Consider the following 142,646-nt stretch of genomic DNA (forward strand, 5'->3'; position numbering starts at 1 on the left):
GTTAGGAATTTGAAGCTTCGGTCTATACGCAGCGATGTTGTGTGTATATGTAGCTGCCTATTTTCGATTACGTATGTTAAAAAATGATAAAAGATTTGGACACAGAACGCTAGTGCATCGTGCTTGATTTATTGATACACAATTTGCGAATAAATAATAATAATAACAGTCTGTATAATTTCCCACTGCTGGGCAAATGCCCCTTTAGGCGGTTTGGTTGCCCCTTAAGGTTAGGAGCATATTCCACCTCGCTGTTCCAATGAGGGTCGTTGGATTCATATGTGGCAGAATTTCGTCGAAATTAGACACTTGCAGATTTCATCACGATGTTTTCTTTCAAGCTCGAGATGAATTATTAACACAAATTAAGCCTAGAAAATTTATTAGCGCTTGCTTGGATTTAAACCAGCATTCATTGGTTAATTCTTATTTAAGCGTTCTAAGAACTCGGCCACCTCGACGCACGTGCGAATAAATTTAATTAATTAGTGATTAGTGATAGTGATAGTTGATTTTGTTAATCCGGTCACCTGATATTTCTTATTATCTCAATATGTGTATGTATTATATATTATATTCAATAACGAATAAATGATTATATTTAATATTATTTTCGTATACGATTTATTTTTCGTATTAAATGTACTCGAAATATCCAAGTGCTTATATTTGTGGCTAACTGTACTTATATTTACTTGAAATCCTTTTTAACAACGTCTCAAAGAGTTCTACCTGCAAAACTTTAATGAAGCGTATTTTGAGAGGGACTGAGAGCTCTAAACAGAGTTACTAAATCCTCTTCTAGTACTGAAGCTAATTAGATATAAAATAACTAAAATTGAATACAATACAAGTAGTGTTATTTTATTTATTTAAGTCTACGTGTTTTATTTATATAAATACTTGTTGTCGCCAAGTAGCCTTTGTCCTTCCTCGGATTTCAAATTTGCTTCATACAAAAAGTTAGCAAATTTGATTCACCGGTTTGATCGTGAAAGAGCGACAGTCAGACAGAGTTAATTTCACATTTATAATATATATAGATATAAAAATATCAGATCTTCAGAGATTACTTGGTGGTAGGGCTTCGTACAAGCCCGTCTGGGTAGGTAACACCCACTCATCAGTTATTCTACCGCCAAATAATAGTACTCAGTATTGTTGTGTTCCGGTTTGAAGGGTGAGAGAGCCAGTGTAACTACAGGCACAAGGGACATAACATCTTAGTTCCCAAGGTTGGTAGCACATTGACGATGTAAGGAATAGTTAATATTTCTTACAGCATCATTGTCTATGGGTGATGGTGACCACTTACCATCAGGTGGCCCATTAGCTCGTCCGCCAACCTATACCATAAAACAAAACATTTCTTGAATTAATCGTGCAAAATACATATGATACAGAGAAATTCTTTACACGAGCGTCGAACGAGAATCGGAATAGCTATGCAATGGAAAGAGAAATGCTTGCATTCTTGCCACCATTCCACACAGTCATGATTTGTAAAATATTTATTCATTTTATTTGTACATAAAGTATCAGTGTAAATAATGTTTACATAATGCATTGAACTTAAACATTCTTTTGTAATGTTACTTTGGTTAAACTTTTAAAAACTGAAGACCTTTTTGATTTTAATTTCTGCGTGAAAATTATATAGCTTATCTTTTTGATGGAATTTGATTCCCACCGCCCATGGATATCTGCAACACTGGGGGCTTGCAGGTGCGTTAGCCGCATTTAAGGAAAGAGTACGCTCTTTTCTCAAAGGTTCAGTATCTCTAGCCGTGACTTTTACTGGCAATAAAATTATTAAACGTGCCTCTTCAATGCGACAATTTTGTCGTGCCCTATAAATGGATCAATTTTTGTTTGTCTTACGGTAATCGATGAAGGTAAAATTTTGAATTTTAATGCTTAAAAAGTTAGAACGAATGGGCAAAATGGCATATGGCTGACTACTACAAAATAAATAAAAAAATACATTATTTATGTCAATATAATACTGATACTGTATTTACAATGCTTAAAAGAAACCAATATCAGTGAATGAAAAAAAAAACGAATTAAGTATATCATAATGTCATATATTATACTATCGTTCGTTCACTAACGTGTAATATTGAAAAGTATACGCCAATAGCGCCGAATCATGATGATCTACTCAATTACAAAAGAACAAATAATGACAGTCATTGTCTCCAAAAGGTCGCTTACGGACGCCTGAGATGAGGCCCTAATCATTTATATTTACACAATGGTCGAGCTATTCACATTAAAATGTAATAACTATTCAATTTTTATCAGATTTCAGATTGAGAAGAAGGTTATCAACCTGGTTGTATGTTTTTTTAGAATTATTAGGCACCTCAGACATAGGCGATTTATGATCTGATTAAATTTTTTTTTGTTTTTTTTTTATGGGATGGTGTTTTTTACCTATTTCGAATGAAAAAGTTTGAGAACTAGTACACAGAAATCTGTTTCGTGTCAATCAATGGATAATTATTAGGAGTCGAGATGGCCCCGTGGTTAGAACGCGTGCATCTTAACCGATGATTGCTGGTTCAAACCCAGGCAAACACCTCTGATTCATGTGCTTAATTTGCCTTTATAATTCATCCCGTGCTCAGCGTTGAAGGAAAACATCGTGAGGAAACCTGCATGTGACAAATTTCATAGAAATTCTGCCACATGTGTATTCCACCAACCCGCATTGGAACAGCGTTGTGGAATATGTTCCAAACCTTATCCTCAAAGGGAGAGGAGGCCTTTAGCCCAGCAGCGGGAATTTACAGGCTATTGTTGTTGTTGTCCTAAAACTGTGACCTTTTTCAAGCACAGAGGCCAAATTCATAAAGACTAGCCAACTGCGCAAGGAATATTATATGCGTAAATACATATATTTTTCCACTCACTCTATTACACTCTATTAGTGCACATGCTTTCAGTTATACAGGATAATAAATACTCATATCATTCAAGCTTCGGTTTGGTACTGGAATTATTTGTAAAAAAAAACTCAATATTTTTTTATCTACAGACCGGCCCTCGAGATACGCAGCCGTATAAAATAGTCAATAGTCCAACAAGGCAATCAGTATTTTATGAACAGATACAGCATCCGCAACATTACGAAAATTCACATCGACTTGATACAATACTCGCATATGCAGCTGTATTTATTTTTTAATAAGAGCAATTTAAATTCATCATGTTCATGTACGGACAAAAAAGCGAATGAAACGTAAGAGGTTACTTAAAAATTCCGTGTGAAAGTCGACACGGAACCTTTATTTTCCAAACAAACTAGTTTAATATGAACTTATTTATATAACAAACATTTCATTAATACTGTATAACAACGCATAATATTATGTGAAGATAAAAAGGTCGTCTCTGGGCGCTTGGTAGACGTCAAACATCGGAATTGTGAGTTATTATTGATAATATTTATAACAACCTGAGCCCGCGACTACGTGCGCGTTTGAATTTAACAAAAAAGTTATTGCTGTAATCTAAGTTAATTTGGCGAGTCGAGATGGCCCAGTGGCTAGAACGCGTGTGCTTAATTTGTCTCTAAAATTCATCTCGTGTACAGCGGTGAAGGAAAACATCGTGAGAAAACCTGCATTTGTTGGATTTCATAGAAATTCTGCCACGTGTGTATTCCACCAACCCGCATTGGAATAGCATAGTGGAATATGTTCCAAACCTTCTCCTCGAAGGGCTGCTGGGCTAAAGGCCTCCTCTGCCTTTAGCCCAGCAGTGGGAATTTACAGGCTGTGTTGTTGTTGTTGAAGTGCTTTAGCTACTTACATTGGGATCAGAGTAATGTCTGTGATGTTGTCTCAATTTTGTTTATTTTATCTTATTTTTTTATTATTAGTTATTTGCCAGTATAATCGGTTCAGCCATTCTAGAGCTTAGCCGGAACAGACAGACAGTTGGAATAAAAAATTGTTTTGGTATATTAATCTTATATACATACATATGCATTCACTAATTAAGCGCTTATTTTAATATTACAGAAATACACTCCACTTTTATTATAAGTACGGATTAAATAAAACATCAAAATTAAATAATACAATAAAGTAACACCTTGTAATTGTTATTTTATCACCACTTTTATAACATATTTATATTTTTAATAAAAATACATTGTAAATAAGATATATAATAATTTGTACACATTTTATAAATAACACGCAATGGTACCAAATTTAAAAAATATATATATACCTATTTCTCTATTTTTGTGTATGAGTAAGTGAGATAGCAAAACATGGTGTGAAATTGTTTAATTGTGACTATAAGAGCGACTTTACATTACAGTCAGTCTGGGTAACTTTGGCCTTCAGTAAAACATTGGCCCACACTTAAACACTGCCAGGTTTAATTGATTTACCGCTACAAGGCATAGAATATGTATTTAATTTTTTATTTATTATATTCTTTAGCTATCTTCGTAAATGTTCACATTTATAACTTGACAAGTGTCATATTGACATTTCGTGTACAGACCAAAAAAATAAAATTGTTTTTGGCGCGCGTATTTCGAACCATCGAAAAAGTTATCTCATGCGAGTGAAATAAATTATTTCCTGCGAGTTACTGACTTTGATTCCATTATTTTATGTTTCACTGAGGAGATGTAAGTATTTTTTTGGTCATTTATTCAGTATTTCGGCGGAAATTTCATATTTTCGTTGGAACAAAATATTTTCACAGTAAAACTGGGTAACTTTGACCCGGGCCAATGTTACCCAAAAATTTCATAAATGTATTGTTGATGTTGCCAATTATTTGTTTTTCGTTCGCAGTGCGAAATTATGGCACGAAAAAAGCCTTGCCCGAAAGCAGGAACTAGACAGTACGGTACTAAGACAAGATATACTGAAGAGAGCCTGAGAGAATGCTTAAAAAAAATAAAAGAATGTGTATTGACCCAAAGAGCTGCAGCAAAACTTTACGGAATCCCAAGGAGCACAATTAAAAATAAATTAAAAGAAAAACACACAAAAGATGTGGGTAGACCGCCAACTTTAACTGACGTTGAAGAGAATGCAATCGTATCACATGCAATAGCGTTAGCTGACCTAGGGATCCCTGTCGGTATGCAAGACGTCAGAGTAATTGTAAAAAAATACTTGGATGACGAACAACGCAAAGTCAGTACATTTAAAGACAATTTACCTGGATGGGAATGGGGAAAACTGTTTCTAGAACGTCACCCTAGCATCAAAGTCAAAGTTGCACACAACATTAGCTGCAAAAGGGCCCAAGTCAATAAAGAAATCATAGAGGAATACTTCAATAACTTGCAACAGGAAATTAGGGATGTTCCACCAGAAAACATATTTAACTTCGATGAAACTGGATTTCATGATAATCCCAAGAAAGCAAAACTTTTATTCCGGCGCCAATGTCGAAACCCCGAAATAATAAGAAATGCCACTAAGTCATGTTTTACAGTCATGTTTTGCTGCAATGGCATTGGAGAATTTGTTCCTCCATTCATAATATATAAAGCCAAACAGAGATGGTCGCACTGGCTTCTTGGAGGGCCACCCAATTCAAGAATGGCAGTCACAAAATCTGGCTGGATTGACAGTGAGTCATTTGACGTGTGGTTTGAGATGCAGTTACTTCCTATTTTGAAGAAAAAACCGGGAAAGAAGGTTGTGATTGGTGACAACCTTAGTTCTCATATCAGTATTAGAACTTTAAAACTATGTGCCGAGAACGACATTAAATTTATTTGCCTCGTACCAAACAGTACCCATCTACTTCAGCCTTTAGATGTGGCATATTTTTGTAGTCTGAAAAGTAATTGGCGCGAAGTTTTGAGTAAATGGCGTCAAACCAAGCGCGGAAAGATTCAAAATGCACTTCCAAAAGAAGTGTTTGCATCTTTATTGAAAAAAACGTTAGAGGTGGGAAAAGACACTGAAGCACAAAACGCAAAAGCTGGTTTTAAGTCATGTGGTGTTTGTCCATTTAACAAAGAAGTAGTTTTAAAGAAAATACCGGACTATGCCAAACCAATTCAAGAAATTCAAGAATCAATTGGAGAATCTTTTAAGAATTTTATACAGGAAATACGAGATAATGATTTGGGGGTAAAGCAGAGGAAAAAATTCCAGATTCCTGTGGTAGCTGGTAAAAGTATATCTGTAGAAGAAGTGGAAAAATTCTATGAAGAGCGTCAAAGATCGGATTCTCAGAAAAAAGAAAAGAAAGACCATGAAACAGCTGTGAAAAAGAGAGGCCGACCTGTCGGATCTAAAAACAAAGGGAAGAAGGAAGGAAAGAAGGTACCGGAAAGCTATGACATAATCCATGAAGATGCAGAAGAAGTTAGAAACCCGAAGACAGATGCTGTTTTATTAACTCCGACAATTATCAGTCCATCGCAAGCTGTGTCGTTGTCACCTTTACCGTCACATGAAATAGTACAAGTTGAAGCTGAAATTCACCGCGAGAAGACACCGAGCATTCTAGAACAAAATGAAATATTAGATTACACAGATGTTGCTAATAATGTAGACATTCCCATGGACATTGATCCAGAATCTACGATTAAAAATTATTATGTTAATTGGGATACACAACCAAATGTTAGTCATGAAATTTCAAGGGATGAAATAGTTGTAAAAACGAATAAGCCTGATAATAAAGCCGAGAAACAAAGTAAAAAGAAGGCAATCAAAGATACAACCAATTAAACAGGTCATCAGGGCAATGAATCTTTTTGTATTGTGAGTTACGAAGAGTGTCTGTTTCCTGGTAAGGTCATCAAGGGCCTGGGACAGAACCTAAAGATTTCCGTAATGCAAAAAGCTTCAGATGGGTGGAAATGGCCATCTAAACCTGATTTTCTGAATTGTAACAAAAAAGATGTTGTGAAGTATTTAGATCATGAGCAAATAGTTGTGAAAAGGGGTTACTACGAAATACATGATGACTTTTATACATGGAATGGGGAAATTAACCTATAAGTTTCAGCATCTTTCACAACTACTTTCTTATGTTATTTCCTGTTGATTAAGGTATTTGTTTTCTCCTGTTACTAAGATATTGTATTTCTAATTTTAGATTTAGGTTGATTTAAGCACAATTTATTTATTTTTTATTAAAAAACCTTGTTTCTCAAGGGTCAGTAAAAAAATACACTTATGTACATTTTTTAGTTAATTTTATGGCAACCCTAACCTTTCTGTTATGTTTTTATTGTCTATGGCGTAAGTTTGCTTCTTCCTAGCTCTAAATTACGAGGTTAAAGTTACCCATAATCCTGAAATTAAAACATACGTAGTGAAATCCAGATCCAGACATACATGGTACAAAGTTACCCAAGTATCCGCAAAACTTTGGCCCAGCCTAAAATCGCAAAATTTTCCTTGCCTGCATTTAACTAAAATCAAAATCGGTTGCAAATTTTACACAGCAATGGTTCAATCCCACTGATATTATATTACTTGGAGAGCAGTATACAAATTAAACCGATTATTTTCTACAAAAAGTGTCCTGACTGGGCTAAAGTTACCCCGAGTGACGTTAATTGATGGTTTAACGAGCGACTCCATCGTGTAGTTTCCACGTCACTGAGAGCGCATCAAAAAAAAAAAAAATAGTTTTTATAATTTAATTTCATAGCACGTCAAAAGAAGTATAACTTCAATACAAAATAAATATATTTTCTCTGCTACCTCGTTAGTCTAGTGGCTAAATGTAAGGCCGTAGAAGATCTGGCCGATATAAAATATTGGGGTTTTCCAACGATTTAGTAACAGAACGGAATCTTGAAAGTTGGGTGTAAAAACTTTTTGCATTTGAACTCTTTTCAAGTTCTGTCGTATTTATCGTTCCATCGGATTATAATTTTAAGGTAATAGAGATTGTACTTTGTTTGCTCTTATACTTGTGCACAATATATCCTACGTAGTTGACTCCAATGAAATTAGTCATCGTCGTCAAAATCGGTCAGGTATGTATATAATCAGGTCTGTTGAAGTGACAGTTCGTATGCGTTCGGTAGCATGTTAGCGTATAGTGCGTCCTTCACATTAAAGACTAGCCATTCATAAATGTAAAATTATGACGATCGATAAACTGGTTCACCTTTTAAAAATACTGAAAAATTCTGTATGTGGATTTAATATTTGATGAGTTGCCAAGAAATGCAGACATGCACAAAGTCCTACCAAGTAAAGCCTTGATGTAAAAGTAATATGTTAAACCAGTCCAAGTTAATGCCAGCACTACAAAGATACAACAGTAAGCCGAGTGTTTTTAATATTCTATAACGAGTCTGTAGGTGTACGGAGAAAACAAGGGTGGTTAATAATTTGTTCGACTGAATGAGCTGCATCTTGCAGTCTATATAAACACATCGAGCAAATGAAAACTATAAAATAGTTTTAATCTTTGTTATTTAAATACGCATACTAGTAGCCGCGGCTTCAAACGTTTTGAGTTTTGGTTGTCATGTTTTAGGCAAAAAAGTAGCCTATGTCCTGTCTTGGAGTATCTTATGTGTACATATATAAATATTAAATTACATATATTGTGTGATATAATAAGCGATCATAGTGGATCCAATCTTTAATATCAGTTTAATCAGTCGTAAATCTGAGAAGATTTATACAAACTTTCATCACCTATTTTATCCCCTTAGGGTGAAATTTATCAAAATCCTTTCTTAGTGGATGCCTGATGTTATGACGTCATAACATCTAACTACATGCCAAATTTCAGCCCGATACGTCCAGTGGTTTGAGCTGTGCGTTGATAGATCACTTTGACGACCTCTGCGGTCGAGTGTTGTGTACACCGGTTTTCATGGGCACGCCACTCTGAGATCCCGGGTTCGATTTCCGGCCGAGTCAATGTAGAAGGTTTATTAGTTTTCTATGTCGTCTTGGATCTGGGTGTTTGTGGAACCTCCGTTACTTCTGATATTCTATAACACAAGTGCTTTAGCTACTTAAATTGAGATCAGAGTAATGTATGTGATGTTGTCCAATATTTATTATTTATTTATTTACTATGTCAGTCAGTCAGTCACCTTTGAGTAGTAGATACATATTTAGATTGGCAAATTATTGTGACATCCATTCAAGAAATTCATCACCTTCATATGACCTTTGAAGATAAAATTAAACTTTGAAATTATTCTACTTGGTATTCCAAATTCAAATCAATTTAATGGCAATAAAGGTATTTTTTTTTAATAAGTCATTTTCTTGTCGCTACGTACAAATTTCATTGTCTGTTTACCAATAAAATACTCCTGTGTTTTTTTTATGTTGTTTTAAATGTTTATTATATAATACTTCTCGTGCTATCGTGTCGGATGAAAATCTGCCACATGTGTATTTATAAATCTGAAGAGCTGTGTGATTGAATAAGCTCTGACAATTTTCCTCAAAAAACAGACGTAGCTTGAGCAGCGAAATATTACATAACAAAAGTTAACAATTATAAATCTTGCTTACTAATTACTAATCTAATAATACTAGTAAAAACATAGTCCATGTAATCAACAATTATCCTCAATTTTAATATTTTTGAAGTATTTGATAGCGCAATGGAGCCGAGCGCAGTGGTTCGAACGCGTGTATTTTAACCGATGATTACGGGTTCAAAACCAGGCAAACACCACAGAATATTCATGCGCTTAATTTGTGTTAATAATTCATCTAGTGCTCGGCGGTGAAAGAAAACATCGTAAAAAAAACCTGCATGTGTCTAATTTCACAGAAATTTTGCCACATGCGTGGAAACCAACGCGCATTGGAACAGCGTTGTGGAATGTGTTCCAAACCTTCTAATCAGAGGCCTTAGCACAGCCCAGGCAATTTACAGGCTGTTATTGTTGTGGTTGTATAGTTAACGAGCTGCCTAGCGATGTAAAACGTCGGAGGATCGATCGTACTCCTAATTCAATGATAAGCTAAAAGACGTGTGAATATGAATATTAGTAGTCCATTCATTAAAGTAATTGGGGTGTTGCTCCTAAAAAATCCACTATCAAAAATATTTTAATTGGTAATGGACAAAATGGATAGTTTGACATCGATACTAGAAAGTTTGTCGGCGTTGTGACGTAACGATAGATGTTTGGATCAATCGTAATTGCATCTGCAATTTGATAGTAGAAAACTAAAGTTCGGAATCGTTTTCGATCTTTGATCTTCAAGCCGATTGCTTACTTCAAGAACATACTTTGCAATTCTAGTTTGTTCTCTCGGATAGAGAAATGCAAAAATGTTTGATTATTCCTGTAAAAAAACATTATTATTATAAGAAATTATAACAATCATAACTTTTTTATTAGGGACAAGTGACAACTTACTAAATATATACCATTTATATGTTTTAAAATAAAGGTAATTACATTTTTAGCTTCTCTTTTGTTTCAATTATTACAAGTCATCACGGCACGGAAAAGGACAGTTTCATCTATCAACCTGACGCAACTTTTTTTCTACTATGTTATACAAAGGAGAAAAAAATTACTAACATAAAATTTCAAGGTTTGGTATTAAATTGTAACAAATAAATTCCAACCAAGATTCCTCTTTCATTTTCTGCACATCTATGGCAGGAGCTCTTGAAAATAAGACCATAACCTTTAAGAGTTAGTATAACGATTGATTATCTGCAGGTATCGTTCCATAATCACTGCGACAAAAATCGGCATACGCTATTGATATATAAGATGAGGAAGATAAATAGAGAATTAGATGAATTATAAACACAAATTTAAGCACAAGAAATTCAGTAGTGATGGCTCAGACATAAGCCAGTCTTAAGTTGAGATTCGAGTATTCTAAGTATTCTTAACTCGTAAGAATAAATAACGATTGTCAATATCTTTATATCTTGAACGTTCGACGTATGAGATGAAGCGGTACTCTAGTACTCACATATATTTACACAATGTATCGAGTAAAAATGTATTCAAAGTAGTAGTCGTAACAATCTTGATATTTTTGTATTTGTGAGGAACGGATGGGCGCGTGTTTCTTATTTCAAGAGCGTACTTAGTGTATTCAAATCTCGAATTGCAAATATATTGCAAAATCTTTAATGTTAAAATCAACGTTCGAAATTTGTTTTTCCCTATTTATATTAAGGCTTGGAGTATCTTTTCAATTTATACATATAGTATTGCTTGCTTCGTAGCTGGATAACGCTATAAACTATAACTTCACAAAGACCGAGGGCAACGAAATATAATCCGGAAGTTTATAGCTGGAACCCCGTCATGCTGACCTCCATGACATAACGCAATTATCTGACTCATGCACTATAATATTATGCGAGTCGAAATATTAACAAACTTCTAACTCTATTAACAGGCGAATGATATTACAAAATATTTTACTTACATTTGTGTTACGTGGTTTTTACGTCAAAGCGGATATTTTAATGTCTCAGAGCCCCAAAAAATAGCTTAATTGTGAATAGTTAGAATTTACAATAGAATAGAACAATAAAAGTGCTTTTTTTTTGTATATTTTGGACGATGGACAAATGTAGATAGATGGTAAATGGTGACCGCCGTCCGTACGAAATAGTGATGTAAGAAATATTCACCTCTCCTTACATCCTCAAGGCGCGCCCACCTTAGGGGTAGATGGTTTGAGGTCCCTTGTGCATGTAGTTAAATTGTCAGAACTACCGTTTGGCGTTAGAATGTGTATAAAAATTTTAATTTAGTGGTTAGAACGCGTGCATCTTAACCGATAATTGCGGGTTCAAACCCAGGCAAGCACCGCTGTTTCATGTGCTTAATTTGTCTTTATAATTCATCTCGTGCTCAGCGGTGAAGGAAAACATCGTGAGGAAACCTGCATGTGACAAATTTCATAGAAATTCTGCCACATGTGCATTCCACCAACCCGCATTGGAACAGAGTGGTGGAATAAGTTCCAAACCTTCTCCTCAAAGGGAGAGGAGGCCTTTAGCCCAGCAGTGGGAATTTACAGGCTGTTGTTGTTGTTGTTGTTAAATTATTTCGCCGTTCTTAAATATTCTACGAATTTATAGTTTAAGGAATTATTTTAAATGTAAAAGTTAGTGTGAACCAAGAATAATATCTTAACCCACAATATAGAACCTTTGATCATGTTAATGTATTACTTTTTTTCTAGAATATTCCTTTGATAACTATATCATTCAGTAGCAGATTATATAATTGTACATCGCCTACAAACTTTCAAACGTGACAATATCACTGATATCATAAGGTCATCGCATACGTGAATACAATTACGATAACTTACATCATTTTGTATTACGTGATTAATTCATGTCAAATTACTTCTATCGTTCAATGGCTAATAAATTTGAAAATCGAAAAGGCGATCAAGTCACGTGTCAAAAAAATGGTCTTTGTTAAGGAATTCTATGTGGAGTGGAGTGGCATGGAGTTTGGATGGTGTCAATGGTTACACTGCCATTGAAAATTAGGTGAATTCATTGGTTTTACGTCTGAACTCTTTAGCGTTGCATGAGCATCCACTTGTATTTTTGCATACTATATTATGTCGCATATATCCCAGAGCATGATTTCCGCAATAAAGATCTGACAGACGATCATTAACATCATGAAGTTTATTGATTCCACGCTCGAAGCGATTCGAAGCACTCAATTATTCTTTTTAATATTCTTAAAGACTTTTCTTACTTAATAGAAACAAAGATAAAAAAGGAAATAGAATATATTATTATTATTGTTTTTTTATGGTATAGGTTGGCTGACGAGCATATGAGCCACCTAATGGTAAGTGGTCACCGTCACCCATACATAGACAATGACGCTCTAAGAAATATTAACTATTCTTTACATCGTCAATGTGCCACAAATCTTGGGAACTAAGATGTTATGTCCCTTGTGCATGTAGTTACACTGGATTATAATAATATCTTTGATTGTGTTTTATTAGAAGATTGAATTTAAGTTAAACGACTATCAGTTTGGAACACTACCTTAAAATATTGTGTACCACAAAGTCGAGTAACTTTCCACCGTGTCCGAACACCGAGCAAAGATGCGTAATAGATTTTAATATTTATGTCACGCTAAATATGATTGCGTAAGGATTGCGACCTGCGTTAAACGGAACGCAAAAATAAAACTAGCGTCTTTGTTGACAACAGAAAATGGTGTCGATTTTTTATTAATCGTATCAATATGTTTGTAACGTATGAATCATATTATATTGTAGTTAAAAAAAATCGTACATTTATATTAGGTCGATATATAACTTGTACGTATTGCTCTGATTTAAACCTAACCTCTAAATCAACTCTTATAAATATATATCTACTAAAAAAATTAATACCTTATTGAACTCATACAACAAAATTCCACAGCTGAGTTATAGGCCTCCTCTCCCTTTGAGGAGAAGGTTTGGAACATATTCCACAACGCTGTTCCAATGCGGGTTGGTGGAATACACATGTGGCAGAATTTCTATGAAATTTGTCACATGCAGGTTTCCTCACGATGTTTTCCTTCACCGCTGAGCACGAGATGAATTATAAAGTCAAATTAAGCACATGAATCAGCGGTGCTTGGCTGGGTTTGAACCTGCAATCATCGGTTAAGATGCACGCGTTCTAACCACTGAGCCATCTCGACTCATTGAACTCATATTATAACTTAAAACACACGCACAAAAAAAAGAAAATATAATTCATAGAAACCTTTCGAAAACCCATGAGCAACTTAAAATATTGCATTGAATTTCTAATATTTTTGTCCTTTTTTTACGAACCAATTAACTGGTCGCTATATAACCGTATCCAGGCCCGCAGTTACAACGAATGGCCGACAACTGCTGCGCCAACGAATAGTCAAAAGCTCTTTATTCGATATGTCACTATTTTTATTTCATTTATGAACACACAGCTGAAAAGAATATGGCCGACATGAGAAGCCGGGCCAGTTGAATCATCGGAGTCAATGTCAACTGAAATTATTTATCTTTAATATTTATGTATAATAAAATTACACATTTATTAACCTAGGAATAATTAACATCAAGTGCTTAAATATATACAAATATGAATTAAAATATTTACTGTATAAATGTTACCGCATGCAATGGTGACAATAATGCTAGCAGCATTTTCGAAATTCAAATCCTCTGGGCTAAAAACGAACCATCTTTCCTGTCACCAATGGATCCAATAAGGCGAGGTGTTACACTTTTGATGAAGCTTTTTGCACCACTACTCCATTGGACAGTGTTTCGACAGCAAATGGGACAAAAAATGACATAAGATACGGTTCAATATATATTGTACATAATATGATTAGGAAAAAACGATACACATGTGTAGAAGGAAATATCTAAAAATATAGTAACTTGGTACCTGTTCGTGCCAGGCACAAGAGAATATATGCCATGCTGGCGGTCACGGTATACGAGGCGATCTTAATTATGACTCTGACTGTAATGAATGAACGTAACATTATACATTAATAAATGCAGACGTAGCGTAACGTAAAAGTGAATGTTTAGTGAATAAATAATGCTTTTATACATCCAATAACATCAGCAGGAACTAGACTATTCACTAGAAACAAGAACTACCCCACTTGTTATCATATAGCGTCGGTGGTCTTTCGCGAATTACTATCCTATTTATTTGAACCACTCAATTTCACATAAGACATTTAAAAAGCATAAAACATGCGCGAATTACTGCCCTATTTATTTGAACCTCTCAGTTTCACATAACACATTTAAATAGCATAACACATGCGCACAGATTATTCAATGTTGAATCTAAACTATAAACCACCAATTGTAACGGTACTAAGTTTTTATACCTATCTGATGACGTCAATCTATAGGTACACACACATACATATCTTTACTTGTTTTATTACGTATTACTCTCACACGTTCAGATTTGGTCTTACAAAATATTGTTTAAACGTTATTAATTCGGGTTGAATCAAAATCCCACCGGTACTATACATTTTATAGCATAAAGCTAATTCGGGGTCATTTAATTTAAACAATGATTGGTTCATTGTCCTCTAACAATATATTAACATAACGGCTAATCTGTAATATGACTAGCCTTAAAATATATTTTGCACTAGCTGTGCCTGCGACCTTTTACGCGTTTGAAATTAAAAAATAAATGTTACTGTAGCCTAAGTTACTCCTTATTATATCAGTTATTTGCCAGTGAAAGTCCCGTCAGAATCGGTCCAGCAGTTCCAGAGATTAGCCGGAACAAACAGACAGACAGACGAACAAAAATTGTAAATAATGTTATTTTGGTATATTTACCGTGTATACATATGCATTGAGTAAAAAAGGGCTAATTCAATATTACAAACAAATACTCCAATTTTATTATATGTATAGATTTACGATTTACGATTATATAATGTAGTTATAATTATTGCTATATTTTCGGTGTCAGCCAACCCTATACTATACCTATCAAAAAACAATACGAGAATACTTTAAGAAATGTTTCTTACAAATTACCTTTTATACGATATTATACTGGGTCAATCAAGAGGCTCGTATCGCTTCTTTCTTTTGATTGTTGAAGCGTGTGCCTGTGGCTGACACCGGTTCCAAATATAACAATAACTATAACTACGTTATATAATCGTAAATCGACTTTTAAGTAGTCTAATATTTTTCATTTCATTTTACCTAGGAGGACTCTCAAAAATATGTTAAATATGCAATTATTTTTATTACTTTTTAGTGCATTTTAATTTGTTTTAAAATACTGTTTTGTTTGAAGTCGGTTTTTCTTTTTGTTAAAATTTTATTTATTTTTTTATTTTAAGTGAAGCTGATGTAGACTAACATTTTTTTCTTAATATGGATAGATTAAGCGTGCCGTTTATATGAATCAGAAACTACTTCAGGGACAATTTCAAAAGAAACTTTCGAATAAAGCAAAAATAGACTTTCGAAAATGCGGCTTTAATACGTCACGCGGCGTAAACTACAAGGATCCCTCGAAAGAGCTGTAATCGAACTCAGCAAAAAAACTTTGTAAAAGACCAACTATATTTCGTACATCATATGACATCACATCACATACACAAAATTTGATTAAAGACAAAAAGAAATTCTGCCCCAAATCGCACCCTAACTGTAAGTCGTTTAGGAGTTCCGTCAATACATAGTATAAAACAAAGTCGCTTTCTCTGTCCCTATATCTTTAAAACTACGCAACGGATTTTGATGCGGTTTTTTTTAATAGATAGTGTAATTCAAGGGGAAGGTTTGTGTATATAATAAATTAACAATACAGTAAAGAAACACTGACAATTTTAGAAGTTTGTAATGTGATGTCGTAAATAAACAAATTCTTTAGTATATTTAGTATCAGTATTGCACCCGTGAGAAGTCGGGGCGGGTCGCTAGTTGATTATAATATTCGATTATGACAATTACATGAACATAATCATGTTCCGGAAGGTGATTCAAATATCCAAGTAACCCATAAATAAAAGATTCGACCGAGTATTGCTAACGTGCTCCTCAGAATTGTTCCGTTCCCTCCCGTTCCCTTAATTTGTCATGGATCCTGTGCTCAGAACCTTACCAAACTTTCACCACACTACCCTTAAAGTATATCCATTATAATAAAAAAAGAATCATCAAAATTGGTTAACGTGATTTTGAGTTATTCACCTATTTGTCGCGCACATACATAATGCAAATTTAAGACTTATGTCGTTTTCATACGGATACCATCATCGGAAAAAAATAAAAAAAAATGGGACCCCACGGGAAGCACTACCTTTCAAACAAAAAAAATTATGAAAATCGGTCCACCCAGTAAAAAGTTATGAGGTAACAAACATAAAAAAAAATACAGACGAATTGATAACCTCCTCCTTTTTGAAGTCGGTTGAAAAGTGCATTCAAGACCAACGAAATCCATGCGATACTTTATCAAAATGCATTCCACAATTTTAATTAATAACTACGAACTAAGTTGAATAACGCTAAATGGTTATACCACAGAAACGTGCACCTCCCGAAATGAAAAGCATAGTATGTAATATACAAAACCAAGTACGTCCAACTGAATTTTATCACACATTCAGTATGGTATGAACAGTTATTTTGATAATTACGATAGGTATCTTGTCACGAATATCGTGCATTTGTCTAGATAAATAGTCTAGAAAAAAAACACAGTCCGATTAATTGCCGCGTGAAAGAAGGACGTTATCATATTTATAATCTGTCTGGACGGTTTTTCAAATTATATAACTACATATTTTGTTCTTAAAAAAAACAATAAATTGAAATCTTTTTTTAAATAAATTTCGTATAACTTTTAAATTGTAAAGGCAAAGGTAATAAAATAGGACTAACCACAATCCATTCTTTAAAAAGGAAATAAAAAAAAAGAAACTGCAAACTTGCGAAATACTTATATTACTGGCCATTTAACACTCGCAGTATATTTCAAAAGTATTGGTACAATATAACATACTGAAATATATATTTGAAAACATTTGAATGAATCATAACAAAAATATTTAATAATGATTCTATTTATACTTCCAAGTCATATGCAATTTATTATATAATGATATGAATAGATTAAAAATTAAATATAATAAAATTTAAAAGTATTTTCTTCTTTATATGTTTATACTCATTCAATTGAAATAAAGTATAAATAAGATTAAACGTGTATAACGAATCCGTTTTGAGCCGATTGCGCAATGGGCGCCACTACGTTTATATGTAATATATCGTGTCCACATTATATATGGATAATGTCCAATAAGGTGTGATATGAGGAAGCTGGGTAAACTGATCTAGGGCTGTCGCACTTCCGACTTACATGTATTATTTAGAAATTATTTGCATAAAATAATCAATTTATCCCGTTGTCATTTGTTTGCGGTTTCATATTGGATATTTAGTGACATTAATTGCGCATAATTTGTTGTATAATCAATTTTTGGTTACGTAAAATGCGACGTATTTATCTTGAAATTGTAGTTCGCACCGCACATGTTGGAAACGAGATCGTAATTCATTACACAAATGCCAATCTGTTATAGCACAATGAGCGAGTGACGTCTGTGTTTTAGTGAATATTAACAAACGAGCTTTTAACGTTGAACTAAATTTCAGTCATATTATTCTCAATTAATATATTATATTATAATGAAAATAAAAACTTTTCGATTAATTTAATCTTCTAGGTACGTCAATAGATTAAACTTAGATTTATATAGCAATTTGTACAATGATAGAAATTCACGTTTTGAATAATTAAGTATGTTTTACTGTAGGCATTTTAGATATGTCTATGATGGCGCACCACGTTTTTTGACTTTTTTTATGATATGGGTGGCAAACTGGCAGTAGGCTCACCTGATGGAAAGTGACTACCACCGCCCATGGACATCTGCAACACCAGCGGGATTTCAGGTGCGTTGCCGGCTTTTATGGAAGGATAAATAATAATAATATAATAATAATAATCTTTATTGACTCCAAGAAATGTACATTAGTCTTAACCTATAATACCTATTATAATATTTTACATGATTTTATGTTGACATTGAGGTTAGTAAACACTAGCGTTTAAACTAGGCCGAGCCTGTATCTTAAACGCTAGAAATGATAAGTAAAGTAAGCTCAATGCAAATTCAGTGTCGTTTAAACAATTTTGAACCTGCAATCTTCTTTTAAAATAAACTTGTATCAACAATTGAGCCATTGCTTAAGCAAGGTTTGTCTACTGTAATGTAAAATTAATATTTTCTCTTGTAATTGACAGCCCTATGTCTTATCGTAAAGTGGACGGCTCGCGGAAACCATATCACAAAACAAGTCGAATTACTTTCTCGAACTTGTTTCGTCCTACACCCACAATACTAAGTAAAGAAGACAGTTTGATGAAGAAAAATAAAACATCAATACTCATTTCACACGAAACTATTTCTAAAAAAGTATTTTTTAAAGGATTATTTGCTCAAGCTTTGACGTCACAATATTTTTTTTAAATATTCTTACACCACGGTCCAAATCATCCATTTTAATATTCAAAAAAAAATTCTTATATGATAAATATATACCGTTCTATACTTCAATGCCAACCTTGGGAACTGAGTTTTTTCTGAGAACTATTTTGACCGCAAGAGATCGGCAAGATGTAATTCGCTAAGATAAAGATTACGTAAAACGTGATAAACAATACGGTGTCTGTCCGACTTCCGAGTCTTTATTGTCCGGTGATAGTTTATCGTTCAACGACCTGCGTGAAAGTGCATACTCTTAATTTTTCGACGCAACAAAACGTACTCATAACGTTTACTGCGTCGAAATACGTTAATCTTAACCGATGACTGCGGGTTCAAGCCAGGGCAAACAGCTCTGATTTCTTAGTGCTTAATAGTCTTATATCGGCGTTTGTAAATATTTACCTATATACCTATTTTAACAGCCTAGAAACAGCTGGGCTAAGGCCTAGACTAAGCCCTTTGAGGAGAAGGTTTGGAGCATGTTTCATCACGCTACTCCAATGCGGGTTGGTGAATAAACATGTGTAAAGTAGACACAAATAGGCTTCCTAGGCATAGGATGTTTTTCTTTACCGCCAAGCACGAGAAAGTTATAAAAAAAAATTAAGCACATGAAAAATTCAGTGGTGCTTGCCTGGGTTTGAGCCCACACCACACACATCGGTTAAGATGCATGCTAACCACTGGGCCATCCGCGCACCGAACATAAGCATTTCAGTTTTTTTTTTCATTTAATCCACCGTCTAAGCATCAACATTAAAACAGATTAAACCTATATTGATAGCATAAAGTTGGTTCTCGTGAACTAAGATGTTGCTTTGATTGAACTAAGATTATTTCCTAACTCTTCAAACCGAAACACATACAAAACAACAAAATACGTACCCAGACGTGCTTGCACAAAGCACTCTAAGTATTTTCTAGACAATATATAAAAAACAAACAATGCATGTACTTATACTATCTTAACGATATATCAGACACTGGTTTTGCTTGCCGCTCCGCTCGCGTTTTCGGTTTTCATGACTTAGACCTAAAAAGTAGCCCTTTCCTTTCTTGGAGGTCTATTTTGATTCATACCAAATATCATCAATTTCGTATCAGTGGTTTGATCGTGAAAGAGTAACAGACAGACAGAGTGTTTTTCATGGTATAGGTTGGCGGACGATCATATGGGCCACCTGATGGTAAGTGATCACCATCACCCATAGACAATGACGCTGTAAGAAATATTGACTATTCCTTACATCGTCAATGTGCCACCAACCATGGAAACTAAGATTTTATGTCCCTTGTGCCTGTAGTTACACTGGCTCACTCACCCTTCAAACCGGAACACAACAATACTGACTACTGTTATTTGGCGGTAGAATAACCTACCCAGACGGGCTTGCACAAATCCACCAAGTAATCTTAATATATAAAAATCCAGTGTCACAATGTATGTTCCCAGTGAACTCTTCACCAACTCAACCGATATTGATGAAATTTGGCATTTATGTGTAATTTGGTCCAACTTAAGAGATAGGATAGTTTTCATTTCGATTAATGGCCTCAATGATTTATAAATAACAATAAACTGATTATCAAAGTTGATTGTTGTTATTAATTGTAAGTTACGAAAATTTCGAACAGATGGCGCCTCACATAGGATTTTTTACAGAAATCTGTCAGACCGTTTATCATTAACTTATCATAGATGGCGCTACCGTTGAATTTTAGATTTCATTTTCCACTACACTTGGTGCTGGCCATTTTTTGATCGATACTCTCTGTGACATCGCTTTTTCTGGATCATTTTTCATTTTATTTTCATTTGTTGTACATTATTTTGGATATCTATATAGCTACTAATTTACAGTTACATAATGCAGTGAAATATAAGAACAACAAAATAATAGTACAAGGAATTTATTCACATAAAATTTTCAGTAAAATGCCACCAAAAAAATCTAACCTCAACAATGCCCGTAGCAAAAAAGCTCGACAACGGCGTCTTGAAAGAGCTCACGAATCAGTCGAACAAAGAGCAGAAAGAAATGAAGCTCAAAGAATTTGCATAGTTGATATTCGTGCGCATGAATCAAGAGAACAGCGTGATAATCGTCTCCAAGAATATTTATCGAGAACAAGAGCTGCACGTGGACAACACATAGATTCAATTAGAGAACGAGACCGAGAAAGGCAGCGAACCAGTCGTGCATTAACACGTGAATCATTTGTTCGTCTTGGGTTTAATTATGCACCAGACATTAATTACTCAGCTGATCCCAATGTTAGTATCGGTGCGATGAACAAAATATGCAAACATTGTCAGGCGTTAAAATTTCGAAATGAATCACCTGGCATGTGTTGTGCCTCAGGGAAAGTTGTATTATTACCACTCCCTAATCCGCCTGAACCTTTGAAATCTCTTCTTTCTAGCATTTCAAATGATTCAAAATTATTTTTGCGTAAGACACGATTCTTGCTTTCAAATGACATCATTTGGAGCTTCAAAAATTTGCGATCTCTCAACTGATGGTCGTAAATTTGAAACAACATTTAAAATACAAGGACAAGTGTACCATAAAATAGGGTCATTGATGCCAATGCCAAATGAAGATCCAAAATTTCTCCAAATCTATTTATTGGGCAGTTGTGAAGAACGTGTGACAACGCGATGCCAGTAATTTTATTGAACAAGCAGAAGAGAGATCAATTGTAGTATCGTTAGAAATTTTTTTGGAGAACCGTAATCATCTGATTCAATTGTTTAAAAGAGTATCACCACAATTAAAAGGTGACAATTATCAAATCGTCATTAAAGCTGACAAAGTACCATCGGGAGGACACGCTGGCAGGTTCAATGCGCCAACTGTAGATGAAGTTGCGATTATTATGGTCGGTGATCCAGTTGACAATGCATGTCTAAAACAATCATTTTTATGGAGAAACGTCAAAACTCTAAGATTGACAAAAAACATGCGAGTACAACTCCAAAATGATCCGGCAGCACGAGTATTTTCTCAGCAATTATTAGATATTGGAAACGGTGAAGTACAATTTTATCAAGATACCCAATGCATAAAATTACCAGAACATTTCTGTACTGTTGTTCAAACTAAAAATGAACTGATCGAAAGTGTATTCCCAGATATAATAAATAACTATCTAAATCATAATTGGCTTAGTAATCGTGCTATTATGGCAGCGAAAAATGTTGATGTAGATCTAATTGACTACCAGATACAACAACTATTACCAGGTGATTTGATGTCGTTCAAGTCAATCGAAACTACTGTTGATGAAAATGAAGCAGTGAATTTTCCAATTGAATTTTTAAATTCTTTAGACACAACAGGAATGCCTCCACACAATCTTCGAATCAAAATTGGATCACCGATTATTCTTCTGCGTAATTTGAACCCCCCTAAACTATGCAAAGGTACACGTTTGGTAATAAAAAAAATTACCGGAAATGTTTTCGAAGCAACTATTTTGACAGAAAAGTTTAAAGGAGAAATCGTTCTGTTACCACGCATTCCAATGATACCGTCAGATTCTCCAATACCATTTAAAAGACTGCAATGTCCTATTCGTTTAGCTTTCGCGATGACTATAAATATGTCACAAGGCCAAGCAATGTCTATTTGCGGCTTAGATTTAGAGAATCCATGTTTCTCCCATGTGCAAATTATACGTTTCCTGTTCACGTGTAGGAAGACCATCAAGTCTATTTGTGCTAACAAAAGACAGGTTGACCAAAAATATTGTACATCGACTGGCGCTTCAGTAAACTTTAATGTGATAAACTGTGATTTATTTTAATTAAAGGTTATCAGAGTATTTATAAATAAAATGAAATTAAAAATGCTATGTTAATTTGTGTTAAATTTTGTCTTTTAAATCCTTCCTTAATCACTCAGCCACAGCAACGCGTGGCCGGGTCTGCTAGTATATAATAAAGTTTCACATTTATAATATTAATGTGGATAACATATGTTGCTGCGATGTTTTGTAATGTATATTGGAAATCTACCCAATTAGGACCAAATTAAGCCTAGCCGGATGACAGACGCCGGGTTACGTGGGCACACGAATATGGCAATAGAAAATCGTGACAACTCCTCTTCAATTGTTTGCCAATTTTGAAGATGTTCGTAACAGTTTGTTATGAACGTTACGGCTTAGTCATGTGGAAAAAACGTTTAATAGTAAATGTCAAACTTTGTTTGAATATGGAATCACTTTTATTCGAATTTTAAAATAAATAATATTGCCAAATGGATATAATGTTCGATAAAACATTATACAATATAATATTTAAAATAAGTTTAAGACTCATCTATCGTAGTTAAGATTATTATTTTTGAAAGGAACTTTCTTTGAGATCTGTGTGAGTAAATTTCAAGGTCAAATCATATAATATACTTTATTCAACTATTTTTGCATCAATCAGATAATTATATACAATTAAACTTAACTTATAGTAGTTATATAATTAATTTATAATATGATGAAATTTTATTATACAGCACAGTAACAGCCTGCAAATGTTCCATTACTGAGCTAGGGGCTATTCTTCCTATGAGGCCTAGAGGAAGGAGGAAGGTATGCTCCAATTGGATACACATGAGACACATTCAAGTTTTCCTTCACCGCCGAGCACGAGATGAATAGTGCTTGTCTGGATTTGAACCCACAAAACATCGGTTGAGATGCACGCGTTCTAATCACTGGGTTATCTCGGCTTGGATTATATTACAACGATTCAATGTGTAACGATTCGGACGCAGTAATGAAGGCTAAGTTTCACTTCTAACACGTGTCCTGAGTTGCGCTATTTTAGGGCCAAAGAACATTAACATCGGTGTGACCTGATGCCTGTTATACATGAATGATATAGCATGCGTTATATCATGCATTTTAAGTAACTGATCATCGATGTAGTATATTTATATACGATTACCGTTTGAACTCGAATATGTATATAGTAAATAACTAATTTATTATTTCTATACAAAGTTGAGTTATAACTTTGAATTTCGCAATTATGCATTTTGTCTCTTCGTCCCCTCTATGTGATTATGAGTGAATTAAAGTATTACATTTAATAGTACATTATACATTTTATACATTTTTTTAATTAGACGATTATATATTTTTAAGTGATCATGATCGAGCTGAGATGGCCCAGTGGTTAGAACGCGTGCATCTTAACCGATGATTGCGGGTTCAAACCCAGGCAAGCACCACTATATATATGTGCTTAATTGTGTTTATAATTCATCTCGTGCTCGGCGGTGAAGGAAAACATCGTGAGGAAACCTGCATGTGTCTAATTTCATCGAAATTCTGTCACATGTGCATTCCACCAACCCGCATTGGAACAGCGTGGTGGAATATGTTCCAATCTCTCTCCTTAATGGAAGAGGAGGCCTTATCTCAGCAGTGGGAAATTTACAGGCTGTTACTTACTTTTTTTACTTTAAGTGATCATAATATGTCTTTATGTCTAGAAAATAAAAATGATTTAACAAAGTTATGTTAAACATAAATATAATAATCGTGTACCTAATAATTAAATTTAACTAAAATGAAATAGTTTAGTATAAAGTTAAATAGGTACATTTTTATGTTCTACAAAAACAGAAATCAAAATTAATATAATCTTTATTCAAATAGGCTTTTAAAAACTCTTTTGAATCGTCATTTAACAATTAAGTGAAGCTACCACCGGTTCGGAAAGTAGATTCTACCGAGACCGGGATGAAACTTAGTACTGATAGATGAAGAAGAAATTCATGGTGAGAGAGAAGTACGTTATATGTTTGTTTTATTGGTGTCTATAGCACATTTGTCAAAATTTAATTGAAATGTACAGAGCGATAGTACGGTTAGTTCGTGTTATGGTGATGTCATTGTTTGTACGTGACTCGATGATTGATTTGATCATTAATTATGGATTCAACGACCTGAGGTTGCAATCAGTCTATTTTTGGTCAGTTACTATATGTTAACATATTAATCATATTTGAAATTCATCTCTTTGTAAACTAACATTTGTATTTGATTTTCTTGTCACCAACTCTTTTTGGGGATATCTAGTAGATAGACTAAGTACACAAAATTCAAAATTCCAAGTAGGCGTCGGCAATCAAGTTGGTTTTGATGTCCGAATATCTACAACAGCGCGATATTTCAGACATTTTCCGCCTCGCCAACTACTCTGTGGAACCAGCTTTCGTCTGCGGTTTTTCTAAACCGATACGAATTGGGAACCTTTAAGAAAAAAACGTACACATTCCTTAAAGGCCGACAACGCACTTGCAAGCCTAGGGAGCTGCAGATATCCATAAGCTGGCAGTCACAAAATAAACAAACAAAAAAAAACATAAGGGCTTCCTTTAAAATGGATACCAGTAGCCAGACAACCACACAGGTATCAGCGAATAACAATCTTCTGACATCATCAGACATCCGCACTAATTTACTAAGTTAAACTTGCATTAGGTATACAATTCTTTTCCATACATATTATTGTAACATTGGCAAAATTTGAAGCGTGATTTAATATGAATAGCTTAAATTAATTATCTATATAGATAGTGTCACACTATGACGAAAGTAAAACAAACGAGGCAACTTGTATATCTTGGTGTGCGTGACACGCTTGACACCATTTACTAGTGTGTGTGTGTGACTAACCCAACCGATAGCCACTATTTTTATACAACAATCAAAGATCCTCAATAACTATGACACAATGTTGATTTAGATCCTACTTGTAGTTCCTTATAAAACGCAATACATACTTTATACAAATGGAGATATATCAAACATTGTAAAGTAAAAATCGTTATACAAAACTTCAATTTAATAATCTTTATCGTACATTCGTATATACGTTTTTGAGTTACGAGTAATGAGCCGTTGAAGTCATTACTATAAGTTTTCACGTACCATTAGACATAAGACCTCTAAACTTACGAAGCAGTTTTATTTTACCGGGATTTTTGATTAAGGCCTCGTAGACAATTGCCAATGTAAGTAAAACAATAATAAGAAATCATTGAAATAAAAGGAGGTTATAAGTTATGAAAAAAATATTTAATAATAATATACAACCTCTTTTTATTTTGAAGTTAACTATGGAACTATTTAGTCTCATCAATATGTGCGCTGTGCATATAGTTATAATATAATGTTACAATATTAATTAACGATGGAATCGAATACAATATTATCTGTGTAATTGATATGTTCATTAAATGAGTGGATTAAACGATCCAGATGCGTTTAACATGACTGTTTGAAAATGGAACATGACAAGGTTGTCCTAGAAATGCATACTTATTATCTGGAAATCATTATACTTATTATCTGGAAATCATTATTTGGAACTACCGCTGAAAGTTGATATTATTATTGAAATATTTTTATTTTTTAATATTAACGACTTATACTATTCGAAGTTTTATTCAAGAGTTACCGTATTTTAATTGATTTATTTGACAGTGCATAAGTGAATTTGAGGTTTCTTTAACATGGAAGATTCTTATCGGCTTGTACGATATGTGCTGGTTCCCTCAAACTTCCCATCGCTTCGCATGATTGTAAATACAAAATGGACTTGTGAACAAACGATTTTATCCTTCAGTGTATCAGTGGACGCATCTCGAGATCTTTGAATAGACTAGCAGTTAGACACAGGGCCGGATTTAAAGGTTCGGTGACTCTAGGATAAAAGGAAATAATATTTATAAAATTTAAGGATTTTTTTAATACTAATGAAATAATTACAATTGAAATATAGCAGTAAAATAAGAACTTTATGTATGTGTGCACGTTTTCTCTTTTAAGGACAGGATGTTTTTTCTTGTTTTTTTTAAAATATCTTAGCGCCTTTTCGAGTAGAGAGCCGAGGGCCAAAAAACTTTAAAGGTGGACAGAACTTTTCCAAATGTGTATTTGATTTATTTATTTACTAGTCACAAACAGTATGAATTATATGATAGCCTAACATTCCATAGGTTTCGAGTTTTAATGCGTTATCATGAATATTGTATTACATTGCTTAGTGATAGGATATTGGCATGCCAATCTGGATAGGTATCACCCACCCATTACGTAATCTATTTGAAATTTCGATTTGAAGAGTGTCAGAGTCATATTTACATCTTAGTCCTAATGTTGCTGGCACATTTATAGAGGGGATGGAGTAGACTTTACCGATTACTATCAGATAGTCAAATATCCACTCTACATACTACATAAAAAATATATTCACTCAACTCAACTCAAATTGCTTTATTCAATATAGAAGTATTACACTTTCTTGTTGATGGTCAATTGAAACAGTACCACCGGTTCGGAAAAGAAAATACCTGAGAAGAACCGGCGAAAAAAACTCAGCGGGTTAATATTAAATATAGCACAACAACATCCTGTAAATTCCCACTGCTGGCCTCCTCTCCCTTTGAGGGGAAGGTTTGGAACATATTCCACCACGCTGTTCCAATACGGGTTGGTGGAATACACATGTGGCAGAATTTCTATCAAAATTTGTCACATGCAGGTTTCCTCACGATGTTTTCCTTCACCGCTGAGCGCGAAATGAATTATAATGACAAATTAAGCACATGAATCAGCGGTGCTTGCCTGGGTTTGAACCTGCAATCATCGGTTAAGATGCACGCGCTATAACCACTGGGCCATCTCGACTCTTATATAGCACATATTATTATAATTACAATCGAGTGCAGTCCTACATCGGAATGTCGTTATTAGTACTTAGAAATATTTCTTGTTCATGAAATATGCAAAAGCCGGCGCTTTGATACAACACAATATATAAAGAGGATTATTAAATTTTATAAGATAAAGTTATTATGAGCTACGGATTTAGTTGGAGATGAACGGTTTTTGTTCGACGAATGCAATAAGATTATTCGCTTAACGCTCATTTTAATTTTTTTTTCTGATTTGAAATCATCTCATCCGTTTCGAATGAATTAGATATTCAGTCCTTCGCAGTTGAAATGAAACATTAATTTGAAACTAAATGGTTTTATTTGCAATTATTAAAGTAAATCGATACATGCTAAGGTTTTCTCTAAGCGCTATAATTAATAATTGGGAGCGTCAATTTCCTTCGAGGCCGTCATCTCAACCGCTTCCCTTACATTGTACAGATCTGGCGTATTGTTGACCATTTATCATTGAGTAGGTAAGTCTTTTCTCCCTTTTTTTTTAAAACAAACCAAGTATGCTAAAGAGCCGCGATTGCAATGCTTTCATCTTACATTCTTACATTAGCAATGTATTTCTGCTATTGGCTTACTCGTTATATCTCTATCGGATGTAATGAAACTCGAATCGGAAGGAGCACTGATTTGAAGACGTGAATTTTATCCGAAGATTACGGCTTCGATCCAGGCCAAGCACTAATCAATCTCCACGTGCTTATTTTACTCAGTATAATGAAAGAAGGCATCGTTAGATGATATTCATGAAATTACGCCAAATGAGAATCAATAAACCTATATTGGAACAATGTTGTAGAATAAGGTTAAAAAAAGTTTTAAATTCATCTTATATTATTATTAATAAAATAAACGAATAAATAATAATCACATTAACATAGATATCAATACAATTTGATTGTGAAATACATCGTACTTCCAAAGATATTTTGGGTATAACTCGTTCCTTATCATAGCGGCGGTGACGGCGACAGGTATACCGCATTAGTTGAATATAACGCTTTGTTATACGAGTATATAAATGGCAAATGTGTTTCAATTATTCTGTTGAATAAAGTAATATCATTCAATCAAGATTGTTTTGTAGCGTAAAAGAAATAGGACGATTTATTCGTACACTTTGCTATAGCCAACTCAGCTGCAACAGGAAAGGAACTGACTATGACGTAACTTACCCATGTGATAACTTATTAGGTATTCATAAAGTATCAGAGTTGACACATACAGATCTATATGTAGATAGTTCGGTATAATAATAGATTATTTCTAGTTTATAGAAAGCACAAATACCAAATAAATGGACTGTCCGATCGTGTCGATTTCCCGTCTCATCTGATTGTCAGAATGAAGGAAGAGAGTGTTCTGACTATAATAGCTCTAGCGCTTGGTTAGTATCCGTTGGGAATAGTCGCCGCGGCTGAAATCGGTCAGGAGGACACGAAGCTAGTCGAAAAACTAAATTTAGAAAACCAAATATTGACTCATTTAAACTTATCCTGATATAAATTGATCCTTGTTCTATATAAATTACCTGCGACATTTAATACTCATTGTAAAACAAAACATGTAAATTATTCATGCAATTGAATATATTATATGGAATTTATACTGATTCTCGTAAAGCGAAACCAGAAATCATCACAGATTCTCCAACATTTATGATTATTTATTGATATCATTGGTGGTATTAATTTTTTTAAGTCCATCTGGATAACTATCACCTACTTTTACCATGTGATGTGAGGTAGAATTAGTAAATAATTAGTAATCTACGCATATAATAAAATTGGAGTGTATGTTTGTAATATTAATCTTTCTTTCAAATAAAAATTTCTTTCTTTTTTTTTCTTTCTTTCTTTCTTTCTTTCTTAATATTAAAATAGCCCTTTTTTAATCAAGTCATATGAATGTATACACGGTACATATACCAGAATAACATTCTTTACAATTTTTGTCTGTCTGTCTGTTCTGGTTAATTTCTGGAACGGCTGGAGCAATTTGGAAGGGACTTTCACTGGCAGATAACTGATATAATAGGGAGTAACTTAGGCTATAATATATATAGTAAAATTCAAACTCGTATAAGGTCCAGGGCATAGCTTGGAAATAATAAATATCTGACAGTATCACATACATTACTCTGAACCCAATGTAAGTAGCTAAAGCAGTAATTGTGTTATGGAAAACCAAGACACCCTAGAAAACTAATGACTCTCGGCCGGGAATCGAAACCGAATCGAAATCGTACCCATGAAAACCACGGAGGTCGTCTGAAAAAAAGGTCGTCGTAAAAGTGTGTCATCAATGTTAATCATTACGTTTTTCAAATAAAATCAATGCTGTGGTTTATTTATTTTTCTTGGTTACATTGTATAGCGTTAAATCCTTTCCAAGAAATCTATGAAATGGCATGTTCAACAATATATTAAAATCATTAAGTATGTATATCAAGGATATCATTCGATGCAGTTTCAATACAGAGTAATTTTAAAAATGGAATAGGTATTACATTGTAATGCTGAATGCAATTAATATAGTCGTAATCTAGATATGTTTTAATATCGAGCATGACATCGAATAATTTAAATAGTTACGGTACGTCGAATGCACAAAAATTTAAAAATAGAATACTGCAGTGCATCTTTAAGAATTAGCTTTGTATCACTCACTCTTAAAATGACATTCAATCACATTCATTCTTTCTTCACTCTTAAAATATTCACAAGTGAGTATATTTTTTATAATTATTACAGCTTAAAATGTCATACGCTTTGTCATTACGCTGATGATCGATGATCGATTGATGATGTTGGTGTAATTTTTAAGGAACCGGATCAGTCTTAAAAACGCATAACGTTACTTGAATTACTTATATATTTATAGTAAAATATAAGAGTTTTTTTTTTAAACTTAAGTCTAATATTAGAAACATTTATTTTACACCCTAATCTCGAAAACCACTACTGCTTCTGCAGTACCATGAGATCCTCTTCGAACGATCTCATACACATTTCTATTTTCGATGGAGTTTAAACTTGTTAACTTATTGACATAAAGGCAGTTACTCATTGAGAAGTTTTTTTGAAACTAATATAACATATTTTTAAAGTCTATAATTTTTTCTATAATTGCATACAGATAAACGTTGTGGCAATTTTCCACCAAATGGATAGAAGTCACCACTGCCCATCAACATTGGTTCTGTAAGAAATATTTAATTTCTCATATCACCAATGCGCCCATATTGATAACTAAGTCTAATATGTCTAAAATTGTAAACTGGAACACAATCAAACTATGTATTCTTACTATTTGCCGGTAGAAGATATTATAATGATTATGTGGCCTACCTAGATTGTATTGCACACAGCCCTACAACACATTTTAAATTCGATATGAATAGGTCTTCTTAATAGTATTTCATATTAAAGTTAGTTAAAAATAAAACAAATATAATTATATATTTAAATAAATAGAAAGACGCGCGCCGTAAAATTAATCCGCCATTTTGCTTTCTTGGACAATTATTGTTATGATTATTATGACTCTCTTTATCTTCAATTCGTATTATTCAGTGTATTATTTTTGTTCATAAATTGGAAATTTGTATAACGACAGTTGCAATTCTGGGTACTAAATGTATATATATTGAATTTCCGTTATAAAGTAACAACTTTACGTTGAATATTCGAAACATACAATTCTCGTAACATTTCCGAGGATGTGATATTGTCAACGAGTTCGACGCAGTTGCTGCAGGCCATACTGTCTTCCCTCATACATCTACATTAGACTATTCAACGTTTATTCAATTTAAGTAACGTTTCCACAATGTGACTTATTACGAAACATAATTACTCCCTCTCCATGTACATACATACAGACACAATAAAGGGATGTCGATTTTCGTGTCGCATCTAGCGTAACATTTATCCGCTTCATTCTCCTAAAATACATGATGTATTTTAATACAGTTTTTGCTGTAGTTTATGGGATTACTCTTAAAAGGTTAAAGTAAAGTAAAGTAAAAGCCTGTACATTTCCCACTGCTGAGATAAGGCCTCCTCTTCCATTAAGGATAGGGAATTAATTAATTAGAAGATTAGTATAGAGTAAATGATGATTATTATTAGCACTTTAATACGTCTTATTGCCACCGACCGTGGCAAAAGCATTTTGGGCTGATTCAATTTTAGCCCAGAGGATTGCAATTTCTGTGAGCATTCTTGCTACAATTCCAAACGGTCACGATTTGTAGTATTTTCTTTTTTTTCGTCTCAACACCTTCTCCTCAAAGGGAGAGGAGTCCTTAGCACAACAATGGGAAATGTACAAGCTGTTAATGTTGTTATTATGTTGAAACAATTGAAAACAGTTTTGCAATGCAATGTTAATGAAAAATTGGTATCACTTTGGGGTACTAAACTACTGATTGAATGTGTTGTAATAAATATTGCTTTAAAATCTTAAGATTGTTGAATGATATATAATAAATACACTTGCTGAATCCAGAGCTTCGTTAGCATGCAAAACAGTTATTTTTCATTGGTTTCCGCGACGAAAGACAGAGTTCTCGAAGTTGTGCATACAAACTGCGATGTGCTCACTATTTCCTCACTAAATACGATGACAGCGGCATCATAACATTTTGCTTTCAATAGGCATTATGTAAATATATTGGTCACATTCCTACAATACCTATATCGAATAGATGTTACAGCCTCCGCACGACAAAGAAATCTATGTTTTTCTTAGCCGCACCGCATCCACATGCGAGGCGTATTAGATCTCGCTTCTTGTTGCTATTATCGTGTTCTTTTCAGTGAATAGGTTCAAGTATAGTATCCAAAGACTTAACATCTTAGTTCCCAAGGTTCACGCATTGGCGATAACTAGCTTGCTCAGTACCAAGTATCACTAAAAACGGGTTAGCCGTAAAAACGTTACAAAGAGACAGTTATACAAAATAAATAAAAAATATTTATATTTGTTCTGTTAACTCGCAAATGGCCATATATATTCTAAAACAGGCAGATTTTTGAATTTCACATAGAATTCCATTTTATTTACTCGTATAGGCACTAAACTTTCCAATCGGGCTAATAAAAATTTATTGATGTTATCTGACGGAAATTGTTTGTATGTCTGGAAATTGGAAATATGTAGAGTGCCTCGGAAAGCACGTCAACTCTTTCCGTTTAAGTTTGATTTGATGTGCCATCGAAAGATTAAGGAATAGAGAGAGCACTATTATATCTCCTGCATTGTTAGCCAAAACACTTTGAAATTAGCCTCCGTTGTCAAAATTAATCAGGACGACATTGCCATTTTTGAAGGAAATTACGTTAATTCTTATATCAATTTACCTTCAATAATAAGCATACTTCTTCCTTAAAGGCCGGCAACGCGATTGCAAGCCAGGTGGGCTTGCTATTGCGTTGCTATTGCAGATGTCCATAAGCCTGTGGTCACTATCCATCAGATAAGCCTCCTACTCGTTTGCCACTTATAACATCAAGACCTACATATTTTGGTATTCGCAATAACGAATACCCTCACATATAAGACAAATTATTTCTATGTACGGCTGCTTTCATTAAAAAAAATCACTATTAAACAACATTAAAATTTATTATTTAGAACAATGTAAAATTACTTAAGTATTCGTTCGTTATAGTAAATTCCCCCATTCGTCCCTACATCTATCATTAAAGTAACAGTAACAGCCTGTAAATTTCCCACTGCTGGGCTGAGGCCTCCTCTCCCACTAAGAAGAGGGTTTGGAAAATATTCCACAACGCTGTTCCAATGCGGCTGGGTGGAATGCACATATGGCAGAATTTCGATGAAGTTAGATACATGTATCTCAAGATATTTTTCTTCACCGCCTAGCATGAGATGAATTACAAAGACAATTAAGCACATATATACATATCGTGGTGCTTGCCTGGACTTGAATCTGCAATCATCGGTTAAGATGCAAGCGTTCTAACCACTGGGCCATCTCAGCTCAAAATAATTAAAGTAATATTCCTAAAATCATTATCTGGATCTGATTATTCGGATTAACGAACAATCATTAGGAAATAGTATATTTTAAAACATTAGCGTCAACCCAATATGCGATCCGGTATATGAATCCAAATTGTAAAGTGTCAACAGGTTATTGTATATGCATTTTAACTTGTAAATGTTATCAATTTTATAAGGATTATAATAAAATTAGTTTTTTTTTGTTTTTAGTACAATATATTAACGACAAAAAGAAATAACACATTAACGACAAAAAGAAAAGAACAAAATCTCCTGTTTTTTTTAAGTTGTTTTCTAAGTGTTTAATATTAACGTTTATTTTATGCTGACTTATCTGTAAAAGATAGAAAGAAAGATAAGAGAGAATAAAAAGGGAGGGTCGTATCTTCCGACTCGTTAAATTTTAGGAAAACAATTTGAAAAGCCTCGTTTGAAAAATAAAATTTTGCATAAAGTATAGAATACGGCGTACGGATCGGGAAAATGATACAGGCAGACCACAGCCATAAGACGATTGAATTAACTTTTAAACTATAAAAATATTAATTTCACATATTTTCTGAAGTGATTATAGGTAAGTATATAGATTAATATATTATTTATGCATACATATAATAAAATTGGTGTCTGTTTGTAATATTAAAATAGCCCTTTTTTATTCAATGCATATGTATTATATGTATACACGGTACATATACCAAAATAACATTTTTTACAATTTTTGTCTGTCTGTTTGTTCGATAACTGATATAAAGTAGTAACTTAGGCTTATATTATGTATTTGTTAAATTCAAACGCGTACAAGGTGGCGAGCATTATAATAACGTAATAATAATAATTAAATACATAAATAAAAATCAGTATTTTTCCGTAGTAATCAATATTTTTTTTTGTTTTGTCTGACAATTTTCGAAGTACCTTACAAATTAAATCTTTTGGAATATAAATCGTTTTAAATATTATTTGGGGATTTAGGTGATTTAGACACAGAAAATAATCTAATGTTTTATATGTATTCGTTCTGTTTGTTTGTTTGTTTCCCTAGCTTATAAAACACAACATATATCATCACCCTCAGTATTGCTGCTCTGCCGTCTATATCTATGATTCATACTTGTAGTTAAACTTCTTAAAACACATTTTTTTATAAAATAAATAGATGACTATGTATTTTTTATATAGATACTGGAACGGACCTATACGGACTCTTTACCGGCTTCGCACATGGCAGTTTTGGTATTTTATAGCTGTGTATATTTTTTAAATGTTTACGAGTCACGGTTAGTTAACATAACTCTGTTGCAGAATGTTGTAAACACGAGTAAGTAATTTCATTTTGACCGTTATAACTTTAGATTACACGCGGCTTATAGTGTGTACAAGCTTAACGAAATGAAACCTCATTTGACACTCCATGTAAGTGTCAACATTTTACCAACACGACACTACCTACTATTTTACAGTTTTCCTATGAATTACCAGAGGTAACATTATAGTGTTTAAATAATATGAGGAGGTTTTATTAAATTAATATTATAAATAGTTTTAAAAAGGCCAGCATATGGTAACTGTACCCCATAGACAACAACAACAATTATATATTATTCCCTCCATCGTTAATAAACCCCTTCGGGAAGCAAGATGTTATGTGTCTTGGGTCTAGTTACACTGGTGAAAAATGTGATTTTTGCATGCTAAATAAATGCTAATTAAATAATTATAAAAATTCTATATGACCAGGATGTTTCAAATGCTATAAAAAGTATACATAGCTTCGGACGTTTTGTTGGTTTTATATTGACAATGTGTTTATTTGCATGCGTAAGTCTCGCACGCTTCGAGTTTATAAATATAGCCTGTGATATGATGCCTGAGGACAGTATTGACACGCGTTTCCATGAAAAACATTAATCATCGAATGTTATAGTGACGTTAAAACGCATCGCTATCTATAATACTTCCATATCAATCATTATTATAATTCAAATGCAGTGGAACAATACATTTGTATCTACATAATGTTTTAAAATCAATACCCATTGTTTTTAGCAGCATTACTTTAAAGATTTTATTTTTCTTATAGATAGATAGACTGGCATTTGCTCTCTGATAGTAAGAGCATGCTGCCCACAAAAACGGGTACTGTAAGAAATATTGATCACCCGCCCCGACTTCGCACGGCTGCAATATTCTACAGAATTTCTTTATTTACGACATCACATTAGAATCTTCTAAAATTATCAGCGTTTCTTTACCATATTGTCCATATTATATTCAAAAACCTTCCTCTTGAATCACTCTATCTATTAAAAAAAACCACATCCACATCTGTTGCGTAATTTTAAAGATCTAAGCATACATAGGGACAGACAACTATGTAATGATTATAATGTGCGGTCATTATGAATGTGCCACAAAATAATCTAACTAAGAATTGCAACTTAGCGGTGAATAGCTCCTTAGTTAATGAGTAGGGTGTTAATTACCTATACATCGCTGTCCAAAATCTGTATGGAAACAATATAATACGATATTAAGCCGGTATTATATCGCTACTGAAATTAACATTCAATATAATTTGACAATACATCGAAATAATGATTTAAATAACCGATTACAAAATATAAATGGTTTATGTTCTTAGTAGGTATAATAAATAAAATAAACTGAACCGATATACTATCAAAGTAAACAATGAAAAACCATCGTTGCTGACTGTAACGAGGCGGCATTTAATTTGAACCATTACGCATCGCAATTGCACCGAAATATTTAAATGGCATCAGAAGTAATGATTATCCACTACACTCATTATACACAATTACGTCCGACGTACCACCCCGTAGCTCTTGTTACGTATTCGTTAACTCATTTTAGATTCAAGAATTTTAATTCTACGATGTTACTTTGTTCAATTTGATAATTTATTAATTGTTGTTTTTCGAAACAAGTTATTATCAATATTTTACAAAGTGTTAGGGTTACAATTAGTAACTTATTAATATCATTTGCAATGTGAAATTATTATATGTCAATAAAAGTAAGTTAATAGACTATAATAACTGTCATAAAAACTTAGTTCTCAATTACGCTGAAACTCATTTTTTCGTTTATCCGCTCATTACTTAGTATAAAACAAAGTCGCTTACCGCTTTCTGTCCCTATGCAAACTTACATCTTTAAAGTTACGGTTAGTTAATTCGTTTTCTTTTAATAAATACTTTGATTCAAGAGGAAGGTTTATATATATAACACGTGCTGTCTATGATAAAGAAACAATAAGAATACTTTAAGAAGTTTCTAAAGTGATGTCGTAAATAAACACATTTTTTGTGTTTACATTGAAAACCCTACAAGACAGACCAAAATAACAGTGTTGTACCTATTATAAAATTATTCAAAAAGTCAGTAACACATTCTGCTGTATATTTTCTATCAGCATTGTACCCGTGCGAAGTCGGGGTATAATCACTAGTATAAGATATATAGAATAGTCCAATATTCTTGTATGCCATTGTCGATCGAAAAATTATTCGCAAATATAATGCGATACTTCTGATGTAACCAGGAAACTTGCAGATAAAAGGCATATTAATACTTTCTTAATTATTCTTCGTTGGCGTGTAATGAAGGCGGTAACAATAAAGCCGGTGAAGCTACTAACATATGTTTTTACAAATTTATTCACTTTACTCACTTAAACTTATATACCCGTATCAAAAAAATATAGCGAGGAGGCATCAACTCGTTATCAGACATGATGACATTCAATATATAAGTCGTAGCTCGTAATATATCTCCTTACAAATATCACTTTTCGGCTGTCATGTGTTTTATGTCATACTGACGTGACCAGCATGTACGATAAAAAAAAATCCTACTTAAACTTTTTGATGCTTCGACATATAGATATTATTATTGTTTGTTACTGCATCGAGATGGCTCAGTGGCATCATTGGTTAAGAAACACGCGTTCTATCTTTCTTAACCGATGATGATTGATGATGAGGTTTAAACACAGACAGGGTTTGAACCTGCAATCATCGGTTACATCAGCCTACAGCACCGCTGATTCATGTGCTTAATTTGTCTTTATAATTCATCTCGTGCTCAGCGGTGAAGGAAAACATCGTGAGGAAACCTGCCTGTGGCAAATTTCATAGAAATTCTGCCACATGTGTATTCCACCAATCCGCATTTGAACAGCGTGGTGGAATATGTTCCAAACCTTCTCCTCAAAGGGAGACTTTAGCCCATCAGTGGGAATTTACAGGCTGTTGTTGTTGTTGTTGTTACTGCATAGGTACATATGTATTTCATTTCGGTTTATGAAACATTGCATTGGATGTACTACATTACATATTGCATTGGAATCCATATAGTAACACCGTCACTGAGAGTTTTCCTATTCAGTCGTCTGATTTTTATTACTTTACCACATTCAGAGAGAAGCTCGAGTTATGTTGCGACTTCTTACAGTCCACGGGAATACCCTTAATCAGACCTATTCTAGTGGTATTTGTACATTTCGATAGGGATTGCCAAAATGACTTTGCTTTTGAATATTCTGGGCTATTGAACATTCAACTGGCATTTACGACGGCTTACAATTTAATACCATCGTTTAGAATGAATGAGTATATCTATATCGTTTGAATTTTCGATTTTTTTACGTTATAGTCGGTTTTCATAGAATCATTACCGTCCTGACGTTTATGAAAAATAGGGCGGAGAGGAAAGTGAACAAGTGTCGGAAACATTATAAAACTATTATTAAATAATATAAAAACATTGTATATAATAAAGTATACTTAAGAACAAAATAAAATATTATTTTATATGCGCTCAAAATCTCTTATTACGTGCGTGCGCGTTAACCAGTGCAATGAAATAAAATACCCCTTACGTGAACACTGTAAGGCTCACTTATTTTGACAGTTGACACAACTTACAAGTGCACATTACCATTAAATGTCAAGTGGGTAATAATTGTACGTTATTTGACAGTTCTTGTGTTTAATTTGCATGATGTTTTTATTTTATTATGTTATATAAACCAAATAAAAATTACACCTTTCTCAATTACTAACCGCCGAGCTCGACGTGAAATGTAAACACAAAATATGAAGCATGCGTAAACTCGTCGGTGTTTGCACGGATCTACTCCTTGTCTACGTATGTTTACTGTCTATATATGTTTTTTTGCGTTCCCTAAAAAAAAATATATACTTTCCTGGTAGAAATATGACTCCACTCCACCTGATGGTATGTCCAAACTCGAAGACAACCGGTACAATCAGCAAGTGCAGTAGTCATCCTCGCTCTATCAACCCGCACGACACGACACGAAATATATTATAACATTTAAAAGAATATTTATATTTAGTTTTTATTATATATCTCTATAATCGTAAAAATGACGGTATTTTAGGATAATTAAAACAGTATTATTATATTTTTAAAATACATTGTAGTTAGTCTATTTGTATTTAAATAAATTTGGACAACCCTGAAAAAGAAATCCAGAAACTTAATATAACAATGCAAACTAGGTTATATTGTCAATAGGTCGCTTGTATTCAGTCGTGTTTGGCTTCATGGAGAGACAATGTATGCCAACGTATATTTTCGAGAATAACTCCGAGAACCGTTCATTTCCCTTGGGTTCTTCTTTAAACATTTATAGATATATCTAGTGAACAATTCCAGTAACCGCCGATATTTGTTCCACAACAAGAAAATATTATAGGCACAATTCAGATTTGAATCGAATATTATATGGACCTATACAACCCTACCCTTGTCATTTCTTAATTTTATAAAAGCGCAATGGATTTCAAAATTCTTATGTAAATAAATAAATAAATAAACATCTATATATATAATAAATTCTTAAATAAGCGTTATTTCTATTTAAGTTGTTATAGATAGTGACGATTTACTCCGTTATACAGTGGGTATAGTTAATAAAAAATGATTCCAAAATTTTATACATGAAACTGTACGCAGGGAACGTAGGTATGATTATGAATGATTATCAACTTTGAGTTTTTTGATATTCATGTATTGTTAGTAATACAAAATGCAACTTCTAAGACTACGTACATACACACATCCTGTATATCTACATATATTGTACCTGTCTTTCAAACCAGACCGAATAAAAGATAATATTATCTTCCAGAGGAACTCTATTTAGTTTTCTATTTCGAAGTTATTTGTTTCAACTATATTTTGTTAGAGGTTACAAACACAATGAAAAGTGAAATTAGAGTAATTTGTAACTTCTGTTTTTCTCAATTATAAATATATCATTAAACTATTAGGCTATAGGTAATTACAAAGAGTGAAATGAAAGTGCGTTCTTTAAGTACAATTTGGATATATCCGTTATCACGATTGAATTGACAGGTGATTAAATTCGCCCGATTAAAATGGATACAAAAAAGTTGGGCAGTTTTAAAGCAAGACCTTACATAACATTCCGGTTTGAACCGGTTCCCTTTTATTTAAGAATGGGAGCAGAAATTTCTTACTTAGTATGCACTTGTCAATTTACGTTATGCTATGTACTTGTGTATGAAATGTTATATAGTTATATATGAGATAAATCGATACTTAAGACGATTTACTTTATATGGGCGAATAGGATATTATAGTCTATTTCTATGGATAGTCGATTATAATCGTGACATTAATAAATTATGTAAATCTCAACACAATACTAAAAATATTATTGAAAATTAGTGTTATATAACAATACTATAATTATTATATATTATTATTATAGTTTTAACTAAAATTTGTAACTATGTGAACACACAAAATTTTGCTTATTTATAAATATGTCGAAGTAAAGACTTCCATGGTCGAGTGGTGTGTACACCGGTTTTCATGGGTACGCCACTCTGAGGTCCCGGGTACGATTCCCGGCCGAGTCTAGGTAGATTAGTTTTCTATGTTGTCTTGGGTCTGGGTGTTTGTGGTACCATCGTTACTTCTGATTTCCATCACACAAGTGCTTCAGCTACTTACATTGGGATCAGAGTAATGTATGTGATGTTGTCTCATACTTATTTATTTATTTAAATAAGTATCACGCAATTGCAATAGTTAAGGTGGTCTTCTACCTATTTACTAGGCTTAACCCGGTGTTGCAATCCTAAATCAAGAGAATCACCATAATTAAGTTTATTAAGCTAAATTTATGTTTACGATTCATTTCGTGCTCAGCGCTAAGGGGTTTTACGGTTGTGCTCGTAAGATATGTAAATCCGCAATGTCAAACCGCTATGGAATATTACTACTAACTCGACAAGTCCCAAGCGTGGGCTTTTCTATCGTAAAAAAAATAATTGCACTTTTATATAAAATGCTGAAAAAAATAATTATTATTAAAATACTAGAAAAATGTTAAGAATTACTTTAAGAACAATAAAATTATAATCAACATGAATGTTTTAAAATTCATCGTTTATAAAACATAATAATTTCATATATCATACGTTAAGCGAATGTTTGCGTAAATCCCGTTCGCATACACTTCGTGATTGGAGATCGTGTTACGAATATGGATTTTACTAATTAATGTCATTAATTGATTATTAAGAGATATTTCATTATAATTAAAGGTTCACTCGAATTATCATAATTAACATTATATTTTATATATATTGCTCATATTGTTAAATAAATAAATAAAAAAACTAACGAAACTGAAAACAAAAACATGTTATTAAATATTATATATAATAGCATTTTCAGTGAATAATTAAAAGTAGTAATACCTGTTTCTAGAATAATTGCATTTAAAAAAGGAATATTTTAGATATTCGAACCTCATCAACAATTATTCAATGTTATATTTCGGCCCCTACGCAAATAAAATAGCAAAATCGTAGAAGGAGAAATATTCTATTTATTTCGCATTTGCATTTTAAATAATTATTTCTAATTTAAGCACTGTTTTGACTTTAATTATATGTAATAGAGAATCACGAGGATATGATCTCGATTTAACAAAAAAAAACTAAGATCATTTTAAGTAACGTTTATGTGAATGAAAAAAATTATAAATTAATATTATACCTTATCATATAATACTTCTACCTTGTTTTCTTCTAGGTTAAAGAACACCATACATAGTTCTTAACACATACCTATGATACATTATAAAATAGTAAAATTTGCGAGGTACTTCATTTGTTGTTCCTATGATTACAATGAAAACGAAACCTTCGATAAAATTGTAAAGTTTGCGGTCTCGATACATTTGTCCTGCATTTTTCTAATTAAATTACTAGCTACACTTTGATTCCAAGATAACAAAAGTCTCATGTACTTAAGGAAACTAATTTCTTATGCTGTACTCGACTTGATGAACTTTAGTGAATTAATGCATCTTTTTTTATTTAGTCTGTAAATAATATTGTACTAGTCTTAAACAGAATTTCTCACCTTTTAATTATAAAATACTTTACTGCTGCCAATGATGTTCTAGTAAACAGATATGTATTTAACGCGCAAAAAGTGAAGACTAGAAAACGTGTTAATTGGGACGTTTTCCTTTAGTCGTTTTCATCATATTTATGCCAATAATACGTTATAATACATCATAATTATGTAGTAATACGTTTTGCACAATTAAAAATCTAGTTATCCCTTTTAATTATTGTTTTTATCAAGCTATCCTGTGTATATACTTGTAACGAAATTTAAAATAAACGGTCCCCGGTGTGGCACACTTTTTTCTGTTGTTTAGTATGGGTATAACATATCTGTTTATTAGAATATCATTGATTGCTGCTTACAAGAGCTTCAATAAATGCGAATAACTAAACAGATATTTTAAAATACATAATACGTATTGAGTTTGTTTAATTTATGTAAAATAATATTTAGATAACTGTACATATTTCAGTAAAATTAAATACCGTCTTCATATTTATTTATTATATTTTGTAGTCCTTATTTTTCCAGCTGTATATTGTGCTAATTGTAAAATAAATGCCTCTCTTACGTTGACATTTTGTATGTCAGTGTCAAAAATAAAGTAAACATTGGTTGTTGTGAAATGGATTAACATATAACATCATAGTTTTCTTTTAGATATCTCAGATATGCCAATATGAGTAATAAGGCAGCGAAAGTCGCAGAACTGTTCACAAAAACGATTGCTACCACAAAATGTTTTGATCATAACCTACGAAAGGTAATGTTATATTGGTCATCAATTAAAAAGTTATATCTAAATTATAAGGCAGGGATCCTTGTGTTTTTAGCACTTCAGAACATTCATAAAAAAATGCTATTTTGTGATCCTTACCAATATAACCTTGTGGTTGAAGATTATGTAACCAAGATTTGTTATTTGCTCAGGTAAAGGTAGTATGCTGTGACAATGGTAGATTGGTAACCCAGTTCCAAGTTGGTCCCGAACATTTGAACCAACGTGGTACCCTACATGGTGGATTTATTGCTCATCTAGTAGATGCAATTTCCACTTATGCACTAACGGCTAATGAAAAAGTTGATACCAGAGGAGTGTCAATAGACCTTAGCGTGAGGTACTGTTAATATTAATTAGATTTGATTTTGAAATTAAATGACGAACATTATAGAACAAACATAAAACCTTATTTGTTAATCGAAACTAACATGATAGTTTGAGAGTATGTAAAGATTATAACATTTCAGTTATATGAATGCGGCCAGAGAAGGTGACAATGTAGAAGTTGAAGCTGTTACCAGAAAACTCGGCAAGAAGGTAGCCTTCCTTGAAGTGGAAGTTAGAAACAAAGACAACAATCAGTTATTAGCAACTGGCCGACATACAAAATATGTAGGCATTTGAACTAGTTTATATGTAAAGTAGTAATGGCTGTATATATTTTAATTTTTTTAAGAATAAATGATGAATTATTAGCAATATAATATGGTGATTTTATTTATGTAATATAACTTTTAATAAATTTATTAAAAATATAAGTCCTTTTCACTCGTAGCTATGTGTATGTACATTTTTTTTTTTAAATAAAAGCATTGCTACTTAAAGTAATTTTTTGTTGTTCAACGGGTAAAAAGGTTAAAATAAAAAGCAGATGTTTTTATTATTTTTATTTTCTAAGCATAATACACCAGTGTTTAGTTATTTAGAGATTAAATATATAGCAAGCGAAACCACTGTCAATTACAATCATTCATAATGAAGTAACACTATAATAATAAGAAAAAAAAACCTTTGTGTACATTTCCAATGTACCTTTGTTTTAAATAAAAAATTATAAGGAATCTTGCTATCAATGTCTTTTATACAGCTTTATAAAAAGTGAAATTGGTTTAGTAACGGCGAGGATAACCATTTATCATTATGTTTCATTTTTCATATTTTAGTGATATAAAAATCACTCTCACGTAAGGGACCTCGCCGGGAGCTTTCGCCTGTATTATAATTATTAAGTAAAAAAACAGCTAAAATAACTTGACAAATTTGAGATTACTTGAAATTTCAGTTTAATACATACCTAACAGGCAATGTGTTAAAAAACATAAGTGGCCTTTCTTGGACGTTTAGTAATACTAATTAAAAAAAGAAACAAGTTAAAAAAATTGCATATATTAACTTATTGTTATTTTTTCTTAGGAATGTGTAAGTTTAATTTTCTTAACAAAAATTGGAATTATTTGAAACATAAATTAGACTAAATATACATAAAAATAATGTGTGGTTTCGCTTACTACATAAATATTTTATCTTTTTTTATCATCTTACAATGCTGTAGTAACTTCTAAATCACGTTTTATTAATTGACAACATGGAGTTTTGATCTATCGAATTAAATTCAGCTTTCCAAATAAAATCCAGTGGCATGGTCTATTTTAAAGAGTATTTAGGCTTTTGAAACTGGCATCTAAAACATTCCATAATTATAGGCAATAGTCACACTGTTATTAATTAAAATTTAAAGTAAACCCCAATGTCAATTAAACGGTACATATCAATATCTTATAATATATTTGAATAGATATTGTATGATAATGTTAATTTAATTTTTTTACAATAACTCAATATTATTCGAAAAGAAAACTCAACTCTATAGGTACATATTGCATTAGAATACATGTTTGGTTACAAATATAAATAAATTGTCTATAGGCATAATATTATGTATAACAAAATTATTGAATACCAAAAAAAATAGACGTAAACATATATTATGTGTTGGTACATACTCATACAATACGAAAACATTTAATAAAAGTTACTACAACATTTCTTTAAAACAGGAATATAACTAGGTTTATTATTGGACGTACCTACTTAACTGAATATTTCGGCTAGTCCAAATGTACGTAGAGCATTTTTCGGAACCTTAAGCTTTTATAATTTCTTAGGACCAATACTTTGCTACACTTTGCAATTTAAAAATATTTAGTTCTGTATAGTGCCTTTTCTGACATTTAATTTACTCGATATATTATGCGAAATGTTATAGGTAATCGTTTTATAATTTTTGTTTACCATTCGCCATTCGTTTTTCACTGGTAGGTATGTATTCAATTGTCGAAGTGGTTTCTCGAGCTTCATCATAAATTTATCATCGAACGTTTTTGTCCTAGTTATAATCCTGATTTCGAATATATTTATGGATATGTAAATAATTTATACCGCAAATTATAAATAATATGTAAGACCATTTTCCGCAAACAATTCATCATCGATTTTATTTTAAGTAATATATTTTGAGCTATTATTTAATAGAATTAAGTGTGAGTCGGTAGGTCAATAAGTGGTTCCACTTAGGCCTCTTTAATCACTCCGTCAGCACATTCTTGACTATTGTGAAATTACAGACATCCATTATTATAAATTTTTTGTATAATTGAAAGCATTTTCTTAAAATTACAATGAAGCCTTGTTTGCACTAAAATGTTCTACGCTGATAAAATTATTTACATTTAGATCTTCATTTCACTTCAATAGAATTTGTACAAAAGATAAAGAAACAAACATAACCTAACCTAATCTTTAAAACTATTTTGTAAATTCACCTTAAATACTAAGTTTTATTATTTTTGGCATTGTGTAGGTAAATTTAAAATAACTCCTGGTGTTTTTAATCTAACTGTGTTTTGCATGAGTGAATATATATTTTTCATTACATATTCTATTGAAATGAAGACTAAATGAAGTTAACTTATAAAGAATACCTACGTTTATTTGTGTTGCGCATTTTATTACCATAACAGAATTGATATACCTATTAAATAGGATATAAAATATTCGGAGCGAGTAAACAAATATGTGTTCCCTTCCAAACCCTTCTATGTGCGTATCTGATCAATTACTTTTTGAATAATAATAATAAAGATCCTCATTGTGTTGCACAACATGTTTCATATAAAGTAACTTGACAGGCGTATAAAAAGTGAACTTTTTAAAAATTAGTCATAATTATCTATGGATTTATTTAATCTGAACAGTGATTGGATGATGGCAGCTGATGATGCAACAGGCGACCAATGAGCGCTCAGTATTTTGACAGCTTATTAAATCCGACTTTGTAAATCAGAAATTGTAGTTGTATTGTTTAACTTCCTTATATTGTCCTTACAGAGATGTGTACAACATAATGAGCAAAGATAACATTTAACATTTTACCAATAACCTTAAGTGTGGTCTACTTAATTTTTTAAACTTTGTAGCAATATTTTCTTATTATTTACCTCATCCCTAGATGGTAGTTTTAATTTTTAAATTTACATTTTTAACAAAAAAATAACGAAACTGTACTCGACAAGAAGAAAAAATATATCAAACAAATTAAGAGCTTCGTTTCTTGGATTTAAAAAAAAAATACATCCTAATTTGTAAACGATATATTTTATATGAATTCCGAATATTTATTATATGTACTGTTAATGTCGCGTATATCGCTACAAGAAGGGAATGGGACGCTCCTCATCAAAGTCTACGACACATTACAGTGTTGTCTGTTCTTAATTATATTTGGTGTTAAACAAGCACAAATATATAATCTTGGTGTTGTATGCTTAGACCATGGGCGTACCAGGGGAGGGTTAGATTAAATCTTATTGTGACTTAAAATAAATTCCTCAAATTAATGAAATACTTTAATATATAAGAATAACAACAATTTCATGAGCTTAAGGAACCAAGGAAAAATATAAATGCTCTTTTCCTATAAAATGAAAGATTTCAAGAGTCCTCCCCGAGGCTAATACCGAGTATGTCCATGATAGTATCTTATGTTTACACTTATATGACTTGACATCGATTAATAGATTCAATATTAATAATAAGACAAAAATTGATGCAAAGCCCTTGTTTTGAAGCTAAAAACCGTTTGTTATGGGTTTTTAACACAATTTAATTGTATTCACGATGTTTTTATTATAGTAATACAATAATGCATTATAAGGTAGAATTTGATATTTATTCTTCTATGTGTTTTTAGCTATCTATTATTTAAGCTTACAAACTTGTATTAGATTAGTCTAACAATGTCACCGTCTTAAGTAATTCTCTTGTAGTCAGACTGATATTTACGCAAAATATCACGAGTTCAACTTCTCACGTGACAAAATAGTAAGGAACGTATAACAATTCGAAATTGCTAAAAAGATTTGCTATCCCTTTCTATACAATAACATGTTATCACATGTGAAAAAAAGATACATAAATTAGTCCTCAAACAGTTAAAAAAATCAGCGATTGCCCAAAATATATTTACTTGATTTTATAGCTATACTTAATAATTAATTTGTGTCTTACTAAAAGTTGTGTCTTTTTACTATTTACGCAAAATATTCTAGAGCAGTTTTTTGGATATTTTTAATCATAAAATCGCAAATGACTTCGTAAAAGTATTTACATTTTATTACATCGTAGATTGTAATGCTCATTCTGATATTTATTTAATTAAGTAATGCAATAAGTGCGGATAAACTGGTTTCCTCGTTTAAGGATTATGGAGGTCAGATAGTAATACCGCATTAAAGTTATTCTGCCATTAGTGTTATTCCGTAAGGACTTCACTTCGCATCTCACCCGTAAAATATTATCAAATATTTTTTGTGCGAATTAAGGTGAACGTGAGGTTCGAGTTTACTCTCACAGAATAACCCTTTGGCTGTAAATATTAAGTCATATCATTATTATATTGTCATATGTCATATCAATAACAAAGACTCTGCATCAGTTTTTTTTAAGATAATTGAGATTACTCTACGAGATTATAAATGTATAATAGGGTATTTTCAAACCGACCGCATGAAGACGGTTATAAACCCCATAACTTTTGGTAGAGACGTACTCTTCTTTTAAGAAATAGGATTTAACCTCATTGCTCCACTGGACCTTCCAGCTTAACCGACACTATTGCTTGAAGATCTATAAAATCTAACTGATCGTTTAGAATCAAGTAACCCGAGGTTACAGTCAGAAAGATCACAGTGGCGTGCACTTGGAGAGGCCTATGTCCAACAGTGGACAAAAACGGACTGATGATGTGATGTGATAAAAGTAAAGTAAATCATGCCAGGTAATATTTATTATATTTTCAGTTTTCATGCAGTCTGTTTAAAATGAACCATATATTATTTACCTACTGCCTTATGCCTAACACATCTACAGAAAAATCCATTCAAAGCGTATTAATAAATCGCGTATCATTCAACTGTTCAATCAAGGGACTTCAGAATAGATCTAATGTAACGCCTACCTAAACGTAAACGTATATATTATAAACGCTTGTATATAGATTTAAAAATGTCCCTTCAGTCAAAAATCTCATTAGCCAAGTCGACAAAGTCATTATAATCTGCCATACAGCAGACTCATTCATTTAGTGTATGGAGATCTACTTATTAACATACAAGTTCATTGAAAGCGTATCAATAAAATTAGCGATAGGTATAACTCTTTCAAGATACTATTTAAGGGTAGCGCAGTCTCATCCACCTTATTTCTATAAACATTAGATAAACAGCAAAAACAGCTTAAGTGCAATTCATAATCGCATAAATTTTAGCGTTCATTTATTATCCGAACTCGAAAAATACTCAGTCCTTATAAATACATTCTTAATTCGTGTCTCTGACCCCGCAAAATACAATTTAGGACGGATCTTTACCTTTCACCGTATGAACACATACCACGATACCCTTAAGAATCTGTTATTTAGTAAATGCAAATAACATTAATACTGCGAAACTTAACTCCTCACGTGATAAATTACATAGCAAACTTAGCGTAATAATGGCACAATGGGTTGTTTCATTTTATATATCTGACGAATTACCGCAAATAAATATTAGCGTAACTGAATCACATTACATATATTGTCAAATAAGTTATCCTTAAGCTAGTGTTTTATTCTTACGACTAGATTATGTTGCATATAGACACCTAACATTGAAAAGTGTAACAAGTATTTTAAGTGAATAGTCTATAATTTCAATTAAGAAAACGTATTAGTAATAGATTTTTTTTTTTGACAATACGGGCATGGATTCCAATTACACAGAACCTGCTGTCAATTGTAAAAATAGGACAACAAAAATGTTTGTAATAAACTATATATATAATATATTATATATAGGTTTAGCAAAAAATAAAATAATTATTTAAATGGAATTTAAATAAATTCTTAATTAGTTGGACCACAGAGAGAAGACTTACGAATACGATGAAGAATACTACATTACACAAATATAGGGATAATATTCTGGTTTTTTTTTTTTGTGTTTTTTTTAATGTACGAATACATATGTTTTTATTCTTTAAATATTGGTGTACACATATTTTTTTGTATTTTTTTTGTTATTGTAACTTACATCAAAACATTTTTTTGTATTTTTATTTTATATTTCTTTTTTTGTATTTTTTATATTTTTCAAACATCAAATACATCAATAAGAATATGAAGGAGTTAAATATTATTTGTTGCCTTGTGTCCGGGAAAAGTCATTAAATTGATACGTAGCCTTAGTTGTTCGAAATAGTATGCTTTGTGTAGCTTTTTAATTGATATCATTATTCGGACAAGATTCCTCCAGTTGTCGAATTCGTTTTTTCAATTCTTCAATAGTTTGCTTCATCTCATTCTGAGAATCTTCCAATGTATTAATGCGATGATCGTTTTCTGTCAATTGGCTATAATAGTCAACGTCGGGTACAATTTCTCTTCGAACTCTGTTTGTGTCGGTACCGTAATTATCTTCACCACAGGATTCACAGTCGGTCCAAAACCGAAGATCAATCGATGGTAGATCTTCACAAGAAATTAAACCATCTTGGACTTCTGGTAATAAGAATACATTTTCACCTATTGTATCAATATTGTCACCGTTGTCACACAATATTCTTGCCAAGTTCGCCTTTCTAATTTGACGTAGTTGTTCGGGTTTGAATGTGGAGGGATTTTCAAACCAGAATCGATCACCATCTCGTAAACGCTTAAACTGTTCTATTAAGAGACAACGGAAAAGAGGTCCAACTTTACCACCTTCAACTTGGTCTTCTAGGATGCCACCGACCCAAACGTCGATATTATGAACGGATCCATAAAGTTCTTTAAGTTTATCCCGTACAGTTTTGTCGGAAATTTCACTGGCCAAGTCATCAAAGTCATTGACTTCTGTCATGTTGCACACTTGTCTCCATTTTGTGTATGGAGGGATGGCATGATCTCTTCCTCTTTGTATATTAATAGCAGCTAAATCAAGAGCAACGGCGTGAGCAGTATGGAACAATTTTTCAGTCAACTCCGTGTTAAGATTTTGCGTCGATGTTTTAAGTTTAGCAGGTGTAGTAAACATACCCCTCAGTAAAGGATCTACTCCACCTTCGTCAACCAAACGCCAAGGAGAGAAGAATGCATTACGCAAGAGTAAATGTCCCTGGGGAATAGGCTCGAAGTTTTCATCGTAGCGATGCAAGATTGGATTTATAATTGAGTGACCGAATCGTAAAGCCGCTGTTGCAAATACGTTGGAGATAGATGGATTGAGATTTGGATTATATTCATTATATTTACCGAGTTGTTCATATCCTTCAGGGCCGAGTATTAGGGGCAGCCAGTGTACATATGTAATAACTTGCATTTGAGCTCCAACAATTTTTCTTGCTTCTTGGTACACTTTATCTCCATCCCAGAAGGGGTTAAAGCCCTTCAATGCAGTAGCAATTCGATTATGTTCTCTCATCCAGATAGTATGCATTGCAGCCAAACCGATTTGCTCATTGGCTCTGATATCACCAGCCACAAAACAATTTCGGTTACTTTCCTCTAAATTACGCCGACAATCCATGCCATTCAGACCCGTAGTAGGCAACAATGGTTTTTTTCCAGGAAATTTGGCTCCAACACGGAGAGTGCCATTTTCGTTTGTTAGGTCTCGTAAATCCTCTGCAACCGATTTTTCGAATCCATAAACTTGAGAAGCGTCTATATAGGATGTTAATTGATTGATTTGTTCTCTAGGTTGCAACTTGCCAAAGAGTACTGAGGTCATGCCCGAGCCGCAAACTGAACTTGTTCTAACAAAATCAATGCATCGACGATTGGATATTCGGGGATCACTTTCAGGTACATCTATAGGGAAACACGGAGCTGCATAGTCACACGTCTTTTTACAATCAACACCATCCCAAGTTTGTGAACTCACAGAAGGCAGGGCGTGATCCAAATCATGATCGAGCCACTGACCCCACTGCATAGTCATGTGTGTAATTTCAATATCTTCTGATATCTCAGTTGTACTTATAATAGCAGTAGATATCAGTCGTGCACTTGGTAAAGCATAGCCATTGTATTTTATTTCCTTATTCCAACCGGTAGGCTGACTGAATCCATTTTCATAGATGGGAAAAAGAATTCTTCGAAAACCACTAAGAGAACTACCCCAAGTGGGAAAAGCAAAGTTGTTACAGCTTCCGTCGAAACTACGATACTTCTGGTGGAAGCACATGTCCGAACAATCTTTAGCTTCTCTATGTGCTACACAACCAGATAAACGAGCTATGACTTCTAAATGTTGAGCGGATAATACATTTTCATAGTTAAATGGTTGCACGGAAGTAACTTTTGAACCAGACTGTATAAATTCTCTAACTTTATCCAGAGTTCTTTCATAGATTTCCGCTGCTCTCGCTACTTCTCTTGCCGGTGCATTTGGAAATCTTGTTATTCTATATAGATCATGGAAGTTTGAATTTGAACTTTGATTACTAAATAATTCTTTCATGGTTTTTGCAATAGCTTGATCAACATCTCGTGTGGCTTCAGTTAGAGCGATATTTACATATTCATCACCAGGCAGTATATGATCCTTCACACTTAAAAATATCGACGCGGTGTCACGACCGTACTCATTATAAACCGAACATTCATAACTACCCGCATCACTAAGGCTGACGTTATTAATAATCAAACTTCCAATAAGAGATATTGTAATTCGATCATTTGAAAAAATTCGGTTTCCATTTTTTCTCCATTCGACAGTGGCAGGCGGCTCACTTTCATACTCACACGGCATTTGTACAGATGTTTCTTTAAATGCATCAGTATCTTCAGGTCTCAATAGAATTTTCGGGACGATAATTTGAAAATTTTGCACTTTAAGTATAGCAGATATTTCTGTAAGACCTTCAGAATTTTCAGCTCTACAGTGATATAAGCCATCATCGTCATCAGTTGTTTCAATGATAGTTAAGTTTTGGTTATCATTGCGTAGTAGGATATTTTCACTCGGTGGCAATACCATGGTGTTTCTATACCATGTAATTACGGGCTTAGGAACTCCTCTGGCAGTACACATAAATTGTGCGGTATCACCAATTGTTACTGTTTGATCTTTCGGTACTATGATAAAGGCTGGTGCAACTAAAACAAGCGATTAAAACGAGTTTATTATACAAATATTTGAAAATGTGATTAATTTACTTTAATTATTGGTATATTTACCCATAACTTCAAGAGTGACTGCTGCAGTTATTTTTCCGTTTATATTTTCAGCTTGACAAGTATAAACTCCTGAATCTTCGTGTTGTACATTTTCGATAACTATGGAACCGTTGTGTCTCATTGAAAGTCTTTCACTCAGTAGTATTCGTTTGTCGTTGAAATACCAAGATATATGTGGCTTAGGATTGCCGTGTGCCACGCAATCAAAACGTGTGATTGGCTGATTGATTTTGACGATTTGTTTTCTTGGCAAGATAGTAAAGACTGGGTATCCTGAAAGTAAAATAGTATTGTTAGACGACTATTCATGAGCCCTACACTAATGCTGATGACTTTTTACCGTCTGGCGAAAAAAGGGAAGAAGAACATTATGAAATAGAGCATGGATACAACTTCTTAAAATTAATGTTAACGAAATTCTCAACATAATGTTGTAAGAATGGGACAAAGTTTTCGTCAATAAATAAAATGGATTTCTCTATTTTAGTAGCGTAACACGCTCAAAAATTTAAATTAAACTACTAGCAAATGATTAAAAACTTCATACAAGCTCGAATCATTTAAATCGATTGCTTAAATGTTCAATTTATTCTTAACAACGTCATATTATGACTTATTACAGACAACTATTATAAAAGAAAAAAGGCGTATATTGCATTTTATTCCATTCTAATTATTTTTTCCAAACGGTAAATAATTTCAGCCTGTGTAGTATATGTCTGAGTATAATGTACATACCTTTGTTGTCTGGTTTGATTTTAACCATCATCCTAGCTGGTTTGGAGTGTACCTCTCCAGCTGGGTTTTTAGCTTTACATTCAAACACAGCAACGTCACTTTCGTCTGCATTATGTACCATTAAGGTTCCGTTGTCCATCACTTCATAGCGTGAATTATCAATCGGTATCACGGCTGAGTCTCGATACCATATAATATCGGGTGTCGGTTCTCCAGTTGCATTACAAGAAAACATTGCGTCTTCTCCAAAATTAACTATTACATCTTCGGGATCAGCTGCGATTTCAGGTTGACCTAAAAAACAAACAATGATTCAAGTACCTCTTATTACTTTATTTAAGAACTGAATAGTGGATATAAACTCACGGCAATGGAAATCTTTCTCTTTCATTGAAGCTAAGGATGTTCCAGTAGCTCCAGCTGGTTCGTAGCAAGTAGCAGCGATGCTCATTTCGCTGTGCTCAGCGAGCATTCGGACAAACCATAACATACCACAATCGCATATTAATGCATTGCTATCCAAACGAAGTTTCTGTAGCTTTGGCATCCCTCTGAATGATCCCGGTGGAATGGTCTTCAGATTGTTGTTGTGTAAATATCTAAAAATAATCGTAACATTGAAAATTTTTGACGATATTAAAAATAAATATTACAATAATATCTAATTATAACTTACAATCGCTCAAGTCGTGGCATGTTGGAGAATGTCTCCGGTTCAATTTGATGTATTTCGTTTACGTGCAAGTACCTACGGAAACGTTATTTAATATTAGTTATATATTATTTAAAGGTATTGTTTAATAAGAGGAGTATGGTTGTAGTCGTGTTTAACACGGACTGTATGTAACGTAGCTTAACTAGCTCTTAGAATATTTCAAACAATAAATCACAATACAGCCAAGCAACGTAACTCTCACTAATTACCTCACTGTACCTTTTGTATCAGTACAAAACTGAAGTGAACTACATATTGAATGAACATAACAACGTTTAGGAGAAATTCGTATTTCCGCGTATTCAAATTATAAAAAGTTCATTGACATTAGACAACGTTATGCTGTAGAAATACGGCTAACAAAGGGCTATTTGTGTGTGCATCGGTACATAATTTTATAGAGCTCCAACGCTTCAGTCGCCTCTGTACTAAGGAGCCATTTTCATGTCTGAGATCTTGACATCAACATACAAGTAAGATAAACATTGCAATAATATTTTGTCTGGTATAAAAAATATTTTTCTATACATACTCATTAGAGTTCGTTCACTTATTCTAATCAATCAATAAGCGTTACATACTATATAAACTAAATTAGCCTAAAAGATAAATAATAAATGAACAAAGTTACATTAAGACGAGGTTGTTTATTTCATTTAAAGCGATAATTTAATGGAAATGAATTCGCAGCTGTTGTATTTAAAGCCAGGCTTGCAACGTCAATAAGCAAGGAGATTGCTGGCGTGTTTCCTTGACTTGAGGCGTATCACTTAAGCAGCCTCAACGGGAACTACGTGTGGCTTGTTGGCTGGTTTGTAAGCTGACGCTAATTTAATACTTCATTGCGATTTCATCTTATTATTTTTTTTAATATTGCAATAGGCATTTTATTCGTAATTAAACAAACTCTAGTTTTATATGACGAAGTGGACCAAAAATATTTGACAAAAAAAACGACTTCAAACAAAATACTATATCGAAACAATAAACAAGAAATGAACTAAAAACTAAGCAAAATCGTACCCTTAGTATACGCCGTTAAGGAGTTCCATTGATTAACATATTCGACTATGAAAATTACTTCACCATAACCACCTTAAGAAAGGTGACTCAAATGACCAGTAAAAGATTCGGCCTATCACGTTCATTTGCTCCTCAGAATTGAAGAGTTCCGTTACTTTGTCATAGATATCAGATCAAAATTGAACCAAACTTTTATTAAGCTACGCTTGAAATATATCCTTTCTAATAAATAGGTCATCGAAATTGGTTAGCGTGATAATGAGTTATACGTAAATTTATCGAGTACATACATACATACATATTGAGACTTATATGCTTGGTAATAAACATAAACATTGTTTTGTTCTAAGGTAATAAACATTAAAAAAATCAAAAAAAACTACAGTCGATTTGAGAACCTCGTTCCTTTTTGAAGTCGGAAAAAATACGTTTACCGTGATTTATATATTGTTTATACTATAAATCAAAGTCTCTTCAATAATGACGCATTGATCATTTCCTAGTAATATATCATTTTCGTTGACATTATTGTTATTGTTTCACTCATTTACACTGGCTAATAAGACAACGTCGTGAACGATGACATAATTACTTGATAAACTATTTCGCGGTTATTGTTTGTGAGGTATATAGAGCTCAAAATATCTCTGTTATTATAAATGCTAAAGTGACTCTTTAGTCTGACTACCCGATATTCATTCGCAGTCAAACCATTTTAATGATTACTATATAACATATGACGACTAACTAATATCTCGAACGAAGTGGCCGGCAGGAACTAGTACTTCATAATTTTAACTGCCATAAAATATTTATCTTAAAATATTTTTTTTACATTGGTGATGGATTGTAAGTATTCTTTTGCTCGTGATACTTTTCGTAATATGTTTTTCTGGGCGGGTCATTCTAACACCAAACATAATTATCCCAAATATAATAATCCTTTAATCCCATGGTTATAAAATGACTTTTTACTTATTGACATTTCACCCTTCCACCAATTTCGAGCCAATCTTAAAGGTGTGTAAAGATTTGAAATAATCACCAGTAAATGTCGGCAAGCAATGTGTCACTAAATTTAAATTATCATAAATGTAATTAATGTATTTTATCTTTTTAGTCAGTAAAATGAAGGAACTAAAGTTAGATGGGGTATAACAATATCATCTTGCTTTAAAATTTCCATCTATTTTATTTGGATTTATTACGGTTCAAATATCAGGCTATATACTCGTACTTAAATGACCTGATCGATTCGAAGAGTTCCTTAATATCAGTTATTTAAAGAACAGGACTGTCTTTTTTTCTTTTAAAAATAGAATTATATCTCAAAAAAAAATAATCTACAATATTGTTATCTTTGCATCACTTTTAATTAAGAAAAAAAAAACAATAATGCTTTTCTCGTTTATAATATGGACCTAAAGATGGTGTCATAAAATTCCAAGTCATTTGCTATAAGTATGGCGCCCATTCAAAGGTCTAATTACGAAATGAATGAAACAAAACAATGGTTGCGTTGCGTTGCCCGCTTATTTGCAACCTTCTCCATAAAATGAGCTGAAGTCTTTGTCCGGTACTGGAGCAGTTAGGTTTCTACTACTTATATTAAATGTAATAACCCCAACTTATAACTTAGTTACAAAACTATATAAAAATAAATGCTTATTAAATCGTCCTTTAAAAATCGATATTGTTAGAGTTACTACCTTTTTATAAAATTTATTTTTAAAGTGTAGTTTTTTAGTGTAGTTTTTTTAATCAAGCTTAAGTCTGCTTTTCACAAATACATATTACGTACGTTTGCTTTAGCGCCAGATCAGATATTATAGAAGAAAGTAATTAAAGCAATATTAGTAACTATAAAATATAATCTATAATATATTCTAACAAAATCAACCATATATTTATTTATTCATTTATAATGCCACGCTGTATTAATATCATTACCGGATTGTGTCCCAATTCGATATTACAGCACTTTATGAACAACAAATTTAAAATATTTATCCATGTTATAATATAAAACTAAATTGTATATGATATAATCCAAGCAGTAATTATTGTGAGTTTGAGTTGGTTGTATGTCCTGTTTGTGTCTTTAGACGAATTGTTATGACCGGTATATGATCTGTAAACGACATATGTACAAGAGGATTTTTAGCGCCATCTTGCGCCTAGTACAAGGTTGATGTTATAAGTTTTTTCTTCATCATATGTGGAGCCTTCCACGGTGAGCGATCAATCGACGTCGAATTCTAATTCATTGGTGAAGAAACAGATTTATGGAAATCCATCCATTGAGTTTCCCTATAGCAAGAACGAGTACCACAACCAATAACATCGTATTATTCTCTTTACAGTCCCCTAATAGATTTCCTGTCGTAGATTTATTGGATCAAACATCGCGAACATTTTATAATACGCAACATCAATAAACTTTGAACGGAAAGCGCTTATCAGTGCAAATTGTAGCCGACAAACACTACGTTAGAACTTATCTTCGGCACAATCCCGGATCAAGCTTGTTAAAGTCGTATTGTTATATTTAATACAAAATCAAGCGCGCAAGAAATATTTGTCAGTATAAGTTGAAAATTTAGCCATTGTATTTTAAACTTTATTGATTTATACAGTAAAACTATTATGGAAGAACCACTTCGAAAGTCTTCGCAAAAACATTGATCATGATAATTAATATTTAACGCATATTCGCTTTGTAACAGAATCACCTTAAATCGGCTTTTATCTTTTACCAAGTGCTATAGGAAACATGTTAAAGATATCTTTTTGACTAGAATTTTTATGATTTAAAGCGTTTGAGTTTTTATATAAAAAATCTAATAAAACCCTTTGGGGGTAAGACTTCTCCTATTATGCCTCTGGGTGCATGCGCATATACTATATGCTTCGTAGCTTGTCCGTGTGGCTGTGCGTACTAAACACGAAACAATGATATATCCATTTTCAGAAACACAGACAAAAATTTAAAGATATCCTTTTTCGGTAAAAGTACCGTGTATACATACAGATGCATATATGTATTTAATAAAAAGCGGTTATTTTAATATTACAAACAGACACTCCAATTTTGTTATATGTACAGATTTCTCTTCGATCTCTCCGTGTATCGCTTCAGCATCCGATCGTGTTTCTGTAGCTAATCTTTTAAAAGTCACTAGTATTGAAATGAAAAATATTTCAGCTTGATGATATCCCATTTATAACGGCTAAGTAAAGATTTGAAATGGAAACCCTGTGAGACCCTTTTGTCTTTGAGTAATCGAAAATGTTTTTATGGAAATTTTGCTGATATAAATGAGTTGCTACAAACAATAATAACAGCCCGTAAATTTCCCTCTTCTATGCCAAGGCCTTCTCTCCCTTCGAGGAGAAGGTTAGGAGCATATTGCACCACGTTACTCTAATGCTGGTTGATGCATTCAAATGTGGCATAAGACACATGCAGGTTTCCTCACGATGTTTCCTTCACTGCCGAGTACGAGATGAAAAAAAATTAAGCATATAAAAATTTAGTGGTGCTTGCCTGTGTTTAAACCCGCAATCATCGGTTAAGATGCAGGCGATTTACTGGGCCATGTCAGCTCTCGGCATAATAACCTAAACCATAATAGACCACATCAATCCGATGTATCAATGTAAAGTGGTGAAGTATCTGATAAGTCAAAGGTACCCATACTAGCTGCATAAGTTCTTATATCGGTAAAACTTTACTTACTTACTTGATTACGCATTGATTGTATTTATAACACGTTTAGATAATTATTTGATACATACAATTCAAAGCGCTTTACGCTTGAATGTGCACACTAACAAGACGCATTGTTCTAATACACCATACCTACACTTAAACGATGCAAGCTGACGAAAACATTAGAGCTGGCTTGATGTTAAGCAGTCTGTTTATACATATTTCAGAATACTAATGAGTGTTCTCGAAACTTAATTATTCACTACAGTTTCCAAATGCTTTATATTGTATTTAGTAATTAAGCAGATGCATTAAAAGCGTTAACAATGAAAGGGCTCATAAACGCAAGTTGTGCATTTTTTGATGCAATAAGACACGAGTGAACAGGTCTTATATACTTCTTATTATATTATTCGGATTTCAAAAACAGAACGAGGTCCTAATATTATATTGTGGAATTCGGAAATACAATCCATGTGATTGTAGGTGATCTACACTATTGTTATTTACCTTTCCTTACATTACCAATGTGCCGTCTTTGGGAGCTAAGATGTTATTCCCTACGAGCCTATATCTAGTTACGTTGTCTTACTCTTCAAACCGGAATAATAAACATTGGCGGTAGATTATCTAATGAGTGTTTTACACGGGCTTGCATAAAGCCCTACCGCAAAGTAATGTATTTTTAAAGACAAAAATTTACATCATTTGTGTACTTTGCCTGCATTATCATTTATTTATCAATCTATTATTTTTATAACACTAATAGTCGCCAGCGGCTTCGCTTTTATGTTGTTGGTTGTCATGTGTTGGCAAAAATGTAACCTATGTCCTTTCCCGGAGTTCAAGTTTGCTTCATACCAAATTTCATCAAATTCGGTTCAGCGGTTTGGTCGTGAAAGAGTAACAGACAGACAGAGTTACTTTCATATTTATATTATATAAAAAATAATAATAATAATTAATCCAGATAGATTGATTAAATTATTATTATTAAACCTTACGCTAATTTTATCATCGTTTTATTGTTGTATAGCTATACTATTTTACAATAATTATTGATTGATTTTATAAATAATGAAACCTATTTTAATTAATTATTTACTCACAGTTGTTCCAAGTGCACCATTCCGTGAAATACATCCGAGTCAATATGTTGTATGCGGTTCCGGTAGAGGTAGAGATATTTCAGTCGTCGTAAGCCATGGAAGGCACCGGAGCGTATCGCTCTCAGCTGATTGTCGTTCAGGAGCAATGAACGCAGCCGGTGTAGATGGCTGAAAACGCCCGGTGCGATGTCATAGATGCGGTTAAAACGCACGTCCCTGTAACAAAATTCACAATATAACACCATTTACATAAATCCTCTTAGTGTACTTGTGTTCGAATACACGATAATTTTTTTTATGGTATAGGTTGGCGGACGTGCCACCTGATGGTAAGTGGTCACCGTCACCCATAGAATGACGCTGTAAGAAATATAACCTATACCTTACATCGCCAATGTGCCATCAACCTTGGGAAGTCAGATGTTATGTCCCTTGTGCCTGTAGTTAATAAATTAAATGTGTTTACTATTTTAAGTACATATTTTATCATATTAACTCTTTAAATTTTAAACCTGATCCGGTTAAAATGAGCTAATCCGGTTAGTACACTGAAAGAGGCATTACTCAAAATGTTTTCCTTTTGTGATGAGCGCGAGCAATAGAAATAATCTCAAAAGTTAAAGGTGTTATGAAATAAACGCCAGGATTCGAACCTTATTACCTACGTCTATGTTCGTAAGTACAGGATTTATCTGCGCTTGACCATGAAGGTTGTATATAATTTAGATTAAAATAAAATCGTAAAATATAGAGTGATTTTAACATCTGCCTATAAGTCAAAAACATATTTGTTATTTCATATTTTTGATAAAATTCGGATCAACTACGCATTAATAGTATTTTATAAAATGTATTTTCAATTAACTTAAAAAATACTTTTTTTTTAAAATTGAACGTACATATGATATTTGAAAATGGTTCTTTGTTTTATTATAAAAGTGGCTTTTAACTATTCCGGATTTATCACGAATTTAAAATACTATTTTTGATACACAAGTTACTTAAAATTATTAAAGAAAAGGTTGGGATTTCAATCGGCTTTTCCAGACAACCCAACAGGCAGAGTGTAAGCATTGGAAATCTTTCCAAAAGGTTTTTTATTACAAAATAAGACAGTGAAACAAATGAGTTACACTAAGATAAGTGGTCACCATCGCTTATATCCCTATATTGGTGCTTTGGAAATATTAACCATTCCAATATTTGAATCATTCACGAGTCACTATGCCATAAAGTATAGACAATTATGAATTTTCTTTAAAAAATCGAATCGATAAAGCGACTTTGAAAAGCGACAGCCATTTTATAAGTAGAACTATCAATAGAAACGACTTCTTAACTTTGTCACTAATAGCAATTATATAAAAGTGCTAAATGTAAGGTCTCGACAAAAATATGAATATGATACTAATTTGAGTGTACGTCGAGTAGCAGGATTAATAAGCGGTTACACGCAAGTAATTAAGCCAAGCGTTAGTGTTACATAATTACGTTAGTTTCCAGCGTATTCATTCGCTCCGATCGCTTCATCGTTGACCAGTAAATAAATCCTGTCCAGTATATAAATATAATTTACACCTAAGATACATCCCATATCTACACATATATAAACGATGGTGTTAATTACACCACTTATAACTCATTATATCACTTATAAATCGGATGAACCGATTTGGATGAAAATGACGTAACATGGGACATAGGACTTTTTATACCGTTCGACCGCGTTTCGAAGTCTATATAAAACGTGATAACAAAAACGCATAGTGACATGGAATAAAGAAACACAAATTACTCATTATACAGATAAAAGTCAGTTAGACATTATGTAGTATATTATGTACCAGCATTGCACCCAAGAGAATTCGGAGCGGGTCACTTGTATAGTAAAGTAAAATAAAGTAACAGCCTGTAAATTACCCACTGCTGGGCTAAGGCCTCCTCTTTCATTAAGTAGAGGGTTTGGAACATATTCCATCATGCTGTTCCAATGCGAGTTGGTGGAATGCACATGTGGCAGAATTTCGATGAAATTAGACACATGCAGGTTTCCTCTCGATGTTCTCCTTCACTGCCGAGCACGAAATGAATTTTAAACACAAATTAAACACATATATGTAGTGGTGCTTGCCTGGGTTTGAACCCGAAATCATCGATTAAGATGCACGCGTTCTAACCACTGGGCCATCTCGGCTCTTGGTCGTTGGTCGCTTGTATGTTTTAAATTAAATAATATTGAATATCTAACACAATTTAAGTTATCAAAATCTATTAAAGTGTAAGATTGTTAAAAATCTGTACATTTGAAATTGACTCGTGAAAAATACGTAAGGAAAGCAATTTAAGAAAACATGATATCTGCAAGAAATTCAGCGTCGAAAATGCATTTTGTTTTACCCAGCCACGACGTTTCAAATTCGATTAAAAAGTTCAATCAAGAAAGTTTACAAACTTAGATTTAATGAAATTAATATTCGAATTCAATTATTTGATAAATAAACTAGTAATATACAATTAAATATTAAATATAAGTATCGCACTAATTAATACAGATATTGCAAATACAAAATAAAAATAAATAAAAAAAAATTAAAAAATCCTCTGCAAATACACGACTATTTGTTTCAAATTAAATGTCGAAAAAAAATCGAAATCGAAGATAATATTTTAACAAGCCATGGAACTCTTACATAAACTTAAAATTATATTAATTGAATTTAGTGAACGATCATAATGGATATCGCGAAAGTATAATTAACTAATTAAATTATCTAAACTATCATTCTATACAGACACATATAGATTGAACCTCTATTCTAAATTTGGTCAATATTTGTAGGCCATCGTTTTGATTATTAAAACTGGATTTAATTAACAAAAGAGTACAGTTATTAATACTTAAATAGAAATCATTAATTAATTCAAATTATTTTGAGAATCAGAAAAAATAAATTCTTCCATCATCTCGGTAAACACCGTTCATAAAGCTTCAAAATAAAGCGATTTAATTTTCTATTTTAAATCATCTGACATCAAGACATATCAGAGGATATGTCAGAACGAGATCCTCCTAAAAAATATATTAATTGTGACTACATTTTCGAATACCGGCAAAACCAGTATTCACTGCTATGGATATATGCTATGGAATTAAAAATTCAATCCTAATAATGGGGTGAGCCTGGCTGCTCAGTTTCAAAAAAGGCAAAATCTATGAAATTTATGGAGTAGAGATAACGGCCATGCCTCTAGCCAGAGGAATTTCGCTTGTTAGTCGCTTTTGTGAAAAGTTTGTAAAAAAATCTAGCGAATTCGGAAAGTGGTTGTAGCTACCAAATAATTATAAGAGCTCACCTTTATGTTTAAAATATTTATTTGATTGATGCAGTATTAGTATCTGCTACGATAAAATGAAGGAAATGGGACCAAGAATATTCGGAATGTCACTCAAACATATGATTTGTAAGTACATGTGTTTGTGAAAGAGAGTCGCTGTATACTAAAAAAATGTGCTTAAAAATATTTCACTAATTAATCCGATGAAAATAAATAATAATTTACGTTAAATTCTCTTGAAACATCGTTAATTTAAAAACAAATTAATTTTCATTTGAAACGATAAAACGGTCAATTATATTAATATTGCGCAGGAAAATTTGTAACTATTTTCGTCGAGTGCCCTTGAGGAATCAATTTGTAGTAGGACTGCTCTGTACAGGTATTATTTTCGTAATACTTAGGAGTGTCTACAGTTTATTGTTCCACGTATAAAATTTGGATTTACGTTAGGATGCATTGCAAAAACAAAATCGTAACACTCTTTATGGTACACCAGTTAATACATCCTTTGGTCACGTTTAAGAAAGATGCACAAGATGCATTGCATGTTTTGAAAACGTATTTAAAACGCAGTATTTTGTACCATAGCTTTCATTCGTTTTTTTTTTTAATTTTTGCTGCCAAGTGTGAACTTCAGTCAACTTAATTAACTGTTTGTATTTTTATGCTGGAGTTTAAGTTCTCTCTGACCAGCACGCGATAATTATAACTTCATTATAAATAAATAATGACGAATATAGTCTGATTTAACTACAATGAAACATATTTAATTAATGTATTTAATTAAATATATTGGATATTGTCTGTTCAAAATGAAGTTCCAATGTAATTTAATATTAAATCCTCAAATACAAAACAAGTGTACAGGTTCCCGTCTGTTTCATATTTCTGGGCAAAACACATCAGTGGGGTAACATTTTTTATATATACATAGAATAACTTTAAAATAAGACATTGCCACTGAAAGAAATATAGTCCCTTCAATGTGAATGTACCAACAACAATGTACTATATCTCCATTTATATCTCCTTATATCTCCTTTGCTTGTATCATCATTACATAGTATAAAACAAAGTCGCTTACTGCTGTCTGTCAGTATGCTTAGATCTTTAAAACTACCCAAGGGATTTTGATACGAGAAAGGTTTTAGTATATTAAAGAAACACTGATAATTTTAGAAGTTTCTAATGTGATGTCGGAAATAAACAAATTCTATAGTACATTTAGTATATCAGTATTGGCCGTGCGAAGCCGGGCAGGTCGCTAGTATTGTATAATTATGGCTCGATCCTCTTAAAACAAGAATATGGAGTATTAATATATTGGCGGCAAAATACTTTACGAGTGGAGTAATGGAATACATTAACAGGATTCGATATAATATTTTCCTTTTATAAGATGCACAATCTTTTATTTTCTCTTAAACGAATATTTATATCATGTACTTAGTGCGGAACCCAATTCATAATAATCCAAGATCCATATGACATTTCTATTGAACCGTTCGACAAAATGCTCTTGTAAGAACACGACTAATATATTTATGCAAAATATCATATCAAAGTTAATAAAGTTCTAGTATTCACTGTCAAATAGGAACTCAATGAAATGAATTCCTATTAAAATTCATCTTATTAATATCTATTATATATACAGATAGAATCCGTAGCCAAGCTAACTGCGCTCGTATCCGCGGTGCATTCAGCAAGAGCCGTATCACGGTGATAGCAAAAAAATCTGTATGATTTTACGGGAGACAATATTTAAGTATTCGTTTCTGGATTCACAGTTTTCATTAAAAAATGTCGTTATAAATAAACAAGCAACAAAATCAAAATTTTATCAAAGATATAACACCTCGCCTCATTGCCTCCACTGGTGACAGGAGGGCTGGTTCGTTTTTTGCCCAGAGGATCGGAATTGCGATTCAACGGGGAAATGCTGCTAGCATTCTTGCCACTATTCCACGCGGTCAAGATTTATACAATAACTAGTTTTATTTCATATTTGTATATATTTAAGCATTTAATGTTAATAAAACAAGCAATTAAATTAATGTCAAGGTTACACAAGGTTACGTTCGACGCCGAACAAACATCATTGAATATTCCTGTATTTAAGTTTTCTTTTTCGGTGCATTATAATTTAAGGAAGTGATTTTTAGTTAAACTATTGGATATCTCAACGAAATTGTGTCACGTGTAAATACATCACCTCGCATTGAAGCATTATATATATATATATATATATATATATATATATATATATATATATATATATATATATATATATATATATATTGTCCGTATAGAATATTGCTCCTAACCTTCTCCAAAATAAAGCCCAACAGTGGGAAATTTACAGGCTCTATATGTCGTGTAGAAGTTTATACGTTTTATTGTAATTTAAATTAATTCACAATCTTTCGTCAGCTATCGATCCCGTAAAATAGATTCTAATAAATTACAATTTAAAGTAAAAAGTGTTTTTCGTAAGCTCTCAATATAAATACTTCTCATCTCAAAGTGATATCGGAAAAATATTTAGAAATATCACTGCTGTACGCTTTTATTCCAAGAGTTACTTGAAAATGTTGAACTGTACTTATTAAAAATCGATATCGGATCCCTAGTTAAACGAGTATTATCAAATATTATAAAACGTTCATATATAATTTACGTACTTATATTAATAAAACCTTCGTCAGTTTTCAAATTAATTCCTGTATCAAGTCTTAAGCTCTTTGTACCTTTTGTATCTAAACATCAAATCATTGCGACGCAATATGTTATTCTCAATCGGTAAAGCAGATTATCGCTCATACTGAGGACACGAAAATAGATCTTAAGGTGACGAACCTTTTCTTATCCAGACTGTACATTCAAGTGTGTATTTGTTACTGAGTGTGTGTGTGTGTGTGTGTGTTGTTGTAGTGTGTACTTCCAAACGCACACAAACACATCGACAAAGCCGCCTTCAACTGTTCATTCAACTTACGAGTACATTCTTTTAATATCGTCTCGTCACACGAAACATTCCAAGTACCATTTGAACTGCTCTCTATTGTACCACGAGATCCTACAGCTAATACACAAAGGGCAAGCTCGAGAGCCGAGCGCGAAGGGGGTCCTGTGAAATAAAGTATAAAGCAAAAAATATTCCAGTTTCATTTACGTATAGTACGACACAACTTAGATGTAGCATCGGCAAAATTCGTAAAACCGATCACATCCGAATTAGGTACGCTATCCCAAATTATCAATATTTATTTCTTATTTAATACTATCTTTAAACAAACGTAATACCTTGTAATATCATATGACATAATACATGCACTTGCTTTCTGGGGATCGAACTGAGGCGAGAATCTATAGCGACGAATGGCGTCGAATGGCGCTATAGGGAGCTATTTCTTTTGCTTGTGTAAATCGACAGTAATCGGTATAATTGAATTTGCCGATGCTACATCTAAGTTGTGCCGTACTATATTTAAATATACAATATTCTTCTTCTCTTTTCTGTTATCGTAAATCAACAGTCACATTGGCATCAAACCAAACAATACACGATCGCCTAATACGATAACGCCGTATACAATATCCCCTTATACGAGTCGCTGTTACGGTTCACTACAGATGACAAGTCCTCAATTATACAAGTTTAATCTAGATTCCGCATGTATTATTAACAATTTAAAGTCACGCATTATATTTTATATGGATACACCAGAGTTTGATAAGTAAGAGCATACAATTATTGTTCCATCCGATCCTCAAACCGTTTCTATACAGCATAGGCATAATGTATAAATCATTATTTGCGTTTTGAACCAGACAAGGAAGGCGTTAAAATTTATTACATAAATACCAATCAACAAACTAGTATATTAATATGTATTTTAATATTATAAAACGGAAAGTCACTGTGTCTGTCTATCAATCTGTTGCTCTTTCTCGGTCAAATCGCTGAACCGAATCTGATGAAATTTTGTATGAAGCAAAATTGAAATTGAAAAAAAATATATATATATATATAGTAATATCCTTTCTGGGTGTTATTATATATAGTAATATAGTATATATATATATATATATATATATATATATATATATATATATATAGGCTACTTTTTTGCCCGACACGTGACAGCCAACATCCTAAAAATCAAGCGAAACCGCAGGCGATACGCTATTATATAACAATCTATACAATACACATTGATCCTTGAATATTCTCTGAACATATGTGTATTAGAATAAATAATGTTTATGTAAGCTGAAGTCAATTAGCGTTATCAATAACGTCTGATTTCAAGAAACACGACGTAACTTATCAATAGTTACCAACTTTACGTTGTCTATAGTATGATGTATTAGATTAAAACATCAAATTTCGTCTGCTACCATAAACAGAATTAACACTATATACAGAATTCTCCGGTTTTGCAATCGAATCTATCCAATCGTCAAATAGAGGTAGATTTCTTTTTTTTTATTGCAACATAATGGTAGCAATCTGAACATCACACGAATGCAGCATTTTTATAAAACAAGTGCTCGCCCATTGGTTGAAAATCGACAATTGTTATTTTCTACCTTGATTGCCATTTTCATTGGTAACGCTCAAGCTCATCAATGGCTACCGAAAAAATAAATACTTAGTAAAAAAATATAAGATGAATATATAATTATAAAATACGAATATATAACATTATAATATAAATACCTACGCTAATTGAAAAAAAAAATGCGTAGGAATTCATATCGGTTAATGACTTTTATTATCTAAAATAATACTTGCTCGTAATTTTAAATACAATAAATAAAAATTAATAAAACCAATAAGATTTACTATAAAATTAGAAATGAGCACAAATAAAATTGGTTTTTCTTTCATTGAACTGGAGGACTATCTCATCGTTACTAAATCTTTTACTTGATTACTAGTGATAATAATAATATATGAATGAATGAATGAATTATACTTTATTGCACACCACAAACAATATATATAATTATACTAAAATTATTATACAATACATAAATAAAATGACAAAGTTAGTGGTTTGAATAGTTAGTTTTACTTGGTGGTAGGGCTTTGTGCAAGCCCGTCTGGGTAGGTATCACCCACTCTTCAGATATCCTACCACTAAATAATAGCACTCGGTATTGTTGCGTTTCGGTTTGAAGGGTGAGTGAACCAGTACAAACACAAGGGACATAACATCTTAGTTCCCGAGTTAAAGAATGGTTAATATTTCATACAGCGCCATTGTCTATGACAGTGGTGACCACCTACCATCCGGTGGCCCATAAGCTCATCCACTAAGCTATACCATAAAAAACTGAACGATTTGGACGAACAAGACAAGTATAAAAAAGTCTTATAGTTCGTCAATAATTAACTACGATCACCGAACAATCCCTATCTCGTAAAAACGGTTTTACAGTGACATTCGCTGGGTATACGTATGAAACTAAAACTCGATAGCCGGCGAACGAGCATGTGCAGCGAAGATTGAAACGTAAAACGTAATCGATTTTTAAATTTGACAAAAGTACGATTCGAAATGTACCTACTCTTTAAAAATAAACCCCATTTTTTTTTTCTTTTTACGAAAACATTGTCAGCCAGAGTGAACATACATGAGAATGTTTATCATGTAAATCTTTTATACTGTAATAATAATTATGGTGCAGTTTTTTCTATACATTTTATATACTAGCTTATTAATTTAAAAGTACTTATAAGCATATTTATGAGCATTGTGCAAGAAAACATATCAGCTATTACGGTATCCAGGAGATCCTGAATCATCATCATACAATGGATTATAAAGTCTAGTTTAGAACGGAAATATAAAACAGTTTCAAAAACTAATGTTTACTTCTCGTACTAATAGGTAGAAGTGTTGTATACAAATATTATCTATGAAACGGTATGTACAGTCAGAGTAAGAAAACCTTCGTTAGTTTTTAAATTCATTCCTTTCTCAAGGCTTAAACTCTTAGTACCTTTTGAATCTAAATATCGAATCATTGCGACGCAATATGTCATTCTAGATCGGTAAAGCAGATTATAGCTCATACTGAATACACGAAAATAGATCTTAGGTGACGAACCTTATCTTACCCCGACTGTTCATAAACAGTCAGTTTTTAACAATAAGACGTCGTTCTATTCTTTGTATGTGATATGTGAATAAAGAAAAGTGAAAATGTATAATTTTCGATCGAGATTTAAGTGGAAATCGAATGAAGGCGAAAATACTTAAACATTAAATTCATATGCGAGTTACAATCAACCCAAAGATACTCATGAGGCTTTTACTTGCTCAATACACACTTATGTAGGTTGTCTTAAGCGACAAATAATTAAAATAAAAGGAAAAGCGATTCTTCCATCTTAAATCAAGTAGGGGCTTATACTAAAGCATCACAGTTTGTTACATAATCCCTTATAATATTAATGCATTGTCGGTACATAGTAAAACCGCTTAATCTCTCCAATTTAATTAATGTACAATAAATATTTAAGTCATGCCGGGTTGGTTCAAAGTGTTACGATATAAATCTTAACTTAGGTGCGGGTTTCAAGTCTGAGTACTCATTTGCCTAATATTTCTTTTTAATAATGCATGTGTCAGATAAAGATTTAACAAATTTGTATCGAGCGTCGTGAAAAAAGACTTTCAAATCTTAAGTCACATAATCCAAAATTTCACAAAATGAATCCACCAAATCACATAATTTTTAATTTTAATTTAAATTTCGAATGTAAAATTGAAAATTGACAACATGGTCAGATTTTTCTTCCATTACCTAATTACTTACATGAAAACATCATTCCATTGTTGATTTCAAAGAGTTCTTATATACTACATAACGTCGATTGTTCTCTCTTTATACCAAGGGAGCGTCGCCATATGTAACGCGTCACGGTTCAAAAGACTTACCTTCATTACAACAAGGCCGGAGACCAACCTAATATCTGCTACTTGATACAATGGAAACATAAAATATTATACATTTGGTATCGTATTTTACGTCATATTGCGTATTACAGCTGGTAACGATAATGGTAAAATTACATAATATGTATGTAAATACATTAATAAATATGTACTTATGTCATAACTGTTTTTTTTTTCACGTAATTGTGCACTATTGCTTTTTTTCAGTTGCTTTTTCGGGAGTGCCAATAGGGTCAAACTTTAACGTTTTTTTTTTTAATATTTTCATTGACAAAGGCTATTTCATTAACATGTATGATCCAGAAATTAAAAAAAGACTTAGTAGTAATCGAAGTTTTAAATGCTTTTAGAAACATACTAACGATTAATTACTTTATACGGTATTCAAAAAGAACTGCGAAACACATAAAAAAATAAAAATAAATGACCGAATTTAGAAATAAAACTACAGTTTTACAAAAAATTTAGATATTTCCGTCGCCAGATTTCATCCGTGGTAACGTTACGAAGAATCCGAAAAGAATACGAAGCTCCAAATAATTCAAAGGCGCTTGCCTTTTCACTTACTGCGGAGAATTGAGAAGTGACATATACAGTAAAAAGCCAGCGCTTTACTTATATATGTCTCGTTATTATTTCTGATCTTACTCTACTATGACTATAACTTAGAACTCTATGTGCTAATATCGCAGTTTTACGTAATGTTGATTATTCAATCTTTGCTTAGAAACAGGCGTATATTTGTTGGAAACTGAATATAAATCATTGACAGTGCCTGCAGTAAAATAATCTGTAATACAAATTCGCCTTGTAATCGTAATACAGGAGTATTCACCTGTAGTGCAAATGACTTCCTTGTTGAGCGGAGTTAAATGCCGCGAAATTATCAAAACAATTTAAAATCAATCTACGTATATGGATTATAAACATAAGTAACATCGCTGAAACAAACAAAAATGGGTGGAGTTTTGTCTGTTAATAATTCGTATTCTAATCAAAGATCAAGAATAAGTTTTTCTAATACTAAAGTTATCACGCGAATAAAAAGAGGCTATTATAGGTCCCCTGCTGGTTTTAAGAGAAATCCTTAGATCCTTAGAAATCAGCTGATACAAGGGAGTTTAAACTTTTGACTTCATCTAACTATCTAAAGTGAAACAAATAGGCTATATATGATGAAACAAATAGGCTGATAGATGTTACTGTTGAGTCACCAAGCCCTTAAAATTAGCAGGAAAATGTAATTAATTCTTGATTTTTGCCATTAATTAGTCCGTTTATTGAAGAAGGTTATGGGTTCGTAAGCACCAACAAATATGACCAACTATCAGACAGACGTTAAAATATAGATTAAATCCGAATTATAAAACGCTAACCGCGCTTATTCTACCTAAATATTGATATTGACACCGATATAACAAAATAAAATTATATCAAATATTACTTCATCAAAAATGGTGTCCATTCAGCGTGTTTTTGCACTGTTTGTTTTTTGTTTACGAATTTTTTATATAATGAAAAATAGAATATAGTAAAATTTATCACGCCGATAAAATATGCCAATTATTTTTTTATTAAAAATTTGTGTCTGACAGCACAATTTTTGGAACAGGTAATTATCGTTTTTTTTTTTTCGCTTACGATAACATTTTGCATCGTGTTAAAATATGTACTGAATTTAAAAAATGAATTACGAATTGACTTAAATAGTTTAATTACAAACATTATATATAAGCATTTTGAGACACAATAACGCAAAGGATGTTTGTGATGTTTGATCAGTAAGGATACAATTATGTGTATATTATTTTAAAACCTATTGTTACATATTAAGTTGTTATGTAAATAAATATATGTCTGATATAATTTTTCAATGATACCATAAGTATAAAGTGTGATTCAGGGTAGAGTAAAAAGGGTGAAATTTTAATATGCAGCAGTTTATACAAGATCCGATATACTTTAAAGTTTGTCGATAATATTATTAAGTGTGAAAATATTGAGGAGTATTTAATTCAATTATGAAACCACCCAATACCGAGAAGTGAGCTTTCAAATTAAAAACCAAAATGTGGCGTCACGAGACGACCAGCTGATATAAAATATTTAATTTATAATAAAAACTAAAAAAAAATCCAAGAACAAAAAACTTAAATAGAACCGAAAACTTATTAGGTACGGCATAACGGCAACAATAACAGCCTGTAAATTTCCCACTGCTGGGCCTCCTGTCCCATTAAGGAGGATTTGGAACATATTGCACTACACTTTTCCAATGCGGGTTAGAGGAATGCAATGTGGCAGAATTTCGAGGAAATTAGAGACATGCAGGTTTTCTCACGATGTTTTCCTTTACTACCGAGTACGAGATAAATTATAAACACAAATTACGCACATATATATAGTGGTGCTTGCCAGGGTTTGAACCCGAGATCATCGGTTAAGATGCACGCTTTCTAACCGCTGGGCCATCTCAGCTCCTAAGACCGGCATAAGATAGACTCTTATTACCCCTAAAGCGTTCATAAATATTTCACATATAAACATAATGGCGGAAAAGTCTGATATTGTTACTTCATGTTTATTAGAATTTATATTCAAATATTGAGAGCGCAATGATTTTATGCTCATAATGTAATCATTATAATGGTTGGCATTTCTGTTGGCCGCAGGCATAATGGAATTATTATTTCGATATAATTATACTAGGATAATATTTCTAATATGTATATAACGTAGCACCTATAAATCATATCATAATTATAAATGTTTAATTTTTTTTTCTATGCAATTGATACTGTCGTAAATAAAATATACCCAGACGGATGATAGCCCTGGTTGTCATCGAAAAATCTTCAATTTATTGTTGCCATATAACAAATTATAACCACGATAATATGCTCGTCTTTAAAATTATTCAACATAAATGCATCAGATGTCATACAATGAAAATAAAGTATTGAATCATCACTCCACTCGAAACGGCATAAGATTTAAATGGTTAAGCGTTTAATTAACTCTTAAGATGCTTTTAATTATATTAGTGCGTGTGTTACAGTATCTGTCATTACTTTATCTTTAATAATTAAGTACGTATCTTTATGCCTAATAGGTTCTTCAAGTCATCGTGACTATTTTATTAGATGTCTGAGGAGCATGGTCAACCTTGTTTTTAAAATTAATTATCAGCTCTTAAGTGTTAATATGGAATGGAATTTTGTTTGGATGTAAATCATGTTATTCAGATTTACTATTATTTTTAGTCATTGTTATTTATAATATGAATTTAATTTATATTTTCCCAAGATGTTGTTGTGGAATTTTAAACTGTTTTTATAAATATTATTCTCATGTTTTATGTGGTGGATGAAAATCTGCCACGTGTATTCGTTCAATGCCCATTTGAGCTTGGTATATTGTGCTCAAATTTTTTCCTCAAAATTTCCTATTTGACGATTTATATTATAAATATAAATTCGACAAGCTTTCACTTAGTTACTTTGCTATTTTTCACAAATGTCACATTTTACAGTATTCACATTTTTTTTGGCATAGTTTAGCGGACGATGATATGGGCCACGCTGTAAGAAATATTAACTATTCCTTACATCGTCAATATGCCACCGACCTTGGGAACTAAGATGTTATGTCCCCTGTGCATGTAATTGCACTGGCTTACTCATAATTCAAACCGGAACACAACAATACTAAGTACTGTTGTTTGGCGGTAGAATAACTGATGAGTGGGTGGTACCTACCCAGGCTTGCACAAAGTCCTACCACCAAGTAAAGTAAGTAGGGCTGTCAATAAGATATAATAAAAGTGTTTTTCAATAATGTTTCTTAATAATTATTTTGAAAATATCATTGAATTGAATTCAAACGATTCGATTTTTAAGACGCTTTATACGGGATGCTCCATAACACTTTGAAGTCGGCGAGCGGGAATAACGAGTCGGGATTAGGATTAAACCGCGCGTTTCCTCGAACTGGGAAGTGTAGTTAAAACGGAACTCTGCATTGGATATGAACGCGTTATATATGCACAATCATACTTAAACTAATATTTTCATGAGGTAAGTTTTATTTATTTATGTTTTAGGATTTCATGCAAGTCTTTTTAAGTTCATCGTACATATACATATACTATATGTTTTAAATTATTTATAGTACTCTGTCACTTTATAGTCAGCGAGAATGTGTGTTTGTTACCTATTTCGATCTCATTAAAGAATAATAAACAAATAATAATTGCTCGTGATGTGTTTAATTGACACAAAAACAAGGGAACACGCGTGAAGCAAAAATGAACAAGATGGCCAAACTGTGTCCAGTCCTCAAAATTTGAAAAAATCTTATCGCCTAATTAGTTGAGTGACAAGGATGAGCTGCTTTTCAACCGACTTCCAAAAGGAGGAGGTTATCAATTCGTCTGTATTTTTTCTCTCTTCTTTATATATTTAACTATAACTTGTAGTGTGAAGTCAAGCAAAAAGCTTGTTACTAAATGAATTACACAAATCCAGTAGTAAGCACTCTAACTAACTAAAGTTAGCCTTTTACGATTTTCAATTAAATGCCGCAAATCGCTTAACTGAGCACTGCACGATTTTAGTTGAATTATTAATCAGCAAGAAATTTAAATGATTGCATATGTAAAATAAATAAAATATCAAATATTTCGTTAAAGTTAAGAGATGGTATTTTTACGATTCGATTTTTGTTACTTCAATTTAATTGAAAGTTTGTCCAGGCGACTGATATCGCTATCAATATGTGATGACAAAAATTAGTTGATAAGACATAACTAGGTAGGCATTTCCATTATGTTACACCTATTTATAGTTTGGCTCTATTCCAGTAAAATATATCGCTTAAAAAAATTACGTAAATAAAAATGTGACATTTGAAACCAAAAGTAATTATGATTAATATTTAATGTATATCTTACATACATATAGATGTAGATATAGATCTATACATATAATAAATTTTTTATTCAATGCATATGTATGTATACACGGAACATATACTAAAATAACATTTTTTACAATTTTTGTCTGTTTGTTCCGGCAAATTTGTGGAATGGCTGGACCGATTTTGACGGGACTTTCACTGGCAGATAGCTGGTATATATAATAAGGAGTAACTATGCCTACAATAATATCTTTTTTGTTAAATTCAAACTCATACAAGAATACGGCCTTACATACATCTAAAATACTTAAATTTTTTACGAAATATGAATTATAAATTAGGACAAAAAATTCGTCACGATCGTTTATTTCATAACAAGATACACGTACATACGTAAGATATACTTTGAACAATTCTGGCAAAAGAACAGTATTAATCCGTGTTTTAAAAATAAAGTCACAAAAACTGTTGTTGATACGCGGTATTGATGCTTCCGTCTGTTAATTAACATAATTATTCTTGTTGATATCGCTTGTTCCGAGAATTCTTTTATTACTTTTTCATTACTATATTCATCGTCTAGTTTTGAATTTACTTCTAACAGAACTCTGTTGCGCCGTTTTTATTTGCAGATGTGATTTAAGCGAAACTCGTAAGTTCGTCTTCTCTGAAAACTTTATCCTCATTGCGATTAGCTTTCAAGTTTACAAATGCAAGTATAGCTTACAGCATCCTATCATTTTGTTTGAGTATCAGTTTGTGCAAGATAAATAAAAGGTTATTTCGATTTTGATTATTATCTCCTTTTAATGCGCTTACCAGAACTGACTATAAAAATCATTCAGTATTCTAGTTACTATAATATTATTTATTTATTATTTATTACAAATGATTATTTAGTATTTTTTTTATTTTAAGCATATATTAAAATTTTTGCTAAGCATTTCATTTAATTTATCTTACGCATAAATAAGCACTATAATAATATTCGTATGATTGCTTAATTGAGACGGAGTTGAAATAGAAAAACAAATGAATATCTAAATATATATTTAGCGAAATTAATATTTACCAGTTTTAACTCGAGTAAATCTCTTAGATCAAGTGACATTTCAAAAATTGCGGTAAAATTGTATATTATTTATTATTATAAGAAATAATACAGTATAATAAATTAATAGAGGTGAGATAATTTTTTTATATTCCTTCCAATTTTTAAAACTAAACGCAGTGATTTCTAGACATTTCGGAGATCTACAAAATAAACGAATAAAGTATCCGTGTATCTGAAACAGCTGCCGCATCGCTTGGAAAGCGCTTCGGCCGACAATTTTCTCTCCGACTACGTTGACATAACAAGCTAAATCTAAGAATACAATATACAATCAAACACATCGCATGTGTGCGTTTTACATTGGCTGAAACCAGAAGCATACGTGATACGATTGTGAGATATCAATCCGAAAAGTCGTGATTGCGCAAATATACAACAACAACAACAGCCTGTAAATTCCCACTGCTGGGCTAAAGGCCTCCTCTCCCTTTGAGGAGAAGGTTTGGAACATATTCCACCACGATGTTCCAATGCGGGTTGGTGGAATACACATGTTTCAGAATTTCTATGAAATTGGTCACATGCAGGTTTCCTCACGATGTTTTCCTTCACCGCTGAGCACGACATGAATTATAAAGACAAATTAAGCACATGAATCAGCGATGCGCCTGGGTTTGAACCCGCAATTATCGGTTAAGATGCACGCGTTCTAACCACTGGGTAATCTCGACTCAATATACAACAAACAAATGAACAAACAAAACTAATAATAAAAACTCCTTGGTGCAATATTCTTCAAATTATACAACGATTCGATAAGACAGGTCAATGTACGCTCGTACGTATATAATCGTATGAAATCAAGTGAAATCTGAAACTACAAAAACATTAAACTCACACTTGTCTCATTAATTGTTTAAATTTAGAACGGATGAAATCATAAGGGTGGTACCTAATTATAACATCATATCCCAAACCGCATTGGATCTACTCGTAAAACCTTTACGTATTCGCTCATTTATAATCCGATAATAATACGAATTTAATACCTCATTATAATAGATACCTATCAAATTGTCACTTGTCGTTCTATTATTATTAATAAAAGCTATTCATTTATTATGAAATTGTATTCCTTTGATGAATGCGATATGTGCTTCAAATTAATGCATATATTGAATCGAATGAATACAGTTAAAGGAAATTCGACGTAATATTATTATGCATTAATTTAAACACTCCATATTGCATTTGTATTTAATTTCAATGTCTAAATTTAGAGATGTTGGTAAACATGGTCGATATTAAAGTCACAAACACATACACACATCCACACACATACATATATATTTTCGATACAACTTATTTCATTACCTTTTTTTTTAAATCAATAACATCATTATACTTTACTACGAAAAAGGAACGTTCGTTTGAGATATATTCACTTCGTCACGGTTTTCAAGGCTTACCATATAATTTGGTGCATATATTCTTCATGGAGAAGGTTTTCAAAGTAGTCAATTTAATGTAACTCGTCATCAAACTTTACGGTACATTTATATATATAGAAACGTTCGTCGAGTTTTGCTATTCATTCATAATATAAATGCTTAACTACAGAATTTAATTAATTTAGAGTTCAATCTTGTTTGAAATGACAGTCTGTACAAACTGATGTCGTATGAGGTTGATCATTTAACAAATACAAATGGTTCAATAATCATCGTAACTAATGCTGGCTCAGATATACTGCGTCCATTTAATTATCATTTCGTCCGAAATATTCACATGTAATTATTATTTAAAATTAATGTATTATTTTTATGAATGAGCTGTATATTCGATAACCATGAATTCAAAATAAATAAATAAATATGAGACAACATCACATACATTACTCTGATCCCAATTTAAGTAGCTGAAGCACTTGTGTTATGGAAATCAGAAGTAACGACGGTACCACAAACACCCAGACCAAAGACAACATAGAAAACTAATGGTAATCTACATTGAGTCGGCCGGGAAACGAACCCGGGACCTCAGAGTGGCGTACCTATGAAAACCGGTGTACACACCACTCGACCATGGAGGTCGTCAAAAAGAGTTTACATATTCACATTACTGAGGTCTATAACTCCATTTGGCAAAGGTCAAATTTAGAATCGACTGCAGACATTTTTATTAAATTATCATGATGTTGAGCTGAATGAAAAGATACTCAACTTTGTACTTTTTAATGTATATACGTTTTACAAGGACTTAGAATACAAAGTTTTATTTTAATGCTTATTTTAGAGTATTAGAAATAAGCTCTGAATGGTGGAATAAAATATATTAAGCATATTTTATTAAGAATCAATCACAAGAGGAAGTCATCTAGCCCACACTAAAAGACACACACGAACCAATGACATAAGCCAGAAATTTGAATCGTGATGCTGTCTGCCAATGGAAACATTCCGACATATCTAGTTAATTGAAACAAATCTATACTAATATTTTAAAATTATTCAAAAGTAACTATGTCTGTCTGTATTTCTCGCCCAAACAGTCTAGAAACTGAGAAACGACATAGACCACTTTTTTTGGAAACAAATGATCTTTGTATATCAATCATCAGCGTAATATTTTAAGTTAATTTGTATATACGTATATTATATATAAGAAATAAACCTACACTAAAATCTCATATGAAACGTCAGAGAGAACAGTAATACTAAAGGAAAGATATTTATGTATGTCAACAAACACAAAAGCGAATTACCAATCACCAATTAATCACGAAATCTCAGAAACTATATTACCCATAAATTCGAAATTTTGCAGGTTCCTTATACGGTGTAGACATTCGCTAAGAACAGATTTATGAAACTCCGCCCTAAGGGGTAAAACGAAGTAGGAAATTTGTATGAAAGTTCTGTTTGTGAATTAAGAGACTTGAAATCAACACAATCTATTGAGCATACATTGTTAAATGTATGCTGATGGTGTCAAAGTATGCTCTACTACACGACTATTATGGGGATTGATTTCATTATAACAATAAATAGTATTAATCGTGGACCGTGGGAACCAAGAAATACATAATAATATTATGAGTAAAAGTTTGTTTGTTTGTATTTCAAACCGTATTGAACCGATCATCTACAGTTACAAACTGGCAACCACAACTACAAAATCCTCATCACTGCAATTTTTAATGCGTTTTTTGCCTCGCTAACACAATGTGGGAGCAGTTTTCGCTGCTTCTTCCGAACCGATACGACTTGGACTCCATTAAGAAACTAGCCATTTCTCAAAGCCCAGCAAGCGCAACGGCTACGTGCAAGCCCCATCGTAGGCTATCCTTTACATCAGGTTATACTACTTGATTGTTAAAAAAATCTGACAAAAAAGTACCGGCTTTGACCTCAGGATCTGCAGTTCTGTAAACTAGGTCAACGCACAGAAACAAAGCAGTGGCTACGATTCTGACTAATATTAAAATCGCCTGTCATTTTCATCACGACAAATACTCGGTTATAATTTTTTTTTTTTTGCTTTTGTATTGTTTCGTAGTTGCATTCATATCACGCAACTTAGTAGCAACAGTACTTTACTATCAGTAACTCAAAAACGTTTGGTTACTAATGTGCGATAACGATTCCTTCGGGAGTAAGTCACTGAGGCGTCCGTAATTAAATCTGTCATAAAGGAACCCTAAGAGCATAGGAATCTTAAGTACGGAATGGCGAAGCGAACGGAGTCGCCGGAAACAGGTTGTAATACAATACTTGAGATTAAACTTGCATTTGATTAAAGAGCGTGTTTATTTATATAATAAGTCGGATTAAGATAATTAATCCGACTTATTATAAGACATCTGTTAAACGTGTATGAGTATACTCGTTCAAGCGCAGACTGTTCATCGACCTACTTCGCTCCTTGAATTACTGATATCATTGAAATTAATTTAAAATCAGAACTTAATTTTTATACACTGCTGCTAGACTAGCCGAACCTGCGGCTTTACCCGCGCGAAATTTATAAAACACAAACTTCCAATCCCCGTTTTATCCCCTTAGGGTGGAGTTTAGTAAAATCCGTTCTTAGCGGATGTCTACACCAGTATTATAGTTTCCAAGATTTTGTTATTAATAAGTGAGTGGTATTTCGCTATTAAATGCAAAGATAATACCAAAATAACACATTAAATAGCTAACTTTCAACCTTATAAGTAGGCTAATACAATAAGGAAATGATAACCAAATCATATTCCATTTGATGTGAACGCACGTAAAAAATATCAAGTGCAGCTAACGTGCCCTTAAACTAAGAACTCAATGTGCCATTCGAAAGACTTCTAATAACACGTGTAGGTTACTCAATAATACGTCAAAATGTATATTATATACTGTTTCAAATTAGTACAGTCAGATAAAAGTCAATGTCAAGTAAAGTACATTAAAGTAAATTAAAAGCCTGTAAATTTCCCACTGCTGGGATAAGGCCTCCTCTTCCATTAAGGAGAGGGTTTGGAATGAATGTCAAGTACATATCTTAAATTAAACAAGAAAAAAACTTAATTTTAATTAACACCCATTTCTATTTACAGTATCAGCTAACAGTAGTGCAAATTCTGTAAATACAAAGACGAATGTATATGTTGCTGAATATGTCATTTTCTGATCCTGAAAAGTCAGGATCTGATATACAACATTGATTTTCATTTAATTACAATCATTAATCACCTTAGTGCTTTCAAACTTCACAAACTTTCACGTTATTGCTACTGTTATTAAAAACATACATTTTATTTCCCTTTTAATGTGTAAGTAAATGATAATAATTTGTAATATTAATTACTTTATACTTCAAACCAATAATTATTAATGTCAATTGGAATCGAATATTAATTTTGTTAATCTGTGGCATAAGGATAAATCATTACAAAGATAAATATAATCATCATTACATAGTATAAAAAATAATCGCTTACCGCTGTCTGTTTCTATGTATGAATAGATCCTAAAATTACGCAACGGATTTGATGCCGTTTTTTTTCGAGAGGAAGCTTTTTGTATAATACATGGACAATATAGTAAATAAAATAAATAAATATGAGACAACGTCACATACATTACTCTGATCCCAATGTAAGTGGCGAAAGCACTTGTGTTATGGAAAATCAGAAGCAACGTCGGCACCACAAACACCCAGACCTAAGACAACATAGAAAACTAATGATAATCTACACTGACCCGGCCGGGAATCGAACCCGGGACCTCGGAGTGGCGTACCCATAAAAACCGGTGTACACACCACTCGACCACGGAGGTCGTCAAACCGATACGACTTGTAAAGAAACATTGATAATTTTAGAATCAAGATTTATACTGTAACTAGTTTTAGTTCATATTTATATATATATATATATATATATATATATATAGTTAAACATTTAATGTTGTTAATTCTTATGTGATGTTATATCATTGTGCGAAGACTGTGTGAAGTCGGAACGGGTCGCTAATCAATTGATGAATAATTACGAAGTTTGACTATTTAATATATAAAGTAACTAAAACTATAAAAATGTTCTTACACATGTTTTTTTTAAACTTTTACTACTTATATATGTCAAGGCCAACAATTAGATACTAAGTACAACTACACTCTCAGTAATATGACGTTTATTGTCACCTCGATAGCTGCCACGCACACCGCTGATAATAAAGTTGGTCCGTTGGTTTTAATTATTTTGTGCGACACAGTATCTAGATATACAAATACTATAATCTAAGGTTCGAAACCAACTATTCTTGACCCCTTGTTGACTTAATATATATTATTATATTAATCACATTGGTACATAACATATATATAAAATAACAATAAAACTGATATATTCCAATATTATAGTGTGTTATCACATTAAATTATTAATAGTAATAAACATATATTTGAGTTTCCTGGCACTGTAGTCTATCTGTAGTCTATCTTGAGTCATCGTTCGCCGTTTCGACTTCATAATCAAAAATAAAAGTTAATTATTTAATAAATATATATTTCCTAATTCATCAAAAGAGGTAATCTTTAAAAGATTTTATGATCGACCCTGTTTTAGTCTATCACAACGAATATTGGCACATAATTGTTTTTATTACGAAGAAAGTGAATAATGCTCTCTAGCTCATAAATAATTGTACCGTTCGCAAATCGGCATGGCAAATGATTTACATTCGAGCACGAATAATATTTCAGCGCAAGTCGTATTTGAAAATAGTTTACAAGCACGTTTAAAGACGCATTTCAGCGCATGCCGGTCAATAGCTTGTGATATAATTGTATCAGTACCTACTCTTGTTGCAATCTACAAATATCTCGTACAAAGATTTACTATATACATTATATATATCTATAATGTAATATTTTTGTAAACTTCACTCAAAACACTTGTGTTAATCAATTTTTTATGTACAAGAACATTAGCTATATCTTATAAAATACATGTTATTGTCGCTTACCGTTGTCTCTCCCTATATATGCTTAGATCTTTAAAATAACGCAACGGATTTTGATACGGTTTTTTTAATAGATATAGTGATTCGAGAGGAAGATTTTTTGTATATAAATGTTCAATATAGTAAATAATCAAAAAAAATCCTGAAGTATATTTAGTATTAACATTACACCCGTGCGAAGCTGATGCTGATCGATAGTAAAATATAATAAAATTATTATTGTTATACCAAAAACTCATACAATATATGAAAACAAGCATTAATTTTTAACTAACTTATTTATTATAAACATATTCAATAAATGAAATTTAAAAACAATACAATTGCCGTTCAGTCATCATAAATTCACATTCTCGTTAAACAAACAGTGTATAGTTAACAGAAAAAATATTTTTATACGCCAAGCAAGTATATATTAGTTCAAAGCACCTTGACTCAACTTGCTCAATGAGCACGCTACTTACAGATCAGAACTAATAATAACTAACATATATTAAAGTATCAGTTTCTTATCAGCACATACACTATATTCATATGACAAATTATTAAATTGAATTAGCTCTTTCATCACTTTTATTCCGATTTCAATAACACGATAAGCATTTGATTTGTAGTAATTTAGTTTATGCGAAACTTATGCAACGCTACGTAATATTTAATTAATTTGAATGTCAATTAATTTGCCACGTTATTTTAGAACTTAACTACTACCCTAAGAAAACGAAACTTAGAAAATACAGGTAACCTATATGAATAATACATATAATACAGGTAACATATATTTTATATGGCAATAATTATTTTGTGAATAAAAGAAGGCCAACTTAAGTTAAGAATTAATTTTGATTTGTGCCAATTTGGTCTCCTAGTATAATCATTACAAGAAATATAAATGACAGATACGTATTAAATCATTAAATAACTCAATGAAATCAGGGGAATGGTTATCTTAATGTGTATAATTAGTACCTACCCAGTTACAAGTATAGGAATTTCTACCATTCGTCAAATCTTAGTACCTACTTACAAATCAAACTATTATGTACAAATCCCAGAAAGACTCATCGAAGCCTGTAAGATAAAAGTTCGTGAATTCTCGTGCCTCGGAAAGCACACAACGCTGTAGGTGGGCCAAATTTTGTAGTTTTAACTCTTTACAATCGCCTCGGATTTGCCATTATCAATTCGATATTGAAGGCCTAGATATACCTGTATTTGCGTACAAACTTGTGCCCTATATGCTAATCTCCATTGAGATTGATGGCCGGGTATGAAATCGATCAGGACAAATTCAACATCATATAAATAAGACTAGGAGATAAACTAGGCGAAGTAGTTCACGATTTCGCTATAACAGAGCAGATAGCTTCACATTTGAGGAGTGTAATAAGAAACACATAAATGTAAGAGATAAGATTAGTGGATAGACTGCGTTTATGAAACAAAGATTAAGGGTTCAAATCCGGACAAGGAAAAAATATATTATTTTAAAGGAAATTTAAAGGAAAAAAAATTAAAGGCGTGTTTGGTGCTTAGCAACTTATGCAAACATACATATTATGTTACATGTTTCGGACAAGCTCTGAAGTAGCATTTTAATATGATATAAAACTTTCCCCTGAGATAGAAGGCCTTACTTCAGTGAGACATTTACTGCCTTACTTTATAAACAAAATCAAACTAATATTAAGTAACTGTAATAGTTAGTCGTCTGGGTGAAATTTTATAACGATCAACATCTAGTTAGCTACACCTACACAACCAACACCTAAGTGCCATATACGTAGTACCATATACACGTATACACACACACACGGACAGAAATACCTTTGTACCTTTAAAGTTGAATTTCGAAACTAAAATCTGCAACGAAAATGCTACAAAACTATCTGTTAGAACTTTATCCTTTATAAGTTTAAAATGTCGTATATCACAAAGTATTTATCGACAAAATATTTCTCTCACGTTTCGAGTACAACCAGTTGCAAAAGCGTTACAGATATAAAACTTCTAATGAATACTTCATGCTGACATTCGTCGAAGTAAGTTACATGCGACAACATAAGTGAATCTAGCTTCAAATAAAAATAGATTCCAATTTGCTCGAAATAAAGACTAAATTTTATTTTAACATACACCTCCATAACTCCATTTGTATCTTTTACCTTGATTTTGGATTACGGCAATTATATTCTGCTTTCCTTCGATTACTTATGTATTTCTGGGGTATATAATAATTTTAAATGGTTATAAAATTTCATTAGTAACATTTTTTAAAACGTAGAGAGTGATCCGATCTGGAACGCTATACGAACAGCCCCAACGCCGAATATATGTAAACAATAATAAATTATAAACAAAATTCTTTCACCGTTTTTTTTCAGGTCACTTTATTTAATAAGTCTGTTTCGGGAGCTTTAATTAAGTGAGTAAATGCTTCGATGTTGAATAAAAACGAATTGATTAAGAAGTGGTAAGACGGTAAGACCGAATTTTCATCGTTTTCTTTGCAATTGCAATTAGCATCACGAATTATATGCCAGTTTCAATGCTGAATGAATTAAAGTAAATCATTTTTCATATATTTATTGATTCCTAAAGGCTTGATACCGTAATAGAAGCATTGACAAATTCGTTATGTTAAATGATTGCATTTAGGTAGGCTGTCGTTTACTTTACCCATAGATATGACGTCATCAGAAATTTAAGTCATTGCTTACGTCACCAATGCGCTACCAAAGTTGGAAACTGAGGTGCTATGTCCATTGCGTATTCACAGAGGCTCACTCAGCCTAACTGGCACACAACAATACTTTATAACGCTGCTTGGCTTTATAATATGTGATATACAGATCCAACACCTCTGAGTCAATTATATATTTTGTTTTTAGTTTTGGTACCTTTATTTTGGTATTAATATAGTGCCAATAAAACGGAGATGCTGATAAAATAATATAATATATAATACATAAATTTAAAACTATTAAATTACCTAGTGAGTAGCATAACCTAATTAATTTTAGCTGTCAACATTTATTAGCATTAATTTAGTCTGATAATTAACCCAGACAAGCACCAATTTTGATTTCCTTAATTAGTGTTATAATTCATGTCGTGCTCGACGGTGAAGGAAAACATCGTAAGGAACATTTGTATCCACCAACACGCTTTGGAGCAGCTTGGTGGAACATGATCCAAATCTTCTTCTCGAAGCGAGAGGAGACCTTAGCCTAACAGTAACAAAGTTACAGGCGCTTAATGTTTGTTAATGTAGTCTAATATAAAAGTTTAAATCTCACAGTATATATACGAAATATTATAAAAATACATGACCGTAAATGTAAAAATCATCATTAACGGTTTTGTTTGTAAATAAATATGTTTCATCTATAATTATAAGAAATATTGTTGGAATAAATAAGCAACATCTGCGTCAAGTCACACAACTTCCCTTAAAAAAAAAGGCGGGAGATTTGCGGCTGACACATTAGGATCGCCATTATGATTATTACTGTGTAATATGAATTATTGATGGTTATTTGTGTTGTACACTAAATGTTTTTCTTTTGTGGTAGATTGATTGTTATTGTAAATTAAATATAATTGTTTTAGAGGTTAGCATACTTCCTACCTCTGGTTCTAAAAATATATATTAAGACTGACTTGAAATTAAATTAAAACATTACCTGTCATAAATTTTCGCGTACACACACGTACACACTAGCATTTATTGTTGCACAGATGAAAAATATTTTTCATAAAACTTGGCATTAAAACTTACTGCATGTAGTATATTCCATTCAGTTAATCTTTCTGAAATAGATGTTAGCTGCTATCTGTACCTTTTTCGGAGGACGTTAGAAAGTAAATACCCGGGCGCGAACATGGCTGAAGCACGCCTTAGGTAACCCTACACTGACGCTTTAAAAACACAAGATAAATATTGCATTGGCACTAGAAAGCAGAAGAAAAAAGAGATTTAATTACGTCATACATTCAAGGAATGTCAAGGATTCTTACCTGTTTTATTTGCTAATTGGTTTTTTAATTACTTGATGTAATCGCATATAAATATCCACTGATGCTGACTATCCTCTCGAAACTTTGGAACTTTTTCAAACATTTTGTGAGTTAATGGATTTACTTTGGGAGACAAACTCACGCGATCACTAAGAGTTATTTCTTTACGTGGTGAATTATAAACACCAATTAAGAATATGATTCAGTGATGCTTGCCTGGCTTTCAATCCGCAATCTTCGGTTCAGATTTACGTGATCTGATCGCTGGTCTATTATTAACATATAAGTGAAAATTTTGTGTCGTGGTTCCAGTAGTTAAAACGCGTGCACCTTAACCTTGATGATTGCGGGTTCAAACCCAGGCACGCACCAACAAATATTCATGTGCTTAATTTGTGTTTATAATTCATCTTGTACTCGGCGGTGAAGGAAAGCGTCGTGAGAAAACCTGCATGTTTCTAATTTCATAGAAATTCTGTCACATGTGTCCACCTTTGGAGCAGAGCGGTGGAATATGTTCCAAACCTTCTCCTAAAAGGGAGAGGAGGCCCAGCAGTGGGAAATTTACAGGCTGACGTTGTTGTTGAATGTTCATAAGTTTCTAAACAATTATATTAATCAAACTAAACTCTGTAAAAGTTAACTGCGAAGTGTGAAGGAAATGTGAAATTATTTTGGACGATTATATTATACTGTTTCTATTTGTAGGTACAATCTGTTCGGGCAGCTTTGTCCGCGTGTAATTCTGCTTCGCCCATTCGGATCTTAATTATAGTCATAAAACTCTGGCAAAACGCCGGGAAAATGCTACAATCACAGAGTACTTTTCTTTGTATTCTTTTGAAAGACGGAACGTTATTTGTCAAATTACTTTTTTATATCTGCTTGTAATTACAGGGTTGTGTATTGGAGCAAAATTAAATTAAATTTCACATAAGTGACATTGACAGTTCACTTTTTTTTCACACCCCTGCACGCTCTCTGCTTCGCTGTCTTCTCCATTGTGTGTACGTGAGGTACATAATACATGCGTAATTGCTATATATTTTTATAATAATGAGACACGTATATTTATTGTATTTTGTTAATAAAACTCCATACATTTGTATTTTACCCCGTATTTGTCAATTGGTTGTCACAGATTATATATTTTTTACGATAACCATCAGTAATTTTTTTCATGATAGATACGTTTCTTTTTCGTTTTAATTTTAAATTAAGAGGCTAATTAAAAGGGTAGCATCCATAAAATTTACTTTTGCAGAAACTATATACAGCGCAAGATCAAAGTGCTCCTATTAGCACGTCAGTTTGTGAAAATATATAGTATTTCACTGCTTCGAGAATGAACGTCTCAACCGATTAGTTTAATCGTGTGTTAATTTCTTAACAAGTTCAATCGATTAGTCGAGAAGATATTAACATACTAAAGCTTTTAATTAACGACAAAAACATCTTATACATTGAGAGCGGCATGGATGGACGATCACACCAAGTTGCATTATCCGGCCGCCATCGCGAAAAATAAATCTAAATAAAATGATCTCGTACGCTTCTTTAATTATTCCTTTCTCCTCTAGGTTTAATTATGAAGTTCTTGAAAAGGCTAGCGAACTTAAAGTAACGATAAGTTAAATTATTGTTTTGGTAAATTATTTATATTACTATATAAATTATACGGAAATTGTTGCCGTTGATTTCCTAAATTTTCCAATGTACATTTATTTTATCATAGTTAAGAAAAACTTTTTTTTTTAATTTACACTTTGATTTTGACACAATGTGAAGAAAAAAAAGTAACTCATTGTGATTGTTGATTTACCTTTAATTACCTAAATAAATAGTATAATGGACATTATTTTCGTATCTTGTAAACTTTCGATTATTAAAAATTTAAATTTAATCACTTTTAGCAAAGATTGTAGCGGTCGATTAATCGGCTTTGGCTACAGCCTGAAACCGTTCTTCGGTCGCACCCTAAAAAGTATAAAAACAAATGCCATTGCATAATCCAATATTACTCCCGGTTCCGTATGTACGGGCTAAAAATACCACAAATATAAAATTTGAGATGGAAACCGAAAAATCGACCCGTCCGATCTGCCTTTGTTTGAAATAACAGAGGCTTAATAAAAATACAGGAGTACATATCGCCATCGGAGACGAGATAAAAGAAGTGTGGGTGGCCGGTGCTTGTTATAGGAAATGTATGTGCATACAAATATATGTATTTATTCATGCGAATAAATAAATCTGAAATGAAACGGAAATGAATAATAGCTGTAAATAGGCGTTTAGTAGAAATCTCACTTTACTGAGACGTCTTTATTCCTTTCAAGCAATCCATCTTTTTGTTTCCAATTTTCTCGCCCTTTTTTTGCTAACGTTTATTTTATTATCCTACGATTTCTGAACGCTTCTTTATATCAAAGGACATTTATTTATTAAATTTACTGGACGCACCAAGGCAATACATTGGCACTTTATTCCACACACAAAGCAATATTAATCAAGCAAATGGATGCCCTTAAATATGACCTTGAAATATTGCTCACAACAAGATTAGAACTTATTTCAAATTAAATTAAAACTTTAATTGAATTTTAAATAATATCAAGCGAAACTACCATAGCACTTGCACTAGCTAGTACGTATTAAAATTGTAATATACTGTTATTACACAACCGTGACGTCACAGTGCCACTTTGACTCTAATGATGAAAATTAAGTCGAAACGTGTTGATGTTATTAATAAGCAAAGTTCGTGTTACAATTATAACTTCTTAACACACTAACAACATTAAACTTTTTCAAATTCCTCCTCAATTCTCGTTTTGCATTATATACCTATAGTTTATTATACTATGTTATGCGTATTTTATTTATTCTTGTTTTTATCTGAACTCAAACAATCTGATATTAATAATGTAGAATGTTTGTCAACTGATCTAAATCTTTTAGCTTCATATTGTATAACATACTGTATCTATTTATCTTAATGTTGACAAATGTTACGTAATTCTATTTACAAGTACCACGTGCGTTAATTTAAAAAAATATACCCCTTAAATATATTATACAATAGGACTTAAAGTTATGGGACTCCAAGCTTCGTTATAACATTCATATAAATATCTAGCTGCACCCGCGACCTTGTACGCGTTTGAATTGAACGGAAAATAATATTATTGTAGCCTAAGTTACTCCTTATTATATCAGTTATCTGCCAGTGAAAGTCCCGTCAAAATCTATCCAGCCGCTCCAGAGATTTGCCGGAACAAACAGAGAGACAGCCAAAAATATAATAAATGTTTTTTTTTCCGTATATGTATTGTGTACCTTTGCATTGAGTAAAAAAGGGGTATTTTAATATTACAAACAGACACTTCAATTTTATTACGTTTATAGGTATGTATCTCTCAAATTAGCATTAATTCTCACGATTACATCATATCAAACTTATTTTATCATTTAGTCTGTAATTTTTCAAAAGTTTGTATTTTCTTTAGATTTTATTATCGTGTGCTTTGTTTGTATGATGAATAAATAAATAACAATCGTGCTCAGTGTTTTTTCAAAACATTGTGAGTTATCCTGGTGGGTCGATTAAATTCTGAAAACATTCGTCTGTGTTATTAAACACGCTTTACCTTATTCTTTAAAGGATAACAAGTAATAGCCCAACTATGCACCCAGTTTTGTCCAAAGGGAAAAAAATCTTAATACATTTTACGTTGAATTACGATGTTATATAAACTCATAAGATATTCAAGTAATTAAATCTTTTACAACAACGTGCAAGCCCGCATGTTTTTTGATATAATTAAGAGATGTCTTTTGTTCGGAAGATGATACGAGATAAACAGATGTTTGGAAGATTAATTCGAATTTTTATCTTCATTTTATCTTCGACTAGCTGTGCCCGCGACCTTTTACGCCTTTGAATATAACAATAAATAAATATTATTGTAGCCTAAGTTACTCCCTATTATATCAGTTATCTGCCAGTGAAAGTCCCGTCAAAATCGGTCCAGCAGTTCCAGAGATTAGCCGGAACAAACAGAGACAGACAGACAAAATTTAGTAAAAAATGTTATTTTTATATATGTACCGTGTATGCATACACATGCATTGAGTAGAAAAGGGCAATTTTAATGCTACAAACAGACACTCCAATTGTACTATATATATAGAAGATAACAAGCACATGACATATTAACAAGTCTAAAAGCTGTTAGCAGTATAGACCGCGTCGTGTAAAAAGAACGCTGGAAGAAAGCGGAGGGGGTGTGCTTGCGCATAGGTACAATCGAGCAACAAAGTACTAGGCACATTGTTTATCTTTGAAGGAGCCTCGCTCGCGGGTTTGCAAATTAAATATTGATAGGCACGCCGAAAAATTTACTGGACAGAATATAATTAAATATAAATAAAAACGTGTTTGATTAAAGATAGAATATTTAATCTAATTACAAAATTAAAGGTGTGGTAGATAATCCTTTTTCGATTTCAATGTCTGTTATTGGTTTTTTATACAGTTCTTTTATTTTTGCCGCTAGTTAGAAAGACAGTAAGAAATTCCGAATCTTTTGAACCTTTTAAAATTTAGATTCGAACCATTTTGTAGCCAATCTATAAAACGGACCACCATTTTACAGATTGTTATAAATTATTATCAACTGCATTAATATCAGCCTCTCTCTCCATAAAAAAATTTACGTCATAAATATTATTTCTTTCTTTCCTATGTAAAACCATTTCGTAATAAAAACTTTTTTGCGTGATGGTATTTTGGGAACAAACGTAACGTGGACACGGCGTGGATAGCAAAGGGCGACTGACGAACCAATAGCGCACAGGCAAGCATGCGGCGCTTGACCCGCCGCACCTCATACCACCAAATAGACCGATAAACAGTCTAGTGCGCAGGTTGACTGCTAGCGTTCTTTTTACGTGACGCGAGCTATAACTAAGCTGTTTTGTCGTTTCGAAAAGTAAATTTTATCGGAGTTTATAAATAACGTGACTGCGCCCGCGTTAACTTTTAACACGGCTACACAATTTTAACTATACGAGTATACTCAGATGTCTAGTATTTCCTGGGATAAAAACTTTTACATATGCTGCTAGCACCAAGTCGAGTATCATTAAAAGTGATCCAACAGTACCAAGTAATGCACACACAGACGCATGTTCAAGTATTAACTATTTAACTTTGACTTTACAAACAACAGTTTGTTGTACCCACAAATTACATCAAAATAACTACGTTATCATTTTGGAATATTTTTACCCCCACTAGGGATAAAAGCATGTAAAGCAATGATATTCTAATAAACAGATATGTTATACCAATACTAAACAACAGAAAAAAGTGTGCCGCGCCGGGGACCGTTTATTTTATATTTCGTTACAGGTAAAAAGGATAGCTTGATAAAAACAATAAGTAAAAGGGAAAACTAGAAGTTTTAATTACGCAAAACGTATTACTACATAATTATGATGTATTATAACGTATAACTGGCACAATTATGTTGAAAACGACTAAAGGCAAACGACCCAATTAGGACGTTTTCTAGTCTTCACTTTACGCGTTAGTGACATATCTGTTTACTAGAATATCATTGATAATATATGTAAAAGTTCGACTTTTGTTTTTCTAGAAATTTCTATGTCTAGAAATGTCAATGTGATGTTCCAAACTCAAGCATAATAATAACTGCACGACGTTGGCCTATTGGGTAGCTAAAAAGGTCGCACATCGAACATGAGATCCCACAAACTGGGTTCAATGAAAAGTTAATGATTGAAGAAATTCTTGAATTGTCATTGATCAAGAGGTTAAGTGTATGATACTATATCATACGTATATATAATTTATTATTTGCTATTTATTGTGAGAATCAAAAGTTTCATGACAAAAAAATAAGTTATTCATTCTTATATTAATAAAGTAAAGTCCCCCTGCTGAGATAAGGCCTCCTCTTCCATTAAGGAGAGGGTTTGGAACATATTCCATCACGCTGTTCCAATGCGGGTTGGTGGAATGTACATGTGGCAGAATTTCGATGAAATTAGACACATGTAGGTTTCCTAACAATGTTTTCCTTCGCCGAGCACGAGATGAATTATAAACACAAATTAAGCACATGTATATATAATGGTGCTTGCCTGGGTTTGAACCAGCAATCATCCGTTAAGACGAGCGTGTTCTAACCACTGGGCCATCTCAACTCATGTTATTAATCATGTCATGGTAATAAAACTTCCATAATAACTCTTCTCCTAATTTATATAGACAGGTTTTTAATGGTAAAAAGTGTAAAAATATTAACTGATATTAATTTAAGTTGACTAGTTCGACCAAACAAATTTTATTATATAAAATATCTGTTTAATAATTAAATAATTTCAACGGTGTTAAAATTGTACATGATTGTTTCATAAAGTTAGTCGGTCGGACGTTTATGTTAACTGTTCCGTACTGAATGGAAGTAGCGTGATTTAAAATAGCCTTAACCGTGTTTGAAACGGACGCATTAACGCAAAAAGAATTATTCAAATTTTACAAGCACTTCCCAAGAGTGTCACTTTATAGTATAAAATTATTTGATTTAAGAGTATATCTAGTACCGGGTCGTTGACCGCCCTGAGTTACTGGTTTTAAAAAAGTACTAGAATTTTTTGACTTAGCCACAGCCGGAGTCTAAGAAGTCATATAAAGGCGTCCAGTGCCCAAGCTTTTTTCAGTCGCGTTTAAGACCCGATCACATCAGATTTTAAAAGTGAAACAATAAATAACGCACTTCTGTTTTTTTAACACATTACATAACTTATACATTACTAGCGACCCGCCCCGGCTTCGCAAGGGGACAATACTGATACTAAATATACTACAGAATTTGTTTATTTTGTTTCTTCATTATATTGTCCATGTATTATATACAAAAACCTTCCTCTCGAATCATTCTATCTGTTAAAAAAACCGCATCGAAATCCGTTGCGTAGTTTTAATGATTTAAACATACAAAGGCACATAGGGACAGAGAAAGCGACTTAATTTTTATACTATGTAGTTACAATAGCTTGGAAAATCTGGCTTTAGACCATAGTGCTAGAAATGGTGAGAACTGTTACAAAAAAAAAATTATATGTGTAAATTGTGTATTATAAGCCAAGTGCTACGTTATCGGCATCTATCTCGCAGGGCAATGCTTTTGCAATCGAGCTTCTCATATGCCAAAGCTGTATTCATAGTTTATGTCGAGTTGAAGCGCTGGATATTTAACATCTGACTAGCGCAAAATCGAGTAGCGTTTTGAAATTAAATTTAAATTAATCATAACACGTTGCTCTAGCCATATATTTTTTTAATTATGAGTTACAGTTCGATGAAACAGATTATATTCTGTTTTTGAAATATTTGTTTGAGTATTTTTCGAATTTTCTTAGACAAAAACTCAAACTCAAATTACTTTATTCAATATATATAAGCATTACACTTTCTTATTGATGGTCAAATTAAACATTGGCACTGGTTCGCAAAAGAAAACACGCTGACTTGAGAAGAACCGGCGAAAGAAACTCAGCGGTGTTATATTCATTAAATTTTTCTTAAATTAAACAACTCAAATATATTCGTGAAACTATTACCAAAAACGCATTTATGCAAGCTTCCGAATTTTCCTTTGCAACTCAAATTAGGATGCCTTTAGGAAAGTTAACATTTATCAATTCTCAAAGAAGTTTTTTTTTACTTTATTTACTTCATATTGATTCATGACAATAAAGCTATCACTATCACACAAGGCCGAGTTTCAATGAAACCCACCCAGACGGGAACGCATCATGCGTCAAAAGATAGACAAAATATTTGGACTATCCGTCGATAGTTTAAACAAAGGCAAGTATAATCGTTGCTTCTTTAAAAAATATATACGTTATTTTAGATAAGAAACATTTTGAATAATAAACAAGCCTAGTATACTAAAATATTGCATTTTTCTGAATTTGGCTATATATAATTACTTAGTAAGTTGGCTGAACCCATTATCGACTCTATGGCAATGTATAATACAAGTATGAGTTCTTTCCCTAGTCAGGAATCGAACTCCTTGATTCTTGAATATTGTTTTTTTCAAATAAGCATATTAATTAAGACTTGCTGTGATAATGCCTGATTTTAAGTCTCTGTGAACTAATTTATTGTTCGTAGAAAAACCGTCATCTTAAGAGTTACAAATTATAAAAACTTTCATATTTATCGGCCAAACAGTATCTAAGTGTAAATACACTATATCTCAGACTTGTACTGACATCGATTTTTTATATAAAAGAAACAACTCACATATAAGAAATTAAAGACAACAATAGTTCGATACAAGTAATACAACCTCTTTTGATTCAACATGATTTTCGTTTAAAAACAAATGACCATCAAACACACGTAACAAGAAAAAGAAAGCGTTGACATTCACGGACTTGAAACGTATCTATTAAATACGTTTAATTATAAGACTATACAGAAAGCCTAATTAAATAGTCTCTGTGTAGGACCTTATAGAGACACTTATGGTAGTAGTTGGTAGTTATTATTGTACACCATCAATATTTTATATTGGTCCTTCCGGTTAGAAGGGTGGGTGGACCAGTTTATTTACAAGCACAGGGGTCATATTAGGTCCTGGGTGAGCGACGCTTTGACGGTATAAAGGTATTTTAATAACATTATGAATTGACAGTAGATACTGATATAGACATACCTCATACTCACATATCTTGAGGTTTATTGAACATTAAATGAGTTCATAAATACGTTGCAAATGTCTCCTGTCTTTTTCTTCATATTGTACTTTGTGACTTTCTTACCCCAGCACCTTTTAGATGGATTTTATTTTTCGATTCAAATTATTAAATAAAGCAATAAGAATTTCCAATAACATAATTGTTCGTCTGTATTCCGGAATTAAAATAGTATAAATAACAGTTTACTTTTTTGTTTTTTACCAAATCTATAACTTTTTAGGTCCTCCTGCTTCTTTCTCATAACTGCGCCTCCTTCTTAGAAGACTAATACGAATAATATTTTATTGTGAGACGGGCAGACAAAACAGATATTGTCATGAAGATTAATTAGATTGTAATATTTAGTTACTAGTAATAAGCGACTCAAGTGTTATTTTTCGATATAAAAAGTATTTTACAGAGTAATTAACATCCATTCAAAAATATTTTAAAATGCTTTGAAGTAAAACTCCATTAAGCGCGATGAGATCAGAAAAATTCTGGAACATATTCCAAATTCGAATTCAACAAGTTTCAGTTTGAAGTGGAGTTTGAGGAGGTTCTAATATGAAAAATAATAAAATACACGTGTCACTTGCATTTATATATTTATGGAATTCTAAATTTAAAATAAATTATGTCATAAATGTAAGCGTTTTTATTATTATATTTCCTGCTAGCGAAGATTTACTTTATATTCTAATCCTGATTTGATAGGTTAGTTGGTACAGAATTCCATCCGATATTTTATGGCACCTATAAACATTGGATTGGAATATTTTATCACAGCCGCGCTACACGAACTACGTGTAGGCTATACGGATGATACGTTCGGTTTCCAATAACATACGAGATTAATATCTGTGGTCAACAGGTATATCTCTTCCAGGAATTAACGCCGAACAAACCAGTCCCAAAACTATTATGTGAACGAAATGGCATAATAATATCAAAGTTTTTTGATGTTATATAAGCAAGTCAACCTACAAATAGGCCACGTAATGGTAATTGGACAATGCTGCTCATCGCCATTGGTGCTGTAAGAATTATTACCAAATTTACAGGCTGTTGTTGTTATGAAATTTGAAAATTTATTAAATCCGAATCAAGTGTGTAAAGTATAAAATAAAAACCGATTATTGTACAAACTATTTCACGTGTTAATAAACTTATTAATCTAACAATAGAGCGATTTTAAAGCTGTTTTAGAAAAAACCTTTTGCACATTTCTGCATAAAGGTAGCGCCCGAAGAGCGAAATAACGTTATTACCTTGACGTATGGTGCACGGCTGAACAATAGAGGTTAGTTCGATGGAAATTTATGACAATTCCCTTTTTATTTAGAAACGCAAAATCAAACGTTAAGAATTTTTTTAACCTAACACATATTACATACATGTTTCCTTTAGCATATTATTGAAGTAAGTTATGGTTTCTGTGTTAAGATATTTCAGTCGCAACGCAACGATGATAAATACAAAAAAAGTTCGTCTCAGCCGATTTCGCTGAGACCCAAAAGGCTTCTCTTAAAGATAAAGAAGCCAATATAATCCCACTTCGATTGGTGCGGTTAAGACCTGCCTCCTTAAATACCCTTTTATAACGCTTGGCTTCGATATTAACCGGTTATTTAGTGTAATATCCGGAGTCTTGTCTGTACAAGTATTAACTGACTTTAGGTGACAATGGATATAATGACGTAAAAATAACGTCAGGAAAATTTAAAATATGATAAAAGACAACTGTAATTTCAGTAGTACGGGATGCAATAATCTCTCTATATTTTTTTTTACAACGCCCCACAATCATCCAATTGTTTTCTAATGACATTCATTTTTAAAATAAGAAATAGTGCTATATGCCAGTATTAAATGCTGTGCCAAATAAAATAATATTAATTAGAGTTATACAAATGATTGATCAACTACTTATAATAATAATTATATATATAATTAAGTTAATTTGATAGTTTATTTTTCATTCATTATATATATCTAATCATAATGTCATATTATTAATGATATAGTAGATAGATCGTTTTCATTGAATGTTACGCCAATTTACTTTAGCATGAAAATGTGTTCGAAATATTCAGAAATGTTTGTAACACGAAATCGATATACATTTATTACTTTAGTATAACTATTCTAATTAAATTAACAGTTGATATAAGCACCACCACTCAAAAATAATAGTTGTATTTTATTAAATAAAATTTGAAATCGATACAATATTTCCTTTCAAGGAATTTGATATTAAAAGACTTTCATACAAACGTTTTCTATTCGTTCTTTAATTATTCTGTTACATCTCAGTTTGATATCATTTACTTAACTTCCGCAAGCAAACATTATATAAAACTGTTAGTGATTAAATCAAAAACATGTCATAAATTCTATTCTATTTGATTTAAATGATCTCTTAACTTCACCGTTTTAGAGTTCTCTTATCATTCCACAATTTAATTTAAAGTTAAAATTAACATAGAATTCATTCGATAAACGAAATATCGTCCGCCCTAGGTCATTGCCATCATTATCAATAAAACAAGAATACATTTTGAAACCGTTGATAAATGTTAACAATACTTATATCACGACGTCCGCATGTTAATAACAATTAAATTACGTTATGACAAATATTTTAAATAAACGAAAATGCGTGATGATTTTCGATTCGATCGTCTATTCGTAATATTTATTTAATACTTTATTGTACCAACACTTAATGCTACATTAAAACTAAGGATTTAAAGTTACATTATTGCAACAGGCGGCCTTATCGCTAGAACAGCGATCTCTTGCAAGCAACCTTTATGTTGCGTGTTATCTAATATTGTAAGTGTGAAACTCTGTCTTTCCATGTTACTTTTTTACAGCGAAACCACTTAATCGAAATTAATTTTTTAAATGTTAGAAAAGAATAACTACTGAATTTCTTGTCGGTTCTTCTCGGCACAATCTACTTTCTGAAACGGTGGTAGCTTCACTTAATTGTAAAATGACAATTCAAGTGCTTGTAAAAGCCTACTTGAATAAAGTTTATTTTGATTTGATTTGCTGAAATTTGGTATTAATCAATCTTGAGCTTCAAAGTCATGTGTTACTTTTTGAAACCTAACATACACATTACATGTCACACCCAACATTTTATTACTCCAATGTATACTCTAGACAAAACCTACCGTTTTTATACATTAACCATTTAAAATCGATAAAGAAGAGCGTATGCTCAGGACTCCAGATATAAGAGACACCTACTTTCTTTTCGTTTTACGTTAGAAATTACAACGAGACATTTTCCAATAATAGCGGAAAATGTTTTATGAAATGTTCGCATATAAAACAACTTATCACGTTACAATTTCTCATTTATCTTTGTATGCGTATCTGTAAGAATTTATTCAATGAGTAATTATGAACTACATTCAATAATTATGGGTGTTAGGTTCGAACAATATTTTATTGAATATATTATAAATGTAGAACGACTGAAAGGATTGCAGTCAATTTATTTATTATCTTATTAAATAATAAAAACACGTTTGTTTAAAAAGCGTGTTAGAAAGAGAATTATTACGATGTATTAATTACCAAAGACAAATAAAACAGGTAATAATACAGAACTAAAATATCAAATATCAAAATAATTCATTCACTTACGAAATATTTTAAACTCGAATGACGACAAATTCCGAAAGTAATGTTTTTGAGCTTCAAAACATGCATACGTTTTAGCCTTACATCCTTCAATTTAAAGTGAGTTAGCGCTATCAGAATGCCTGCCTGTATATTACACGAACTACGACCCGTTTAATAAGGGCTATGGAGCTGAAATTGAATTTCAAGAACAAAAGTGTCAACTTCCTCTCGACTCTGGGAATTAAGGAACGCTTGAAACGGGATGACGATGCAAATATTATATTTCATATGTTTATCGGACATAAATCAATATTTTGACAAAGTTTAAATACAAACTGGGACTTATATATTATCATATGCTGGATTTACATAAACTGTCTCATTGGTTCTCTGTTCATTTTTATAAATATCACTATCACTATAAACCAAAGTGTTTGTATGTTTGCGGTAAACTCCAAAACTACTAAACGGATTTTCATGCGGTTTCCCCTAATAGACAGAGAGATAAGGAATTTTTAGGTATATAAATTATTAAGGTATTTTTGTAAATAGATTAAGATAGAACAATTATTACCCATGTCGGAAAAAAACAACAAAAAATATATGAATAAAATGTACAAATATAAAAAAAACTTATGTTCGCCTGTGCGAAGCCGGGAAGTGTCTAGTATGTTATGATTGAAAGTCGAAACACGCCATTTGTACGGTTAGGTCTTTTTAAAATCAGCAACGATTTCAATAAACAAACAAGAGTAACTCAAGACTAATATTAAATCTTATAACACACGCATATCATAGTAAGGAAAGCCGAGACTTTGAACTTTTCCAGCAGGAATTAAAAATAATTTTTATGTTTTCTTTAATCTCAAAGTTGTAGAGACCCTTATTGTCCCCGTGTGATGACGGGACGGGTTGATATATCTCTCAGTTTATATCAGGTATATCTATATCTCTAAGGTTATTTAATAAGACTACAAGACGTAGAATAATTCAGATTAAACAAGGAATAGTTTCAAAGGATTCATGTCTAGTAAAGTTTATCTTAACTTAGTTTAATCAGTAAAAATCTATATCTATAACTATACATATATATATTTATAGTTGTTGAGTCTCGTACACCTAAATGGGATGATTAAATTATAATGAAACGTATTTATAAGCTAGACTTATATTGTTTGGGAATATATAATAAAGTTAGACAGAATATAATAAAGTTGGTATTGAATAATAAACTAATAAATCGGTGTCTGTGTACATATATACAGTTAAAATTATTAATAAAAGTAAATAACGTTATTATCAATAAAAAGAGAAGCATTAGCCCTTCATTGGGGTACAATAGCTGTTGCAGCTTCTCTGTTTTTGAGGAGAAAGTTTGTAAATAATTCCACCACGCTAATCCACGGTTTCTATTTTCTGTCAACGAATACAGATCACAATAACGTCTTCGCCGTACATTAGATCATAAAAACAAATGAAGCTCATGATTCAGCGCCATTTCACGCGCTTTAATCACTAAAAATTTCGGTATAAAAACTTTTTTAAATTCGTTGTCTTAATTACCGATATTCGTAAAACTGCTTAATAATTTCAAATACTAACAAACAACACATTTAATTGAACATGTATTCAAAACTCTTTCAACTATACGTAAGCGTACCTACTATTAAGTAAACGTCACTTAAATTTCAGACTACGAATTCCGAACTTAAATCACAATTTTAAATCAGTTCCAAAAGAAAAAGACGTCGATGTTTCAAATGATTTATCCAAGTCGCGAGCATTCTTTAGCAAATGTTGCGTTTTCGACGATAAAGATGAAAATGGATTTAGAAATGATATCGAATAATTTATTACACGAAATTGACAATTTAACAAACTGAAAATATTATTCTTAATTACACATAGAGCTGTTATATCCCAGGTTTGAGAACCTGTATCATTGCCGATGATAGTAGGTTCAAATCCAAGTATTGCTGATTAACTGACGTATATAATTCGAGTTTACAATTCATCTCGTGGTCGTAAGAGAATGAAAATACCGTGAGGAGACTAGCATTTGTCGGGTGTAAATAAATACAGGATTAAGCATGGAGCAATAAGTCTTAAACCTTTTCATCCAAAAGGCATTTAGTTCTAAACCTCCCCGTCCAGAAGGCTTCAAGGAATGGCACATTTGAGTCGTTACTTGATTAAGGAACATAAATTAATATAATTATTGGACAACATCACCTACATTACTCTAAAGCTAAAGCACTTATGTTAAGGAAAATTAGAAGTAACGCAAATACCCAGACCCAAACAACATAAAACATATGAACCTTTTTTATATCGGCTCTGCCGGGAATCGAACCCGAGACCTCGGGGCGGCGTACCCATAAAACCGGTGTACACACCGGTGTGTATTTTGACGACCTCTGTGGTCGAATAGGCCACAGAGGTCGTCAAAATACATACTAACTTAATAAAACTTGATTCTGGAATGTTTAAGCAAACAGACTTATAATTATGATGATTATTTTAGTAAATTTTCGCTTCAAAGATTTTCTTTATTACAACCGTACCCCGCATAGTTATATGATTTGTTAACAGTCGAGAACTGAATAGCTCAATTACGGTTCAAAGTTTTCATCTCACCCACTAGCAACGATGAAGTAACTATTCGTGAGAACGAATATATATCAGAAGAAATTTTAAGCTGTGTATGCCAACGCAAAGTGCAGAGGAGCGATGTGCTAAGACCCGTATGCTTTTGACAGACTTTGAACTCGGATGTAGTATCAGTACACACGGCAAAATACAGTGTTAAATCAACTAATATATTTAATGTGAGAAAGAGTTTTTGTATTTTTTTTTCTATTCTTCTTTTTCTGCTAACTGTAAAGTGACGTAAATAAGCATTATGTCCCCTATGGGTGACCTTTCTTCTTTCTGTAACTTTTACATGCGGCTTTAGTTAAGCAGCAGCTAATAAAACAACTTCATACTAACTGGATCTACCAAAACAGTTTTCTCAAGATTTTTACTTGATTCTTGACTCATACTAATTGTCATGGATACTCAGTAGGCTACAGGATATCTAACACCTGGACCCTCTTTCATACTTAACTGAAGCAGAGGTCTGTTTCGTGTCTAGCTTAAATGCTCCGCAAGTGGAACTTGGGGTCTTGAGCGCTAAATAAAAAGACGAAGGTTATTTGACGGAAATTATTTCGTGATTAAAACATACTTTTGTACGGCTCTTAAAAAGTTGTTCACTAAGTTGAATAATTTAAGTCTTATCTTTTCCGAGTTCCGTTTATCATTCTTCTTCAAAGAAGGAACTCTCAGGACTTTAATCGTTCAGCTTAAGAATTGGTATTATATTTTGGGACTGTATTTTACTACTAAATATTTTTTCTACCATCTGCCGTGATACTCAAAACATTTGACAGGTTTGTTGATTTAAGATATTATTTCAATGTTTGCAATGCTGTGAATTAATTAATTAATATGAGAGGAAATTTCTCAACGCTTGCTTTATGTCTTACTTCCTGGCGTCCCGACTTCATACGGGTAAAGTAAGTTCTTTATCATGCTAACTTTTAATGAATTAGGCATCTTGTAACACGTATTTTCTTCGTATTAAGAGTGTTTTTAAACCAAAAGTCTAGTTTGTGCTTTGGAAATAACCTAAGTTATTATAGTCGAGGACAATGGATTAACAAATGATAAGTTTACGTAGCGCACACTTTCAATTCTAAAACGACTATTAAGCTTGACACGCTGACTGCCCCGACATTTCGACGATTGTTGACACCATCGTTATTTTCATTGCGCAAGTTTTTATTTTACTATAACTCCCAGAATATTTATTAAAAGTTTATTCTAAAAAGTAATTTGTCCAAAGTTTAATACTTATAATGATAAAATTATATACATATTTACATAATATAGCAAACATATTACATATTAGCAAAATATCAGTTAAAAATACTTTACAAATAATTGATTGCATTTGATCAAAATTGAAAAGATAAAAATGAATAGTTAGATAGATAAAAGACAGGTATCGCGGAATTGTTTTCAAAGATTTAATGAGGAACAACTCAGGTATACATTAATTTTTTGTAATCATAACCATTCACGTAACGGATTTCATGAAATGTGTCTAGATGCACGATTCCATCCGACTTAGTGGGTTAAAATCATCATGAATTTAGCTAATCTATAGCGTAATTCGGGAGAGAGCTTTTCGCAGAAACTCTGAAATATATAATATGAATTATAGATAAAGATTAACCAATGATATCTATTTCTACGCTTAATTGTATCTGAATCTGTCCGCATATCACGAGCGTGTCTTAATGCCAAATATAATTTATTCACAACAATAATATGAATAAGGTAAAACATTTTGAAATTCGAATACCAACCGTTCCTTTATGTAATAAGGTTTAATGTTATAGTAGTTTCAATATAAAATATATATTCCCTATAATTTTTCTTCCTTTAAATTCTGAACGAGTTCTTATGTACCTTTCGGTCCGATAATAGAATGATATATAGAGGTAACTCAAAAATCAATTTGTATGCGTCGTGTCGTATGCCACATGTGTAGCGTACGGACAAACTTCAAACGTATACTAAGTAGATAAGACTATGAATATTTAAATAAGATAATCCGTACTGATATAGCCTGGTGTCAATCATCAGGTATCAAAGAGTCTACGCACATACAGTACATTGGTGTATTTGTAATGGTAAAGTTATGTGTTATATCTATGTAGAAAGATTTTGGGATTAGTTGTATGTGAAGTAAAACGTATTAAAACACTGGGTTTCAATATGATGGACGTAAGTATATCTGATAAACAAGGATTTATGCCAACACCACGTTTTGTTAATATAATGATTTGTATAGTTCCAATATGCAGAGCTGTAGGATGAATTAAATAATAAATTATGTATTTTTTTACGATCAACTTGAGACGAGATTTTCGTTCACTGAACCCTTTATTATTATGAAGTCCGAATATTAGATTTTGTATTTTTTTTTTTTTAAATAGTCAGTAGTACAAAATGTCAAGATATGCGTTTTACTTTATGTAAACGAAATTCAACGCTCAAAATGAATAGCTTTACAAATGATTCTATTCATACGAGAATAATTCGAAACTAATTCTTATCGATAATCGACATTATAGTATGTATAAACATATTTGAACAGATACCACTCTCTCCTTTTTCATCATTACGTATCTACCATCACTTATGTTACCGCTAACAGCAATACTTAATTTTATTGTGTACCGATCTAAACAATAAAATAAAAATTAAAGAAACGTTAAGTTAACCAAAATATAAGCAAAAGGCACATCAATTCTTAATTCTCAAGGTTCGTTGAAAATATTTACAATCAGCTGATCATTTGTCAGACTGCCTTCCTATTGTAATAAATATGGAAAAATAAATAAGTAAAAATTCAACTACCTGAGACTTCACTGACATTTAATAACATTAATTATATATTCAGTGAAGCCTTAAATAAGTAACGCGATTCTCGTAAGCTTTGATTATATTGTAAATTAATACTCCATAGACATGAAGCAAATAAAATTGCGAAAACTGGTACTTAATTGATTGCATAAAAAGTTTATGAATTAATCTATTTACGATCGGTAAATGTAGTATCAAACTCGATGCATTTATGCAAGAAAACCCAGGTAGGATAGGTACCCACTATAATACACCTTCTTTTTTCTCGTTGGAAGAACGCTTTACGCGCTTCCCCCACGTGATGGAAAGTGGGGGGTGTGGGACTCCCCGGAGTCCTGAACGGCGAGTGTGCTGAAGTACACCGGGTTTACACACCAAAAAACCAGCGGTATCCTCTCCGTCTTTCGGCGGACGCCACGGGATCGCTTACGCATGCTACCATGACGACACTATTATATACCTACATTAATAAATAAATGTTCAAAACACACTTTTTAATTTTCTCCATTACGACATATAATGCTTTTCACATTGTAAAATGTGTAAATTCAAAATAATGGCAAAAGACATCTGTTAGGAATCCAAAAATTATTTTACCGTTTCACTGGATATAGATTGTGGAATATGTATCTCAGAATTTATTCCACATTTGGACTTGGTACTAGTGGATTATATGAAAATGTTCTATCCACAATGCTATGCTATTTCACCTCTAATAAATATGCCATATCCCGCATTATTCGACAGGATATCGGATGGTCGACTCAAGTTCCTATTATACTGTTAAAATCTGACTAAGTTACGCATTCTGACTTCGCGTGGGTGGAAATGTTTCACCGCAAAATTTATATTAGATACGTTAGGAAATTTGTATTGAATAATGTTCTTTTACTATACAAGGTAACTTAAAGTATGTAAGTTAAGTTTACTTTCAATGTGTATGACATGACATGCATGAGTATTATAGATATCATAAATACTAGTTTCAATTAAAATTGTCTCACATTAAAAACAATCTGAATTAACTTCGCTTTTATTAAAGACATTCGATACCTATTATGATTTTCAAATGATTAGCGCCAAAATGATGAAACCTATAATTTTTTTTATATGAAAAAAATCAATGTTAAATTTATTTTTTCAATTATTTCTTATACAGGCCTTAGTAGCTCTAGAATAAAAGTTACTTTTCGGTCTGTAAAATTAAATATTTATATTAGTAAATTGCAATCCAGAATCCTCTTTATTTTTCTGCACATCTACATATACGACTAGAGCTCTTCAAAATGAAACTAAAATTTTGTCACCTTGTCAAAAACCGGCCTACCTTATTAATACATAAAATTAATTTATATCTGAACAAAGTTCACTTAATTGTTTACAGACAATACCCACACAAGACATCTTTACATCATTACAAAGAGACGCAAACGCTGTATACTTAGAATACCTACACAGCGATACGACGCACGGCTAAGCAGGTCGTTTGAAAAATTTTATGGTTGATTGATAATACCCGAGCTTGTATCGATAAAATAACAATGAATGAATATCTATTTAAAGATTCTTTAGAATGGTGTAACGCTATCAATAAACAGTTTAAATATTAAACATGAATTCGCATCACGTACAATACCGAAGTGTTCGGATCCGTCAAACAATAACACAGAGCCCGGCGCCTTCCATCGTCCTTTTAAATATAAACTCACTGTTCAGTCTGAACAAAGTGATCCGTAATAAAAAGGACAGGAAATGTTTATTTTGTTCGAGTTTATCTCGAAAAGTACCGAATTTTTATAGTGTGATTTACACGGAACGAGTAAATGCTGTGGAAATATTTATTATTGTATGTGTTTTTTTTTAATTGGTTGACTAAAATAAATCAAAATTAATATCAGTACAAATTATGATGAAAAGAGCCAAGTCCAGTGGTTAGAACGCGTGCATCTTTACCGATGATTGCGAGTTCAAACCCAGACAAACTACACTGAATATTTATATGCTTAATTTGTATTTATAATTCGTCTTGTGATCAGCAGTGAACTTCATAGAAATTCTGCCACATATGTTTTCCACCAACCCACCATGGAACAGCGTGGTGGAATATGTTCTTCCTTCTCCTCAAAGCAGAGGAGACCTTAGCCCAGCACTGGGAAATGTAAAGACTGTTGTCGTTCAACACGTCAACACGACACAAAAACAAAAAATAAAATTTTCACTAATAGAATGATTGTTCCACGACGAAGATTTTGGTGTAATAATTGATCAAGGTTTTGTATAAATTTTCTGAGACGACTCATAAAATAGAGTAACAAAAATTAAGTCAACTAGAAGCTGTACGGTCGGCATAAACGTATGTTTTACGATATTTAAAAAGTCTTATGTAGACCCTCTTCATCAGTACGAAGGCGGGACAGGTAACTAATTAAATAAGCATATAATTAACGAGAAATGTGAAAATAATCTAAAACTTTTAATTTACTTTAAATTACGTTGTGACTTCCAAATAAATTACTCGACATAAACAGACGTTAATTTTTAATGTGATTGTACAAAATATATTGCGCTGAGATCGTGAACTTTATATTAAGTGTAATATATATTCTCTGAGCTATTGTAGATACGCTATTATAATGGTACGCAAGATTCAAACCATTTTATTCTAATAGCATGCCACCTTATTATAAAGTCATCATCCTACTTGCTCTATCCCAATTTTATTTGGGGTCGGCGCAGCATGTCTTCTTCCATACTTCTCTGTCAGATATCATCTCATAAGTAACCTAACCTAACCATATCTTCTTTCACACAATCTATCCATATAGCTCAAGACCATCCTTAAAACATGGTCCTCATTCCTCCTCATCTGCCCATATCATGACAGCCCGTTAGCCACATAGCTTCTCAGTTACCGGTGCCAGTTTCAAACTAATTTATAGTATTTGATGAAATTTGGTATGAAGCAAAGTTGAACTAAAAAGAAAACGTTGACTGTTCTAACCTAAAACCTTACAACTAAACACTTAAACGCAACAACAACTATAATATTAATCGAGCATTTCCAGTTTTTTTTATTTTAATATTTCGACAATAATATGTATAGAAATGATTTAAAATGGACATAATATCTTACAAAGCGATTATTTTTATTGGTGGTAAAAATCTTCGCGTAAATATATGTTACCAATCTTTTCCTTTATTCCAAAAGTCCGATCATGTGTGTCCAGTACTCTGACGTGCCCAGGGTGAGAGCAAAGAGCTCAGGTGCAGGACTGAGAGCTTAACACTGCGTAACAATCCCAAACTTCCTAGCTACAAAGTTCTAATAAGAAATTCTTAACGGAAACCATTTATTGGCTCACCGATTCGCTCCTGAAGCAATTTATACTAGATTTATACACAATTGACTTTATAAACTATACATCAATATTATAATAGAACTTTAACAAGGTGATATTTAAAATGAATTATTTATAGCAATGAATATAACAGTTCATAGTTACATAAAGGCAATCAGTGTCGACACGAATTTAAAAATCAAAACCTACATTCATTTTATTTATCAAAGTCATGAACAAATCCATTACTCCATTTCCAATATTCGATTATTTTATGATTTTTTCGATATCATATTTCGATTTGTCATTTGAAGGTATCAATCTATAGGTCATGATGTCAACGTGTTCCTACTTTTGAACACGAAATATCACTTACACCGAAATAGAACCTTTGTGGTGAATGTGTACTCCATTTACGACACATAGATATGACAGAGTTGTAACAGTCTGGTTGAATACATAACCAAATTAACCCGTGAATGTGATACGTGGAACTCAGTCAAACTAGAGAGGGCGAGGCTTTTTCAATGACCACAGGATGCAATAAATTTGGTAAACCATGTATCACGTAGAATAATTCTTGAATGACTAAAATTGTATTGCATGTTAAGAGAGTAGATTTATAATACGTTAATTTAAATAGGTTATTATAATCCATTGCGCTTATACAATTTTAACTACATTTAACATAGTCGTATTATGTCGTAATAAAGATATCGAACACGACACATCTTGTAAAGTGTATGGCGTTACAATAACCTCCCTCGATAAGTTACCCTGCGATGATCGATTGACATTTCCAGAACGATGACCGCTTTGAAATATTAATATATAAGAATGAACCATAATTAAATCGCAAAGTATTTAAAAGTAACTCGTATAAAACGTTGTGTGAACAGAATTAGATAAATTCAAATTGTCTCTAAAAAAAGAACTGCACATTCAAAATTGGTACAAACCAAAAGTTCCATTTTTGAAAGTTAAAAAAGTAATAATTGACGTTATGGCATTGTCTTCTTGGTTTCGACTTATATATGTATATTCAGTATTTTTTTCATTATTTTGAGTTTATTATCGCTATTTTATCGTTTATAGCTTTAAAGAGAGATGGCCCAGTCGTTTTACATTTGGAATCGTTGATCATACTAAAGATCGCGGAAAATCTGAACTGGAATTTTTAACATCTCGCACGCTTCGAATAAAATGATTCCAGATGTAGATACACAAACATATATATGTATATGACTAAACTAAATAAATACTAACCTTTGGTTACCTATTCTACCTCTAAACGGCACAACTTTATATTGTTATGTTCCTAATTGTAAGTCATTCCAATTACAGAGACACAAGAGGCAAAACTATTAACTTTTTATTGGTGGCGGATTTACAATATATGCAATCATTCATATTTCTTACAGCGCCAATATATTTGGGCAACTACTTATCATCACTGACCAATTAGCCAGCCTGCCTACCAACTAGAAGAAAATAAACAAAAGAGGAACAGCATGGTGGAATACGCTCCAAGTCCTTACAACAACAACAAACAACAACAACAGCCTGTAAATTCGCACTGCTGGGCGAAAGGCCTCCTCTCCCTTTGAGGAGAAGGTTTGGAACATATTCCACCACGCTGTTCCAATGCGGGTTGGTGGAATACACATGTGGCAGAATTTCTATGAAATTTGTCACGCACGAGGTGAATTATAAAGACAAATTAAGCACATGAATCAGCGTTGCTTGCCTGGGTTGGAACCCGCAATCATCTGTTAAGATGCACGCGCTCTAACCACTGGGCCATCTCGACTCCTTTCAACAAATCGAAGAGTAATTTCAACTGTAGCATAAAATTCATGAGTATATACTTCAAAACGAATAATAGGATTCGATGAATATCATTTGATCTGATCTTATTATTTATTGATTGTAAAACGCAAACTTTGAAACCAATAATATTCTTCGAAGAACTTTTAAAATCCTTAAATATTTTATTTGAATGCTTCAATTGTGGCGATGTAGTTTTATCAAAGTTTATCTTCCAAGAATAGATTCCCAGTAATTTTTCACTTGACTATTTTCGTGGTCGGCGACTGCATGCTCGACGCAGAAGTGGCTATAAACCACACGCAAAAGTTATTCCAAATTAACCACGTATAACCGGTTTAACCACAGACAGTTACGGTGACAGAATCGTTGAATACTAATAGCGTTTTCAGCTTATTTATACTTCCCGCTCAGCTTTATACCACTTTTGACAGGATCACTGAGAAGGAATTTGAATATTTACCATTTAAATTTAAAACGTATTATGACTATTATAAAAAAAAAAAACTTAAATGCTATTAATTAAATCTTATTTTTAATTAAGAAATCACTGTAACTTATATTTGAGGACCTCCGTGATCGAGTAGTGTAACACCAGTATTCAAGGGTACGCCGCTCCAAGGTTCCGGTTTCGATTCCCGGGTCCTCGATTTCCCAAGTCGATATAGAATAAGTTCATTAATTTTCTGTTATCTAGGGTCTGTTTGTGGTGAGTTCTTTAGCTACTTACATTGGAATCAGAGTAATGTGATATTGTCCAATATATACATTTATTTATTTATATAATTTTTCGAATTATCTTGCAAATAATTTAACAGCAAGTTGCAAAGGACTTATACAATTTGGATTTCAAGTCTTGATTCTCAAACGAACTTTAAACTTGCACATAGAAACAGGTTTAGCAAATCCAAAGGCACGTTTGCACCTCGAACGTTACAAAAAGAAACAACAATAAACGCCTCGTTTTAAAACACCTATTAAAACGAGGAGCAAATGGCTCGAGTTGTTTTGATTTCGTTTTGCACTTTAAATCTGATAATATATTCGTGTTAACTATCTTTTATACTTACATATTAATTCATTAAGTTCTACTCACATGTACTAAAAATGTACATAGAAATAATATACTATATTTGATACCTGGCTGTGCCCGCGACCTTATACGCGTTTGAATTTAACAAAAAGAAATAATATTGTAGCCTAAGCTACTCCTTATTATATCAGTTATCTGCTAGTGAAAGTCCCGTCAAAATCGGTGCAGCCGCTCCAGAGATTAGCCGGAACAAACAGATAGACAGACAGATAAAAATTGTAAAAAAAAATATTTTGGTATATGTACCTTGTATTATGTATACAAGGTACATATACCAAAATATTTTTTCATATGCATATGTAAAAAGGGCTATTTTCATATATTTTAGTATAATATATTGAAAGAAGACTTCGTTGATACTTTTTAGTTGTTAAAAAAAATAAAAATAAATTCAGTAGAAATAAATCGTTTAATAGTGGCGAGTATTTTAACATAATTTCGCCGTTGAATGGCAATTAAGATTATCAGGACGAAAAATTGAACAAGCGGGATACAAAATTCACGCTAATTAAAAATTTAAATGACTTATTAAGGATAAATTGCTTAAATTACAATACTGTGCCTATGATATTAATGTATAAACAATGATATACCACAACAGAGAAATTTGTACCAAAATTGTTTTTAAGCTATTTCTATCTAATTTAACTCCGAAAGCCCATTTCGGACTTATATTAAACTAATCTTAGAATCGAAGCGTCTGCTAGGATTTTGTTTTGTCACGAAATCGTTATTTCGTATCGACTGAATAGACTACGTTAAATAATTATTTTTATCTTTCGAAGACTATTTCGGAATTCAAAGTAACATACTGTCAAAAATTTGCTGAATGCCTAATCGTATTGTTATTATAATTTAATTACGTTATTATGGAAGTAAGACGGCAGTATATTTAGTTCTGTGTTTTTCCTATCAATATCCTAATAATTCGAATAAAAAAAAACAATCGATCCAAAAAAAACCTAATATCCACTTCTCGATTTCAAGAATTCGTATCAAAAGATTTGTATTATTATCAACGCCACTATTATGATAATGTCTATTCGCAAATGATGAGTCAATAAACAAGACAGTAACAGCCTTTAACTCGTCCTCCCACAGCTGGGCATTAACAACCCCGGTTTGAACCCGTAATCATCGGTAAGACTCACGTTTACCAAGCACAGCACTATCGGGTCTCATTAAGTAATTGCACTATGACACGCATAGAAATAATTAATTATAACAAAAGTGTTTTAAAAGATGAATAAAACGAAACTGAGGCAAGAGGAAGTTAGCGTGTTCAGTTAGAGTGCGCTAAACTTTATTCAGCCGGTGAGTGTGTTCATAACTTAACATTATTATAAACTAAAAGGATGGCTTAATCTTGGAAATGTAAGTTTTCTCTTTATATTTGTATCTAGTCTGAGCACATGTTACGTTTAGCAATATATATTATATTACAAGAGTTGTTAAAGAATTATTTTCGCCCGTCTTGCGATCGTAATTATGTAACGTAATGTAGTCATAAAAATAAAAATGTAATGTTACCAAGACCAAATGAACCATGCGGTAATTGGTAAGTTTTGATACTTATGAGTTAATTTAGTAAGTGATCTGTCAAATTAGTATCAACATTTAATTATGGTTAGTGTACTCTATATTTCAGATGATTAAAATGCGAGTTTTTTATGTTAATGTTATGCGTAATACAGTCTGATTAATATACATACAATACACCGCCCGGTGTTTTTATTAGTGTACCAAAAAAAGGTACATTTGTAATACATTCTATTAAAGCTTATTATTAACTTTGTGTACAAAAAACAAGCTAATCAAACATGCATTCTATTCGCCAACGTTATTTCATATAAAAACAAAAGCGTCAATATCTTTTCTTCAAAAGATCTTTACAATCATGTTGTAAGAAACTTATAAATAATCTTCAATACAACAAGATTTTATAGATGAAAATAGCGTGGAGCTAATATCTGTTGACTTCCACGCAGGATATATTAATTTAAATAATTGTATTTAACTAACATGACTTTGTATTTTTAAATGTTAAAAAAGAGTAACTACTGAGTTTCTTGCCGGTTCTTCTCGGTAGAATCTACTTTCCGAACCGGTGGTAGCTTCATTTAATTGTAAAATGACGATTCTAAAGTGCTTGTAAAAGCCTACTTGAATATAGTTTATTTTGATTTGATTTGATTTGATTTGAAAATATCTGGAGTTTACGCAATAGTGAGCCACGGACAATGGTGACATACCTATATAGACAGACACAGTGGCGGATGGGGACTATGGTGGGGCATCCTCAAACAGTATCGTTTTAAATAGCAGAAGAGTTATTTAGTTATTCGGTAATCTAAAATAAGAGCATGAATAATAGCATTATAACATATAAAAACCATTCAACAAGAGAATCATTAATATTAGGAATTAAAAATACTGTATAAAATTTGACCGCGTGTAATGGTTGCAAGAATGCTAGCAACACTTCCTCGTTGAATAGCAATTTCGATCCTCTTAGCAAATGAACCAACCAGTGGGGGCAATAAGGCGAGGTGTTATACTTTTAATAAAGAATATAAAAATAGATTATCTCTTATAAAACATAACACATATAAAATTATGTCATGGTGCCCACGGATAAACCTGGTACTCCACCATTACACGCGTCTCAGTCAAACAACAATTAATCATAATTACAATCATTAAGATGTGCTCTTCGCGTGCGTGTTATCAGTTGATAAAACAAAAGGCAAATGGAACGCATTGAACATTATAGTGAATCAACAAAATGGAATACAAAATCAAAAGCGAATACTAGTTCCCGGTCGTGCGTAGAGTTTCATTTTTTCCCGTATTTAGTTGCATCACTAATGTTCCGAGTGTTACAACTCCCTGTTAATTTATAATATAAGCATGCACCCCATAAATGTTGTGTAACTTTCTGATGTATCCCGATCATGTTCTGTACTGAGTTTCGAGTCTGTTCTTGCAGACAATTACAGTCTTAGTCTGATTTGAACTAATATTCGAGATGTAAATTAGTTAATAGTTGCTAACGAAAATATAATATACCTACAATTCAGTTATTGAGATAATGGCTCTTAGTTGTGCGAACAAGCGTGATAATACAATTCGAGATATAATTGTCACACTTCTTGGAGACATTTTCAAATACAAAAGTAAAGCTATCAGTACATAGTATAAAACAAAACCGCTTTCTCTGTCCCTATATCCCTATGTATGCTTGAATCTTTAAAACAACGCAACAAATTTTGAAGCGGCTTTTTTAAATAATATAAAACCGATAATTTTAGAAGTTTGTAATGTGATGTCGTAAATAAACAAATTCTGTACTATATTTAGTAGCGTCGGTGCGAAGCTGTTACGGGTCGCTTGTAATAAGACAAATGAATGAATGAAAATTTATAATAATAGACAATATTCTTTGAAATACTTGAACGCCAAATGCGTTAGTCTATTCGATTTCATAAAAATAGTGGGAACGATTTTGAACGTTTTTCGTATTGCTTTAGTATTATGACAATTTTTTCCCACGTAAATTAAAATTTGAATGACTGTCAACGATCGTAGCTGAGGGATGTTTTCCAAATCTCTTTTATTTCGACTATATCATTGAAAAATTAAACTAAACAAATATTAATAAAAAATGACTCTTGTACGGGTAGATCTTTATATCGAATAGTCACACTAATTAATTATTATTTAATTAGACATCCGACCCGGCTTCGCACGGGTAGGTGCAATTCTGATAATAATAAAGAATGTCTAAATGATCACTGTCTCTTTACTATATTATCCATAGATATGTATTATGTACCAAAAACTGCCTCTCGAACTACTCTATCTATTAAAAAAACCCATCAAAATCCGTTGTGTAACTTAAAAGATCTAAGCATACATAGGGACAGACAGTGGTAAGCGACTTTCTTTTATACTATGTAATGACAATGATAATACTATACAACAACAACATCCTGTAAATTCCCACGGCTGGGCTTAAGGCCTCCTCTTCCTTTTGAGGAGAAGGTTTGGAACATATTCCACCACGCTGTTCCAATGCGCATTGGTGGAATACACATGTGGCAGAATTTCTATGAAATTTGTCACATGCAGGTTTCCTCACGATGTTTTCCTTCACCGCTGAGCACGAGATGAATTATTAAGACAAATTAAGCACATGAATCAGCGGTGCTTGCCTGGGTTTGAATCCGCAATCATCGGTTAAGATGCACGCGTTCTAACCACTGGGCCATATCGACTCTGATAAATGATAAAATGATAATACTATAAGCTAGCAAAATTGAACGTTCGTTGTCTTTGCACTGACTCTCAAGTCCGTCTTTATACGAACAAGGAATCGGACTTGTAAACCAATCGGGGCTCTGACTTCTGTGAATGGAGAGGCAACGTCGGATGTATTCGATATCCATTGCACTGTCAGGTGTTACTGAAGTAACATACATTTCATTAGCTAGTTTACCGCCTCGTTCTACTAATATAGAACAAGTTTAGTGGAATTCGAATATTGTGAGACAATTCTCGAGGATTAGCTGATCAGTTACGAGTATCAAGTATCAGTAATTACTTGATGCATACATTCAGTAATTATTGTAGATAATTCAATTAATCTTCTGCTCATTGCCACTTACAATATTACAGAATAAATGTTTCGAAAGCTCCAGACATACATAGAAATGCGTGTCTGGAGAATGATTACAAATGAAATGAAGCACTGTCTAAATTATAAACAAGGCGTGCAATTTATCTCAATGAAGCCTCTGTTAGGTAAGGAAAAATAATTTACGTTATAAAGTGCACCTAAATTATTTCATATGACATCAATGTCCATTAGTTTTCTATGTTGTCTTGGGTCTGGGTGTTTGTTACTTCTGATTTCCATAATACAAGTGCTTCAGCTACTTACATTGGGATCAGAGTAATATATGTGATGTTGTATCATATTTATTTATTTATTTATTAATGTTCTAAAGTTTAAAATAAAACAAGACAACTTAGAATAAGTACTTTTTGATCGAATAATATCTGCAATGATAATTGAAATTTCGATTTTACGTTTTTAAATTACAAACATTAAATTCGATAAAATACATTTAGACCGACCTCTCACACATAATTAAGTTGTTTAAAATACATTTAATCCTTTTAAATAATACGATTATCCTTATTTATTCATTTAATACGTTTAAATTGAATACATATGTAATCAGCGAATCAAATGTAATTATTCACTACTATGATTATATATAATTATAGATGAAAATTCGTTTGTATTTTAATATACTTAATATTATATAATGAATCTAATATGTGTATTCGTACACTTGAAGGTAGAACTTTGTGTAAGTCTGCCTAACTAGGTACCATCCAATCCCAAACAGTATATGGTATTGTGGGGAGGATAATGAGCCACTAATTAAGGGTACAATGTTAATATCGCTATATTTCCCGAGATTGGTGATTTATTTTGATAGGCATGATCAATATTTCTTAATTTAACAGATTTGTGACCGTGCGCCGTCAGATGGTGTATTTATTATTTAAAAAAGGGTACGCATTATAGCGATATACAGTAGACTCGTTATAAAACTTGATATATTATAATTATATATAAGAGGAGAATCAAGCAGTTCCCAGTGTAAACAGAAAATGTATCCGTGAACAAAATTCCATGACCCATTATAATTACATGATACCATTCATTAATAATTAAAATAAACCTATATTATGATAGAATTATGACCAGCCTTGAGGCGAATAATCTTTATTGTAAATAATATGAAAGATAAATTATCTGATTTCAAACGTTCGGCCTGAGGGCACGTAGGGCTTAGCTCGGATTGAGCAAATAAATATTGTTTTAAATAGGCGGTTCCTTTATAGGAAGCGTTAAAGCTTCGTTAACACATAGCTTTGTCTTTATAAAGAATGTATTGAAAACATCGATTTTTTATTGTATTTGTTGTATTTGTTTTATAAAATACAGGCAATCGCCCGCTTGCTCGCATTTTAGGGTGTTGGTTGTCATTTGTCAGGCAAAGAGTACCTTAGTCCTTTTTTGGACATCAAGTTTGTCTGATACCAAATTATATCTAATTCTGTTCAGCGGTTTGGTCATGAAAGAGCGACAGATAGACAGAGTTTCTTCAAATTTATAATATTTATATAGATTAACTGAATCGAAATGGCCCAGTGGTTAGAACGCGTGCATCTTAACCGATGATTGCGGGTTCAAACCCAGGCAAGCACCAATATATATATGTGCTTAATTTGTCTTTATAATTCATCTCTAAGAATAAGTTCTAAGAATAAGAATAACTTTAGCCCAACAGTGGGAATTAACAGGCTGTTGTTGTTGTTGTATATAGATTAACTATCCGTCACACGGATAAAATTACATAAAACTTTTATAGCGAAGGGATAATATAAATATAGGTTTACGTGGGCCCCACCGGTAACGCGCTCAGTCTGCATGACTTTTTCCATCATATTCAACGATCATCGTTATACATCAGCCTTTTACATAAAACTTTAATGAATTATACATCCTTTTCATGAATCAATTCGTCGATGGAGAATCGTATGGATGAAAATCCGTTCAGCAGCTTTTGAGTTCATCGATTGTTTTTAAAGAATCGAATATGAAATCGATTAATTTCAATTGCATAATCTAAATGTATGTATATAGTATGTAATGTATTTAATAACCGTGAAAGTAAACAGTTTTCATGTGTGTATGCTGCTTAATAGATTTTTAAATCGAGCTTAGTAAATCGGGCTTGTTTTTTATGTACAAATCTTCAAAATATTTCATTAAATATGTATTAATTGCTTCCCATACATTGTAAGTATTCTTCATTCATCGAATACAAAATCATAGTTCGATAGAGTAACAGCCTGTAAATTTCCCACTTCTGGGCTAATGTCCTCCTCTCCTATTAAGGAAAGGGCTTGGAAAATATTCCACCACGCTGTTCCAATGCGGGTTGGTAGAATGAACATGTGTCAGAATTTGAATGAAATTAGACACACGCAGGTTTCCTCACGATGTTTTCCTTCACCACCGAGCACGAGATGAATTATAAACACAAATTAAGCACATGTATATATTGGTGCTTGCCGGGGTTTGAACCCGAAATCATCGGTTGAGATGCACGCGTTCTAACCACTGTGCCATATCGGCTCATAGTTCGGTATTCTACAATATTATTATTGTAAAATAATTCCTACGAGTATAAGGTTTGTTACAAATATACGAATAGAAACAAAAACAAGAAACCTTTTATCAAAAACGTCGCCTTACTATCAAGAGCGTGTAAAAGCTTTATTTATTTCGACTTGAAATATATTTATGTCATATAAATAAGTTACGACGTGGAAATCGAAGGAACTCTAGACACGTTGCGTTAAATAAAATGTCGATTCGAGGGAATGTGACAATTTCACATGTTTCCGTTCGGTGGAAAAGGCATACGATTATTAGTTAGATAACGTCTGTCATACGCTGACGAATGTTACATTGTATTACAACTGTGACGAACTGTTCTTTTATCGTATACAAGCAGGAATCTAGTATACAAAATATATTTTACTAAGGCTTGTTTTAGACTTATACATAAAAATGGTTCTAAGATCTGTTTCGGTTCTCAAGCAACTTGGTAGAAATTGTACTGGCGGGCTCAAACCTTCACTCGCTCCTTGAAAACATCTGTATTTTATCTACCACGCTGCTGTAATTCTTATCACCGGTTATAGATTGACATCCAAAACATAAAGGTTCATGATTGTCTTATAAACAAACAAGCGATGAGCGCGTGTTCGAACGCGTGCATCTTAACCGATGATTGCAGGTTCAACCCAGGCAAGCACCACTGAAATTTCATGTGCTTAATTTTGTTTATAATTCATCTCGTGCTCGGCAGTGAAGGCAAACATCGTGATGAAACCCATGTCTATCTAATATTGCACGCATTGGAACAGCGTGGTGGAATATATTCTTAACCTTTTCCTCAAAAGTGAGAGAAGATCTTAGCCCATTTGTAGGAAATTTACAGGCTGTTTATGTTGTTGTTTCTTATAAACACGCGTTAAATTAACATACAAACTTTCAATACGCGGGATCATCTAAGTGATTGGATTTTTTTCTTAATATACATGAATATACAGGTAGAGTCGTCTGAGGAATATTATTTTTATAATACTAGTTGTACGTAAAAGTAATTAATTACAACGATTCTGTGTATTTGAAAATGTTATTATATTATCGTCGAGATATTTAATGTATATTTTACGTCTGTTAGATTGGACTGTTCCCACGTGCATTTATTTGCATATATATAGATAAGTTTTATTTACGTTTTGCTTGTTATTCAGAGTTATGAACGAAAATGTCTCGTAAAATAACGAAATTTTTGTCGTGAACACGATTAAAAATTAAAAAGTATATCATTTGAAATTTGCTCTCTTTATTAGATGCGAAGAATGTAGAGACGCAGTTCATAAAATTGTTATGAGATATACAATGGTTTTTATTTATTTATTATCAGTACACGGTTCCGTCGGCGTCGTTTTGTGTACAATAAATACAAAAAAAAATGTTTAATTAATTAAATTATATCTGATAAAATACTACCATATTACATCTCTATGCTAAGCTTTCTTATATCGATGCATCGAAACATGCTATATGCTTACTAAGATATTGTTATCATTATAACACGTCAGTCTTTTTTTTTATATATTTATAGATAACGAGTCCTTACTTCTAATACAATGGTTGGACTTAATATATATCACTTCCGATTCTCTTAAACAAAACAGTAATTTGATTTTTTATCAAACTTTTGTTTGTGTAACAACAAAATAAAAATATAATTTGATTAATGATTTCGCAAACATTTATGCAAACGAATGTGTGATTTTTAAAAAGACGTTCCATATATCGCAGACGAGCAAAAAATATAATAACTGATTTATATTACAATACAAATCTGATCTGATAATTATTTTAAATGAATTATTATTTTTAGTGAAAACTTTTTAATGATAATTCAAATTACGAACTGTATATTAAACTTATTTAATAAGAAAAATTGATTGAACTTTAGAAGCTTATTTTAATACGCAAAAATAACGTCGAAATTATGCACGAAAAATGATATATTTTTATTTGTATTTATAATACGTCTTGTATTTTGTATCTAATTTATCGAAAATTTTCAATAAGTCAAACAAAACTACACCACCTTCAAGTTTCCGAGATAAGAAAATACAAGTCCAAATCTACACGCCGGTTTTCGATCTAAACTTTTACACACAATTTTCAAACACTGATTTCAAAAATCAAACCTCATCAATTAATCGCAATAAATTGTACCGATAATCGCAATGCCTAAAATTTACTCGTAAAAATCTTTCGCAGCGGCATTCGCACGCATATTAATAACGCAACTTTATAAATAGACGTTAAGAACTCAAGTTTGAATACTTACAAAGTGTGAGCTTCGTCGGGAGTTTTCGGTATCGCCTGGAGGTCTTGGTGGAGGCAACGAACCGAGTTGTGTACGCATTGACACTTTGGAGGGCATTTTTCAGCGTAGGATAGGTAGATGAGAGTTAGGAAGAGGTAAAACTTGAGTAAGTTCGGAGGCCGCATGGTTAGCGGTGGTCGCGTCCGCAGTGCACTGCCGACTGCGAGGGCCGCGATGCGAGTGACTAGCGAGACTGACTCCGCAACGGTCACAAGTCGCCCGAGACCGCCTCTGCGCCGCAAACAGTGACGCCACCACATATTAAATCTAACAAAAGTGTTGCTACATACAATCCTGTCGTCCATTGAAGCTTTTTTCATAAAAAAAAAATATATATATTTTATTGTAATTATTATAATATATTAAATTGATTATAGAACATGATGATTCGCTTAATTTGTTAAACAATAACTGTCTTATTTAATATTATGGATAGATCGCCCAAAACTGCAAAGTTAAACTGGTAAGTTTTCGAGTTATGCATTATTAAGTAACGAGCGAAAACTTGTTAGCTTACGAATTTAATCTTTCACATGCCCGTCGGATGAGTAAATATGTTTTTCATTGTTTAATTTTTAATCAATATAGGTATATAAGCGGCAATGACACTGATTACTGATAAAAACTCTTTCGTTAAAAACTTTGTTACACTTACTCGGAAAAAAATATACTTACCTATTTAATATTTAAAATGTATTTTTATAATTATTAAAGATTGTCATTAAAATTAGATAAATGTCTACATTATATTTCTGATTGTTCCTGATTCCATTACGTAATTTTAAACACTTCAGAAAATTTTCATTGATAAGTAATTTATAATCCATACGCATTATAACTATAATAATACAAGAAGTATTTGTTTTCCAAAGATATTTGAAATATGATTGCTTACAAATGTACTTTCATTGTACAATAGAAAACAATGTGTTTGTCGACTTACATACACATAGAGGGCACACATTGTAAAACTAATTCTAACTCCGATGATTTATATCATAAAACTATACTACAAAATAATTTGTTCATTTCTCTATTTTTATATATCTCTGATTGATTGATTGATAACCTACTCAACGATTAATTGTAAAAAGTCAGGTGTGCTATAATATTCTATAAGAAATCACTTCGTTTTTCATAGGGGAAATACTATTTCAATCCGTATAGTCTTTATATATTTTTATTGATAGAGTTAAAATCACATATCACGGTCTAAGGATCATTTTCGGCTAGTAAATATGTGTAGCGCACGTCACAAGCTATAATCATTGCTATTGTCAGTCATCCTTATTATTTGTGTATCACCAATGACTGCGTCGTTATTCTGTTTCAGCATTTAAAACAAATTCCGAGGTCCCAGGTTCGACGTGACTATCTTATCAGTTCTAATCAGAAACATTACGAGTTGGTTGTTACTACTGATTGATGATAGATCTTTATATTCAAATACTAACTACTGAGTTTCTCGCCGATTCTTCTCGGCAGAATCTACTTTTCGAACCGGTGGTAGCGTCACTTACTATAGTTGTTAAACGATTCAAAAGTGCTTGTAAAAGCCTACTTGAATAAAGTATATTTTGATTTCGAAATGGCATCGTGTAAAATATAAGGGAGGACTTCAGTACAGTTTTTTTTTTACACAAGTGAGGTCAATGGTCATTTATTTCAAGTAATTCTCAGACCGGAGTTAAAAGGTTCGAAGTGTTATACAATAGTGCTTCAGTAAGACCGTAAAACGATTGGTCTTTGGTACTGCGCTATATTTCTCGACGATCGTGACGCTGCGACGTCTTTTTGGGAATGCAGCTGCCTTTGGACACAATACTATCGTACAACAAATGATTGTTTTAGTTTAACCTCAGTTTCATTTACTGCGAAGTTTAATGTCGATATTTCACATATTACAATGAAAAATATAAGGACTAGTATAGGGGTTTAAAAATAAAATAAAATATATATTAAATAAAGAATTAATTGTAGCACTATAAAATTATAAGCACATTTTACAATGTGTCTGTACAATAACCACCCATATTAAAAGATCGATTTTAATATTTCTAGCCCGTCAAATACGCGCACTGTTGAAAAGTATTAACCAAATTTAAACATAATTCAAAAACATGACGTGAAAAATGTAGCTGCTAAAAAAATATGGCTGACCTAAAAAGAATAATAGTGATATCGGATTTTCTATGTAAAATGACATAAAGAGTTTCTATTATTGTTTTATACAATTCTATTTTCGCGTTGGTAATATACCTCTGTTCCACGATAGGACACAATGCTGTAATATCGAATTTCACTTTTCTACGCACACAAAACACAGTACAAACAAAAATTAACTTTAACAGTATAAAGTGACAAACGAGTTCGCTATAAAGTCTTAAATAAATATTATTCGTTATTTACGAATAACAAAAAAGCTTATGTTCTATTAATAAATAACGCATTTAAATCTTTATTAATTCTCAGCTGCTGTCACTCGTGTAACCAAGATAAAAGTCGCTATAAATAGTTTCATTTCCACCCATTAGCCCTATATTGCTTCTGTATTAGATTCGAAGACGATCAATTTAATTGTTGTTAATTTAATAGTATAGTATTTATTCTAAGAGCCTCGTCGAATAAAATATGTTTAAGCTTATATGTGAAAATGGAGCATTTCGTCTGAAGAGATTAAGAGAAATAAACTATAATACAAAAGGTGTTTTCTTTGTATATCAAATAAAAAAGACAGTATAAACGAAATACTATTAGTAGTGTATAGTTTGTAGTTTTTACAGTTTTATACAGTAACTAGTTTTAGTTCATATTTGTTTATATATTTAAGCATTTATTATTATTATTTTCTTATATTAATAAAGTATATAGTGTATTAGCAGTTTGATAGTATTTTGATTTACAAGTTTTCTTTTGATCGTTCTTTGTTTCAATTAATATTTTCATTAATAGATATCTAAGGGATAAGCATGGCTGAGTGGGTTGCTAATCTCTTCGGACGAAACCCTTCATATTATTATCATTAGGATTGAATGTCACGTACAGGTAAGTTCATTTAATGATCAATTACATTCGAGATTGGTCCTTGACATTTGCAGATCTCACGTGAAGATGTTGAGAGCAGCTTGAAACCTCAGAATAAACATAAAAACTACAAATTTAATTACAGAATTTAATTACTATTTTAATTTAACTATTAATAACTTCAAATATCCAATTGTTACTTTTAAACATTTTTACTTCAATCAATTTCGAAGAAAATAATATAAAATTTAAAACATTGTGATTGTAAAATATCATATTATAAAATTGGAGTGTTTGTTTGTTATATTAAAATAGCTCTTTTTACTCAATGTCTATGTATGCATACACGATTACACGGTACATATACCAAAATAACATGTTTTTCAATTTTTGACTGTCTATCTATCTGCTTGTTCTGGCTAATCTCTGCAACGGCTGGGCCGATTTTGACGGGGCTTTCACTGGCAGATGACTGATATAATAAGAAGTAACTTAGGCTACAATAATATTTTTTTTGGTAAATTCAAACGCGTACAAGGTCGCGGGCATAGCTAGTCAAAAACATTTGTCAAACCAAAACAGAACAGACAGAAATCTACGGAAAATAAAGACTATTATGTTTTGAAATTTTCAGCAATTAATTTACAACTAGGATAAGATGAATTGAATGAAGATGAACTTTAGGCTGATATTCGCCAGTATACAATGTTACAATGGCTTTGACAGCAGAAGTCTTAAAAACGTTGGAAAGAATTGACCTTCAGGTGAACGAAAAATAACCATTTCTGTCGTAATCTCTGTTATCTTAAATATATTTTTTTTAGTTTTTAGAATCATAGACATGGATGGAATGATACATATAAATTTATGTCATTAATTATAATTAGCAAATTTGTAATAAATTTTGGTCTTGGCGACCTTTCTTTCTTTTAATATATTGTAATACTGATAAATGGCCCACCTAATCATAAGTGGTCCATCCATCGCTAAAGCACTAACTTATTTCTTGTTAACATGACTCGCTAACCTAAAATAGATTTTGTTTTTTTTTATTGTGCTCTTTAAATTACCATACGATATCCATGTATTTTTTTAAACGGTTTCAGTCAAAATAATATCTTTTGAACACTTATATGAAGCGTATACGTATGTAGTATTCGTTTCCTTTCACGCAACTTCAAAATTATTTCATTAGTTGTCTTAAGTGAGTGTGTTTAATACTGCAAATTCGGTTGGTGTAGTGATACTTGACAGTAATGTAAATCTGCGCAAATGTTTTCCTAGATATTCTACCAGTATTTCCAAGTAATAATTCAAGGTTTGATTTTTCTTTCGCATACCTTTCAGAGATATCGTAATAGAAAAAAATATCCTTGAGAAGTTTTAGAATTTGTCTAATTTCCACTACTCTGTATAATAATGTAAGATTATTAATGAAAGGAAATTCTAGAACAACAGTACACACCGCGTCGTTATAGGTTATATAAATTTAACAAAAAAAGAATAGTGTTGCCATAGTATTATACCAACAAATAAAATTATATAGCTCAAATAACTAAATAGTATAAAGACGTCTTTGCCATTTGGTATTAGAAACTTTTATAAAATGCTGCTAAATCTACCTGCGTATCTACCATTATATCTAGCGTCGACCTCGATTGGATGGCACGGATGCGACGCCGGTGCCGGCGTTGGTGCCGGAGCTCGAAACTGTCCTCGCAGAGATTTCACGAACTGATTTGTTGGGCGGACTGCCTCATTCCCGGCGTCCCTTTTCATCTGTGACTCGGGCGTGGAGCTTACCAGTTAAATGATTTCTTTGTCGAGAGGTGAAAGGGTCTTGCGATGTTAAATGTTTTTCTATTTTATTAAAGCTGATGTTGCTACAACTACTGACTTTAATCCCACAACAGTTTTAGAAATTTTCCTTTATTTCGCTGGAACAGGCAAAAAAATATTTATCTATTTTTGCTTAATATAATCCTTTGTTTATTTTAATATTATTACTAAAAATAATTCAACGAGTCACTAATTTTTTATTTGTTTTTCTTTTTACTTGATTATCAAATATATAGATAGTAATCCGATATAGATAACTACTTTCGCTCTTTTGTATTCCTAGTCACTCATTAACCCTTTACCGCGACGAGCGGTCTGTAAGGACACAATGAAAAGGAGGCAGAGGTGAGCTAAAGTTTGTACGTTGAAGTTTAGTATCACGTAAGGTGTAATGTTTATGTTAACGTGATCGAATTCGGTAAATTGCATCGATTAGAACGACCTTAAAATTCCATGTTAAACATCAACCGAATAAATTAAAAAACAGTATATGCCCATTTTATTCATTTGCCTCTTTGTGCACTTTCTGTACCTTTGAGCTATGAATACTGAATGACCTACTATAGATATTGCATTGAAGCATCATACTGGAATGAGCACCAGAACTTCTTCAAAGAGAGGCCTTCGACTGGCAGTGAACGGGACATCGAAAATGTTTTGAAAAATTGGTACTTTGAGATTATATTTTTGTTTTTCGTTTTAGTACAACGGTCTCTTTATCTATAGCAATTAATTTGGAAAGTTCCTATTGGTCCTCCTACGATATATCCGATCACTTTTCATCGAGACAATATAGTTCTTAACTAATGATTATTCCAGAAAATTATTACATTATAGACAATAGAACATGTGCTTAACGGTAAAAAGAAATATAGAGAGAAAAACCACACAGTAAATTTTATCCAAATTGTGGTACTTCTACAATATAATTAATATCAGCCACTTTGTTGAACGTTCGGTTGAACAAATTTGGATTTGATTTTTCTTTTCTTTCCAACAGAAAGCCTGACGCCAGACAGAAGAATCACTGATATAAAATATTAGTTCCCAAAGTTTTCGAAGTGATGCTACCAATGGTTAATATTTCGGCGCCAGTGTTTTGGCGATGGATGGACCACTTACCATTATGTGGGCCATTTATCAGTATTATAATACATTAAAAGAGAGAAAGGTCGCCAAGACAAAAATTTATTACAAATTAGCTTATAATAAATCATGACATAAATTTACGATACTTTATATTCATTTAAGCTTTAGATAACTACTAAGTAACAACTCAATACAAAACAATTCTCGTTATAACAAGTGGTTGCCGGCTGTATTTCCATCCGCATCAAGTGATATTTTCCCTACTCCTCGAGCATTTCTCTTACTAATTTCATAACATGGCTATAATCTGCTAAGATCGCGGTACAGTAAAATAGTTCCGATATAAATTAAGAAATGATTGGCTGATAAATAATACATGAGGTAAAATGTCAAAATTAAAAAAAAAACCTTAAAAATTATAGTATTATTTATACATCAAACTGCGTTGTTACCCAATTTATTATTTCTTCGTATATTCCGTGTTGACGGCGATTATAAATATTTGAAAAACTTCCCAGTGGAACAGAACTCTCGTACCGGTAAATTAAAAAAAAGTATACGTTGCAGACTTCGGCAGAACATCAGTTTCGTTTCATTCCGATCAGCATCGCCGAGTTGAAATCTTTTTGCTGTAACGATACACGGATCAATTTAGTTGTTAGCTAAAGTTAAATTTTGTTCGATATTTACGACAGTTTCGTATTTTTATAAATATTTAAAGATATCTGAATAAACGTCGCGACAAATCAATACTCTGTGTGTGTGTGTGTGTGTGTGTGTGTGTGTGTGTGTGTGTGTGTGTGTGCGTACGTCACTTTACCATTGATTGTGGCATAAATTGTAAACACAAATTGGACTCAAAAAATGTAAAATACAACACAACCAGAAAGAAAAAATAAAACTTATACACAATTGTGAATGTTTTGCTTAAATTTTACCTTCAGTATTATTATTTATACTTATTTTCGAAATAAAATATTAACATGAAAATGTTAATAGATAACTCAGAATAAGGTCGTATACCATTGTTGCACGTTGATGACAAAAGCCTCCGTTCTCATAAAGAGAGTTTGAAGCGTTTATCACCATGGTGCTCCAATACAGATGTAGACAAAATTGAGAATCAAACTCAACTCAAACTCAAATTGCTTTATTCAATATAGAAGTATTACACTTTCAAAAGATAATCAATAGATAGTCAATTGAAACAGTACCAATCAATTGCACACATGAAAACTGTGCAATATGCGCATGAAATCTTACATATGAACGTATTCTTAATGCTAGGCAAAAAAATACCGGTCGGCTAAATGTCATAAAGCGGTGAGTGAGTAGGTATTTTGTTCAGCTGGAATTGAACCTACAACTCCAAAATCTAGCCAATATACTAATGATCCAACACGACAACATTATAGGATAGTGTATGAACGAAATATTATAAATTTGTGATCCGCCCCGACTCCGCACGGGTGCAATGCTGATACTAAATATACTATAGAATTTGTTTATTTACGACATCACATTAGAAACTTCTAAAATCATCAGTGTTTCTTCACTATATCGTCCATGTATTATATACCAATACCGTCCTCTCGCCACTCTATCTATTAAAAAAAACGCACCAAAATCCGATCTAAGCATACATAGGTTCAAACAGCGGTAAACAACTTTGTTTTATACTATGTAATGATAACAATAGTTTAAAGTATAGAATTGAATTAAATATACATCCGTTGCTGATAATTTTAAAACGCGACTCTATTAAACAAAGATAAAAATAATTATATTATTTAACCGATCATTATAAATAAATGCAGTAAGATAAGATATATCGTAGAGGTCACGTCAATTTTGATATGAACGGTAACCTAGCAACGCTTTTGTTATTTAATACTTTATCTTGAAGTTCACTCCTCTGCTCACAATGAATACAATACAAGCTTGTAAATTCAATTACAACGATACACTTATGTGGGTCAAATAAATCGTTTCAAATAAGACAATTAATGCGCTAAACGATTTACGAGTCAAATCAAAAGATTCAAATCGATAAAATATATTTTACTAGCTGCCCGTCCTGGCTTCGCACATATATATGAGGTTTTTATATTTTTACCTTTTATTTATAAACTATTTGTTGCTTTTTTCCGACATGTTTAACAACTGTCGGTCTATTTCAACTTATTTACATAAAAACCTGAACAAATTATATACCTAAACTTTTCTTATGAATCGCTCTATCTATTAGTGAAAACCCCAAGAAAATCCGTTCAGTAGTTTTGGAGTTCATCGCGAACAAACAGACAGACTCGGCCGGGGGACTTTGTTTCATAATACATAGTCATAATTCAAGTGTTCGATTCAATTGAATGTGACATTCTTTGAAAAAGTTATTTAGTATTTCGCCGCGTTCAGTTTTATAACAGCTCAAGTAACGTTGTCAATTTGATTGACACAGAAATTACCGTGTAATGGGGTCTTCGTGAGTCGATTTAATCTATTGTCAATCATATTCCGTGAATCATTCCTCAATCGATATTAATATTGAAGATGGACTTTTAATGACAACTGTGACTTTGAGGCGAGATGGCCCAGTGGTTATAACGCATGCATCTTAACCGATGATTGCGGGTTCAAACCCAGGTAAGAAAAATCACTGAATATTCAAGCGCTTAATTTATGTTTATAATTCATCTCGTCCTCGACTTTGAAGGAAAACATCATAATTTCATACAAATTCTGGCACATGTGTATTCCACCAATCCGAATTGGAACAGCATGGTGGAATATGTTCGAAACCTCCTCAAAGGGAGAGGACCTTAGCCCAGCAGTGAGAAATTTACAGGCTGTAGTTGTGACTTTAGTATATGTAATATATACTGACAGAGACTGTACTGAGACTATATGTACTGACAGATTATTTGTATTCAGTTATATTATCAATCTGATATTAGAATATATAAGGTCGATTTGAAAATTCTTCTACCGTTAAGTAGTTTTAACGGAGAAAGGTAACACTTTAATATAACGCTACGCCAACGGCACCGAAGCCGTAAACCTTAATGCTAAAGAAATAGCGCAAAACAGCTATTACGTTATATGTAACTATTTATAAATTAATGTATATATATTATGTATAAATGATTTTCTACATCCCTTGATGAAGCCATAGGTCATTGCTAATACTTTGTAAAATATTCTTACCGAAATAGAAAGAGTAGAATAGAATTTTTTTTTTATTTATTTTTTTTATAACGGGTATAATCTATTAGCATAGTAGTGTATAATAAGGGTTAAAATTATCGTAAATAATCAACCCTTTTTCTTCTTAATGTTTTTTTTTGAAATTTTATATTATTGATTGATTTAGATTAGTTTCTTGAAAGTTTACCTGATTTGTAGTTCCCAAACCACCTACCTCTTCTATAAACGCATTTTATAATGCGTCAATTATTTTCCGTATTTCTTTTGTTCTTAACTTCGAATAAAACTATGTAATTTGACAAACGTCTAATATTTTTATTAACCTTGACGGAAACATTAAGTGTGATATTTGCTCTAGAGCTACGTTTAAACACAGCAAGTTCGCAACGCTTGCTTTTACCGAGAACTTAATGTAAGCCTTAGGTCACATGTTTTTAAAATAATCGTTACGTTTTCTGAATATTAACAGGAAATATTTTATTATGTAACAAATTTAAAATTAATAGTAAGGAATTTAAAATGTATCAGATATTTAATGTTGTTGATAGAAAATACAATTATTATTAATAATAATAGTTCCTACTTTTCCACTACGAAGTTAAGTACTCCTTTCTTGGTATGATGAAGATTGATTGGCATTGATCAAAATTTTATTTGACCAAAGAGGTTTAATCGCTATGTTTATTCCTTGCCATGGCAATGTTCTGTTCTGTTTAAAAAAAAAAGAAAAACAAAATACCTGCAAGACATGTTAGGAGACATACGATAATTCCAATTTATTTTAATCTTAACAAAGTAAAAGAATATGAGAAAATTTTGATAATAATAATCTAGAATTTTCTGCAACTTTCATATAACACGTGTTCAGAGAAGATAATCATAGTAAACACATTAAAGAGCATTACACTTGACATGAGTAACACATTTTGTTGTTAATAACGTGTCAATCCAACGTTACATACACTTTGTTTGAACCTAAAATTAATAAGCGTGAGTAGTACATCAATAAAATAATAGTCCATTTTTTGTGGGTTGATAAAAATCAAAAATAAAACTATTAAAAGGAATAGTTGTAAGAAAGATAAAATTGTTTGTGTAACAGTGAGTTCATTTCATAAACAGTAAATAATAAATTAAAGATATTTAATCTATACTAATATTATAAATGTGAGAGTAACTGTCTGTCTGTCTGTCGTTCTTTCACGACCAAACCAATCAACCGAGTTTGATGAAATTTAGTATGAAGTATAAGCTTAAGTTATTTTTGTTTTATTAATTAATAACCTTCTTCTTTATACAAATTAAGCAAAGAATATATAAAGAGATACAGTTATGAAAATTAAAGCTATCACAGTGTTCCCGGTTCCAGGATATTCTGTCGAGAGCGAGTTTAAATTCCCGCCAATGTTTTCTTTTTTTTATAGTGTTGCCCACATCAATCCGTATCGACAACTGAAGCAAACTTGACTCCAAGAAAGGACATGGGCTCTTTTTTCCCTAACACATGGTAACCAATCTATAAAAAGCGAGTAAAACAGTGGGCATCAACTAGTCTATTATATTATAAGAACGTTAAACTTGAGATATACCTCAGTGTAAGTATCTAATAACTAACAACAAAGTGCGTATTTTACCGCTCGTGTGACCGCAGAATGAAAACACAAACGTTTAACGTCCCGACCGGCTCCCTCGCAATTATATGACATTGTAGCGTCGAGGCAATCCCTATTGGATTAAGACAGCGTTTCTCAAACTCTCTTCCTTTAACTCGGTTATTTTTATTCTCTTCTTATAAGATTTTTCAACTAAATTGCTTATATTTACCTATTAATAGGGTCACTAAAGCAAACTTAGTTGTGGCAGGCTATGTAGTTACTTGATACCATCAATCAATCAGAATATACTTTATTCAGGCTTTTACAAGCAATTTTGAAACATCATTTAACAACTATTTTAAGTGCAGTTACCACCAATTCGAAAAGTAGATTGTACCAAGAATAATCGGCAAGAAATTTAGTAGTTACCCTTTTTCAACATTTAATACTCATTTAAATATACTTCACTGTTAAACGGTTAAATTTCATTAGTTTTTAAGTGAACCAGTCTCGTTCTAAGCACAACGGATCTTGTGGTTTCCCAGGTTTGTTGCTGAATTAAGTTGTCATAATCATCAACTGGTCAATCATGATATGAAAGAAATAAATATTTAGGAATAAAATAGAAGGTATTTTCAGATCGCGATCAACCATTTGGGAAACTAGACTAATATAGAGAATTACAGTCTCATTCAGGCGGTAACGAGCGTTAGCGTAAATAAAATATTTGTGCTAAGTAAACATTTAAAAAAATAAGCAACAATACGTGAAATAATTACTTGTTTATCTGATTATTTATTTAACTAGGTAGAATGTCGTACTACAAAACTGTAACAAACGAGTTATAATACGACACAACTTAGATGTAGCATCGGCAAAATTCGTAAAACCGATCACATCCTAACTAAGTATGCTCTTCCAAGTTACCCATTTTTAATTCTTATCATCATATCATATGACTTTATATATTTCCCAATTTGACACGTCGATATACATGCACTTGCTTTTTAGAGTTGACGCGAGAATCTATAACGAGCGACGGATAGCGTCGAAGGACGCGATATGGAGCTATTTCTATTGGTTATTTAAATCAGCAGTAATCGGTTTTATTGAATTATCCGATGCTACATCTAAGTTGTGTAGTACTATTCCTTTAATATCGGCCCTTGACACTCACCAAACGTCAAAAAACTGTATTAGTGTGCGTGTGCTTAATGGCACACATATAGCAGCTATTTTTTTCGATGCGTTTCAACTTTGTCAGCTTGTCTTTTTGTAGTTATACAAACATTTAAAGTTGTTTATGTAAATCTGTTTACTAAAGACGTTCTTCCAAGAAAATTTAACAAATATATAGCCTAATTTGTATTTCTTTTTTCTGTTTTACTCTGAAATAAGAAAGTTTTTTTTTATGGAATAGGTTGGCGGACGAGCATATGGGCCACCTGATGGTAAGTGGTCAACATCACCTAAAGACAATAAAGCTGTAAGTTATATTAACTATTCCTTACATTGTCAATGCGCCACCAACGTTGGGAACTAAGATGCTATGTCCCTTGTGCCTGTAGTAACTGGCTCACTCGCCCTTCAAACCGGAACAAAACAATACTGCGTACTGTTGTTTTGGCGGTAGAATATCTGATGAGTGGCTGGTATCTACCCAGGAGGGCTTGCACAAAGCTCTACCATCAAGTGAAGATTTATTTATTCATATTTTATCCATGAAATTAAATTAAACGAACTGTACCAAAATATTTTGAATGTCACATAGAGGTTTGCGAGCATTGCAACACAGCTCTACCGGAACTAAGGTTCTCATTATCCTTAACTGTAAATGTTCTGTACCGACTGTTCTATTGGTTCTAGAATAAGTGTCTATTTATATTTCACATATAAACATAAAAGAGAAAATGTTTCTGTACGTGTTTTTTTATAATCACATTTATAATAAACTTTAACAGCAATTAAAATAAATGTAAGCAAAAAAAAACGAGCATATTATTATATATGTATATTCTATAGGGTCTTAAAATTATCGATTTTCTTCTTTGACATAGATAACACAGAGATAAGTGAATACTTCTAATAATTTACTATTATTCGTTTATATAGAACGCGACGTGATAAGCAAAATAATTAAAAGCAGTTAATTAAAGATAAATTAAAAATCCTTTTGTAAATATTTACAATGCTTACCCGATAGTATTAGCCTCAGCAAGGCGAACCAAATATGTTCATACCAAATCTTAAAATGTATTTTAATATCTATATTAAATATGGATATATTTTTAATGGAACTTGGATTCTTCAATTTAATGAGCACCGTTGATATGGTATAATGAATAAAAAAAGGATATTAATAAGAATTTAATTTTTTGACATAAGAAGGAACTCCACCAAAACTGTAAGACGTTTGCTTTAGTCAATGAATTTCCAACGAAATAGCAACAATAATCTAGTTAACATTTTACGTGACATTGCGCGTACTTGTGCAAACCAGTTTGCGCAGCTAACATAATACCATCAACTTCTTACAAATGCACGACAAAAGCGCATCCTATTCCGATAATTTTTGATTTCATTGTACTATATGTATAATTTCAGATGTTTTAACTCTGTTTGTCTCACGCACACTAATATATCTTGTAAGCACGAAGGTCACTCACTCATGTTAATGCAAATAATAATTTGATGTCCCGACGTTCAGTGTCACTCGCGTTGTTGTGTCTTCCTTATTGAGAACTATAAAATTATAATCATCAGTTGTCACAATGTCTACAGCACAGTAATAATTCAACACTGCAAATTAACGCTGATGTTTGAGCGTTCACGCTGTTAAATAGGTTATCATGTGAACTGATAATTATTGATCCAATAAATTAAAGAAGTTACGTATTTAAAAAAAAAACATTTGAAATAATTTCATTTACTACCGATAGCAGTACAGTAAATATTATTAATCTCCATTCATAAAGGGCTGGTTATTTTTTTTGCCCAGGCGATCAGAATTGGGTTTCGACGAGTAAATATTCTTGCCAGCATACTACGCGGACATTATGTGTAATAATCAGTTGCATGTAATTAAGGGCTTAATATAAATAACTAGATTTATTACACTTTATATTTTCTTGATTATATTTATAATTTTGTTTTATTTTTTTATGTTTTAAGTCCTGAACGTGTATGTTTCTGTTAAAATGACAATTAAAATAATTTCAATACCTACTTCTGCTGCCTGAACATTATGTTTCTTTACAAATTTTATTTATATTTTACTTTGTGTATATGTATATAATATATATCACATATGTATATTATTATTTATAAAGGAAATCACTTTAACTCGGAGACAATAAAAATAAAACCTTCCGTATATCCGAATATATACGTAAAATCGCAAAACAGATTAAAAACATTTTTGTAGCTCGCCATGTCACTTTTTTTAAACGATCATCCGATATGACATTTATCCTAACGAAAATCATACATCATTCGTGAAACAAGGCGTAAAGGTAGCCAGTTTTGCGCAATAATACACAAATAATAGGCTTATAATCAAATCACTGGGAATAAATACCATAAAAATGTAAAACATTATAAGTCAATATGTGTGTGTGTGTGTGTGTGTGTGTGTGTGTGTGTGTGTGTGTGTGTGTGAGTGAGTGTGTGTGTGTGTGTGTGTGTGTCTCGACAAACCACAGACCCGAAATTTGATATAAAACAAGCTTCAACCTCATGGAAAAAAATAGTCTACGTTGTACCCAACGTGACGACCAACACCGAATTAGTCACCGCAGGCGATAACTACTTTTTTGTGTATAACTATCACTACGATGAAACGATCCTTCGGGAAAATAAACAAAAGTATTACTTACACCAAATATGTAGTAACTTCTCATTTGTTTTTGAAATATTCTGCATTAATTTAAATAAACAACGCATGCAAAGCTGCCGTGCTCACGACTTAGACGTGTGGTTTCAATTTCTGACTATTCAGTGGAATTTAAATTTCCGGTACAACTGGACCAGGGAATTAGTTATCAAGATTTAACGAAAATCAATTCTGAATCTACTTTGTCAATCTGTGCAAGACTTCTTATATACTTGTATTGTTATACTTTTTTGTATATTTATAGATTAAAACACTGAGTCAACTCAACTAAACTCACGGGGGATTTATATTCAATGCCGCTAGCATTCTGATGATAACTCTTTCTCATCATGGTATGTATTATTGGAAAGTATTTATAATTTTGATTTATATAAAGTAAAGTAAAGTAACAGCCTGTAAATTTCCCAATGCTAGGATAAGGCCTCCTCTTCCATTAAGGAGAGGGTTTGGAACATATTTCACCACGCTGTTCCAATGCGTGTTGGTGGAATGCACATGTGGCAGAATTTCCATGAAATTAGACACATGCAGATTTCCTCAGGATGTTTTCCTTCACCGCCAAGCACGAGATGAATTATAAACACAAATTAAGCACATATATACATATATAGTAGTGCTTGCCTGGGTTTGAACGCGCAAGCTCTTTATCACATTGATTTATATAATATATAGTAATTCTTACGTAAATTAATGCATAATTATAATATGATTCAATACAATCTATTCTGTTATTCTATGCTCGCATCTACTTAATTTAACAGGGTAATAATATTATAAATGTAAAAGTATTGGCCAAACCAATTATAAAATTTGATATGATATGAAGCAAGCTTGAACAGCAAAGAGGATATTTATATCTAACATCTGAGTATCAGCCCCTAAAACTCGAGCTAAACCGTAAGACTAGTGTATAAAAACATTCAGATTACTTTACAATTTTTTCTCAAGACCAGATATCGAACCTGCACTAGAACCAAGTATAAAATAAAACGATAATAACTAGCAGTACTAATTAGCTAGACTGAGACCTAAACCTGCGACCCTTGACCGGCTAAGCAGAAACATAACTTAAAACAAGAATTAAACACAATTTTGAAGAGTTTGCTGTGAACCTTACTGTTTATTAAAATTTCTAACGTACGTGCTTAGCTTAAAGTTTATTTTACATTGTAGTCAATGCCTTCAGAGAACGGAGTGCAAGAAGAGATAAAAAGTAAATCCTTCAGGTATTGTTTAGGGAGGATAAATACAATATGAGTGTTTTATGTAGGACGATAATAAAGCGCTTTGTGATATTTTTCTAGTTTAGTACTTCGTGATAAAAATAATAAATATTGTCGAGACAATTAACATTAAGAAAATAATAGTTTTACGTAACATAAAGTTAGCTTCAAGGCAGCAATGCAGCATAATACGCTGACTTAACATTTGCAAATATTACAGTAACTGTATGCCAAATTTTACCAGTTTACTGCACTAAGACCAAATAAGGATTCAAAGAGTTGACGCAACTATCACTTGGAGCTACAATAGTTACACGTTGGTTACCTTAGCAAAAATCTTAACCCAATATTGCCGGTTCCAAGGCCTCTGATATTTCATGGCCTTATTTTTGCATACAACGAGTCAGGATACCAACATATTTTGGACTTAAAACATCAGCACTGTGAAGGGAGCTTCAAAACTGTTTCTCCGGGATACTTATAGTAAGTTGTTGCATAGTACTAGTGAAGCAACACTTGACTCGCTATTGAAGATTATTCTGAAAACTTCGTAAATTCAATCGAAATATTTTCGATAATTATACATAGAAAAAAAACATTTGAAACATGAACAAAGTAATAATTGTATACAAAAGTGCAGGTGTAGTTACGGCTTGATTTAAAGGTCCAAACCGTTATCTTCTTATAAATCAAAATATCTTGTACCTGACCATCTAGGGATCTTCATTCAATAGAATGAAATGTAAATCATCCAAACTGTGTCATGGTTTTCGAGTAGGTGAACAAAAATTTTGTTGGTCATCAAATTTAAATAACCAAAATGCCTTTACAACAACTTTGATATTTTATAATTGTTAATGATAGATTAGATTAGTAGATGTCATCCTTACGTTTGATTGCGAGGTTAATCAATGGTTTATTTCATTTCAGATATTAACAAACAATTCTTAAAACGATAGAATTAAAATAAAGCTAATATTTTTGGAAAATCGTAAATTTGATGTAGCATCGGCAAAATTCGTAAAACCGATCACATCCGAATTAAGTAGGCTGTCCTAAATTATAAATACCTATTCATTTCTTTTGTGAATATGATCACTTACAAAAACGTAATAACTTACAATATCGTGTGAAATAATATATTCATCAATTTAACACGTCCATTTACATGGACTTGCTTTCTCGGGTTGAGCTGCCGCGAGAATCTATAGCGACGAATAGTGTCGAATGGCGCGATAGGGAGCTATTTCTATTTTATATTAGGTTCTATAAATCGGCAGTAATCGATTTTATTAAATTTGCCTATGCTATATCTAAGTTGTTGTATTTAATATAACATAGTGGAACGAAGCTTGAAGTATCTTATCCTATTTCCTCACAAAAGATTTTTACAGCAACTGTCGTCAAACTTTGTACGCGCACTTCATGCGTGAATCAATTTGTGCTCCCCAACATAAATACATTATAAATAATGTCTTAAGTCTACAGACGTTTATTTAAACTTCCAAATATCCTTAATCCTCATAGTGGTTGCTCTTGGAGATTTTTTCTAATATTTTGATAATTGTATCAAGTTTAGTAGTTTTAATTTCATCTATGGTTTCTTTCACCTCAACAATGCTCTACTTATCAGAACTATTTTTTATTTATAATATGAGTACTTTTTTTAAATCATTTATTGTTTTGTGCCACTGGTGAGCTTGCCAATTACTGCTGATATAATAACCCCTGGTAAGCAATTAATGTGGATTTAAAATATTTAAATACTTTACTAACTAGAATTAAATATATTTACTATATAAAAAAAATTATAATAACTGCTTGTTTCTCAAGAAACGCCTACTTTCTTTACTGCAAATGGCCAAGTTATTTAATTTTTTCCTTACATTCAAATGTCTAAAGAATAAAATGTATTCTCGACATCAAAGGCATGGATAAAAATATCTCTTTATAAGCTTTGAAGGAGGTCCCTATGAAAGGTATGGATTTATTTATTTGTACACTATATTTACGAACACTCTTAAGACATGAAACTTATGATTTTTTTTTTTACAAAAGTAATCATTTATTAGTATTTGCTGGATGATGTAGTTGTTAATTTTCTGCTATTGAAATACACACTTACGGTCGATTTTGTCGAAACGTTTTCGTACACCTGAAACTAAAATGAGTTACAATGGAATACGGACATGGCAACAGAAGAAACAAAAACAAATTATAAAACGGTTCGTCGCTATTCGCTGTTTCATAACAAGAAATATAGAACGAATACAAACATTTACTATCAAATTATTTTTTGTATAGTATATCATGGTATTTTAGATCTTCTATTTTAATATTTGAGCATCAAATTAGCATGACAGAGCAGAAACTGTAATTTCTTCATATATTTATATACATATATATTCATAAGTATTTAAGACTGATCAATTTATAGAACGAATAGATACATATTGGTTATATTTTGGCGAATAAAATATATTGCATCATGCTTAAAAAATACGATTATTCTTAAATACATCATAAATTATATATACGATTACTTGAAAACGATTTATTGTTTTTATTTATCAATCGTTTGTTTATCTTTATTTAATTAAATAGTAGATTTATATTGATTGTATTTTATAATAAGGTACGACATCGAACGATGCTAGGAAGTATTTAATATATAAGATATAAAATTACTTTCTAATACAAAACACACATACAACACTATCAAAAGACTCATAACAAGCACATTTTTATTATATTAATATAAATATTATCTCTATAATTAAACCTTACTCAGCTGATAGTTCATAATTAATGTTAATAAATCACCCTTGATGTATGTTGTAGTCAGGGGCGGATCAACATAGGCCAATACTGAAGAAAAATGTATAATATTGTAAATTAAAATTTTTAACACGATAGTAGATAGTCTTACCTCGTCTCGGATTCAAGGTATTTATTTTACTTTATTAGCTTTGACCAATACCTTTGTATTGTATATACCTACCTATATCAGACAATTTGCAGGACAAACTCATTTTCACACCTCACATGTAGCGAGGGCACACCGGCATCTAGCTGGCTGGAATATTAAAGAATACCCACTTAAAAAAAACTAGCGATACTCACTCTACATTATTAGGAGGCATAGATCGCTTGCGCATGACCCAGCCCCCCAGAGATCCATACATCTATTGATACTTTTAACGAAGGAAGAATGAGCGAATATCATCAGACAATGTTAATTAATTAAACAAGCGCCTACATAGTAGTAGCCTAGTGCCACAAACTCACGTCCGCTCCTGTTTTTATTGATGATTTATTTCACACAAGTAATTGAGGTTTTGGGTTTTGTTAAAATACAATTATAAAATTCAACCTATTGAATAATAAAATCACTCATTAACAAACGAATTCATTGTATTTAAGTGCATGAAATAAATCAGCAATATGATTTATTTAGTGTAATTAAAATCAGCGGCTGCAATAACTATTACTGAAACCAAAAAGCTTTTCAGGTATTGGTCAGTCATACTGTAAAAAAATTGTGATGTGTTTAGCTTCCAATGGTACATGAGCCAGTGTGATTAAAATCACAAGATAAATAACATCCTCTATTTTTTTAATAAATAATAAATATTGAACAACATCACATACATATCTCTGATGCCAATGTTTGAAGCTAAAGCACTTGTGTTATAGAAAATCAGAAGTAACGACGGTACCACAAACACCAAGACAACATGTAAATTAATGAACTTTTTCCACATCGAGTCGACCGGGAATCGAAATCGGGAATCTCAGAGTGGTGTACCCATGGTCGAATATTGTGTACACCGGTTGTACACAATATTCGACCACGGAGGTCGTCGAATATAATCGGATCTTCTATACTTTGGTTTTCCAGTGGACGCATTTACGATGTGGCTGTTTGAAATCGGTAAAAGTATAATCTATTTTAAAATATATTTGACGGACAACTCTATGAAACTGAAACTGAACATGCCAATTGTTTAGACAGCACACGTCGATCCAATCCTATTCTAAATAAAATATTGGCAATTTTAATTGTTTTAAAAATATATATGTGCCGATTTAAATATTCGTGAAAATAAAAAAAAATGACATATCCTCTAATGGTTTTATATACAAAAGATTATTCTTTAAAACAAGATTTTCCTTCACAAATTTATTAGTTTATCGAGACTTTTCTATTTCCTTTAGACATATCTTGATTTACATATATGTTTAATTTTGTTTATTATGTTTCGCATTTTCATGACACAACCGATGGTTCCATCGTATCAATATGTCAACAAAGTTGAAGACTGCATCCTGATGTCGATGTCACGAAGGAAATTACGAAACAAAAACTTCCGGATAAACCTCTTGCTTCATGTTACGCAAGAAAATAATATTTTTGTTAATTAAAATACTTATCGCTTTATTTTTTTTATAATTTTTTTGTTAAAAGCTTGTTAACTCCACCTGGGTGTTAGCCACTCATCACATTTCAATCGCCAAATAGCATTACTCAGTATCGTTGTGAAAGTTTGAAAAGTGAGTAAGCCGGAGTTCACAGATACGAGGGATATGCCATCTAAGTTCCCAAGGCTTTTTCAAGGTGCCAATGTCTATGGACAATGTTGGACTTACCGTAAGATGGCACACTTGTCTGTCCGCCTACTCGTATAAAATATCATTAAACATACGATATTATACAATATTATTGTGTTGTGAAGTGATAAATCTGTGAAAAAAATAAAAATACACATGATGACATTCAAGTTACGATATTAAGCATTCGATAAAAAATTATTACTTTCCTCAAATATGCCATGTCATTGCTTTCCAAAATTGTATTCATATTAGCCACAATATCGAAAGGTGTGATAATGAAGGATGAGGTTTTTTTAATCTAAGTGTTTAATAATTGGCTTGACACAGATTCCATGCCATCCGCACCCAGTTTAAAATTTCAACCTGTATATTTACTAAATATTCAAACACGAAGTTCGAAATAAAACCCAATATGAAATAGAAGCAAACAATTGATTTATATAAAAAAAAGTGTTAGAATTATTAATGGCCGAGAATCCATCACGCGAAAACTTCAACAAAGAGGATAAAAATTTAAAATCTCGAACATTACTCCACCCAACTGGTTTACACGAACATGGGTTTGGCTGGAATATTTGTCGTAAATAAAAGATACGCGTATGTATTATACGACTAATATAGAGAATTACAGTCTCATTCAGGCGGTAACGAGCGTTAGCGTAAATAAAATATTTGTACGAAGCAAACATTTAAAAAAATAAGCAACAATACGTGAAATAATTACTTGTTTATCTTAGATTATTTATTTAACTAGAATGTCGCACTACAAAACTGTAACAAACGAGTTATAGTACGACACAACTTAGATGTAGCATCGATAAAATTCGTAACCGATCACATCCGAATTAAATAGACTATACCAAATTACCAATATTTATTTCTTATGTGAATATGATCTTTACACAAACGTAATAATACAAGTTATTACCATATATACCATAATTATGACCAATCTATATTATGAATAATATCAGACAATTTGACATGTCGATTTACATGCACATGCTTTCTCGGGTTGAACGGACGCGAGAATCTATAGCGATGAATAGAGTCGAATGGAGCGATAGGGACCTATTTCTATTGGTTGTATTAATCGGTGATAGGTTTATTGAATTTGCCGATGATACATCTAAGTTGTGTCGTACTATACATTCCTCGCATACAACTTATAGACAACATAGTCTATAGTTGATACTGAGCTCTAAGATGCAGTGGATGATAGCGTCTTGTATAAGTTGAAAATAAAAGGATATATACAAAACAAAAATGAATCTTTTCTAAATAGGAACGAATCACGGAAAATAGTAATAGTATATATGTTTTAAGACTAAGAAATTACACGCTTACCTCAAGAAGTATTTACATCGATGAGACATATTTTTGCGCGTGATAAATCGAACAATTCGTGAGGAAGATTGTTCTGTTGTTATAAATGCGAAAGTAAGTTACGCTTCTAAGCATCATAAAATATAGCCAAGCGTCTTAGACATGATGGGGCA

At 32.2% G+C, this 142,646-nt stretch overlaps 2 protein-coding genes across 2 annotated transcripts; one reads left to right on the top strand and one right to left on the bottom strand.

The window, feature by feature from the left end:
• The first annotated feature begins 42,860 nt into the window (after positions 1-42,860).
• On the top strand, positions 42,861-43,779 carry LOC124543158 (acyl-coenzyme A thioesterase 13-like). Its single transcript, XM_047121231.1, has 3 exons — positions 42,861-43,057; positions 43,225-43,412; positions 43,543-43,779. The coding sequence occupies exons 1-3, from the start codon at positions 42,974-42,976 to the stop codon at positions 43,697-43,699; spliced, it is 429 nt and encodes a 142-aa protein (XP_046977187.1). The 5' UTR covers positions 42,861-42,973; the 3' UTR covers positions 43,700-43,779.
• A 4,625-nt stretch (positions 43,780-48,404) lies between these two features.
• On the bottom strand, positions 48,405-120,871 carry LOC124542907 (peroxidasin). The gene is made up of 7 exons (XM_047120832.1): positions 120,629-120,871; positions 60,133-60,348; positions 54,250-54,321; positions 53,940-54,172; positions 53,574-53,867; positions 52,836-53,108; positions 48,405-52,754 (listed from the first exon to the last, which is right to left on the bottom strand). Exons 1-7 carry the CDS (start codon positions 120,790-120,792, stop codon positions 49,891-49,893), a joined length of 4,116 nt encoding a protein of 1,371 aa, XP_046976788.1. The 5' UTR covers positions 120,793-120,871; the 3' UTR covers positions 48,405-49,890.
• Between the last annotated feature and the right edge of the window lie 21,775 nt (positions 120,872-142,646).

This window comes from Vanessa cardui, chromosome Z, assembly GCF_905220365.1.
Source record: "Vanessa cardui chromosome Z, ilVanCard2.1, whole genome shotgun sequence".
NCBI lineage: Eukaryota > Metazoa > Arthropoda > Insecta > Lepidoptera > Nymphalidae > Vanessa > Vanessa cardui.

Excerpts from the sequence above, each read along its gene's own strand:
- LOC124543158 (XM_047121231.1), top strand. The coding sequence starts at position 42,974 with ATGAGTAATAAGGCAGCGAAAGTCGCAGAACTGTTCACAAAAACGATT. Across the intron at positions 43,058-43,224 it reads TTGATCATAACCTACGAAAG|GTAAAGGTAGTATGCTGTGA; the intron begins GTAATGTTATAT and ends TTATTTGCTCAG. Across the intron at positions 43,413-43,542 it reads TCAATAGACCTTAGCGTGAG|TTATATGAATGCGGCCAGAG; the intron begins GTACTGTTAATA and ends ATAACATTTCAG.
- LOC124542907 (XM_047120832.1), bottom strand. The coding sequence starts at position 120,792 with ATGCGGCCTCCGAACTTACTCAAGTTTTACCTCTTCCTAACTCTCATC. Across the intron at positions 54,322-60,132 it reads ATGGTGCACTTGGAACAACT|GTACTTGCACGTAAACGAAA; the intron begins GTGAGTAAATAA and ends ACGTTTCCGTAG. Across the intron at positions 52,755-52,835 it reads AGTCACTCTTGAAGTTATGG|TTGCACCAGCCTTTATCATA; the intron begins GTAAATATACCA and ends CGCTTGTTTTAG.